Source organism: Pogona vitticeps, chromosome 7 (assembly GCF_051106095.1).
Source record: "Pogona vitticeps strain Pit_001003342236 chromosome 7, PviZW2.1, whole genome shotgun sequence".
NCBI classification, from domain to species: Eukaryota; Metazoa; Chordata; class Lepidosauria; order Squamata; family Agamidae; genus Pogona; species Pogona vitticeps.
Genome location: NC_135789.1, coordinates 2,053,277 through 2,191,457, shown reverse-complemented (window position 1 = coordinate 2,191,457; position 138,181 = coordinate 2,053,277). Strand labels below are relative to the sequence as shown.

Below are 138,181 nucleotides of genomic sequence, written 5' to 3'. Positions count from 1 at the left end.
TCGCCCTTGATTTATGGTGACACCATGAATGTCACGTCCTCAACAGCCCTGCAAACTGAAGCCTGTGGGCTCTTTTAGGGAGTCAGTCCATCTTGTATTGAGTCTTCCTCTTTTCCACCTTTCCCAACATTATTGTCTTTTCCAGAGAATCCTGCCTTATTCTGATGTGCCCGAAGCAGGACAGCCTGAGTTTTGACATTTTTGCCTCTAGAGAGGGTTCAGGCTTGAATTGATCTAGGACCCACGTGTTCATCTTTCTGGCGGCCTAGGGCACCCGCAAAGCTCTCCTCCAGCACCACAGCTGATACTTTAGCTGAGTTTAGAGTCATCACTTGAGTTATTCACAGGATCATGTAAAAGAAAATACTGTACTTCTTTCACCCCAAGAAATCCATTCTGAGGGAAATAAACACAAACTAAAACTTTGACTTAAGAATGAAAGTTGAGTAACGCCGGCTTCCTTGTTTGTGAAGACACGGAAGGCCAACACAGAGGTGCCCTTCCAGCTGGTCCGCTATTGCAAACGTAGAAGAAAGATCAACAAACTTTGTTCTTTGCAAAGGGCAGGAAAACCTGCAGCGTCTCACTACGATCAACCTCTTGCTCCCTCCCTGCCAACTTTACATACCTTACTACAAGGATACGCCTATTTTAGCAAAAAACAAAAAACATCCCCTCCACCCCTAGCTTTGGTTTATTTGCTTCACTTGCCGTGAAGCTACAAAACTGGCAACCAAGAGCGGTGAACGAAGGAGTACCCATTGTTACATACAGCACTGATGTTGCCTGTCTGTCATGGGTTTGGAGGGAAAGTTCCATCCTATGGGGAGTGGAAGGCGGGACATCAGGAGGAGGGGCTGTACTGTATAAATATGTGATGCCTGTGTGGTGAGAGAGATGCTGAGAGACTGGGAGGTGACGAAGCAGCAGCTGGGAAGAAGAAGCTGTTGTGGGAGTCTGTGTGTCAGACAGGGTACTACTGTGTGTCAGAGTACCAACCTGATAGGTTCAGGTGTCTGTTGGTTAGCCAGAACTGATAGGTTCAGGGTCTGTGCTTCAAGTTAAGGGTTCTGGGTGAACCAAACTGTGTGTATGTCTGAGTAAGAATAAGCCACGTTACTTTATTTTATTCACCTGATTATTTTATTTCCCTGTGTGTATTTAAATAAACATTATTCTTTTTATTGTTTAAAAATCCATCCCTGGTCTGTGTGACTCCTTATAGGGAATGGTTGGTGGCAGCTTAGTGTAACTGTGTGACATATCCCAGTAGGTCTGGGTTTGTCACATTGATTGGTGTCCAGCGGTGGGATACGACTGGTCCAGTTGTCCAGCGGTCCAGCAAAGCCTTGGCAAGTGTGCCCAGAGCAAGGGGGGTCTAGTCAGGGACAGTCTGAGGCGCGTAGGTAATCTTCTAGGTGTACCTCACGGGGAGGTGCGCTAGTAGAAGAACGTGCCAACTGGGAGACTTAGATTAAGGTGCTCTGAGGCAGCCTAGTTTTGGCGGGAAAAAGCTGAGGCAAAACTGCGTAGCAACAGTGATCTAGCTTGCCAGCTGAGAGGCCCAGCAGAGGGGGGTAGGCTCTGACTCGATACTGTTGCAAGTTAGTGCTGAAGAACAGCAGCAATCTCTAGGGAAAGCTGGTTCTGAGGCAAGAGGAAAAAAGTGGTCGTTTTATTTTGAGGCTTGACTTTTAAAGCAGCCTGTTCTGAGGGGGGATTATGCCCTTGACTCGAAGCCAGATGGCCGAAATGAGTGAAGTGAAAGACCCCCAGATTGACCAAGGTTCTGAGGATGAATTTGGCTCAGTGCAGGGGGACAGCACAGGAGAGCAGAACCCAGAACTCAGAAAATTGATCCTAGCCCAACAGCATGAACTGAGGATGAGGCAATTTGAAATGGAGGAAAGGGAAAGAGAAGAAAGGGAAAGAGAGAAACAGCGGCAATTTGAATTAGAGAGAGAGAGAGAGAGAATGGAGAGAGAAGAAAGAATGGAGAGAGAGAGAATGGCGTTTGAATTAAGAAAACTGGAACTGATGAACCAGAACAATAATAACAATAGGGATTCTGAGGGAGGCCAACTGTCTAAAGCTGACCTGAAGAAATTCCCTGTGTACCACAAGGGAGATTGTCCTGAGGTGTTCTTTTCCTTAGTGGAAAGAGCGTTTGTGGACTTCTCAGTGAGGGAAACTGAGAAGATGACCATCATGCGGTCTTTAATCAGTGGTAGCCTGGCTGAGGTCTATGCCGAGATGCCTGAGGAACTGATGAAAGATTTTGCAGAGTTTAAAAAACTGGTGTTTGCCAGACATGGGATAAATGCGGAGCAGCTGAGACAGAGATTCAGGTCCCTCACCAAGAAACCAGAACAGACTTTTACCCAAGTGGGGGCCCAATTGGTGAGGCTGCTTGAGAAATGGCTATCGCAGGAGGGAATAGAGACCTATGAGCAGCTTAAAGACTTGATAGCCCTGGAACAGTTCTATTCAGTCCTGCATGGGGAATTGAAATTCCAGGTGAGGGAAAGGAAACCGAAATCTGTGGCAGCAGCCGCAGAGATCGCAGATTTTATTTCCCAAATAAGAAAGCCCTTGGGTGAGGGGAAATCTGTAGGTAAACCCAAAGAAACCTACAGCAAGTACTCTCAGGGACCAGGGAAAAGCCAGCAAGGGGGAGGGGCCCATGGTGAAGGGAAGCCCTCAGACATGAAACCAAGACCTCAGATTTTGGAGGGAAAACCAAAACAAGATGAGAGAGAATCAAAATACACCAGAAAATGTTATTTCTGTCAGGGAAAGGGTCATCTAATCTCAGAGTGTGAGAAATTGAAGCAGCTAAAAGGAATGGTGCCTCCGAATTCTAGTGGGACCAAGCCAAAAGCTGTGTTCTGTGTCCAGAAAGAGCAAAGCTCAGTGTCACTGAGGGAGCCTGTTGCCATGACTACTCAGTCTGGAACAGCTACCTCTGCTGATCAGGCTGAGGAAAATGGTCCTCTTGTGGAGGTAAAGCGCTGCTTGCTGGTAAAAACAGATTCTCAGTTGTTTGAGACAGCAGGGGTGGACGTAGGAATACTTGACCGTCAGTATAGGGGGCTGCGGGACACTTGTTCCCAGGTAACCCTGTGCCATCCAGATATTATTCCTAGGGAGTTTATAATCCCAAATGAGAGCATGAAGGTGGCAGGGATTGAGGGGCAGGTAATCTCTCTGCCAGTAGCAGAGGTACCTGTCAACTTTCAAGGCTGGAGGGGAGCTTGGCGGCTAGCGATTTCATCGACTCTGCCAGCAGCCGTGCTCGTGGGAAATGACCTGGCTGAACATGTGAAACGGGTGCTAGTGATTACACGCTCACAAGCCACCACGGGGACAGTTCAGGGGGGTAATGATGAGCCAGAGACGGAAGCAGAGGGGAGTTCAGAAGCTGTGGTGGAAACCTTAACCACAGACAGCAGATTTGGACAGGAGCAAAAGGCAGACGCCACTCTCCAAAAGTGTTTTGAACAGGTGACTGACGCCCAGCTAACACCTGAAACCCCAGTGAGATTTCTGGAGAAAAAGGGGATTTTATATAGAGAAACCCTGAGGAATATCTCAAAAGGGGGAGATGGGATCAGAAGTCAGCTGGTGGTACCTGAAAAGTATCGCCCCATGATCTTACAAAGGGGGCACTCTGACATGTTTGCTGCACACTTAGGGGTGAACAAAACACAGCAGAGAATCACACAGAATTTCTACTGGCCTGACATAGGGAAGCAGATCAGGGAGTTCTGTAAACAATGTGATGTGTGTCAAAGGCAGGGGAATAACCGCGACAGGACCAAAGCAAAGTTGTGCCCTTTGCCTGTGATTGACACTCCGTTCAAATGCATAGGGGTGGATATTGTGGGACCTTTGCCCAAGGCCACAAAGAGGGGGAACAGGTTCATTCTAACAATTGTGGACCATGCCACAAGGTATCCTGAAGCCATACCCTTGACTAACATCGAAACTAACACAGTGGCCGATGCTTTGGTGGGGTATATGTCCAGGATGGGATTTGCCTCAGAGATAATCACAGATTTGGGCGCATCGTTCACATCAAAGCTCATGAAACGCTTATGGCAAATCTGTGGAATTAAGCACAAGGAAACCACTGCCTATCATCCTGAAAGTAATGGGTTAACTGAGAAGTTCAATGGGACTCTAATGCGCATGATTAGGGCTTACTTGGCAGAGAATCCAAACAATTGGGACCAGAAGCTGCAATCCCTTTTGTTTGCTTATCGATCAGTGCCACAAGCCAGTACCGGGTTCAGTCCGTTTGAACTTTTATTTGGGAGAAGGGTGAAAGGGCCCCTTGATTTGATCAAACAAAATTGGGAGCAGATCACCCAGGATGACCCACAAGACGTTGTGACTTACATAGACACCTTGATGAATGACCTAAGGAGAAATCTAGAGCTGGCAGCAGAAAACCTGCAAGCTCAGAAGGTCAGACAGAAAACATGGTATGACCACAAAGCTAGAGAGAGGCACTTTGACCCAGGGGAGGAAGTGCTTTGGCTTAGGCCCTGCAGAGAGAATAAACTGCAGCTCAAATGGGCAGGACCATATAGGGTCATTTCCAAGATGTCAGACCTGAACTACCTAATAGAGCAGGAGGAGAACCAAGCAAGGAGGGTGGTTCATGTGAATGCCCTAAAACCCTACTACAGAGGGGAACAGAGGGTTTTATTCGCGATAAAAGCAGCTGAGAGTGAGGAAGCTGAATTACCCTTCTGGGAGGGTAGAGGGGAAGTAAAATACAACCCAGAGGAGGTAAAGATCAGTCCTGCACTCACCCAAGACCAGCAGCAAGAACTAAAAATGCTGCTTAGTAAATATCAACAGGTGTTTTCTAACAAGCCGGGGATAGTGAAGGGAGTGATGCATCGGATCCACACAGGGGATGCACCCCCGCAGGCAGTATCCCCATACCGAGTAACGGGACCCTATAGGGACAAGGTGCGGAAGGAGCTGGACGAAATGCTGAGGGAGAACATAATCGTCCCCTCTTCTAGTCCTTGGTCCTCTCCGATAGTCCTTGTGGACAAGCCTGATGGGAGCATTAGGTTTTGTGTTGATTACAGGAAATTAAACCGTGTAACCACTCCTGATGCCTACCCAATGCCCAGGCTAGACAACCTGATTGAAACCATAGGGGGTTGTCGGTTCATCTCATCATTGGACCTGGTAAAGGGATATTGGCAATTAAGAATTGATCCCAGGGATCAAGAAAAAACTGCCTTTTGCAGCCCTTTTGGTCTCTATGAGTTTCGAGTCCTGAGCTTTGGTCTCAGAAATGCACCAGCCACATTCCAAAGGCTGATGGACCAGACCTTGGCAGGGCTCAGTGACTTTACAGTGGCCTACATTGACGACATAGGGATCTTCAGTAATACCTGGGAAGATCACCTGTTACACCTGGAGTTAGTGCTGCAGAGGTTAAGTGCAGCAGGGCTAACAGTAAAGGCCAGCAAGTGTCAGCTGGGTAGCCCAGAAATAAAATACTTGGGTCACATGGTAGGGGGAGGAATGATAAAACCCCTGGAGGCCAAAATAGAAGCTGTTCGTGATTGGCCTAGACCCAACACCAAGAAAAAGGTCAAATCATTTCTTGGGTTGGTGGGCTACTACAGAAAGTTCATCCCGAGGTTTAGCGAGATTGCGGCTCCGCTGACCGATCTGACGAGGAAGAAGGCTGATGACCGCATCCCGTGGACCAGCGACTGTGAGGCGGCGTTCCAGAGGTTGAAGGAGGCGTTAATCAACTATCCTGTCCTGCGTGCTCCAGACTTCGACCGGGAGTTCATCATCTACACCGATGCGTCTAACAGCGGGGTAGGAGCAGTTCTGTGCCAGGAGGATGAGAATGGTGACCAGCATCCAGTGTCCTACCTGAGTAGGAAACTTCAAAAAGGTGAGAGACATTTGGCAACCGTGGAGAAGGAGTGTTTGGCCATAGTCTACGCGATCCAGAAGGCCAAGCCTTACATCTGGGGAAGACATTTTATTCTGTGTACTGACCATTCACCATTGCAATGGTTAAAGACAATGAAAACCCACAATAGCAAACTTATGAGGTGGGCTTTAAACCTACAGGACTATGACTTTGAAGTGAAGGTGGTCAGAGGGTCAGTGAACTGTGTTGCTGACGCCTTATCAAGAAGACCTGAAGAATGAAGACGGCGAAAGAACATGGACTATGTGTATATATTGATGACAAAAATTTAAAATGTACCTGTTTTTTGAATTTGGTTTGTATGAATAAAGGTAAATTGATGTAATGTATATGGTAAATGTTTAAACGCCTATTTGCTATGGTTAACTTAGAATGTAAGTATAAGTAAGTATAATATGGTATGTATAATTGTTGTTGTGTATTTTACCCAGGTTGTTTTTTGGTGAAAAGCACCTTAGCTTTCCCCCTACAAAACAACTTATAAAGAGGGGAGGTGTTACATACAGCACTGATGTTGCCTGTCTGTCATGGGTTTGGAGGGAAAGTTCCATCCTATGGGGAGTGGAAGGCGGGACATCAGGAGGAGGGGCTGTACTGTATAAATATGTGATGCCTGTGTGGTGAGAGAGATGCTGAGAGACTGGGAGGTGACGAAGCAGCAGCTGGGAAGAAGAAGCTGTTGTGGGAGTCTGTGTGTCAGACAGGGTACTACTGTGTGTCAGAGTACCAACCTGATAGGTTCAGGTGTCTGTTGGTTAGCCAGAACTGATAGGTTCAGGGTCTGTGCTTCAAGTTAAGGGTTCTGGGTGAACCAAACTGTGTGTATGTCTGAGTAAGAATAAGCCACGTTACTTTATTTTATTCACCTGATTATTTTATTTCCCTGTGTGTATTTAAATAAACATTATTCTTTTTATTGTTTAAAAATCCATCCCTGGTCTGTGTGACTTCTTATAGGGAATGGTTGGTGGCAGCTTAGTGTAACTGTGTGACATATCCCAGTAGGTCTGGGTTTGTCACACCCATTAGCCCTCCATCCCCTCCCCGCTTCGGCCAATAACAATAAAACCCTTTGGCACACATTGTTCCTTGGGATGCATCCATCTGGATTGTTGGTTGCAAACCCTGATTCTTTCCTGTTGAGGCCGGGAGGTCCATATAAAGAGGATCAAAGCAACCCTTGGAACAGAGTAGACCTCAAATAAGAATTCTCCAACTTAGTCAACCCAGAAAGCCATTCCATCGTGAAGGCAACATGAAGCTCTCAGCCAGTCTTTTTGCCGTTTTACTGGTGATTGGGACGATGACCGCGGTTGAGGAGACATTGGCTGAGATCAGCATGGTGAGTAAATCTCTCTGGGATTTGAGCCTCCTGGTGAAACAACTTGTATCAAACTGGCCAGCCTCATAACACCGCTGATGTTGGCTTAGCATTTCCTGCTTTGATCTTGATGAGGTTGTTTATGTATCATCCACGCTGGGCAAAAAAGAGTCACGAGTTCATTATTCTCTGTCTTCATTATAACATTCCAGCTTTGGTGAAGGGCTTCAATTGGGAATCGGTAAATATGGGCAGTGGATTTCCGTCCTCTTTCGTTCTTTGCCTGTAAACACAAAAGCGGTTGACTTGACTCAATGTTGAGTCCATGGATTAAATCTAGATCCCGCTTAGAGGCTTAAATTCAAGTGCTAATTAGATCTTGAGTAGACTCACAGAGTCAATGGGATTTAGTACTTGCTGTTGAGTCCATTCCAACTTATAATAACACTTTGCATGGTTTTCTGGTTATAGCGTACTCAGAAGCGGTTTGCCATCCCTTTCGTCTGGAGGGTATGTATGGGCTTTGGGACCGCCCAGCTTGCCCAAGGCTACCCAGGCTGGCTGTTCTCGCTGGAGGCACTGTGGGGAATTAACATCCCAACCTCTGGATTCACAGCCGGATCTCCAACTCACTGAGTTATCCACCCCATTAAGGGTTGGCTTACCGTTCAGCAACAGACTCCATGGGTCTACTCCAGTTCAAGTTAAGCCATAGTCTTTAAGGTGACGCCCCTTTGCCGATCTTCTCGGAAGTGAAAGTGTTCATTCGCTTAACTATCAGAGTCGGTGGTCGGGTTCAAACGATGGGTTTTGATTTCTGTTCTCTTGCTGTCATCAGGACGCATTATATAACCAGATCCGTTCGTCCCCAAAACGCCACGCGGAGTCCAGAAGGGATGCTCAGCCCAAGGAGTTTATCTACCAGCCTGCAGAAGACCACCCGATAGCCATGGCATGAAATCAACCTTGAGAGCCATGGGTTGGGGGCATGGCCAACTTTGAATTCTCCTGGAATCACACCTACAAGACCCAAATTCACAGGAACCTAGCCTTATTCCAGATCCTGCTCGTAGGAGTCCCTCAGCAAATAAAGCTTGGCTAAAATGATGTCCCGCTTTTATATATTTCTTTTCGATGGGGGCCGGTGGGTTTGAGTGGAATGGGGTGTGCAGCCTGTGCAGCATAGAGATGGGCAGTTTTACACAGTGGTTAGAGGGTTGGAGAGAAACCTGGGGAAACCAGGTGCTTGCCCTCAAGAAAACACAAAGGCCAGTGAGTTATTTTTATTATTAGTTTATTTTGAACAAAGTGCATGCTCACACATTTTCTCCTCTTTCAGTTCGGCCCACCTAGCACAAGGAAATGCTAATAGACCCAGAAACATTCAAACAAGCCTTAAAGTGCTATATTTCTACTTGGAAGGAAACACCTTAAACATTTGACATATCAAGCTGTGTGACTCCAAGCTTCAGATATGTATGAGAACCCTGCCATTCACTGGGAAAATAAGGTCGTTAGGAAACCAGACGCATTCTCTTTCAAAATCATGTCTTGGTTTCTTGTCCTGTGGATGGGTTCCAGCTTGGAGCCTCGGAGGTCAGGGTTCTAGTTGAAAAATAAAGCTCTTTCAGTGCGTTTTCTGGTTTAATATCATAGCATTCATTTTTCATCAGCATGGATCTCCCACCAGTAGACCAAACATGAACCATAACAAGAGGTCTATGTTCACTGGAGGGCTTTACAGTGTCATGAAAAGGGTATTGCAAGACAATTTGGTGTGGGGTGTGAAGTCAAACGTTGGAAAAATGAGTGGTTGTTACACAGGAGATGGCTACAAGCCACCCTACCACCACGAGGGAACACTCAGTGAAACACAAACAATACTGGAATGTAAGCTACGTTGACCAGTGTTCCACGGCTCATCCCGACTAAAGAGTAGAGCCACTGAATCTGTTGCTGAATACAAGCTGAGTTTTACATGAATCCTGATGAGTCAATGGGTCTACACATCAATTGAGATTTGCAAGGGGTTGTTGGCCAATGTTGTTGTTTATAATGTTGAGACAGAAAACAGAAACAAAGCATTCCAAATGGCTGGGTAGACACTTTTCTTGGCCCCGTCAGGGTTGAGTTTTACTGAAGCTGTAGACCCAAACACAAGGAAGATCAAAACCTCCCCCAGGATGGTACATTCAGTCTGGGGGGCATTGCACCTCGACACAGCCCACTTTTTGTGGATAACAGAAATTGGGGAAAAATAAAATCAATACACTCTTATGTAGGAAAAAGAGCCTCAATCAAAGGTGTCTCAACTATAGTTTGTATCTCAGTCCATTAATTCTGTTCTAAGCTTTTTCTAGAAAAAAAGAACGTAGGCTATTAAACAAGTCCATCTAGTTCTGTACATGATTGCAATGCAGGACACAACCACCCCAACTGCAACCACCACCGTGGCAGCAGAACAACCGCTGGGCGTCTTGTGTGGGACCAGGATCTGCCCCAAGCATCTGGTCTCCCTTAGTCTAGAAAGCTCTGGGCATCCAAGAAGCTCTGGTCTGGCATGGTCACCCCCATGTGGTCAAAGTGGGCTTTTGTGGCCAGAGAGGTTGTGTGGACATTGGATTCAAGTCAAGACGCGTTGGCAACTAGGACCCATGGATAAGGGTCCATGGGCTGCTCATGAATTCTCTTCCTTGCCTATGGCAATTAAGCCTAATGACCCAAATGGTTCCTAATAACATACACCCCATCAGGTAGCTAATCGGTAGTCCCTGAGATGGTTAATTAAGGCAATAGTATTCCTTCTCTATGGTCTTTAGAATCACGGACTCGAGGCGTTCTTATAAAGACATACCTTATCATAAGACTAATCATGAACCCAGGTCCATCGAAGCTAAGGGAGGAAAACGAAGACACGTCAACAGACCATTCATAATGAAAAAATGGACTCCCCATTAATTTTCTTCCTTCTCTGTGGTCGTTAAGCCTAATGAACCCAATAGTCCCTGGTAGGATGTGAATCAGCATGAATCTAGTCCCATCCCAGCTCCGGAATTATATATAAAGAGAAGAATCAAGACTCAGAGGACATCAAGGGAACAGTGGCCAACGCATGGAAGGCCACCTTCCCATCAAGCCAACATGAAGGTCAACTTGACCTTGCTCGCCCTCATGGTGCTGATTTGGTCTATGATGGCCACCGAAGAAGTGTCGGGGATGAAGGACTCCGCTGACTTGGTGAGTAGAGAAGGAATGCTACTTCTTCGTGAGACTGCCATATCCGGTAAAGGACCAAGTCAACTCAAAGGATGTTTTCCTTCTCTCCCAACTATCCATCTGTTGCTGGATTGGCAGTGCCCTTGCTTAAGATCTTAGGGATCTGTCCTACGTACTTTTATGGTATAGTTTGCCTGAGAGGCACTGATTCACCCAAGACACCAAGTAAGCTTTGTCACTAAGGCAGAATTAGAACCCGGGTTTCCCTAGTCCCGAGTTTGCATTCTCAACATTACACCAATCTCTGGCTCTTTGAGAGCTGTGGTGCCTACATAAATGATGTTGAAGCTGAGACCTCTATGATTTTATAGGTTGATAGAAAAACGATGCAACAGTTCACGTATATTAAGAGGCTACGTCGAATGTATTGAGTGAATAAGGCTACCCAGTTTGCATTTAACGTGTGGAATAAGATCCTTAGATCTGAACTGTTCAAATGCCCAAGTGTTATGATATTCTGTTATGTCCTATTATGTCGAAGTTAAGTTTATGTGATGTTTTTCTTGTTTTATGCCACAACGTAAATCACCCAGAGTGGTTTTTGGATAGATAGATGGGTGAATTAAAGAACTGAAATGCAGTGATTCTACTCTTGAGCGTGGGCTAGGCAATGGGAGCCAGATAAGAGGGTCGCAATATAAGTCCTCTCCTATTTGCCATCCACAGAGATCTACCCACCTGTGGTCCCGACGGTTCAGGAAAGACACCCTCAAAGCTAAAAGGAACGTCGACCATGGACTCCTCGCTCGGGCTTTGAAGAAAAGATCCAATAATAATATTGCGAGGGCTAGTAGCATTATATTCCGGCCTGCACCAGATTACCTATCACTCAGGTCATAAAACTCTTATGGTGAGTGTGTATGGGTGAGCTACCTCCCAAACCACGGAAGTGGCCACCTCGTCTCTTTTCTCTTGGCCATTGACCACAGGATGCGTCCCACCCCTTGAAGATTTTGAAAAACGTGATAGTGAGATAGATGTGCCTGGATCCTGATAGGAGGCTAGGCACGATTTTCCTCTGGGTGATCCTGGAAAGAGTGAAGGAACCTAAAATATTCCACCCCCTCTAAACCTTTTTCCTCGAGATGCCAGGTTGACGGATCCAGAATGGGGTGACATGGAGGTTTTCTCAGCTCCCCCAGGGATGAAATGGGGGACGGTCTTCTCAATAATCATTATCTTAGAACTCCAGAGCTGGAAGGAGATGCTAGATAGACCATCAAGCCTGTCAGAGCCACAGTGAGGATTTGAACTCTCAACTTCTGGCTCCTCAGCGAGAGGCCTGAACCGCTCAGCTCTCCAGCAGCTTCTCTTCTCTTTCTAACCCACAGCGGGACCCCACGGGAGGAGTCGTCGGCGACCATGCGTGGCATTTTGTAGGTTGCCAGGTGTATGATCCAGATGTCCAGGATTGGGTTCCTTGTTAACATCCGCTGGCGGGACCTTTTTCTCCAGCCTGAGAGAAGATTCCCCCCCCCCGGTCCACCTGCCTGCTGCTTCTTCCGGAGCTATCCCGGCGGGGCCACCCCTGGTCCCACTGCTTCCTTCAGTTGAAACCTCTCCTCTCCCTCACCGTAAAAGACCCTATTTGAGATCACACAGATTTGGCTCACAAATAAACTCAGGTCCAATGAAATGCTTTGACTCCTTTTTTTGGGGGGGGGTTTCAGGGGTCTATGAAAGAATTCCTCCCCTCTACGTTCTTTGGCCGTTCTAGAGATCCCATCAGAGACAGGGGGGCGTAGGACCCGCACGATGACCAGTTTGGCCCCTTCTGCCCAACCTGGACTCTCTCTTGACGCCCTGCTCCAGAGGGTTGGCCCCCCGCAATATGAGGCGACATTGGGCAATTCGTGTCGGACTGTTTATCTTAGCTAACCTGGTGGATTTTAACTTAGCTTATGGGTGCTGGCGGATTTCAGCTTAGCCCACGGAGTCTGCCTTTTTGGGAACTGAACCGATTTTGAGAAGGCTGCCCAGTACTTCCTTCCTGTCTCCAAATGCCAACAGTGTGAAGGCCTGCATCTTGTGCCAGGCTAGAGAGACACAGTATTTTAAATAAATAAATAAATAAATAAATAAATAAATAAATAAATAAATAAATAAATAAATAAATAAATAAATAAATAAATAAATAAATAAATAAAAGGGGTGACTCCCCCCCACCCCACCCCACCCCACCCCAAGGCAGCCAGCATTGCCAAGGAAAGAAAGAAACACACACACACACACACACACACACACAGAGAAGGGTTACTGAATTTCTCATGATGTGGACCTCTGCACACGTACAAATTCCAGTCTGAACAGAACAGATCCCAAAGAAGGCTGCAGGTTTAATTTAAAAAAAGATTCTTTGACCTATAAGCAGCAACACACTTTGGCCGAAATCCAACTGGACGCCCTGCTTAGAGCAGACCCATTTAATCGGTGGGATTTATAGAAGTTAAAGCTGACCACTTAGCTGTTCATTCTGTGGGCCAATTCTGCCCAGGATTTGCTGCTGGGTTTCGAGGGTGGTGGTCCCTGGAAGAGTTGGATGATGTCCCTCATCATCCTTGCCACAGTGATTGGGGATGATAGAGTTCCAATCCTTCCAGAAGATGCTGAGTGGAGAAAGGCTACAATACAGACCCAAACACAAGGAGGATCAAAAGCTCCCCCAGGACAGTATTTTCGGTCTGGGGGCGCATTGCGCCTCTACACGGCCCACTTTTTGTAGATAACAGAAATTGGGGAATAATAAAATCAATACACTCTTATGTAGGAAAAAGAGCCTCAATCAAAGGTGTCTCAACTATAGTTTGTATCTCAGTCCATTAATTCTGTTCTAAGCTTTTTCTAGAAAAAAAGAACGTAGGCTATTAAACAAGTCCATCTAGTTCTGTGCATGATTGCAATGCAGGACACAACCAACACAACCGCAACCACCACCATGGCAGCAGAACAAAACCTGGGCATCTTGTGTGAGGTCAGGATCTGCCCCAAGGATCTGGTCTCCCTTAGTCTAGAAAGCTCTGGGCATCCAAGAAGCTCTGGTCTGGCATGGTGACCCCCATGTGGTCAAAGTGGGCTTTTGTGGCCAGAGAGGTTGTGTGGACATTGGATTCAAGTCAAGACCCGTTGGCAACTAGGACCCATGGATAAGGGTCCATGGGCTGCTCATGAATTCTCTTCCTTGCCTATGGCAATTAAGCCTAATGACCCAAATGGTTCCTAATAACATACACCCCATCAGGTAGCTAATCGGTAGTCCCTGAGATGGTTAATTAAGACAATAGTATTCCTTCTCTATGGTCTTTAGAATCAAGGACTCGAGGCGTTCTTATAAAGTCATACCTTATCATAAGACTAATCATGAACCCAGGTCCATCGAAGCTAAGGGAGGAAAACGAAGACACGTCAACAGACCATTCATAATGAAAAAATGGACTCCCCATTAATTTTCTTCCTTCTCTGTGGTCGTTAAGCCTAATGAACCCAATAGTCCCTGGTAGGATGTGAATCAGCATGAATCTAGTCCCATCCCAGCTCCGGAATTATATATAAAGAGAAGAATCAAGACTCAGAGGACATCAAGGGAACAGTGGCCAACGCATGGAAGGCCACCTTCCCATCAAGCCAACATGAAGGTCAACTTGACCTTGCTCGCCCTCATGGTGCTGATTTGGTCTATGATGGCCACCGAAGAAGTGTCGGGGATGAAGGACTCCGCTGACTTGGTGAGTAGAGAAGGAATGCTACTTCTTCGTGAGACTGCCATATCCAGTAAAGGACCAAGTCAACTCAAAGGATGTTTTCCTTCTCTCCCAACCATCCCTCTGCCGCTGGATTGGCAGTGCCCTTGCTTAAGATCTGAGGGATCTGTACTACGTACTTTTATGGTATAGTTTGCCTGAGAGGCACTGATTCACCCAAGACACCAAGTAAGCTTTGTCGCTAAGGCAGAATTAGAACCCGGGTTTCCCTAGTCCCGAGTTTGCATTCTCAACATTACACCACTCTCTGGCTCTCTGAGAGCTGTGGCGCCTACATAAATGATGTTGGAGCTGAGGCGTCTATGATTTTTATAGTTTGATAGAAAAACGATGCAACAGTTCACTTATATTAGGAGGCTACGTTGAATGTATTGAGTGAATAAGGCTACCCAGTTTGCATTTAACGTGTGGATTAAGATCCTTAGATTTGAAGTGTTCAAATGCCCAAATGTTATGATATTCTGTTATGTCCTATTATGTTGAAGTTATGTTTACGCCACGATGTAAATCACCCAGAGTGGTCTTTGGCTAGATGGATGAATTAAAGAACGGAAATGCCGTGATTCTACTCTTGAGCGTGGGCTAGGCGTTGGGAGCCAGATAAGAGGGTCGCAATATAAGTCCTCTCCTATTTGCCATCCACAGAGATCTACCCACCTGTGGTCCCGACGGTTCAGGAAAGACACCCTCAAAGCTAAGAGGAACGTCGACCTTGGACTCCTCGTTTGGGCTTTCACGAAAAGATTCAATAAAAGTATTGGGAAGGATAATCCCATTACATACCGGCCTGCGCCAGATCACCCAGTAGCCATGTCATAAAACTCTTATGGTGTGTGTCTGCGGGTGAGCTACCTCCCGAAGCACGGAAGTGGCCACCTCGTCTCTTTTCTCTTGGCCATTGACCACAAGATGCGTCCTACCCCTTGAAGATTTTGAAAAACGTGATAGTGAGATAGATCTGCCTGGATCCTGATAGGCGGCTAGGCACGATTTTCCTCTGGGTGATCCTGGAAAGAGTGAAGGAACCTAAAGAGAAACTAAAAGATTCCACCCCCTCTAAACCTTTTTCCTCGAGATGCCAGGTTGACGGATCCAGAATGGGGTGACATGGAGGTTTTCTCACCTCCCCCAGGGATGAAATGGGGGATGGCCTTCTTAATAATCATTATCTTAGAACTCCAGAGCTGGAAGGAGATGCTATATAGATGTCAAGCCAGTCAAAGAGCCACAGTGAGGATTTTAACTCTCAACTTCTGGCTCCGCAGCGAGAGGCCTGAACCGCTCAGCTCTCCAGCAGCTTCTCTTCTCTTTCTAACCCACAGCGGGACCCCACGGGAGGAGCCGTCGGCGACCACGCGTGGCATTTTGTAGGTTGCCACCCCTGGTCCCACTGCTTCCTTCAGTTGAAACCTCTCCTCTCCCTCACCGTGGGAGACCCTATTTGAGATCACACAGATTTGGTTCACAAATAAACTCTGGTCCAATGAAATGCTTTGACTCCTTTTTTTTGGGGGGGGGGGTTAGGGGTCTATGAAAGAATTCCTCCCCTCCACGTTCTTTGGCCGTTCTAGAGATCCCATCAGAGACAGGGGGGCGTAGGACCCACACGATGACCAGTTTGGCCCCTTCTGCCCAACCTGGACTCTCTCTTGACGCCCTGCTCCAGAGGGTTGGCCCCCCGCAATATGAGGCGACATTGGGCAATTCGTGTCGGACTGTTTATCTTAGCTAAGCTGGTGGATTTTAACTTAGCTTATGGGTGCTGGCGGATTCTGCCTTTTGGGGAACTGAACCGATTTTGAGAAGGCTGCCCAGTACTTCCTTCCTGTCTCCAAATGTCAACAGTGTGAAGGCCTGCATCTTGTGCCAGGCTAGAGAGACACAGGATTTTAAATAAACAAATAAATAAATAAATAAAAGGGGTGACTCCACCCCACCCCACCCCACCCCAAGGCAGCCAGCATTGCCAAGGAAAGAAAGAAACACACACACACACAGAGAAGGGTTACTGAATTTCTCATGATGTGGACCTCTGCACACGTACAAATTCCAGTCTGAACAGAACAGATCCCAAAGAAGGCTGCAGGTTTAATTTAAAAAAAGATTCTTTGACCTATAAGCAGCAACACACTTTGGCCGAAATCCAACTGGACGCCCTGCTTAGAGCAGACCCATTTAATCGGTGGGATTTATAGAAGTTAAAGCTGACCACTTAGCTGTTCATTCTGTGGGCCAATTCTGCCCAGGATTTGCTGCTGGGTTTCGAGGGTGGTGGTCCCTGGAAGAGTTGGATGATGTCCCTCATCATCCTTGCCACAGTGATTGGGGATGATAGAGTTCCAATCCTTCCAGAAGATGCTGAGTGGAGAAAGGCTACAATACAGACCCAAACACAAGGAGGATCAAAAGCTCCCCCAGGACAGTATTTTCGGTCTGGGGGCGCATTGCGCCTCTACACGGCCCACTTTTTGTAGATAACAGAAATTGGGGAATAATAAAATCAATACACTCTTATGTAGGAAAAAGAGCCTCAATCAAAGGTGTCTCAACTATAGTTTGTATCTCAGTCCATTAATTCTGTTCTAAGCTTTTTCTAGAAAAAAAGAACGTAGGCTATTAAACAAGTCCATCTAGTTCTGTGCATGATTGCAATGCAGGACACAACCAACACAACCGCAACCACCACCATGGCAGCAGAACAAAACCTGGGCATCTTGTGTGAGGTCAGGATCTGCCCCAAGGATCTGGTCTCCCTTAGTCTAGAAAGCTCTGGGCATCCAAGAAGCTCTGGTCTGGCATGGTGACCCCCATGTGGTCAAAGTGGGCTTTTGTGGCCAGAGAGGTTGTGTGGACATTGGATTCAAGTCAAGACCCGTTGGCAACTAGGACCCATGGATAAGGGTCCATGGGCTGCTCATGAATTCTCTTCCTTGCCTATGGCAATTAAGCCTAATGACCCAAATGGTTCCTAATAACATACACCCCATCAGGTAGCTAATCGGTAGTCCCTGAGATGGTTAATTAAGACAATAGTATTCCTTCTCTATGGTCTTTAGAATCAAGGACTCGAGGCGTTCTTATAAAGTCATACCTTATCATAAGACTAATCATGAACCCAGGTCCATCGAAGCTAAGGGAGGAAAACGAAGACACGTCAACAGACCATTCATAATGAAAAAATGGACTCCCCATTAATTTTCTTCCTTCTCTGTGGTCGTTAAGCCTAATGAACCCAATAGTCCCTGGTAGGATGTGAATCAGCATGAATCTAGTCCCATCCCAGCTCCGGAATTATATATAAAGAGAAGAATCAAGACTCAGAGGACATCAAGGGAACAGTGGCCAACGCATGGAAGGCCACCTTCCCATCAAGCCAACATGAAGGTCAACTTGACCTTGCTCGCCCTCATGGTGCTGATTTGGTCTATGATGGCCACCGAAGAAGTGTCGGGGATGAAGGACTCCGCTGACTTGGTGAGTAGAGAAGGAATGCTACTTCTTCGTGAGACTGCCATATCCAGTAAAGGACCAAGTCAACTCAAAGGATGTTTTCCTTCTCTCCCAACCATCCCTCTGCCGCTGGATTGGCAGTGCCCTTGCTTAAGATCTGAGGGATCTGTACTACGTACTTTTATGGTATAGTTTGCCTGAGAGGCACTGATTCACCCAAGACACCAAGTAAGCTTTGTCGCTAAGGCAGAATTAGAACCCGGGTTTCCCTAGTCCCGAGTTTGCATTCTCAACATTACACCACTCTCTGGCTCTCTGAGAGCTGTGGCACCTACATAAATGACGTTGAAGCCGAGACGTCTATGATTTTTATAGTTTGATAGAAAAACGATGCAACAGTTCACGTATATTAAGAGGCTACGTTGAATGTATTGAGTGAATAAGGCTACCCAGTTTGCATTTAACGTGTGGATTAAGATCCTTAGATTTGAAGTGTTCAAATGCCCAAATGTTATGATATTCTGTTAGGTCCTATTATGTTGAAGTTATGTTTACGCCACGATGTAAATCACCCAGAGTGGTCTTTGGCTAGATGGATGAATTAAAGAACGGAAATGCCGTGATTCTACTCTTGAGCGTGGGCTAGGCGTTGGGAGCCAGATAAGAGGGTCGCAATATAAGTCCTCTCCTATTTGCCATCCACAGAGATCTACCCACCTGTGGTCCCGACGGTTCAGGAAAGACACCCTCAAAGCTAAGAGGAACGTCGACCTTGGACTCCTCGTTTGGGCTTTCACGAAAAGATTCAATAAAAGTATTGGGAAGGATAATCCCATTACATACCGGCCTGCGCCAGATCACCCAGTAGCCATGTCATAAAACTCTTATGGTGTGTGTCTGCGGGTGAGCTACCTCCCGAAGCACGGAAGTGGCCACCTCGTCTCTTTTCTCTTGGCCATTGACCACAAGATGCGTCCTACCCCTTGAAGATTTTGAAAAACGTGATAGTGAGATAGATCTGCCTGGATCCTGATAGGCGGCTAGGCACGATTTTCCTCTGGGTGATCCTGGAAAGAGTGAAGGAACCTAAAGAGAAACTAAAAGATTCCACCCCCTCTAAACCTTTTTCCTCGAGATGCCAGGTTGACGGATCCAGAATGGGGTGACATGGAGGTTTTCTCACCTCCCCCAGGGATGAAATGGGGGATGGCCTTCTTAATAATCATTATCTTAGAACTCCAGAGCTGGAAGGAGATGCTATATAGATGTCAAGCCAGTCAAAGAGCCACAGTGAGGATTTTAACTCTCAACTTCTGGCTCCGCAGCGAGAGGCCTGAACCGCTCAGCTCTCCAGCAGCTTCTCTTCTCTTTCTAACCCACAGCGGGACCCCACGGGAGGAGCCGTCGGCGACCACGCGTGGCATTTTGTAGGTTGCCACCCCTGGTCCCACTGCTTCCTTCAGTTGAAACCTCTCCTCTCCCTCACCGTGGGAGACCCTATTTGAGATCACACAGATTTGGTTCACAAATAAACTCTGGTCCAATGAAATGCTTTGACTCCTTTTTTTTGGGGGGGGGGGTTAGGGGTCTATGAAAGAATTCCTCCCCTCCACGTTCTTTGGCCGTTCTAGAGATCCCATCAGAGACAGGGGGGCGTAGGACCCACACGATGACCAGTTTGGCCCCTTCTGCCCAACCTGGACTCTCTCTTGACGCCCTGCTCCAGAGGGTTGGCCCCCCGCAATATGAGGCGACATTGGGCAATTCGTGTCGGACTGTTTATCTTAGCTAAGCTGGTGGATTTTAACTTAGCTTATGGGTGCTGGCGGATTCTGCCTTTTGGGGAACTGAACCGATTTTGAGAAGGCTGCCCAGTACTTCCTTCCTGTCTCCAAATGTCAACAGTGTGAAGGCCTGCATCTTGTGCCAGGCTAGAGAGACACAGGATTTTAAATAAACAAATAAATAAAAGGGGTTACTCCCCCCCACCCACCCCCCACCCCAAGGCAGCCAGCATTGCCAAGGAAAGAAGGAAACACACACACACAGAGAATGGTTACTGAGATTCTCATGATGTGGACATGTACAAATTCCAGTCTGAACAGAACCGATCCCAATGAAGGCTGTAGGTTTAATTTAAAAAAAGATTCTTTGACCTATAAGCAGCAACACACTTAGGCTGAAATCCAACTGGACGCCCTGCTTAGAGCAGACCCATTTAATCGGTGGGATTTATCGAAGTTTAAGCTGACCACTTAGCTGTTCATTCTGTGGGCCAATTCTGCCCAGGATTAGCTGCTGGGTTTCGAGGCTGGTGGTCCCTGGAAGAGTTGGATGATGTCCCTCATCATCCTTGCCACGGTGATTGGGGATGATAGAGTTCCAATCCTTCCAGAAGATGCTGAGTGGAGAAAGGCTACAATACAGGCAATTTTAATTTTTTAAAAAAGAAATCTTCCAGGCACTGTAATCCCACTATAATGCCGCTTCTTGTCTGTTTGGGCTTAACGAAGTTGCAGAGAGGGAGACTCAGCTCTGACAGACGTCTTTACTTCTGTCCCCCCCCCCTTGCAGATGAGGTTTAAAAATAAAAATAAAAAACAGAGGCAACGATTCTCTAAGGACAAAAAATTCATTTCACGATAGGGATACCTTCCGTGGCTGCTAAGAGGCTATATAAACAATTACCCTTTTTAAGCCTGGAAAACTAAAAATTCACAAGCAATATTCCCAAGAGCGAGCTAAATCAGAGTCAAAAGCTTGGGGGTGTTGCAGAAGGCAAATGGCCGGACAAGTTCAGAGATGAGCGCGGAAGAGAAAAGGGGCAAGAGATCCGATTGTCCTGTAAAAGGAGAGGGGAACGGGGCAGGAAAAGAGCGAACGAGCAGCGGAAAAATGAGTTATTTGGGGATTTGGGGCTTGCCAAACCAACCCTCTGTTAGCCCCTTCCACCAAACTGCAGGGCAGAGGAAGCAAGCAACCCTTCCTGAATGGGGGGGGGGGGGAAACAGACAATAGGGTGGAAAAAATACATTGCCAGTTATAAATACAGGACTTTGGAGTGGAGAGGCTTTGCAAAGGGAGGCCCGAGGCCCTGTTTTTCAGTGTCAGTCAAGTTCTGGAAAGGCAGGTTCGAGCACTGAGTAACAGGGCTTGACCCGATTCGTCTTCTTTTGTTCCTTTCTGGCGGCTCCAATCGGGCGCAAAACCCAGACAGCCTCTTCTTCGTTTTTAAATACATAATTGGAAGGAATGTTTAGCTGGTAAAAACAAAAAACAAAAAACGGGGGCCGGCTGGGACCCCCAGGCAGAGAACAGGATGTGGCCCCATACTGACTGCCCACGAGAGGGAATCCGCTACATTGACGTGGTCACTTCAAGATCCCCCCCCCCCGGGGGTCCGAGGCGAGAGGCGAAGCCACCCGTTGGCTGTTCCTCACACGGTACTCAGGGCCTGGAGAGGAAAGAAGCCAGAGAATTGGGGGGGGGGGGAAAGCTGTTTAAAAGGAGAGTGAATGACCAGGAAGCCCTGGACCAGAATCCTCGGCTGGGATACATAAACACAAGCAATTCCATCAGATAATTTTAAAGCCATCACATGCTCCTTCTTTAATATGCGGTAAGGAGGGTGGAAAAGGCCATAGATCATGATTTTGGCACACCAGAGCACTCTTGATGGGTTGAGACAACAGATCCCATCCTTCTCAGTCGATACTTTGAGGAGGGCTGTTATTAATCTCTGAGATTTGGGATCTTAGCTTAGCCACTGAGCCTGTGGTTGTAGCTCCCCGCCTCTCCGGCTCCCATTGTCCATGCTCATCATCTGGGAGCTGAACGGAGGGAGAGACACCCAAAAGGGCAGAGATATTTTGAAAAAGTAACTTGGCAAGCTTGGGCGCCACCTCCTGGAAGATGGAGAAAGGTCTTTGATAGGATGATCTCCAAGTTCACCCCACCATCATCTGGGGGAAATTTCCACCCCCCTCTAGGAGGAACCCAGTAGGATTTGTGTAGAAAACTTAATAATAATCATTTTTAAAAAGTCAAGCAATGCACCATGCAATCCTCTGGCCCACCTTTCGTGCAAATTCCGGCAGGACGAAAGCTGCCCGGTGGATCTCTGAGTTGTAATACTTAAGGTTCATCTGGTCCACTTTCTCTTGGGACAACAGCTGGACCGGTTCCCTGAAGTTTGTATTCTGCGGGAAAAGGAGGGATAAAACATACCAAACCTACACCAACCATATGTTTGTTCATGGGCTAGCAGAAATGCCCACATTCCTCCTCCACCCTTCTAAAATAAGATGGAGGAAGTGGCTCGGTGGGGCTATTTTTGATGGGAGCTGCAAGGCATCATGGGTCTGGTAGTCTCCTGAGCAGCACTCTATAAGCACCATGAGAGACAAGGAGACTCCTAGAGACTCCTATAATGCCTTGCAGCTCACATTGAACTTGGTGCTGCCCAGCCACTTCCTCCGTCTTCATCATGTCTAAAACAAGCCATTATTTCTCAACTGAAAGTGATTACAGACACACAAAAGGACTGGGGTTTGTTTGTTCTTCTGGCTGGGGGAATTCCTACAGACATTGGTGAGCACTGGCACATGAATTCTGAAAATCTTACGGCAACTCTGCACCCACTTGTCCACCCACTCTCACATCCGGGCTAAAGCAGCCAAAGACAGTCCAAGTTCCTTACCGGATTCTTGCTACAAAGCATGAAGCCAATTTGCCCGCTCGGGTAGGTCGGGATGGTGCAGAAGGCATACTCCACCACCGGGAACAAGGATTTGCAGAACTGACGCATTTCCTTAATCAGGTCGAGGTGCAACCACTGGCATTCCCCTGTCCAAGTGAAAATGTTCAGAAAAGCAAATTGCTTTTTTAAAAAAAGAAAAGCATTAATCCCGATTCCCAAATCTGGGGCGGCTTTGCCCGTAAAGCACCAGGAGGCAAGCTGAGAATGGCAGAATTGTGGAGGAAAAAGGAGGGACCCCCAGAGGTCTTCTAGTTTACTTCCCTAAAGGAACTGAATTCCAGGCCCACTGGAGCACGGGCCATCTAGCAATGACCCCCCCCCGAGGAAAGAAAAGCCCCCTTACCCTGGCAGCACAGAATGCCATCCTCCCGCAGTGCCGTCTTCATCAGCTGATAGTAAGACTCTTTGAACAAACTTTCAGCAGGACCTGAAAGGAAGGAAGGGGTATGGCTTTTCTTCTTTTTTAAAGCGAAAGGCCAGGCATTTTGGTCCTCAGGAGGAATATTTAGGCTGACAAACATGTGGTTCTCAGAATGTATTATGAATCGAAGTCATTGAGTTTGGGGGAGGGAGGGCGGAACGGATATTTTACACAATTTAAGGAGACTAGATGGGGGGGGGGAATACCCATTTCTTCTTTGTAAGAGTAATGCGCTAGGGATCACCCCATGATGCTGAATGGTGGAGGCACCATGGACAAAGGGAGGGACGTTTTTGTGCAGCGCAGAACAGAAACAGTGGAACTCACTGCCACCAGGAAGTTGCGACAGCGATTATCTGTTTTTTTTTTTTAAAGGGAGGTTGCATAAATTCACAGAGATTAGGCCCAGGGAGGGTTATGAGCCAGAATGGCCCGAGGGGCACCTCCCACACCAGAACCAGCCCAGCTGAGGGTTGGGAGGACTCCCTAAAACTCACCCATGGGGTCTGAGGAGTCAGTGATGATGACGTCAAACGCCTCTTGATTCTCCTTCATGAACTCAAAGCCGTCCCCGACGTGTAAGGTGAGCTTGGGGCTTGAGTATCCCACCGCCATTCCTGGGAGAAATTTCTTGGACGCCTGGATCACATCCTGCAACACGCGACTCATTTACTGACACAGGAGAAGTAAAGAAACGAAGCAGGCCCATTGGGCTACCTCAGCAGAGAGAAGACTCACTCTCTCAGGGGTGTTTTGAGTTTCTAGCCTGCTGTGGATGACACTGGCCGGCAGCAGCAGTCCACGGTTCGAAACCATGATCTTTCTTAACCCTACCTGGTAGTATGAAAGATTTAACCTAGGCCCTTAATTAAAAAAACAAACATACAAACCCTTATCTAATTTTTTTATCTTCTGTATATAAATCACACACTTCACCAAAAGCCTCTAATTTTTCTTCTAAAAGAAAACTGAGATTCTAGTCCTCATTGTTATACACACAAGTTTGGCTTAAATATGAACACAGAAAGCTGTTTCGCATAACCTCAGACTTAGCTGGACAGACTGTGGGTTGTCCTTTACTTTACTGTTATTTCTGTTAACCAAAATGTTGGTTTTCTCTGCGTCATACCAGGCCTGATTTAATATGGTGCCTCCACCTTCCAGCTCAGCAGAACTAAGAAAGTTTCTCTTTGGTTAAAACCTTTAAAAGTCAAGTCAGCTTTCAGGCTTCACTGAGGACTAGAAACCAGATCTCTTAAACTCAGCTCACTACACCATATGATGCTGGTTTCCGATAATATTTCCGGGCTTTCAGGCAGCAATGCTAACACTAACTTTTAACCCTGAAGACTTGATCAGTCTCTTATTGGAAAAGATTGTCAAGAAAGAAAGCTTTCAGGATTCCTAACATGAACTCAGTAAGGCTGGGTTTTCTGGATCTCGATCCAGTGGATTGCTTTGCTCTCCTTCTGCCTCCCAGAGGGTGAGCAGCTTGCAAACCGGTGATATTTCAAAAGCCTTGGGAGAGGAAATCCAGAACAGACCCTTTCCAGGCCTCAGGACCTCGTTTTTTTTTTTCTCAACTGGCATTGTGTGTGTGTGTGTGTTCGTCAAGAAACAGGTTTTCCCCAAAGAACGCGCTGTTCCAAGCAAAACTCCTTGTCTTCCAGCTGCCAGACTTGTAGAAACAAATACACACGCACACACACACACCTCCCTCTTCCTGCAAGATTTGTAGAGAAAACACACACCTTCCTGCCCTCCAGGCAGAAGTTAATTCTCCACTTCCTCCTCCAACCAATCTTGGACGAGTCTACAAGATAATTCCGCAGGCGGCTCAAAGCCAGAAACCCATCACGACAGGAACACAGTCTCTCTCTCTCTCACACATTCAAAAGCTACCCCCAATTCCATGGGAAGCCCGACTCGGATTTCCTCATTCCTGTGTTCTCTATGCAGTGCGCCACAACTGGATTTCAGGAGAAGACGCTTCTGATTTTCATCCGATCACACACACACACACACGCGAGAGGGGAAAGCGAGAGGCAGAAGGGGTACCTCGTCAATTTCACACTGTATTACTGACTCCACCGAAGGGTGCTTCACCACCTCCCGCAAGACGCCTCCGTCCCCACCACCGATAATGAGCACCTGAGCAAAGGGAAGAAAGCACTGCCATCATCATCACAGAAGAATAGAGCTAGAAAGGACCCTATAGATCATCAAGTCTCCAGCCCCTGTCAAGGAGGCCCAGTGGGGGATTCGAACTCTCAACCTCCGGCCGACAAACAAGGTGGTTGTGTAGCCTGCAGCCTCCAGACTTTGCTGGCTGCAGTACGAACCACAGAGCGATGGGACTTGTGTGTGCGCAGCATGTGGGTTTCTTGGAGGCGTCTAGCTGTCCTCCCCCCATTGGAAACAAGCTCCTGGGGGGGGGGAAGGCGAGATCAAGGGTGTGATTCACCAGAGGCAGGAAGAGAAGCCAGGAGAGGATCGGTGGTGAGCGGGGAGTTCTCTAAGAGAAGGGAATCCAGAAGCAGGCTTACCTTGCGTGGGTTCGGGTGGCTGCACAGGGGGAGGTTGGCGATCATTTCTTGGTACGAAAACTCATCCCTCTCCGTGCACTGAATGACCCCGTCAAGGACCAAGACGTTCCCGTATGTTTTGCTGGAAGGAAGAGAGGAAACAGATCCGTGGCTTGTCAAATTTGGCTTCCCCTTCCGAAAAAAGCAGGTCCCGACCTCGAGAGGCCCAGAAAAGAGGAAAACTCTTAAAACGAATCCCGGAGAAAGACCTCCTCCTCTGTATGTGACCCGTTGAATCAAACAGATCAATGCTCTGGCGCTGTCTTGAAAACAAGGTTCCCACATTCCTATTTCTGTTCTTATGATGTGCCGTCAAGTTGGAACTGATCTACACGGGCCCTAATAGGTCTTTCAAGGCAAATTAGATATTTAAGGAGTGATTTTAAGTTAGTTTTACACGTGTACACACATACAGTGAGTTTCCAAGCACGAGTGGGGATTTGAACTCGGGTCCCAGTCTATTACCTCACACTGGCTATCTGATCTTATCTGTATCCTCTGTTTATTCAGGGTCATGAGGACTAGTATCTTGCTTCCTTAGATAAGATCCACCTATGGGCCTTTCTTTACACACACAGAGATTAAAGGATCAAGTCATGTTTATTCCCAGGCAAATTCTGCCACCAGTCCATACAAATAATACTAAGCCATCGGGGCCAAGAGCCCATTTCACCTTAACTCTTATGCCTTCCTCTTTCAGTTTGCTTTGTGTCCCCAAAATCTTGAGGACTGGTACCTTTACTTGGAAAAGGACGAAAGCAAGCACGGATCACCCGCCCATTGAAATCAGACCAATATATAAAAGGAAACAGATGTTAACAGAGGAAGGCTCCGTTTCTAGCAGCCCCTCCGGGCTGGTTTGGGAAAGGCACCCCTCCAAAACTGTGGAGCACAGGAGCCTCTGAAGGTGGAGGACATGAAGGGGGACTTTGTCTGCGAATTATTGTGGGGTGCCATTGAGGATGAAACTCTGGAGCTTCTGGGAAAGGGAGGAAGAGCCCCTAAGGTTGGGATGGAGGAAAGCAAATCCCTCCTCCAGTCTGCTTCTTGTTAGATCCCCTTGAGGACTAGAACCTTGATCGGCTGAGAGATGAAGCCGCTTTAAGGGTGATGGGGCTGCATGCAATCCCCCGACAGGCAGCGGTCCTTTAAGGCTATGGCCCCCACCCAGAAGCCCGGAGCTCTCCCTCCCCCTACCTTTGACAGGAGGGCCTGACACGTGTCCAGGAGGAGGGTGTGTGTGTGTGTGTGTGTGTGTGTAGGGGGGTCCTGGCCGTCCTCCCCGCGCCCTCCCTGCATCCCTCCCCTCCTCCCCGGCGCCCTCTCCCACCTGCGGAAGACCAGGATCTCCTGGAAGGGCGAGCGCTGGTGATGGAGGACGGCTTCCACTTGCAAGGAGAGGGCCTGCCCGGGCCAGAGGCTGCACGTCTCCCGGAACCAGCCGCCCTCGACGAGGCCGAGGCCGCCGCCGCCACCACTGTCGCCGGGGGGGCTCCCCTCCGTCTCCGGGGCTGCCGAGCCCGGCCGCGACCTCCCTCCGCCTTCCAGCCCAGATGCCATGGCCGGCTAGCCCACCCCCGCCCCCGGCCCCTCCCCGCAGGCGGCCTCCCTGCAACGCCTCCTCCTCCTCCTCCTCTTTTTTTTGCAAAAAATTAAAAGACTGGGAAAAATGCAAAATAAATTAATTAAAACCACAGCGCCTGCTCTTCCTCCTCCTCCTCCCGGCACCCGCTCGCTCCTTGCAGCGCCGCCACCTGTGCACGCCTCAGCCGAACCGCATCAGCGGCGGCGGCGGCTTCAAGCGGGGGCGGGGCCGCTGCCCTCCCGCTCGGCGGCCAATGAGAAGGCGCGCCCGGGCAGCAGCGCCGGCTCCTCATTGGTCGGAGCCGCCGAGGGGCACCGGGGCGAGAGGCCGTGGGAGGAGGCAGCAAGTTCGGCTGCGCTCGGCTCGGTCGGGGGGGAGGAGGGCTCCTCCTCTGGCCACGTGGGGGTGAGGGGGCGGGGGCTATGTGGCGTCGGTGGGCGGGGACCTAGGCGCTGATTGGCTGATCGCGGGGGAGGCAGGAAACCGGAGAAGGCTTTCCACGTGGCTCTTTGAAGGGGAGCAAGTGAGGTCAGCGCGGCCGCCTTCCTACGAGCGGTTACACGAGAGTGGGCGCGCTCACGCCAATAGGACTCCTCGGCTCTGTGTAGCCGGCGGATAATGAGGTGCATCCTGTCAATCTTAAAATCTATGCTGATATGATACCTTTATTAAAATGAATCCCTAATTAAGACTGATCTGCTCATCTTTTTATCCTCTGAATGTAAAGGACTGAATTTTATTTTATTTATATGACTTTTGACACCGCTGCCAAGGGCCATTCTTATTTATTCTTTTTAAATCCACCTTTTCTTATGCCTTTGATGTGCGGCATACCAGTTAAGATTCTAGTCCTCAAGATTTTTCAGAATACAAAGGCCTCATTTCAGTAGAAAGGGAAGGCTGGCGTCCTGAAGAATCCCTTCATTTCATTTGTGTCCTGTCTTGCCTTACCCGAGGGCTCTCTCTTTTCATGGTTTGATCCTCCTAACAAACCCTGTGAGGAAGGGTTTGTTAGGAGGGGGAAATGGGATCTGAATTTGAAGAAGCACCAAGACCCACCCAACAGTCAAATATAAAATAGTGGCAGGGGAAGGTGTGGCATGAAAATAAGTGGTTAAGGAATGGCTGGCCTTGCTTATCTGCTATTATTGCTCTATTGGATATTTTTTTATTTAGGAAAGAGATCTATTTACTGCCCTGAAGGCAAGACGGTAGACGGAAAGTGTGTTTGTTAGTGGTTAGTATATAAGTCTGGAAGCAAGGTGGCCTGTTGTGATCCAGAAGAACTTCCTTTTCCCCCATCCGGTCCTTCCAAGTGATGTAGAAGGGCACGGCATTCCGAGCGCTGCCCGCGGTGGGGGAAGCGGGGCCTTTCGGGTGCTGGCAGCTGCTTCTCTGTAGAAGCCTGTCCTGGAGAGGTCAGGGAGCAGAGAGAGATTCAAGCCCCCCCTTCTCTCTGCACAAAACAGAGGCTCTACCGTTGAGCGCCAGGCCCTCTTTCAAATGATCCACCGTCCCAATGGAGGGGTGTCCCCTTGGTCCAGATAGATTTTTGCTCTAAAAACATCATCGTCACTATTCCTTCCATCCCATAACGCCTCCCTTTCCCGGACAGAGCTCTCCGATGATGAAACAGAACGGTGCAGCAGACACCAATTGAGCGGGTCACGCTGTCCTCCTTGCCGGCTCAAGGTCAACCTTTCTCTGTTGGGTCTGGGTTCTAGTTAATAAAGCGTGCATGTGTTCGAATGTGAATTCCAGGTACAACGGCCGGCTTTATCACATACTCTGTTCCTAGGAAGGCAGCGGGATTTGGGAAATTGTTTAAGGGACACTGTTCTTTAAACCCTTCAGGTTGGAGAATGGCTCCAGTGAATTTGCACTGGGAACAGGTTTTCAAATCAGGCTGGGGCCGCCTTCCTGCCCTCCTCGGCTTTCAAACACTGTTAAAGTTGGCGTTTCTCAACATCTTACTTTCCAGCTGTCATGGGCTAACATTTCCAAGATTCAGACAACTCCAAGTGGGGGCAAAAAAAAATAATAAGGATGAGGTTAAAGGAATGAAGAACTACAACTTAAATCTATAAAGGTTTTCCTTCCCCATTTTTTTTTTTTGAAGGGGGGAGAAGAAAAGCACTTTAATTAAAAAACAACAGCACACCAAATGAACAGCCCCCATTAAAAAACCAAACCAGTAACATCGAACAATGATGCCCTTGCTAAATAAAAGGTTTCTGTTCTGATGCTACCACTTCACAGAATTTTCCGAATGCTTCCTTCCCCGGTATTATCTCTTCGGCCAGTTATGTCGGAAACCTCTGCGGAGAGAAACAACAGAACATCAGTGTTGGTATTTTATAAATATGAACGTCAGGTTCGTTGTTTGCATCTCTTGAAGGAGCCCGGCTTATCTGATCTGGGTACAGGCCAGAAAAACCTTTGCAAACATCTTGCTCTCTCTGTGTGTGTGTGTGTGTGTGTGTGTGTGTGTGTGTGTGTGTGTGTGTGTGTGTGTGTGTGTGTGTGTGTGTGTGTGTGTGTGTGTGTGTGTGTGTGTGTGTGTGTGTGTGTGTGTGTGTGTGTGTGTGTGTGTGTGTGTGTGTGTGTGTGTGTGTGTGTGTGTGTGTGTGTGTGTGTGTGTGTGTGTGTGTGTGTGTGTGTGTGGGGGGGGGGGGGGGGGGCCCTTTGGCATTCAGGGCTGACCTTACCTGCTGGATTTCCCCGTCACATAAGACATGCTTTGGCTACCGGGTGGTTGCTGGACTTTGCCAGCTCCTTTCTGTTTGGATGGATGGATTGATTCGTGAAAAAAAAAAGGAGAAAGAGGAACAAGAGTCAGGTAGAAGCTATTCAGTTATCCATTTCAAAATCAATAAATTCTTCCCTGGCTTCAAAGCATCTTTCGTTCAGTCCCCTTTGGCTACAGCTTCTGGTCACTTCTATTGAGAAAACATAGCCTTAACTCCCCTTTTAACTCTCATTCATTCACTCATTCATTCATTTATTGCCTTACCTTGCCGGTATGGATTTGCTTGGCAGGATCAAACTGTGAGGACGCTTTGGGTTTACTGCTCTCTGGGAAGGAAGTGGGCAAGAGGGTAATGTCAGATACTATTCTTATAACTAACTAACTAACTAACTAACTAACTAACTAACTAACTAACTAACTAACTAACTAACTAACTATAAATAAATAAATAAATAAACAAACAAACAAACAAACAAATAAATAAATAAATAAATAAATAAAGGGGGGGGAGAGACGGATCCACAGCACTCTGGACCATCATCTGTATTTTTAACATCCTTATCTTTCTCAGAGCTGCTCAGAAAATGCTTAAGAGACAAAGACAATAAACCGCAATACCAAAAAGCAGTTAAATGGACTACACATTAATAAGGCTCAGTGGTTGAGGTCCCTGGCTGTGTCAGGGGTTTGATTCTCCTTCTGTGCCTCCTGCGAGTAGAGCCAGCCTGGGTAGCCTTGGGCCAGCTGTGCAGTCCCGGGGATCCCCACCCCATCCCAGAAGAAGGAAAGGGGAACCCACTTCCCTGAGAAGGGTCTCCATCAGTTTGCACGGAGGCAGAGGGGAAGGGTTAGAGGATTTTTTTTTTACCGGCAAACCCCCGGAGGTCAGATTTGCTGTAATCAAAGGGTGTAAATGTCTTTGGCGTCTCTGGTTCCTCCAGATGCTGTGAGGGCTTGGCCTTTTTCCTCTCCTGTTTAGGCGTCTCTGTCCCGGAGTCGCTTTCTCCTTTCTCCCGCTTCCGTCCAACTTGCTCCAGCTGTGAAACAAAACCCAGTAAGGGAGAAGAGATGTCTAAGCAATGGAGGAGCAGTTACGAGTGTGGGATGACAGCTTGGGAGGCCTGGGTTTGAATCCCCACATGCCCAAGGAAGCCAAGTCAATGTCACTCAGCCTGACCCACCCTGCGGGCTTTTTGTGAGAATGAGGCAAAGGAAAGAGTGTTATGTATGCAAGAGTAGCCCCCGGAGGCCATATTTTCATTTTCTTTTCGGGACTGCCTCAACTCCCTCTTCAAGGAGATGGAAGCACCTACCGCAACCATCTGGCGAACCGAGACGGCCGTGGCCGCTTCCTCCTTGCGCTCCTTCTCGGCCGCCACTGGTGGTGGGAAGGGAGAAGAGGAGGAAAGAGAAGGAAAAGGTGAGTCAAGAAGCAAGAAGGGTTCCATAAACGCATCACATGAGTAAACACGCCAGGGTGCACGAACTGTACGTTCGGGCTGCGTAGAGATCCAAACCCGGATCAACTGAGCCCAAGCTCGTTGATCACCAAGGACAAGATCTTCAGGGTTCAGGAAGGAAAACTTCCCTGGAGAGAGAATGCGAAAACAATGCCATATTTAGGTTCGAGAGCAGATCCAGAGAGCTTACATTCACTGGATCTGGTCAAACGGAGGTCTTGAAATAGATAAAATACTTCCCGATTGTGGAGTCGGAAGAGCCTTAACAGAGAAAACCTGTCTCTGTTGCAGCTGATTTCAGTAATCTGTTTTTATTCCTGCATTCCTCCTTGTGGTACTTTGAAACTTACCGCTTAGAGCTATAAAATAGTAACTGTTTTATTAGTCCCCCGAGAACCACTTTAGGGACTCTCCCTGCTTTTGGAAGCAATAAAGATTTATGGTTTTATTATGAAAACTGGCGCTGTGTTCCGTTTTGTGACCCACCCAACCCCAGCCAGTGAACGGGGGGGGGGGGGGGCGCGCCAAGTCAGTGTTCCCCAACAAGCTTTCCTAAGAACAGATCTATGGCTAGATCGGAACCTAGGTCTGGGTCACTCAGGATACTGAACAGCACCTGTGCAAATATTGTCGCTGTAACCACCATCAAAGGAGAAAAAAAGGGGAAGGGGGGGAAAGAGAACGGAACACAACGGCCCACATGCAAAGCACAACAGGAACAAACCACCACAAGTCAGAATCACCTGGCTGCTGGAGCGGCTTCTTTTTTGCAGCTTCTTTCCTTGTTCCCCTCTGAAGCTGTGCCTGGCTTAGGAGCTTCCACCGATTACTGATCTGGAAACGCAAACGCATGGTGCAACTTTGCTGCTGTTAAAACCACAGTCCTGCCTGCACCCTGTCAGCCGAGCCGACCCCCTCCTCCCTCCTTGCCCAGGAGGGAGTGGAGGGAAGGATGCTTAGCAGGAGAAAGGCCCTGCTTTAGCTTCTCAAAGCCCTGGGTTCAAGTCTCAGCACCCCCAGTTAAGTCTCCTACACTTGGCTCCCTCTGTTCCTCTTTAAATAATTTTTTATTCAGAATAATGAGGACTAGGATCATTATATTTAAAAGAACCATCATGCTGTGAACCAACAGAGGTCTTAAAGGAGATAAAGTTGCTTAGGAAAACTAAAGAGGGCAAGAGGGTCCAGGATTAATCCCTGCAAAATCTCCAGGTAGAGCCAGGGAAGAGGCACACTTAAAACCCACAGAGCCTCTGCTAGCCAGGGCGGGCATGGCTAAGAGAGCTCAAGGCTCCGATTCAGCGTGGTGGGAGCTTCTGGTCTTCACATGCTTTAAGGGAAGAGGTGCAGGCTGGTAGCAGAACCCCTGCTTTGCTTTGGGACCTTTGCAGGTTCCATCACCAGCATCTCCACTTTTTTAAAAAGAAAAAAAGTAGAGGTACAGTAGGAACACCACCACCCACCACCCCCGCCACCATTCACAGGAGGATCAGGATCTGCAGGCTTCATTTATCCACTCCCTGAAAATATGAAATGGCCATTTCATCCGGTCATCCTTCCATCAACTTATCGGCACCCCGTACCTCGTAGATTTTCGACGACGGATCGGACTTGGCTGACTGGGAGACGTGAGCAGAGCTCTCTTCGGCTGGCAAATACTGAAGGCAAAGACAAGACAGAATCATGTATATATATGCATGCCGTTTATATTGTTCAGATTCTCAAACACACACAGACACACACAAAACACACACGTGTCATTGAGAATCTGAACAATATTAACGGCATGCACGCGGAATCTGAAGACCAACTTGCAAGCTGAAGGGAAAAGGCGCTTACCATGCGAAACGGGTTTTCAAATGACTCCATGATACGGCGGGCTTTCCGTTGTGGGACCGTTAAGCTCTCCTCTCCTTCTTCCCCTCTCCTTTCGGGCTCCTTTAGATACGGAGGGGGGAAAGAAAAGACTCATTTTATCAATAGCAATACGAGGACTTAAGGACGCAGGTGGCTTTGAATTTACTGAATACTTTATGACCCAGAAGGCTGCTATGGGACATGGGAAAACTTGTAATTTCTGCCTTCCTTTCTCCCACAGTCACACTTTCCCCGCTTCTTTTTTGGACTGGTATTTGTCCACAACGGGACAACATTTGCAAAGTTCAGCAAATTCTTTTTTCACACACACTCTCTCCATCCCCACAATTTTCACATCCCTTTGCTGCCAACACAACTTACGTTAAAAATGCTGATGCTGGCTCTCAGGAGAAGGGACCCCTGCAAGCCATCCGTCTGGTCCGTCTCTCGTTCCGATTCCGAAAAAAGACTTGCACATTCTAAAGTTGGCCCAGGAACTGCAAAGGGGGGTGGGGGTGGAAAAAAAAAGAAGAGAAAACAAGCTACTTTTATCTATTAATTTTTTTTAATTCTCCGTTTTCTCTCAAGATGTTCCGGGGGAAAAGCCTTCCCGGTTCTCTTGCCTTCTGCTTTCTTCTCCTCTTGGCTGTAAAAGCTCACCAGCCCATTTTTCCTACCCGGCTCCCCAAGATTACCTGGAGGTGAGTGGTTCAGCTTCTCCGCTTCAGGGACATGCGAGGCGTCATGGGGTCCAAACAGGTGGTTTTCCGGCTTCTGCCACGAAAGGTACCAGTACATTTTTAGAAAGTGCAGCTCATCCTGCTTCCTATTAACAAACTTTCCGCCCTTCAAAGCAGCAGTGAGAAATTCTGGAAGCCAGGACTCTGTTTGGGCAGCGCATGGCGGTGGAACTCACTGCCACAAGATGACACAGGAGGATTTTTGGAGAGGGCTGGACAAATCCGTGGGGAATAAAATCACCAGCATCTAGTGGACATGACGGCTTGGATCAGAGGCAGTGTGGCTCTTAATCAGAGGTAGGAAAAAGTTACTTTCCTGAACGACCACTCCCAAATCCTCCTAGCCATGCCCAGACAGGTGTCCCCTGTGGGGTGAACAGGAGGATGGATCAGAGAGGCATTCACTCTGATTCAGGCCTGATCTTTCAAAGTTTTCTGTGTTTCCTTGCAAAGTAGTGAGGGCTCCTTCTGCTGCTCAAGAGAGGTTGTTTTTTTTGGGGGGGGGAACACGCAGGGGTTACAAGACAGCCTCGCCAGGTAAGGTAAAAGGTAAAGGTTCCCCTTGACAAATGGCCCAGCCGTGTCCGACTCTAGGGGGCGGTGCTCATCCCCGTCTCCAAGCATTGCAGAAATCATACCTCCGTCTTCCGAAGCGGCCCTCTCCTTTTCACTCCAACGGCGACTTCGGACTAAGAGAGGATGGGAGAAAAACCGAACAATGAAAGGACTAGAAATGTAACAGTTAAAACTAGAACGTTTTCCGAACTCTTCCTTCCCCTCTCCAGCTCTCTCCTCCAGACGTACATATTAGGACGGATTTCCCGACACACACAAAACACTTCCCAGTGAATGGCCAAACTGCTGCAAAATACGAACATTTGCGTACACAGATGCTTTTTATGCTCAGAAAAATTAAAAGTGGGGTGCAATAGAACGTTAACAAACATCAAACACTTTTACCTAAGCTGTGCAACTAAGGTGAAAGTGGTACGAAGTCAGGATTATTTCAAGCAAAGAACAAGGCACTGGATGCCCCCATCCCCCCTTTTCTGGATGGTGTATCCCACTTCAAGGATCTGTGGGGCTGGCAGTGTGTTTCGTGCCTTAAAGGGCGTAGGCTTCCTACCTTGAGGAGAGGCATCTCTCTGGCCTGCTGGATCAGGAGGTGGAGCTCATTAATCTGTTGCCGAACGAGGGGCGGGACGGGGTTGCAGCAGGCAATGATGCCCTGGGGCTCCCTGGAGAAGGAAGGAGGGACAAGGACGTGGTTTGCTCACAAAGATGTAGCTCATACACCGAGGGATGGAAAGGACAAACAACAAGATCAACGGGATCAAGGTGGTTCTTAAGATTAGGTAGAACAGACAAAGGGGATGTTTCTCCATACAGGGCGGGGAAGCAGCGATGATTCCTATAGAACAGGATGGGGCCCTTCTACCCTCTTCCCCCTCCATTTCCTACCCAAGGGGTGGGGGAAGCCCCCAACAAGATGCTTTGCCTCTCTCGAGGTACCCCAGATGATTGTTTCAGCTGGGGTGCGACCGGCACACCAAGGTTTGCCAAAACTGAGGGGCTGCTGTACTTCTCCGAATGAAGAAACACCATTAAGCCACCCACACTCCCTGGCTTCTTGGAAAATGCCTGCTGAGACTTACTTGGGAAGCTCCTCGGAAACCTTGAGCAGCATATGGTTCGGCAGCACGTACCTGCAAGAGAAGCAAAGCGGCTCAGGAGAGAGAGACCGATTCTGGGCTTGATCTATACAGGCAAGGTGTGGGCCACTCTGGAGGGACAAAGTTGTCTGGGAAGAAAGGCCCCCCGACAGCCGTTTTACCCTGTGCTCTCGTCCTCTTGGCGGGCCATCTTGTCTCTCCAGGCGAAGAGGAGGCGGAAAGCTGTTAGCTGCTGGGTGTTGAGGTGCTTCTTCTGTTTGCGGTAGAGATCCAGGTAGGAATCTTCCGTGAAGATGGGCTTGATGTATTTCTGGCCAAGAAGAAGGATATCAAACCAAGGGAGAAACATAAGCAGGTGACTGGTGGTTTAGAGGCAGGATCAGGGGAACTGCTAAGCAGGTGGATGGCAGATCAGAGGCAGGATCAGGGGAACTGCTAAAATAAGGGTGTACCCTGTGGGTCATAAATGAATTCTAAGCCCTCCCATGCCTGGCCCACCCCCCACTAAAATCATTTCCTGTTTCCCACCATGGGCCTAAAATGTGGGGCATGGGGTCCAGCTTCCCCTCTGCCTCATTCTCAACCCCCAAAAGACCATCAAAGGTAACGAAAGCCTTGATCTCTTGATACTCTTAGACGATTTCTGGCTGGAGAGGTCAAGAGTTGAGGTCTCTGGCTGCGGAGCCAGAGGTTGGGTGTTCAATTTCCCCACTATGTGCCTCCTAGGAGAAGACATCCAGCCTGGGTAGCCTTGGGCAAACGGCACCATCCCAGAAATGCCGGGGAGGCCTTTTCTGTGTATTCTCTACACAGAAATCCCCAAAAAGGTTTGCCAGGAGTCAGAACTGACTTGACGGCAAAAGAGGACGAGGTTTAACGATCTCTTAGAGAGCATCAGGTGAGTGACAGGGACGGTTACGCAGGATCAGCTGACTCCCATCTGGGGTCCAGTTCTTCCATCCTCAATGCTTCTTCCTTTCATCTTGGCCTGAGATGCGGGCAGGCGGGGGGGGGGCTCACCTTCAAGCAGATGGTTGTACTTCGCTGCCAGACCCCCTGGAGCTGAGCTGGCTGCCCGTTGGCTCTTTCCCACAGCTCCTCTCTGACTCGGTCGTAGATGTACAGCAAATAATGGGTATCCTCCCGGGCGTAGTGGGCCATCTCTTCTGGAAGGGGACTGGAAAAGAGAGAGAGAAAGAGGATAAGAAAGAGAAAAATGGGCAGTTACATGACTTCCCCCTCTGCGATGCTCTGTTTTTAATCATCCTTCAATTTCCTGGAAATCCTCAGTCCATCTTTCCTATTAGCCCACAGAACAATTCATCCACGTTATGTAAAGATAATACCTTTTCTTCAAAATCTGCTTTCTCCCACAACTTGGGAGGCCTCTAACAGACCTTTTAAGACTCCCACTCTCACCAGCCTACCCGAATGGGTCAAGGAGGACAGGCAGGTCCAGTCCTGGAGGCCACCCAGTGGCTGACCCCCCGAGGCTGAAGAATAGAAACGAACTGAACTGGGGATTAGAATGAGAACCACAATATCATTAAGAATCAAGGACTCCAGACGGGAAGGCTTTCATTTGGAAGCTGGCGCTCTGGCAAGATCTGGCAGCCAGATTGTGAGCTGGCACGGCCTTTAAGGACCATCCACGATCCAGTCGTGGATCAACTCTGCCGGCTTCGAATTTGCCTCCCTGTTCCATTCAAAGGACTGGTTTCCATTTAGGCAGGCCTAAGTGGCCTTGAACCAGAAAGGAGCAGACAGAAAAAACACTGAACCCTTTGAACAAATAAAGGGATAAATGACACCATCCATAACAAGGTTAGAAAAATGAACAGACGCCTTGACATCAAGGAGTTTGCAGGGAGGGAGCATGCGTGGGGGGGCGTGTTTTACCGTATCCTCCAGTCGGCCAGCTGGTACTGCTTGTTGGCCTCCACCCCGCAATAGAGCTTCAGCAGGTGGTCCAGGGAGTGTCGGCCGAGGTTGAGCATCCGGGCGGCCTGGTGGGTGTCGAAGACGTTCACCAGATAGAGGCCGAAGTCCCTCTGGAGCCACTCCACGTCCGAATCCGCCCCATGCAAGACCTACACATCACACCAGCCAAAACGGGGGGTGAGTGTGAGGAGAGGGCCCCTACAGACCTGCCCTCCGACTCATACCTAGATGTCTTTTTCCCCAGGTCACCCCTCGCTGGAAGGACGACTCTGGCATTCTCCTTCTTCAAGCACCCCGCCCGGGCCCTCTCATACCCAGCCACCGAGATCGGCTGTGTGTGGTAGCCTTAAATAGCCAGGAGACAGTGGATCCTTTATTTATCTCTTTGAAAGATTTTTATCCTGCCTTTCTCTTTCAAAAGACAGCTTACATCGCTGAAGGACAAGCTTTAAAGCTCAAAAGAATGAGTATACAAGGGTGGCTTACATCGTCAAAAGACAGTATTTAAGCTGACGACGCTGTGTGCAGAAATATCGGTGTCAGGGGGAGCAATTCCAACAGGACAGGGTGGGGGTGGGGAGGTTTTTCACTGCCTCTGCCACTGAGTTGCTGGCTTGCCCTTGACTGTGTGACCAGAGAGAAAGAGAGGCTTCTTAGCCCAACTTTGTCTTTCTCTGAGGGTGGGGGTGGAGATCTCCCACTTGAGACGACTGAGGTGGGAGGACTGGCCAATTTATAGCCACCAATTCCTTCACCTTGACAATCTTGGGGTCTGTGAACGGCTCGTTCAAGATATAGAGGTCGCCACGCAGCTCTAAGGCATCAATGATGAAATCCTCGGTGCGGGTGGAAATCTGGATCAGGCACGTCAAGCCCAGGAAGCTCCGATAGGAATGGTGCTGGCGCGGAAGAGAAGGAAGTCAAGACAGGGAAGAAGAAACCTGATACAGCCCGAGGACTCATCGAGTCACCTCACCGGTTCCCATTTTCTGGTGAGGGAACACGAGGCATCTTATTTTAGCACACTCATACGGGGAAGGCAGCCTAAAGACGCGATGGGCCAGTGGTTCCCCAAACTGGGGTCCCCAGATGTTCTTGGACTACGACTCCCAGAAATCCCGGCCAGCACAGCTCGTGGTGAAGGCTTCTGGGAGTTGTAATCCAAGAACATATGGGGCCCCAAGGTTGGGAACCCCTTCTCTAGAGGTTCTGGACTACAGCTCCCAGAGTTCCAAAGCCAGCAACTGGCCAATGGTTAGTGATCATGGGGGCCGTAGTTCCAGAGATCTTGAAGCCAGCAGGTGGCCCACCCCAAGCTGGTACCCGAACTTAACACACTTCTGGTAGCTTTTTAACTGCTCTTCCTAAGGTGATTGGCATAAAGGTTTCCCACAGAACCCTAAATGCCTGCAAAGGTGCCCTTTTCATGACTTCAATGATCCATCAGGCCTTTTAACCCATCCTTCTTCAGGGATTGTTTTAGGCAGTCCTGATGGAAAGGGCCCCCCTCCACCCCCTGCTCACCTCTAAATCCACAGCAAATTCCTTACAAGTGCTCAGCTTCTCATTCAGCTCCACCAGGTCGTCCAAGGTGGAAATAAAACGGCAGGGCGTTTCTGCGAGAGGCCTGAACATCTGGTGGAAGGAAAAGACAGAGGCGCTAGAATTCCCAAGGCATCGAGGCCGCGCCGGCCAAGCCTGGAAAGGGCCCCACAGACAGGGTGGAGGGTTCTGAGCTCCGACCGGAGGTCCCTCACCTGGACTTGTGGTTTTTCGAGCAGTTCTGCCGGCGGTGAAAAATGCTCAAGTTCATACTGGTACGGGTGAGCAAACCTACAGGGAACCAAAAAGCAAAGGATTTGAGCATCACACAGAGGTTGGGAAGCAGAGGCTGAAGCTTTTAGCGTTCTTCTAGTCACACTTGCTTGGGGATTCTTGGAACTGAAATACGAAAAGAATCTTAAACTCTAAATATTCACCGTCAAACCTTTTTACACTTCCATCACAAGAGTGGGAAAAGGTATTCCGGAGATTGTGTGTCTTGCCTAACCGGACCACGGAGTGGGCTGTTCAGGCAAAAAGGTGTCTTCGTATGTCTCCGTTCTTGCCTCAGGCAGTAAAATGGATAAGCGGCAAGGTGTGCTTCTCAACCTCCAGAGTTCCAACTCTGCTCAGAAGCCCACACGGACCCGGAGAGGTTCTGATCATTCAGACTTGACCAGTTCTCCTGAGAGGATCAACCCCCTTCCCCCAGTATTAGCAACACTGCTTTAAAAGTCTTGCATGTAGGTTTTCCCAACCTCCTAGCGGAGGCCAGGATACAAACCCACAACCTTTTCCACCCCAATCCTGGGACTCGTTTCCCGGCGTCCGAGCTGCGGCGAGACCCCTTTCTCCCCGTTCTGCCTCGCAACTGGATCCCACGAAGCCATCCACGCCACACATTTCCTTACATGTCTTGCTCCGACTGTTGGGTTCTCTGTTGATGGAGAAAATCCGCCAAGGCAGGGGGGACGTCCAGATCTTCGGGCCGCTCCTTCCGTTCCCGCCGGCTTTTCGAGAGCACTGCGGACCAGGAGGCGGAGGGCAAAGGAATTAAACACACCTTCCGTCTGCGCCTCGTCCAGGACATGTCTTCCCTGAACGTCTTGAGGTGGCCCGAAAATTTTATGGCCCGCTCCCGGGACAGAGGTCTCAAAAATACTCTGGCAAAACCAGAATACAAGGGAGGAAGCCTCATGGCTAATGGCATCAGAAACGATCAGAGGTGGGGAAATATTGCTTTTTTGTTTTTTGAGACTACGCCTCCACAAATGGAAGCAGCCAGGGATGGGGAACCCATTTTTACCAGCCTACAGTTTTTGCGTTTTGCAAAAGAGGGCCTTGATTTCTGCTCCTGGGCCGTAACCCAAACACACCCCACCCCTCCCTGCTGACCTCCTCACCTTCAGGCAGGGGCTTCAGAGCGTTGGGCTTGACGAAGAGCTTGGGGACAAAAGGGGTGTTGGCATTATCCACCTTCTCACGAAACCGGAGCTGGGGCCGGAGGATATTCTTGGCGTGAAGCAGGCGGAACGTCTCCCGTCGACTCTGCTTGCCCCCCTCGCTGCTCTGTGTGAAAGAAGGGAACCAGTGAACCCCACTGGAACTTTGAATATGGTAAGCTCCCCTCGCCCCCACCCACAGGATATGTGGTTTCACTTATCCGCCACCTGTAAATATTAAAAATATTAAATCCCCCCCCCCAAGAATTATGTATTTCCATGATGCGCTTATCAGAAGTGGACAGTAGAACCAGAGACCACGCTATGTAGAAGGTTCTCTATTATCCACAGTTTTCAGCATCTGCGGGGGACATGGAACCGATCGCCCACAGATATGGGGGTCCTACTGTATTGGTCTCTAAATTTTTTTTTTCACAGACCAACCAACAGAAAGGCCAAATAGCGGGGCTGTGTGCGCATGCCCACTTTGGAGGAATGCTGTCAATATAGTAAACAACCTCTTTTCCCCGCTCCCTCCAGAGCTCGTTTCCCAACTGAAAATCCACGGCTAGGGTGACCACTTTTCTTTTTGCTCAGAGCCAAATTCCTGCAGGGAGGATCCATTAGGAGCCACATGCCAGCACCGCGGAGAAATAAGTCCCAAAGTAGGTGTGATGAGAAACAAAGGCAGGGCAACACAACCCTTTTCTCTCTTGGCCGCTATCCTTTTTTCTTGTGGGATCTAATGCCAAAGTCCCTTGATCCATCTCTCTTTTTCTCTCCCAGCCTCCTGGGAGAAGAGTAACCTGCCCTCACCAGTGGCCACGCTAATTAATCCCTAGCAGGAAGCCTTGGGAATGAGCCCGAGGGCCTCCCACTGCGCATCCCCGTCCTACTGAGAAATCAACACCCTCCAAATTTCCACCTTGCGGTTCCAGCTGGAGATGATGGTCTTGGGAGGCTGCAGGCCTGATGGAAGGATCGGTTGCTGGTTCTTATTCACACCTGATGCTTCGTCTAAGAGGATGCCCTGAAATGGCAGAAAAAGGGAGACGTCACCCTGGGAGAGAACAAATATGCGCACGTACAGACCGCAAAGGCCTATCTTGCACGGTTGTACTGGGGATAACGTGGGTCAGCCGTTTACAGTGTCTTGAGGCCAGCAGAAGGAAAATGGGATATGCACATAAGGAATAAACAACCTAACAACTAGACACTCGGGGGATCATTCTCTCTGTGCTCAGGTGACACTCACCACTCTTTCTAGAATGGCATCGTTGGCATCCACCAGCAGATCAAATTTGTCCTCTAGCTCCGTCACCTTGCTGTGGTCTCTGAGGTGGCTGCGGCATCCATGGTACTGCATCACTCTACTCATGCTGATTGGTGGGGGGGGAGGAGGGAAAAACAGAGGAGGTGTCAATCCGTGTATGTAAGAACGCCATGAAGTAAAGCAGGGTAGGTTGTGCCAGAAGGAGAGCTCTGTCTGGCTCTCCCTGCCCCAAGCAGAAGAGCGAAGCCACAGAAGGGGGGCAAGCGGCGGAAAAGCAGACTGCCTGAGACGTGGGAACTCACCAGTGAAGCAGCCGGTCTCCTTGCGTTTCACAGTAGGCCTGGAAGCCAGGGAAGCTCCGGTAGAAGTCGTACTCGTCTCCCGGCTGAGGGAGGCCACTGGAAGCTTTGGTGGCTGACACCACGGTCCCAAGGGCATGCTAGGCAACGAAAGCAACAAGGGTTCAAGTGACGAAACCTTGGCCCCAAGGGGCTCAAGATGCACTGGGCTCCTCCTCTGTTACTGTCTAGCCACCTCCAATTTTCTGCACCCAGTGACATAGCTTTCCTCTAAAACAGATCTTTCCAGATAAGCTTGGGGAAGTTATTTTCTGGCCTGCAAGTCCCCAGCTCTCCTAGTCAGCTCGATCTCCAGAAGCTGTGGTCTTCTAAACAACAACAACAACACAAGAAGGATTCCAAGCTGGCCCATAGCTACTAATAGAGGTAGGCAAGCCATGGCCATGCTGCCTAAGGGAATTCTGGGAATTGTAGTCCGGAAAAAAGGAACTTTTCAAAGTTATGGCATCCTCTGTCAACAAGGAAACACACGGCAGGAGAGTTTTTGCAAACTGTAACGGAAACATGGAATTTTTCCAAACTTAAGCCATCACATGCGTATAGAAGCTCATACAATAAACCACTTAAGGACCAGGAAACTACACCTCCCGCCATACCTGGCGGCCCCCTCGCCAATCAACGCCCGCCGTGGGCGCATGCGCTCTCCCGCTCCTTCCTTTTTTTCCCCCTACGCCCAGGTACCTTCACGAAGGAATCGGCGTCCTTAAATCCGGGCAACACCACCTCCGCCTTGTCCGCCTCCATCGCCGGCGCCCCGGCGGGGCCTCCGAGGCTCCCCTCCGGTCCCGCCGCCTCCATCCGCTTCCCCGATCCGAGGCCCGACGCGCGATGGCCGCTCCGGTCCCTCACTCGGCAGCCGCCATGTTGGAAAGCGCTCCCCTGGTTGGTGGGGGGGCGGGGCGCGGAAGGAAGACAAATCTCGCGCGCTCTCGCGAAATCGCGGGATGGGACCGCAGAGATCGTTCAAGTTGAAAGACTCACATCCCGTCTTTCGTGGGGGACCAACTTCCGGGTTCCGTCTGGTTTGGATGTTACCTACAAAATCTCGCTCCTGGGTGAGATTCTCCCAAAAACCCCCCCGATAATAATTAAGTAAAATCAAATAAAAATTAAGTAGATGCAAACAAAACTCAATCAATCAATTACGGAATTTACTACTCTTTATTGATTTATTACTTGCTAGCCAACAGTACTGCAATTGTTCCAGAGAAGGGAACCTTAGTAACTGAATTTGATTATCCTCGCTTGGGTGTTTTTTCTTTTTCTTTCTTGGCTTGTTTCTCTCTTCAGATTTTCAGCCTAAAGTGCAAGGACTAGACTGACGCTTTTAATTGATGGGCTTGCCCATCTTAGCCGCCTAGAGTGGTCAAAATTGACCAGATAGGCGGGGTATAAATGGAATTAAATAAATAAATAAACAAACAAACAAACAAACAAACAAAGCATAAATGCTATTCAACCCTGAGTGCTCACTCAGGAGGGACAGATCCTGAAGCTGAGGCTCCAATCCTTTGGTCATCTCATGAGAAGGGAAGACTCCCTGGAAAAGACCCTGATGTTGGGAGAGAGTGAAGGCAAGAGGAAGAGGGGACGACGGAGGACGAGATGGCTGGACAGTGTCTGCGAAGCGACCAACATGAATTTGACCCAACTCTGGGAGGCAGTGGAAGACAGGAGGGCCTGGCGTGCTCTGGTCCATAAAAGGGTCACGAAGAGTCGGACACGACTAAACAACAATAAATGCTATAAATTAACGTAGAGCCTGCTTTTCTGCCTGACAGTGGCAGGAAAAGTGAGCAAATCAAACAACGCAACCACGGCAGGACAAGCGATAAACAGCAAATAAATGTCCATCTGAAAAAGGACCCCTCCTGATTGTCATGATCAGCCACGATGTGCGCGCCTACTCTTGGAATTACGGTAAGGAAATCTCAAGACGATGGAAATGATTCCACAGCGACGCCTAGTTGGGAAGCCTAGGACCGTGTGCGCATGCGTATTCTGAACTCCGGTGCCGACCAGGGCGGAAGCCTCTGCGGCGTTCCACGAGCGACTTCCCATTTGCTTTCCCCTTATTGGTGCGGAGAGAGCGTCAGTCTCCCGCGTCCCCTTCTTGGATTGGCTGGGTTCTTTCTTCCACCGTGTCTCGTGCGGCTCCCCCTTAGAGAGGTGAACAGAGGAAAAAAGGGAGGGGGGGGAGAAGGCCCTTGGATGGCAGAGGGGCGGGAACAAGCGGTGGCCCCTCCTTTTCTCTCCTCCTATTGGTCCGCAGCTTGCCCATTCCGGCCTTCTCGGAGGCCGATTGGCTGATTTTGCCGGTTAGGGACGGGTATCGACAGCCGCTGAGGAGCGTGTGTGGGGGGGGGGGAGAAGGAGAAAACGGGCCTCGGCGGAGAGAAGGCGCCTTGGAGGCTGAGGCGGCGGCGGCGGCGGCGGCGGCTCCTCCTCCTCTGAGGGGGAAGAAGGATGGAAGGGGCCGGCCGGTCTCCGAGGTAGGCCCCTCCGTCCTTTACACTGGGGGAGGGGATTCCCGCCCTTTTCGCCCCTCCCCATAATAGATTCCCTTTTTTTTGGTGGTGGTTGTTTTTTTTACCTCAGGATTTGAGCCTCTTTTCCTTCCTCCGACGTCGCCAAGATCGGGGTCGGGATCCAGACCCGGGGGGGGGGTGTAGGTCATCATCCTCATCTAGATTATCCCGTCCAGCCCCTGCCAAGGAGGGCCGGGGGGGGGAGGGGAGGGGAGGAGGGGAGGGGAGGGGAGGGGAGGGGGGGGAACCGAACTCCCCAGACCTTTCATATAAACCTATATGAATATTTTGTGTGTGTACAGATGGGAAAATGAGAAGGTAATCTTACCTGTGAGCATATAGGGTCATACATACAGTAGTTTCTATGGACGGAAAAGAGCAGATACGGATTAAATGGTTTTCAATGCATTCCTATGGGAAATGCAGATTTGACTTGAGAACATTTTGACTTGAGAACCACCTTCCAATACGGATTAAGTTCTTAAGTAGAGACCCCACTGTATATGTATGTATGTGTTTGTAAACGTGTGTGTGTGTGTGTGTGTGTGTGTGTGTATACTATACCTATAAAACCTATCCAAATGTCTAGATGCATGCACACAGACACCAAATGCCTACATTTACAGACCGGGGTGCAAAGAGGGGTCTTGACCGTCCGTTGGGCAGGTGGGGAGCCTCCTGGGGCTCTTCTTCCTGACGACCCTGCAGGCTTTTGCCGCCGACTCTGAATGAAAGCAGCAGCGGATGCTAAATATTCATTGAATTCATTTTAACCCAAGTCGTGCCTGCAACCCTTTTTGTTAGAATCATTTACACGGCCGGCCGTCTTTCTGTAGACTGTGTCTAGATGGGCGGCATATAAATGCAATAAATAAATATGTAGAAGGCAGCTCTCGCCAGGGCACCTCGCGTGAGAATTCCCTGCCTTTCGGTTCATTGCCTAGATTTGAGAGGCGACACTTTGGCGGAGAATCCTGAGGTCGGGGAAGCAGGAGTCCTTTACGTACTGACACGGGGGAAAATGTATTGTGTTGCAGTTTTTTGTGAAGCCTCCTTCTGTCATCGGTGATCTGACGTGCCGCCACCATGTCGGGAACAGCCATCATCCTTCAGCAGTTTGCCACCGGCCTCAAAAGCCGGAATGAAGAAACCAGGGCGAAAGCAGCTAGAGACTTACAGCATTATGTCACGATGGAGCTCCGCGAGGTGGGTTGGGAGCTGGGAATGCATAGCTGTGAATTTCTGCCACCTCCTGAAAAAGAGGCTGGGGATTGAACCTAGGCCTTTTCTGCATTAGAAATGCTCCGTGTATCTTTTAATTCCTCCCCGGCTTTTTTTTTGGGGGGGGGGGAAGGGCTTCAACTCTTTCCCAGCACCTTGTCACCTCCAACAAAGAGGTGAGAAAGAAAAATAAGGCCTGCTGGGTTTGCCTTCTTTTATTGATTTTTGTGGCATAGTCCCTAAGGGTCTGGAAGCAGCACAAAGGAAATGTTAGCCCTCCAGGTACCTTGTGCAGCTGCTGGCCACGCTCCGAGCTGGCAGTAATTCCTAGGAACTGAAGATCAAAACATTTGTGGAGGGGCAAAGTTTCCCTGCGTTTACTGTCAAGGACCCAGACTTTTGAACATCCAGGAGCAGTTTTTAATGTCTTTTTAATGTCTTTTCTCCCATTTCTTTCATCCAGATGAGCCAGGAGGAGTCCACCCGTTTTTACGATCAGCTGAATCATCACATCTTTGAGCTGGTTTCTAGTTCGGATGCAAACGAGAGGAAAGGAGGCATTTTAGCCATAGGTGAGCAGGTGGATGTTGACACTGATGCTGCTTTTTTCTTTTAGGTTAATGCTGCAGCTTTCTTATGAAGATGATCCTTTTAATTCTTGAAAGCTGCCTTGGGTTCTTTTTCAGGACAAAGGCACGTTAAAAACATTTAATATAAATCAGTATACATAAAACTATTTACAGTCTCCTTAGAAATCTTCATAATTTTTTTTTCTCTTGAAGTTGGGAGTTGCGCAGGAGCCTGATAACATCTGGAAAGTTCTAGGTCGTTTGTTTGTACGATGCAGTATTACTGAAGTGTGTCTTCCCTTTCTGTTTATGACACCTGGAGACAAAATTCTAAGTGATATGAAATTCTCCGGCTAGGATTTCTCCATCTCCTTTTATTGGTGGGGTTGTAACTGGGCTCCGGCTCTCTTGTGTCTGTAGCAGTGATGGGGAATATAGCCCTCCTGATATCATAGTACAATATTTCCCATCTGCCTAGTCCACATAATGGATATGAGTGAGGGTGACAGTTCTGGAAGTTGCAGCATGAACGAACATGGAGAATTAAGCTTCTCGCCCATGCAGTAGAAGGCTGCTATATTGAAGGAGCAGGAAGTGTTTGTTCTGGAGCAGTGATTCCCAATGTTGGATCCCTAATATTCTTGGACTACAACTCCCAGAAATCCTGGCTGGGTTGGGAACCACTGGTCTAGATGTTTTTGGATTTCAGTTGCCGTTAGCTGTTTCTGTCATGGTCAGGATTGAAGAATTGTCAGAGTGCATACTGAGATCATATCTCTGGTATGGAAGGCAGTACTTTTCTATTTATCTAAACAATGTATGCTTTTTAAAGAAGGCAGTTGCCTATTTTTGTGTGTACAGTATCAGAAACGCTATTAGAAGTTCACGTGAAAGGCCAGATGGCTAGAATCCTGGTTGTCCTCTGATAGAGAACATCTCTGGTGCCTTTTCTTTTCCAGCAAGCCTCATTGGCGTCGAGGGGGGCAACGCCACCCGCATCGGCCGCTTCGCCAACTACTTGAGGAATCTCCTTCCCTCCAATGACCCGGTTGTCATGGAGATGGCTTCCAAAGCCATCGGGCGTCTTGCCATGGCTGGGGACACTTTCACGGCTGAATATGTGGAATTTGAAGTCAAGCGGGCTCTGGAGTGGCTTGGAGCTGACAGGAATGAAGGCCGGAGGCATGCAGCGGTAAGAGCTCACCCTTTTGGGCAGCTGTTGTGTGAGCTGGGGACAGGAGCTGTGAGAAGTTTTGTGATGGGAATTGAAGGATGGGTCATTTTTTTCCCTTCTCAAGCACATTATAGAAAAATAATAATCTTAGAACGGCAGAACTGGAAGGGACCCTATGGATCTTTGAGTCCAGGCCCTGTTAGGGGGGCCCAGTGGAAGAATCGAGTTCCCAGCCTCCGGCACCGTAGCTGGGTGCCTAAACCACTGAGTTATCCAGTAGTTCATCCTGTAGTGCCTCTAAACAATGCAGTTTTAATGTCATTTGTACCAGTGCCTGTTCCTGAACCACAACTGTGGACCAGTGACTTTAAGTGGGTCAATATTTGGGAAATCCAGCTTTTAAGTCCCAGGCGAGCTGTGAAAACTGACCGGATGACCTTTCTGTGAGGCCAGCCTGCTGCACCGGGTGGTTGGGTCAAATGGGAAGGAAGAAGAAAAGTGAGACAGGAAAAGAAGAAATAAAGCACAGATTGATTTAACCTGTTAAGAGCTCTTAGTGGCATCTAGGCGTCAAGAAGCAGGTTGTGGAATGTGAAGCCTTGATGGATTGAGCAGCAGCGACCGAATTCTCATTCTCTCTTCTCAGCCTCCTCAGCGTCACTCTTTTCTCTCCCTTCCAGGTCCTGGTCCTGAGAGAGCTGGCAATCAGCGTCCCCACCTTCTTTTTCCAGCAAGTCCAGCCGTTTTTTGACAGCATCTTTGTGGCTGTGTGGGATCCCAAGCAGGCCATCCGCGAGGGAGCGGTCTCCGCCCTGCGCGCCTGCCTGGTCCTCACCACCCAGCGGGAGTCCAAAGAGATGCAGAAGCCACAGTGGTACCGAGTAAGGAGAGGCGGGCTTTGGTTCTGTTTCAGAAGTGGCACGTCCCTTCTGTGTCGTGGCATTCTTAACTCCCCCTAGAAATGTGAGGTGGAGCCATTTAGGACCTGAAAGTGTTGCCCACTAGAGCACGTGGCTTTCAGGGATTATGTCCCTTTGAAAGCATATGCCCTTCTGTTTTAGTGGCTGAGTCCTGTGTATATTTATTTCCTCCCAGGTAAGTAAAGTAATTGAGTGCTGCTCTAGTATTCACATGAATCTTTTTTCCTAGTTGTCCAGTGTTTTAGTTGGCTTTTGTTGAAAGTGGCAGAGTAAGAGGTCTGAGAGGTGGCCGGGTGGAGTTGGGAATTCTGGATTTGTTTGTTTTGAATTGTCGAAGGTACCTTCAGAAGCATGCCCAGTGGCAAAAAAGGGGAGTTTTTTGCCCATAGTATCTGGAGGGCCAGATGTTGCCCAGCTGTGTTCTAGAGCTTTAAGTATTCCTGCTTTAGCTACCGAGGTGTGGCAAAGCTTGCTTGGATTTCCATCCTTATGTCATTGACCTTGAAATGTGCGCTCCATCCAAACATTAGATCAAGCAGTTTAAGGCTGTTTAATGATGTTTTGGTACCAGGGTTGGTTTTCTTGAAACTACTGTTTCATCAAAATGTTATGCTGCTGGCTTAAAAGCTGCAGAGACAGGAAGTTTGTTTATGTTTACTCAAGCTAGAGAAGCCCATCCTGTTAATTTCATGTGGTGTCTATTTGTGTGCAGTAAATGAAGTTGTCGTGGCAAGAATAAGGTAGGCGGGTTTTGAGCACGGAGGTGGCTCTGCAACTGGTTTCCTAAGAAGTCATGTCCTTTCAGCAAACCTACGAGGAAGCTGAGAAGGGTTTTGATGAGACCTTGGCCAAGGAAAAGGGGATGAACCGTGACGACCGGATCCATGGCGCCTTGCTGATCCTTAATGAGCTGGTGCGCATCAGTAGCATGGAGGGAGAGGTGAGTCGTCAAGGCCGGTGGAAGCAAAGCTCCAGCACAGACTTGGCCCCAGAGGCCCTTTTCTCCCCAAAGGTGACAGTGTGATATATTGAGAATAAATATATTCGGGTTGATGGGGAACTTTGGCCCTCTTTAGCATTCTGGGTAACAGCTCCTGTGATTCTTTAACACTGGATAGAGTTTGCAGAAATAGACTCGGAAGCTTCTGGAGGGCAAAAAACAGCCAACCTTTAACTAAATGGTGCTCTTGACGCACAAATTACAGGAGGTATTCTGAGTCTTGTGAGTTCAGAAAATGAAGACTATGGCATTTGGGAGAATCGGAGCATTGCTGGTTTCTTACAGGCCACGTGGAACATTTTTGTCAGCCCTTGTTAGCATTCGATCTCGAGGGGGTCAGCTGACTGTTAAACAACTATTTCCAAATTAGTTAAAATAGGAGATAGAAGAACTCCCCCCACAGTGTTCCGAGGAGGGAAGAGGTATTTCCCCCCCCCCCATGCTGAAAGGATGTGTTACCCAACAAATACTCCATAATTTTTTATGCTTGGTGGACGCAGAGGCATTGAAGGTTGGTTACGGGAGGTAGGAGCTCTGGCATCTCCTTGCTCAGTCTTGAGGGCTGTGGAGCTAGATGGTGAACTCTTGGGGTGTCCGGCAAGGCGTGTCCCTCTTGTCCTAAGAAAGTCTTTTCCTGGTGCCAATGACCCCTTGCTCTCCCTCCAGCGCCTTCGGGAAGAAATGGAGGAGATCACCCAGCAGCAGATGGTGCATGACAAATACTGCAAAGATCTGCTGGGCTTTGGGACCAAACCTCGCCACATCACCCCCTTTTCCAGCTTCCAGTCCATCCAGCCCCAGCAGTCGAATGCCCTGGCTGGGCTGCTAGGGTTTAGCCCTCTCTCGGGGATCATGGGTTTCGGTGCATCGCCCATCCCGGCCAAGTCCACCTTGGTAGAGAGCCGGTGCTGCAGGGAGCTGATGGAAGAGAAATTTGATCAGGTGAGCCCAAGCCCCTCCCATCTCTGTTTATTTTCCCCCCAAACAACAACAAACATGCACACCTAGAAAAACATAAGAGGTAGTAACAGAATGTTGCATTTCATCATGTTAGACCATTATGTGAGCTTGAGTATACAGTGGTGCCTCGCTTAACGAGTGCACCGTTTAACGAAAAATCCGTATAGCGATCCCTTTTTGGGGATCGCTATACGGATCAGCCCCAATCGCCGCACTCGCTTTGCGACGATTGGGGCATCTGGCGGCCATTTTGGAGCCGCCGAACAGCTGATCGGCGGCTCCAAAATGGCCGCGGATGGCCCGAAATGCCCCCCCGCAGCGTTTTCGCGACCTCCGTAAGCAAGGGGAGGGCGCGAAAACGCTGATAGGGGCCATTTCGGGTCATCCGGCGGCCATTTTGGAGCCGCCGATCAGCTGATCGGCGGCTCCAAAATGGCCGCCGGACGCGAAAACATCGCTGGAGGGGTAAGTTTGCACACTTATTGGAACGCATTAAACTAAGTTTAATGCGTTCCAATAGGTTTTCCTTACCCGCACAGTGATGTTTTCGTATAGCGAAGGTTAATCCGGAACGGATTAACCTCGCTATACGGGGCACCACTGTATATATATGGCAATTGAACTTAGGATACAGCTGCTTGTCTATGTTTGTTTCCATTTTATTTAATGGTCAGCTATGTAAGCTTAATCAGTAACTTCTGGAACATGCTGTGATTAGTCACGGTGTAGGTAGATAAATTTTGGCTTGTTCTGATGTGCAGACTTGCACCTGTTAACAATCCATGATTTGTTCAGGGGTTTGAGCCTCTGTTGGCTTATGAATTCTGACTTAAACCAGGGCTTGTTGTGACGTCTGAGTCTCTAATCATGGCCTGATCCTGGCTTGTTCCCCGGTCCCCTCTAAGCTAAGAGGGGAGGGGAAGGAACAAACCAAAAATGGGGGGAAAAAGTGCCACTGGGTGGGGTGGGGGTAGCCTGAAAGCTTTATCTTGCAAAGAAACCACATTTTTCCTTCCAGGACTTCATCTCTGCCCTGAGCCCTCTTTCCTGCTTGGACAGCTCCTATGAACAATTCTATATTTAATGTGCTAAGTCCTGACTCTCCAAAAATGGGTTACAAGATGGCTCTTGTTTGAGGCACATGTTCAAAATAGTTGATTCTGGCTCCCCCCCCCCCCCCGGCGTTCGTCTGCCACCTCATGTGCCATTTATCAGACCTGGCTGGGCTGTGTTAGTTGTTGTGACCCTTTTCTTAATTTTTAGGTGTGCTATTGGGTTCTGAAATGCCGAAGCAGCAAGAACTCACTGATCCAAATGACGGTTCTCAGCTTACTGCCACGGCTGGCTGCCTTCCGCCCTTCGGCCTTCACAGGTAAAAGGTTCTTAAAGAAGATGTTACTGAGCCTGAATTAGGGTGGCAAGATTACAGGGCTAAAGAGCAGAAGCAAATCCATCAGTTAACCCTAGAGGACTCATAGAATAGAGTACACTTCTTTTGAAAACGTGTGTTCGCTAGGAATAGCCGACTTTCGGCCCTCTGAACGTAGTTGCATTCCCTCCCTTTCATCCTTCGTGCTAGCCGGGGCTGATGGGGGTGGTAGTCATCAGGAGGGCCTCAGCTTGCCTTCTCCTCCTCCTGCCCCAAGCCTCTTATTATATAGACAGGTGTCTATACGATGCTGATTATGTCATTTTTGCAGCCCAAAGAATCAGCAGGTTGAGATTCTGTACCAGCTTTCATCTGCTTGATGATAACTGCTGGAATTAGAGTTGTATCTTTGCCGGGGCGCTTCCTCCTTTTATGTCTACCGACTGGTTGTCAAAGAGTACATCTAGGCATATGCAAAGTTCCTTCCCTTTTGTCATGGAGTAACGGGGTGGGTCTCCTTCCACTTGCATTTAGAAACGGGTCTGGAGGCAGATATCCAGTTTTTGAGCTGGTTTTGCCTGTTATCTCTGTCTTTCTGAACGAAGCGAAGCTGAAAAAAAATTGCTTTACCGGTGCTTTTTCCTCCTCCTTGTCTGAACCAGCTGATGGATACCTTCCGGACACAATGAACCATGTCTTGAGCTGTGTCAAAAAGGAAAAGGAGCGGACGGCTGCCTTCCAGGCCCTGGGCTTGCTCTCGGTGGCCGTGCGGACCGAATTCCAGGTTTACTTGCCCAAGGTCCTAGAGATCATCAAGGCCGCCCTTCCACAGAAGGACTTCACCCACAAGTGAGTGAGTCCCGGTAGAGCTGGGGACCAGCAGTGACATGCTGGAAATGGCCTCAGTTTCTCCTTTAGATGTATGTGTTCCTTTAATTGCAAAGGAAGGGTGCTCTTTTCAGGGTGTGGGAGACCCTGTGAAAACTCCGAATAAAATCCTTAAAGCAAGGTACCCCAACTGGAAGGGGCAGTGGGGGGGGGAACCTGCCACGGTCTCCCACAATTTCCCCTTCTGTTTTCAGCTGGGGGTGGGAATCCTCCTTCATCTGAAATGAAGGCAATCATAAATGCTTACGTAATGACTATAAGTAATAAAGGAACCCTCCTGCCTCTTTCCTGGTGGAGGGGAAGACCTTTTTTTGGGGCCTGAAAGTGGAAAAACGAAAGACCGCGAGTCCCTCCTGTTGGCTGAACTGTTGTTCTGCTCCCACTCCAGCAGGAGGCAGAAGTCCATGCAGGTGGATGCCACCGTCTTCACTTGCATCAGCATGTTGGCCCGAGCCATGGGGCCTTCCATCCAGCAAGACATCAAGGAGCTTCTGGAGCCCATGCTGGCCGTGGGGCTGAGGTAAGACCTGCAGCTCCTCCTGCCGGCCACGCGGTGGCGCTTTGGGTTTTTGCATTTTTCCTTTAACAACTCACCCGCCGCCTCTTCCCAGCAGCGAGGAGACCCGGTGCTCGTAGAGGGCTTTTCTGCCCCCCCCCCGAGGTGCCCTCCTTATTCCCAGAATGGCTCACTTTGTGCCCAGTGGGGGTGGAAGCCTCCTGACCTCTACAGGGACCTGTTTATGGTTTGCTTTGAGCGGTGCACCAAAGGGTGGCTCAGGAGGGCAGATCTTGTTGGCGGGCCTTCTAGTGTGTACAGCGTGGGGCAGGAGGACAGGCTGGAGACGGCCCTATCGTTGCCAGTTCATGAGAGGGGGTCTTCTCGCTGTCATGGCCTCTTCTCCATCAGTATCACTGGCATTTTGTGCCTTCTGGTGTGTTTCTGCCCCCCTCCAGTCCTGATCAGACTGGTTACAGCAGCCATGTTGACGGCATATTTCTCAGCCGGCCTTTTATGAACTGAGGACTTCCGCTCTGTTATTTACAATCTGCATGTGTCAGAGTTGCAGGAGAGGTTCCCTGTAAGTGAGCTGAAACTCTGGGGTGGGTTTAGTTGTGTCAGTCTGTCGCACCCGAACTAACAAGGCCTGGGCACATCCTAAGAGTTTAATTTGGCATAGGTTTTTGTCATCTGTCGTCTGTTGGAAACGCCACTGAGGGAGTGGGCTTGCAGCCCCACAAAAGTTTAAGCCAAATAAAGCTTGTCCGTGTCATCAAGGTACCGTAAGGCTCTGTTTTTGCCTCGGAAGGCACGTTTGTTTTTTGCTAAGGTATCAAATTCCTCTGCGGTATTTGAAGAATTTATAAAATTCCATAAATTTCCAAGAAGATCTTTTTGTCTTTTTGCGGCATCTGAAATATTTCCTGTGAGGTGAATGCCCAAGCGAACAAGCAATTAATTTTTATTGCTCTGCCAGAGCTAGCTTGATCATTGAGGGTTCTCCTCTCCCCCATGTCCTCTCCTGGCCTCCTTTATAGGGTTCTAGTCATTAGTAAGGTAACACCCAGGGAAGAGGTTTGAGGCTGAGATGATTTTCTGTCCTTGATCAGTTTAGGCCAGCTGTTTGTAAAGGTTTCATTCAACATTTCATTCTGTTTCCATATGTCTGACGGAGCAGACATGCCCAGGAAAGCTCATGTTAGAATAGAATAGTTAGTCTTTAAGGTGCCGTCTATTTTTGTCTGTTTTGTTTTGTTTCATTCTGTTTCTTTGGATTTTGCCTGATATGCCTGCAACAAGCTAACATGGCTGCCTCTTCATGAATTAATGGTTCTGTGTCTCTGTGAGGAGCGGAAAAACATTTCCCAATTCAGCTCCAAGGTGAAGGGTGTTTGAAGGGTTTGGAAGTGACTGATGCTTTGCGGAATAAAACCTCTGATAAAATGGAGAGCTGCTTTCCTGCTCTGCTTCTGCCTCCGTAAAGCCATACGGGGACCTGACAGCCCATGAAAGGTTTTGTAAAACCAAACCAAACTCAGGGGGGCCTCTCTGTCTTGTTCTCAGCCCTGCTCTGACGGCGGTACTCTACGACTTGAGTCGCCAGATCCCCCAGCTGAAGAAGGAGATCCAGGACGGGCTCCTGAAGATGCTATCCATGGTCCTCATGCACCGGCCTTTGCGCCACCCGGGGATGCCCAAAGGCTTGGCCCACCAGCTGTCGTCCCCCAGCCTCACCAACATCCCCGAGGCCAACGACGTGGGGAGCATCACCTTGGCTCTCCGGACGCTGGGCAGCTTCGAGTTTGAAGGTGCGCTGTTGGGGGAGAGGAGGCGAGCTAGGATCTTAGGACTGAAAGAGGCAAGGGGGGCTGCCAAACATTAGGATGAATCCTCCTTATTTGGGGCCTCTGATGGGCCAGATTCCCTTTCTCAAGCCCTTTTAACATCAGGAGGACATCAGGTATCCCATCCCTACCCCCTTCCCCTCGTTGGGGCTCTGGCCGTTTCAGTCTTGGCCCTTTGGGCCAAGAACAAAACTCCCCCCCCCGCTCCCGAGGAACTGGGGGAGGCCAAAGCGGAGCCAACCCCCAAGGAGGAGGACGCACGCTGTCTGTGGCGCACCCCTACCACAACCCGTAGCCGACTGCGCTCTCGAGCAGCTCTGCGTGTCTGTGGGTGTCTCTCTCCAAGGGAGCAGAACGTCCTCTTCACCGCCTGTTCTCTCCTGTCCCTCACTCCCCCGTTTAGGCCACTCGCTGACTCAGTTTGTCCGGCACTGCGCGGACCACTTCCTCAACAGCGAGCACAAGGAGGTCCGGATGGAGGCGGCGCGGACGTGCTCCCGGCTGCTCACCCCCTCCATCCACCTGATCAGCGGTCACGCCCACGTGGTCAGCCAGACGGCCGTGCAGGTGGTGGCGGATGTCCTCGGCAAACTCCTGGTGGTTGGCATCACAGATCCAGGTGAGTTCAGAGACCGAGAAGATGAAGGGAAGCTTTCCCCAGCCTCCCTGTTTCCTCCCCACCCACCCCTCCCCACCCACCCACCAATGCCATCTCGTGGGTTCTGATTTTAACTGACGGAGTCATCAAGCTATGGGGAACGTGGGGTTCTCCAAGATGGGGTTGGAAGGCAGCTCTCATCAATCCTTGATGATGCAGTCGGTGGAAAAAGATGATTGGAGGTGCATTCTAACAGCTGCGGAGGGGGGGGTCTACATGTTCCACACCCCTCTTCTGATCGTTGGGTAAGCCAACCTTTGGGGTTCCACTATATCGTGGTTCGTTGGAGGAAAGGTATGGGAAAGATATAAATGCAGCCCCAGAGAGCTGTTAGGATTTAAACGTGGTGGATTTTTATAAACTCCCGTCAGCTGCATTGGATTACATCTCCCAGAGTTTTTTTTTGGGGGGGGGGTCGGCTGTCCTGGCTGGGTTTTATGCAGCCCCTAACTGGATAGCTCAGTGGTCCAGGTCTCTGGCTATAGAACGGGAGGTTGGGGGTTCGATTCCCCATGGGGCCTCCTGGGAGAAGAGCCTGGGTAGCCTTGGGCAAACTGCACCATCCCAGGGTTCCCTCCCCCTGACCCACAGAAGAAGGAAGAACCCCTTCTGAGTCCCTTTTAGTGAGGGTTGCCCTAAGTCAGAACTGCATTGACGGCAAACAATTAAACAGCTAGTGGACACCCGATTGCTTACTCTAACGAGGCAGATTATTCGCGAACAAGGTGGTTGCTCCATATAGTCTCTGGGACTCGGGCCTCTCCCGCTGTGTTGCTGCCCTATCCAATGGGACGCCCGCCTTCCTTTCAGACCCTGATATCCGCTACTGCGTGCTGGCTTCCTTGGACGAGCGGTTCGATGCCCACCTGGCCCAGGCGGAGAACCTGCAGGCCCTTTTTGTCGCTCTGAACGACCAGGTGTTTGAGATCCGGGAGCTGGCCATCTGCACGGTGGGCCGGCTGAGCAGCATGAACCCCGCTTTCGTCATGCCCTTCCTGCGCAAGATGCTCATCCAGGTAACAGAGCCGGAGAAGGCGGCTGACGTGGTCGAATGAACGGCCCCCTAAGACCTCTTAGGAAGCCACAGCCTCCCCTCACATCCTTCTGCCTTTTCCTGAGACAGATAAGCCCTGCCATCTTCACTATGTGCTGAGGTTGACCTAGCTTTGGCTCGGGGAGATGGAACCGGTGGCTCACTAGATGTTGTGTGACAGCAGTTCCCATCAAAGTTGGGGGGGGGATGCATAGCAAAGAATGAGGAATCATGAGAACAGTGGTCCCGAAAAGTCCCAGTCTAAGCCGAACAGCTGCGACAATTGGTATTTAGAGATTGGAGCACACCAGGGACAGGATGGCTGGAGTGAGAGGATCCTTTGAGGACAGATGAGGGTCAATTGATTTGGGTACCTCCTTAGTTTTTGTTCTCCGTTTTCCCTCTGTACGTATGTGTCTGTTTACAAAAACGTATAGATGATGATTTCGGGAGGTTGCAAAATGGAGTACAAAACATATTGTCCTGAAAATGCAGATAAACAGAAAGCGGTTGTTCCATCACGCATGAAAGAGGTGGTGGATTGGACTTGTTCTGCAGCGATCCCAGCGGTGGAGGCCGATTGCAGAAGGGAAGGGGTTACGAATTGGACAGAGAGGGCGGGGAAAGTAGATCCCATACAGAAGGGATGAGGCTTTGCAGTAGGCTCCTCCAGTGCCCTTCGGATCCACCCTTTGCCGCCTTAAGGTTTGGAGAGGGGCTTTTCCCTGCCCACTCTGCTTGCTTCTGCCTCCCACAAGGCCAAAGTTCAGCGCAGCAAAGACACCTCTGAGGAGGAGATGGGGGAAGACGGGTCGCTCTGCATGCCATTCTGCAGAGATAAGGAAGGGGCGGGGGAAAATAAGCGGAGAAGATCTTTTTGCTCCTGGAGAGAAAGGGGTGGCCGGTGAGGGTGGTCCCTGGTCAGCTTTGTTGCCGTTTTCCTTGTGGGGGGGGTAAAAGCCTCACAAGCCTTTTGCATTTTGCACCCTGTCCCCCTAAATGGTGTTTGCTTTGGGTTTTCAGATCTTGACCGAGCTGGAGCACAGCGGGGTGGGCAGGATCAAAGAGCAGAGTGCCAGGATGCTGGGCCACTTGGTCTCCAACGCCCCGCGGCTGATTCGGCCCTACATGGAGCCCATCCTGAAGGTAAGCGCCTGAAGTTAATTCAGGAAAAGAAGGAAAGAAAAATCCTTCCAAAATCTATAGGAAGGACAATCTTTGCAGGATGGCCTACACAAGGCTTCCACATCGTGGGAGGAGTGGAAAAGTTTGCCTATTTTGTGATTTTATAACTGGTCTTCGTAAAGGCTTCACCCATTTGGAGACCTTCGTTTCACTTAATTTTATTATTTAGCCAGTGCCTCTTGAGGGTGGGGGGGACGGTGATTCTGCAGGTACCGTCAAATATAAGATGCAAATGGATGGATAGGAAAGTATCTCTCCAGCCAGCTATTTAAAAACAACACCTCCTCTTATTTTGTATATCATTTTGCAGGCATTGATTGTGAAACTTAAAGACCCAGACCCTGATCCTAATCCAGGGGTCATCAATAATGTCCTGGCTACTATAGGCGAGCTGGCCCAGGTAAGCCTGCATCGATTTATATATACAGTATATATATTTGGAAACAAGGTCAAGAATGTTTGCCTGATGGGTGTCACTGTTGGTGTGGCCGTATCCACCGTTAATCTTTTCTGCTTCTCTTACTTTCTCCTCCCCACTTTGACAGGTGAGCGGGCTTGAGATGAGGAAGTGGGTGGATGAGCTTTTCATCATCATCATGGACATGCTCCAGGACTCTTCCTTGCTGGCTAAGCGGCAGGTGAGTGTGGCCGGCTGACCTGTGGACCAGTTTTTATTTTGGGGGAGCTGGCCACGAGTGGGCTGTCCCAACCCCCCCAATGTGAAAACTACCACTCCTGAAGGCTTCCTGAAGTAGAAATATTCCCTTTTTTGTGCTAGAAAAGAAGACAAACAAAACCCTGGCAGCCGATGGGGTTTTGGAGGCCACAGAAATAAATACCTGTGGCGCTCAGAGTTTGCCCATCTCTAATCTATGCAAAGAAGGGTATTTTATCTTTCCTGTTACTGAATCCTTTAAACTGGAGTGGCTGAATGTTTTCTGTGCAACGAGGGCACTTTGTGCTGAGCTTCTCCTTGCTTGTCTTTCTTGTCTGTCTCCTTTTGAAGGCAGGCAAAAAAGAAGCATTTTTATCCTGCTGTGTTTTTGAGACCCAGGGCTCTAAAATGGATGCTGTTGCTTTACTTCTTTCTGGCTTTCGAAGTTTATGAAGTTTCGTGTTCACCTTTTAGGGGGGGAGGAGTCACCCATTTTGGTGGAAGTCTGTATTTAACAGTGATACGGTAATGCACATGCTTCCTCTCTGTGAAGACTGTGTTGGCCAAGCAGATGTTTGCGGTTGCTGATGGTGAAGAACAATGTGATTTGAAGTCCAGCAGCATTCGGAGAAGGCCAGAGTTTTGCCGTTCCTGATCTAGGAGAAGAGCTGCCTGGGGCCACCAATGACTAATTTTAAATTGCCGAATTAAGGAATTTAGGAAGTTGTGCGATTGCTGTGAGACCGGTTCTTGCTCCATCTGCCTCAGTATTTATGATTTTAACTGGTTTCCCCAAGGTTTCCAGGATTCCTTCTTAGCCATGCTGGAAATCTGCAGTGTTTGCTTCATGTCTTTCACCCAAGGGCGAACCAGGCCCCCACCATCCTTTAGCTTCTGTGATCAGATAGAATTGTGTGTGTGTGTGTTGAGCATGGTGTGGTGAAACCCTAGAGAATAATCCTCCTTGTTTTTTTTTTCTTCCTTATATGATGAATCCATTTCAGGTGGCGCTCTGGACGCTGGGTCAGCTGGTGGCCAGCACTGGCTACGTAGTTGAGCCTTATCGGAAATACCCGACTCTCCTGGAGGTCTTGCTGAATTTTCTGAAGACAGAGCAGAACCAGGGCACCCGAAGAGAGGTATGGAGTGGAATTGTTTTCCTCCTGTACTGTGTACTGGAGACGTGTACATGGAGGATAAGGGAAAATGACCCACGAGGAGATGTGCTTAGAGCAGGCCAAATAAATAAATTGAAATGTGAAGGGCTTGCAGTTGATATAGTAGCTGGTGTTGGGTGTGCAAGATCACAGGGCTTTTCCTGCCTGATGCCCAGCAGCTTCTCTCCTCCCAATAAATTCTTGACTTTGATCAGCCAGTGTTTGACAGATTCTTAGAAAGTTCCTCTCACCATAAAGAGCTTTTAAAAAAATTTAAAAATCCTTCATGCAAGGTCTGGAAACCTTGAGACTGTGGACCTTGATGCTGAACGCTAGAATTCTGCTCTTGGAATTCATGCTTTGCAGGGGAGTTTTACAATGTGGCAGGACACCCTCGCCCCTCCCGTTAGAGGTGCCTTCTTTGAAACACAGTGCCTCCTTTAGCTCACGTGTGTCCTAACCTGTTCCTGCCAGGCTATTCGTGTTCTTGGGCTTCTGGGCGCTCTGGATCCATACAAGCATAAAGTGAACATTGGCATGATCGACCAGTCCCGGGATGCTTCGGCCGTCAGCCTGTCGGAGTCTAAATCAAGCCAAGATTCTTGTAAGTCTACCAAGGAGGGTGTGATCTCTGCTGTTGGGATGTTTCCACACTGTTAGGGGCAAAATGAAGGGAAAATCTGGAGAAGGAGGTGTTGAGTTCCAGAATTGTAAACTCATTTTAAGATGCCCCCCCTTTTTTGGTGCACCCTGTAAGCTCTGATCTCTTTTTGTTGTTGTTGTTGACGACTACCTCTGTCGGGAGGTTTTAGGGAATATGGAATCGATGCTCGGTGTTTCCCCTTAAAAGATTTCTTTTTCAGTTTACTAGCTCAGGAAGGATTAATCACACTCTGTGGATTGGCTGAAGCAGGTGGGTGGGATTCAGGAGTACCATCCTTTCACACAAATCTGGTGGGTAGCTCTCGCTTCATCAATCCATGCATGTGAATCAAAGGCCTTGGGAAAGGCCAACTCTAGCCTTTCTCTTCGGTTCGATTCCACCTGGAATTACGAATCAATGAGTATCGGTGAAAAACATCAAGGAAGTCCTCATTGATTGGAGAACTTCTTCCTAAAATACTGTATGAAGTGCTTGGCTTATTTATTTAAAGCCTTTTCTCTTTCGTTCTCTTCTTTGAGAGAAAGGTAGGCAGGTGGTTGTCTGGGACAGACATTAAGATTCTGAGAACTGCCCTGTTTTAAACAATGGGTTGTATTCATCTGGGAAACGGACGGCTCCCCCTTTCATGGAAAAGGTGCCTGTGAAAACATTTTTTGTGCACTGTGATGGCTCAGTTTTCCTCATTTCCTGTCTCTCCTTTGGGTCTTGTGTGCCGGTTCCTGAACAAGGGCTTTTTAAAAAGGTGTCTAAACTACTTGATGTGGCCCACAGCTGCCTGCTCGCACCCCATGTTTGTTTCAGACTGCTCTTTGACTTCCTTCCGCGTCAGGTCCCCTCCCTTCCCCGAGAGCCCACGCTGAGCCAGCCGATGAATTCCCGAACTCCTACCAGTCAGCTTTAGAAATGCTATAACGAAGTTACTTCGGATTAGACTCTGGATGTTGAGCTCTTCCAAGGTTGGAAAAGAAGCGCAGGATTAGAGTGCAGGCCCGAAGGAGAGGAAGGCCAGCCAAGCTCGAACCAGAGGAGATTATAAACTTTTCTCTCCAGATGTGGCTTCATCACTGATGATCTTCTAAGCTTTCTCTCCTGTGGGCGCAAAACAGGCACCTAATAGCGGTGGCTTTGGATCAACATTTGTTGAGCAAACGATTAGAAAGAGATCCCGGGATCAGCTTTTGGTGGGGATTTTAAAGTTTAACCAACGAGGATAATGTTTTGTGCTGGGTTGTTCTCCCCCCCCCCCCCCCGAATATCCGAAATTTTGCCGCCTCAGAAAGATTGAGTTAAGGCTCAAACCCTTAAGTTTGGAGGCTAAAGTCATCTTAGCGGTGACCATTTTTGGAAACAAAAGACTCCCAACTGCCCCGTCTCGTGGCCTCTGATGGCTTCCTGGAGATAAGAGGAGTTATGTGGGAACCTCATGAACTTGGGTGGCTGGGTGGCTGGCTGGCTCAGAAAGGTTTTATTTTTTTAAAAAAACTGCTGTGGCTGATAATGTCACCCTGCGATGCAACATATGGAACAGAGTTTCAGCCACTCTCTGTGTGTGTCTCCGTGTGTGTCCTCTCTTAGTGGCACCTGGCTTTGTAAGTCTTGGTGGGTCCCTTATTGGTTGAAAGGCAGGGCAGGGAGGTAGACAGACAGGTAAATAACACACTCAGCCCTGAGGTCTGCTTTTTATGGGGTTAAAAGCGCATGGATAATGCCGATATTCTCTCTTTCTCCCCCTCTGCTTTCCAGCTGATTACAGCACCAGCGAGATGCTGGTGAACATGGGGAACCTCCCTCTGGACGAGTTCTACCCTGCCGTCTCTATGGTGGCTCTCATGAGGATCTTCCGGGATCAGTCCCTGTCCCACCATCATACCATGGTGGTCCAGGCCATCACGTTTATTTTCAAGTCTCTTGGGCTCAAGTGTGTGCAGTTCCTGCCTCAGGTCATGCCCACCTTCCTCAACGTGATTCGGGTTTGCGACGGCGCCATCCGCGAGGTGAGCTGGCCCTCAAGAGGGCTTCGTTTTTCCACCCCCCCCCCCCGGTTGTTGCTCTGATGCCCGAATCGGCCTCGGAGCAGCAAAACCCAGAAGGAGATTCTGTGGTTTGTGGTGCTGCCAAGTTGCAGGCAAGCGGAAAAAGCGAGGTGTTGGCTCCGTTCTCGGCTTCCAGTTGGAGCGGATTGCCAGATCTTCTTTTGCTGCTTCTCTGGAAAGACTACTGTCTCGTGGCTGTCTTTTTTTGAACAGCAAGGGGAACCCACCCTCCTTGCTCAAGTGATGCAGCTGCTGTCATTTTCATTTGGCTTTTGCTGATGCATGTGAGGTCTGCCTGTTGTCATCCTGACATCCCTACAACAGGTGTGTGCTGCTTCTCCCCCCCCCCCCCCCTTTTCCGGAAGGGGAAAGCATGCAGTACCACAACCAGCCCAATTCCTGGCTCCATGCTGTGTTATTATAATCCTACCATGGCTCTTCTAGCTGTCCTCCTGGTCAGCAAGTATGTTTCTGTGAAAATGAACAGCCCTTGAAACGTCGCTTTTGAAAAACCTAATGGAATAGTAATCAGTGATCATTCCAAGCACACACACCCCTTCCTAGGTGGCTAGGGAGCATTACAATTGCATTTATTTTTCTGAAAATGACACTTTCTGAAGTAGCTAAAATAATATAATGCAGTTACTTTGCAAAAATCAGAATGCTATCAGCTCTTGGACTGCGGTGCAGACTGTATCTAAGTAGAGAGGCCACCCTCTTAAAACCAGAGAAGTAAGGAAAAATTACACCTAAACATGGCTGATTTTGGACTTGTTATCACATGCTTCCCTTGACCATAAGAAAACTCCACAAGTATCTGCCCTTATTAATGCAGCACTCAAAAAACTAGAGAATATTACAAGGCCCTTCATGGTCTCTTCTTTCTATTTCCTTAGAGGAGAGGGCTCTGAGGGCAGAAAGGTGTGTTTGGACTGCCCATTAGGTTTAGAAGAGGCCTGGGTTTCTTCATGTTGTTCTCCAGGCTAAAACTTGTTGCTTAAAAAAGGGGGGAAAGATCCCTACGTCGATCTATGAATAGAATCAAAATCCACAGATGGGCAGAACCTTTGTTAATGAAACTGTGCAAGCTTTTGAGTTCTCCAGGACTCTTCATTGATGATGGGGGAAGGAAAAGTCCAAAGCCCTAAGGAACAATAGGAAGATGATGGCACACATAGCGGTCTCTGTATTGTGCCCTGTTTGTACAGAATGGGGAAAAAAACATAGAACACAAGTGTCAGCGGCAGGTGCTAATTCTGGGTAGGCCCCTCATGCTGCTGTGAAGCTGCCCTTCAGTCGCATTGCCGGAACTGCTGTTCCTCACTGGTCGGTCTCTCCCAGAACAAACCCCCTTGTTGGATTCAGGGGAGGCCCGAGGTCCAGCGCTCCAGGTAGCTGGCCCTGACGTGAGCTGACTTCCTTGAAAGATGTGGACTCCTTGCCTACTCTGTTTACAAATTTTCAGGTCAAAGAAGATGGTGACAGTGTGCTGGGGAGAAGAGCCGAGGTGGGTATGCGTGGCACTTCACACGCCCCCCCCCCAAGCACGACACTTTTGGGTGGACCTCTTCCTAGACCAAGGGGCACTGTTCTTAATGGCTACAAAACATGCCAGGGGCTTGGAAGCCAAAATGTGGATCCTTCTTTTCAGTTTCTTCATGAAAGTGGTCTCTCCAGCAATGGAAGTACAATCATAACAGATTAAATAACTAACTTTTTAGTTCCTGGTCAGGACACCCAAACTCTCCTGCCTGAGGTGGCCACTTCCCTTTTGCTCACGGTCGGGCCGGCTCTGCCTAAGCGCCTTCTGTCCTGTTCACGGAGCTGCTTTCTCTCTCTCTCTCTCTTTGGTTCTTGCACGGTTGGGGTTGACTAACAAGCCACCCTTCTGTTCCTAAAGATGCCTGGGTCCCCAGGTGTCCGGCTTTGTCACTAACCTCCCAACACGCCTGAGCGCAGGGAGAAGGGGACATGGTTGTGGATTTTAGAGAAGCCTCTGTGTTCATTTGGCTGGTGGAAAAAACGTAGCTGCCCTAGGTGAGTTTCCAGAGTTCTGCGCCTCTCAGTTTCTGGTCTCACTGCTTGCATGTTTGGATGCTGTGGCGCTCATTGACGGTGCCCCACACACTTGTGTGTGTGTGTGTGTGTGTATCTCGCGCCTCCGAGGTCTGAATCGTCGTGCCCAAGAGGGCCCTCCAGTTGGAACACTGGCGATGTAATGCCACAGGGAGACTCGGCCCTTGGTGGACAGCAGGGGTGAGGCCACCTGTTCCAGTACCAAGGGCCAAATCAGGTTTCAGAAAAAGGCCTTCCGGTAGTGGGTGGAGCCCAAAATGCCAGCATCTTTGAGTGTCAACGTCTGTCAGTAAGTAAGCATTGGGAATTCCAGTCTTTGGGAAACAGGGAAGTGAGGGATATCAAAGTTGGAAATTCACCAGACAATCTTCTTAAGCAAAAAAAGGGCCTCGAAATGGCCAGATTCAGACCCCAGAGCCTGAGATCTCCACCCACGGCTTATAGCATGGGAGGATAGTTCAGGGTTGCTCTTTGTGTCTTGTATAACTCGCTCCCTCCTGTCTCTTCTTGCAGTTCCTGTTCCAGCAGCTGGGAATGTTGGTGTCTTTTGTGAGAAGTCATATTCGACCCTACATGGATGAAATTGTCACCCTCATGAGGGTAAGGGCTGTAAAACCTTTGGCATGGAAAGGTTAGCCTTGTGTCTAAGGGGGCTATGAGGCTAACGTGGTGGCAGGAAGAGCCTGGGTCTCATTAAGGGATAAAACATTTAGGTTAGCAGCAAACCAGTACGTTTCACATGAGTTTGCTCAGCTTTCTCTCTCCTTTTTTTTTCTTCTCATGCCAGGATTTCTGGGTGGTCAACAGTCCCATTCAGAGCACAATCATCCTCCTCATTGAACAAATCGTGGTGGCCTTAGGTGGGGAGTTCAAACTCTACCTCCCGCAGCTCATCCCTCACATGCTGCGGGTTTTCATGCATGACAGCAGCAGCACCCGCACCGTCTCCACCAAGGTGAGCAAGACCGCCACCGAGAGGCCCGAGGGGAGCCTTTGGGTGTGAGTTTTTAATGTTCTCACCTAGCCGCACTGAAACACAGAAATGCCCATGCCTGACTGAAGGCGACTTGATTGCAAAACTTGTGTGGGCACCTGCATGCAGATGACGTTCCTGCGGCAGGCCGAGGGGGTATTCTACCCGCCACAGAAAGCGGAACGTGGTCCCATTGAATGCCAAGGTTTCTGTATCCCACGTATAATCTGGGATGCTTGTTGAGGAATACATCCCCCGTAAAGGGTGTTAGATGTGGAAGGCTAAAGTGACCCCACTCTTTCCCAGGCAGCCTGAGAAGTGGGGTCTGGGCCCTACTCTTTCACATTTCCATGAACAAATAAATCAGGAGCCCAAAATATGTTGTTTCTTTACCTCGGAATATCATCTCACAGGTAAAAAGCAAAGAAGGTTTTTGAACACAGGTTCATGTTGCTATTGCGCTCTCTTCCCGTTGCAGCTCTTGAATGCCATCCAGCTGTTCGGCGCCAACCTGGACGACTACCTGCATCTGTTACTGCCCCCAATGGTCAAGCTCTTTGATGCTCCAGACGCCCCACTTTTGGTCCGCAAGTACGTAAAGCGGCGGCCTTTTCTGTGTATTCCTCTGATCTGTTGGGAGCGGGTGTCTCTAGTTGTTCCGCGGAGACCCAAAAGACTTCTGGAGGGCCTTTGCGCTGAATGAATCTGGCAGCGTTCGTGTTTTCCAAAATGGTTTTGGAAGTGGCTTGCTAACAGTGGTTTGCCATTGCAAACTCTCACGGTACATGGGCCGTATACATCTTTTACTTTTATGTTTGTAGTCACAATGCTTTCTACTCCCCACTCCCATTCAGAGCTGCCTTAGAAACTGTGGATCGCTTGACAGAGTCTCTGGATTTTACTGATTACGCTTCTCGGATCATTCACCCCATCGTGCGAACTCTGGATCAAAGCCCGGAGCTCCGGACCACTGCCATGGACACGCTCTCGTCCCTGGTCTTCCAGCTAGGAAAGAAGGTAAAATAAATCTGCAAATATTCTCCAGAGTGGGAAGGCCGTGTGAGGCTGGTGGGTCGGGTGGTTGAGCTCTCAGTGGAACATTCGATGGCTTCGCTTGAGCCGTAACCAGTGTCATTGTCTTCTTTCTCTCGGCAGTATCAGATTTTCATCCCAATGGTGAACAAGGTCTTGGTACGCCACAGGATCAACCACCAGCGCTACGATGTCCTCATATGTCGGATTGTGAAGGTCAGCCGACTTGAGGGCATCAAAATACAAAAGGGTTGGGAGAAGCCAAGACTCTGGTCTCAGACGTGGGTGGGAAAGCTCCAGCGGTCCATTTCATACACATTACCCTGCGTGGGGGGCTGCACTGACCTCCTGTGAAGTTTTTTTTTTAAAAAAAGGCAGAGCCAGGAATAGCTGGAGTCGGCTTCCAGTTCTGTAAAAATGCTATTTTTACCTGCTAAGAGATATACCTTATTTAAAAGGAAGGCTTCCAGGTGGGCAATTTGCCTCTTTTCTTTTGAGAGAAGGGCCTTGGCATCTGCAGGATGGGCCTCATTCCCAGTTGGTGGCAGCGGGGAGGCAGAGCCTCTCTTAACTCTAGGTTTCAGTTCGTCTGTGAGCCAAATTCCAATTTATCCTGTAAGTGTTCCTTTGCGGTCATTTGTGTGCTGATCAGCAGAAATCCCTTCCCTTCCTTGCCTGGCAGCAGGTATGAAGGCACCTAGCTGGGTTTGGAAGGTTGATAAATGGGAAGGAGAAGGAGGTTCAGGCAAGAGACGGCGGTGCCAGAGAGTGAGTTGGAGAAGCGCCTCCTGAGAGGCTTGACATGGCCAACATCCCTGGATGGGCCTTGATCATCCAGCCAAACCCTCCTCCTCCTCCTTCTGTGCCCCTAGGGCTACACGCTTGCCGAAGAGGAGGAGGATCCCCTGATATACCAGCACCGCCTCCAGAGGAGCAGCCAAGGAGAGGCCCTCGCCCGCGGCCCAGTGGAAACAGGCCCCATGAAGAAGCTACACGTCAGTACCATCAACTTGCAGAAGGTAGGTGGCGTGCCGGGTTCCTTGTGAGGCGTCTGCACGAGACGAAGGCGCTGCCGGGGGGGGGGGATTCAGAAAGGAGGCAAGCCCTTGTGGCCTCTGAATGGCTTCTCTGCACGCCATAGTCCCTGTCTTAACCATCTAACCGATGTGCCCACGCTGGCTCTAACCACTGAGCCTTTCCTCTTTCTGCATGGCAAGTCATTGTGGAACATCGCATGCCAGGGCCCTCAGCCAGGACAAAAAATCTAGCTTTGCAGAAGTTTTCTGCAGTGCGTAACATTTTCCTTTCTGACTGTGGTGCCCGCTTGGGCATTAATGCAATTATATCCAGCGGCTGTGATCAAAGGCCATCCTTGGGCTAGATCCAAACGAAGGGCCTCTATTTGTGCTTCCACTTTCCTACAGAACTATTAAAGATGCAGGAAGCTCAGACTTCGCTAAATCTGTTTATATATATGTCACACGCGATTACAGGGCATAGTTGCACTCCAAGTTTATATTTGTCTTCGAAGAGGAACACAGTGCACTAGTTATTTTGAGTCAGTGCATTGGTCCTTCTAACCTCATCTTTTCAAATTTGACTCTCCTTTATTTTAAAACACTGACTTTTAAGATGTAAGACGAAAGTTCTCAATTTTATTCCATTAAATCCCACCAGTCCTTCTATCAAAGACCAGAAATCTCATCATGGAAGCTGTATGCTTACATGCATTTTGTTATTACATTTATGCAAGATATTAAGGGTGTAAAAATACTACCCTAGTGTACAGCAAGGTTGAAGGATATTAAAAAAATGAATTAGTATTTTGGGAAGTGAACACAAAGACCGGCGGGGTTGACATGCCTGTCTGTATTAAGTTGTAGCCCAAACAACGGCTCTCGGGAGACCTTAGAGATGCACATGTTTTGTACGGCACCCACTTTTATGAAGTGGAGTCTATTTCTTCCGATGGCCACTTCCGCATGAAAAGCATCGTCCATGAAAATGTATGCTGGACAAAATGCGTTCAGTTTCACCATGCCGCGGGACCCTCCGTTTCTGCCGCTATGAGGAGAACGAAGCAAAGGGGGGTGAAACCCCTGCTTGTTTTTTGTGAGACAGTTCCTGCATCCCCGTCAGAAACGGAGGCCAGTCTGCCGTGGCTTGCCTTTTCCTTGAGCTAGACCATTTCACAGGGTTTGGGAAGGAGAGCCGTGGAAGGTGCGGGGGGGGGGGAAGGCCAAGGTGTCGTCTGTCATGGCACTTTCACCCGGGGTTAAGCCTGTCCTTTTCGCCGCAGGCCTGGGGAGCCGCCCGGAGAGTCTCCAAAGATGACTGGCTGGAGTGGCTGAGACGCCTGAGCCTGGAGCTGCTGAAAGATTCGTCCTCCCCGTCTCTGCGCTCGTGCTGGGCCCTGGCCCAAGCCTACAACCCTATGGCCAGGTAATGGCATTTCCTGCCTCTCCCGACTCTGCCTGATGCCTCGCCCAGAGGACCAGGAAAGGAGGAGGGGACCACGCAGGCGCCCTTGTGGACGGAATTCAGCCACTGGTTAGGGGCAAACAAAAACCTTTTAGAATCTAGTTTCACAGCTAGCTTCCTTCCTTCCTTCCTTCTCTCTCTCTCTTTCTCTCTCCCCCCCCTTCCCCCGGCTCCAGGCAGCTCCTCAAGGTGTGTTTCTTAGCACTGAGACAGGAAAAGTTAAAAAAATAATAATAAGTCTACAGTGCCTCGTGCTCTTTCCGGAATGTAGCAGCAGATTGAAAAACAGGGATAGACAGCCGTCATCCTGTCCCTCCAAGTATTCTAGATGGGGAGTGGGTTGAAGGTAGACTGAGGTCCCCCCTGCCAGGTTGCTGGTTGACTTGCAGGAAGCTGTCAGCACCCTGGTGACTTTCTGCGGCTTGGGAAAAGTCACTTCAGGTTTCAGTGAGATGCTCTGGGGTCTGTAGAAGGTTCGGGTGTCAAGTTGATTTTGGGCACGTCGGTCCTTCTGCTGTATGCCCTTGCTGAGCCACTGGTTTGTGGCCGGCTGCAGGTTGTGCCCCTGACTCCTTCCATCATCTAGTTCGCTCTGCCTGGTCCGCACTGCCTTGTCAGCTTCTCTCTTTTTTTCAGAGCTGGTTCCCTCTTCCTTTCTGACTCCATTTCTCTGACACAATAATGTCTAAGAAGGTTGGATTTTTTTTTTTAAAAAAGAGAAACTAAATTCACTATTTTGTACAGAAGGAACATGAGAACTGTTATATAATTAAGGCCACAAGAGTTATGCAATTAAAGCCCCAACTGTTATACAATTAAGGCTGCAACGGCATTTGCGTGGCGGGCAGAGTTGGAGCCGAAGCGACTTTCCAAAGTCTCTCTCACTTCTAAGCCAACATTCCTTAGAATGAGGCTTCAAATCCAGATAAAGCTGATCTTAAGGCAAGCGAGGAGCCTGCCTGGGTTTTAACGAAAAGGCTTCTGTGTTCAGGTTTCTGGTGAGACTAGCAGAGTTATTTCTTCTCCTGTTTCACCCCATGATTTATCGGAAATGCCAGGGGTGGGGGGAAAAAACCCTTGGAATTGCCATGCTGGTTCTCTTTGGACAGACCTCAGATACCGCTTTTACCTGGGGCTGTAGTCGCGAGAGCGTTTCTCCCCCCACATATTTGATGTGTGGCCGGTTGCACACGTGTCTCTCTATCCATGTGATCTGTCCAGCAGAGTATCGTATTCCTAAGTGGATCCCCAGATAACCTTCGAGCACGTTCCACCTTCTTTTATTGGCAGCTGGTTTTGCATCTGCTACGGCTGTCATCCTGTGGTTTCTCTCTGGTGGGTTAGGGTCCCAGATGCTGCTCACTAAGCAAAGGTCCTCCTGAGCCCTTCAGAACTCATCAGGTCCAAGAAAGATGCCCGTCTTCTGCCTGGCTGTCTGAGGCAAAGGCTGATGGCAGCCGGGCTCATGGAGCAGGAAGCGCCGTGCCTCCATGTAAACATCTTGCTTTACCTTAGAACGAGTGATCAATGCAATCATCCCAACTGGCAGCTGACGGTCTTGTTTTCCCTTTTCGGTGAACGGGGCCACATGCCTCTCTTGAAACGGACGGCTTCTGCTGTTTTGGAAAGAGAGACCTTATTGTCAAGTCTGTTACTTGTCCGGTTTAACTAGTGGTTCTGTGTTGGGCTTCTTGGCAGGAGGAACCACTTCAGGTGGCATGGCGAACACCGTTCTCGATGGATTTTTTTAATTAATCCCTTCTGCCAGGGGTTGGCAACCTGGTGCCCTCCAGATGCTTTGGACCGGAACTCCGAGGGCTACACCTAGAGGCTTCTTTCGTACATTCATAGTCAGTCACATAATAACTGAGTTGGAAGAGGCCTCTAAGGCCCTGGAGTCCAACTCCCTGATCAAGCAAAACAGAAGGTGGTCCTGTTTTCTCTTGCATGCCTCCTGCGTTTGAGTGCTCGCCACCGCCCAAGGTCATTGGTCCCCTTGTCGTACTGCTCTAACAGTTAAGAAGTTTTTCCTGATATTAATTGGCGGCAGATCTTCCAGGTCTTTCTCCATCCCGTCAGTGGCGTGGGCGATGGTGCCAAAACCAGCTAGCTTTATCAATATATCAGAAGCAAACACTTAATTTTTTTCCATCACTAAGTTGTTGTTCTTTCCTTTCCTTCTCTCTCGCATCTTCCACTACCACAAACACTTTTCCCCCCCAACACTCCTCCGGCAGAGATCTGTTCAACGCCGCCTTCGTGTCCTGCTGGTCTGAACTCAACGAAGACCAGCAAGATGAACTGATCCGCAGTATTGAGTTGGCGCTGACCTCCCAAGATATTGCAGAGGTCACCCAGACTTTGCTGAACCTGGCGGAGTTCATGGAGCACAGCGACAAGGTAAAAAGCGAGGGGAGGCAGTAAACTGGGCTCTCTTCGCCCTGGGCTTGGTCTAATTTGATCCCAGATCATGTCTCTCTGTTTAGCTGCATGTCCTAAATAATGGGCCGTGCCATCCCCGACTCCTTCATAACCACAAAGCCGTCTGCTGTCCGTGGGAAATATTGTTTGTTCGCTTGACTTTTTTGCTGATTGATTCAGGGTGTGGGTTTCATTGCCTCCGTGCCCTTCCTTTCCTCGGCTGAGCTCAGCGTGGCCTAGGTGGCCGTTCTGCCCTCACCGCTGCTTCGTCCTCACAGAAATTCTGCGAGGGAGATGACGGAGGAAAGGAGGGAGGGGGATCAGGACTGCTCTGTGAGTGTCCTTTACTCCTCCAGGAACTGCTGCTTAAGTCCGCCCAGGGTGCCCCTGTGCACCACCTGGCCTTGCCCTTTCGTCTGTCTCACCCCGCTGACCATCAGCCGAACCCCTGTCCTCCTTCCTCTGCTGCAGGGGCCGCTGCCGCTGGGGGATGATAATGGTGTCGTCTTGCTGGGCGAGCGAGCGGCCAAGTGCCGTGCGTATGCCAAGGCGCTGCACTACAAGGAGCTGGAGTTCCAGAAGGGCCCCACGCCGGCGATCCTGGAGTCTCTCATCAGGTAGGGCCTGGGGCTCTGAGTTTAACACCATGCGGCCATGGCAAGGAGGGGGGGGAAGCCTTTGAGCGAGTCGCATGCGTCGTTTGTTGTGGTCCTTCTTTTTGTCCAGGCCAAGGCTTTGTCTTGAGAGATCAGGCCTGAGGGAGGCAGGTTTCCTTCTACTCTTAAGACTGGCAGCAAAGGCTCGCTGGGTTCATTTCCACCAGATTCTGCTGAATAGGCCTCCAGAGGGCACAGATCACGTTCCGAGGCAAGAGGCCTGGATCCTTTGATTTCTCCCGGCACAGGCAGGCACCTTGGGCTACAGTTTCCCCAAACCCTGAACAGCATGGCTAGTAAGCTAGGATCATGGGATTTGTAGTCTTAAAAAAAAAAGTCTGGAGTGGACCAGATTGCTTTCCCCTCCTTTAAGGTATAAAATGAGAGTGGAGCGTCCCTTTTTAGGTTGTTGCCTAAAATGAACCTTTTCCCACTAAGGCAATGCACATAATGCATATCTTTACGGTGTCCTCCTTAGCCAGTAGACTTAAGTCACTTTCAAGCGCCTTTTCTGTAAGTGATGTGTGAAGACATTGGCTAGCGCCCGTTTAGAACACCAAGACGTGGCGTAAATAGGGATGCTGCTTATGAAATGCTTGGATCCTTTGTCCTATCATTTGGGGGCTTAGTGTATATTTTTGGCAGTAGCAGCGACAGGGTTTGAGCTCATTGTAAGCCCACAGAAGCTCTGGGAGCGGACTCTCCCTGTGTCTTAAAATACCACCATCTGGTATTCAGAGGCCGCTGTAAGAAACGGCCGCGCTCTCTGCCAGGAACTCTGCCGGCTTCTCCTCTTTCTTTTGCTACCAGCCCAGGCTTCCCTCCTGCTGTTGATCTGAATAAATCATCAGCCAGAGCTCAGAAGAGTCCTGGCGCAGGGGTAAAGAATGGCGACTATGGTTCTGTTAGCCAAGGGATTCTGGGGGGATTCAAGTCCAGAATAAGCAACGTTTCCAAGTTCTGGCTCCGATTGCCTGTTTGTGCCATTTGATCAGCCTGAAAATGGCCTTTCGGCGCTCTGTATGAAATGTAAATGCAGTTTTCTTAGAAAAGGTGGGCTTTGGGATGGTGCTGGAGTTCCGGTTCTTGATAGTGTCGGTGAGACACGAGGCATAAAGAAATGAAAACCCATTGTGCCGTGTGCTGACTCAATGTGGGAAAGAGACCTTTAATCTGTGGCCTCTTTATGCAGTTGGTTCTGGGAGGATCGAAAAGATAAAGGCAGCTCATGGCTCTCCTAACATTCCTAGTCTCTACCATTTCTAAGGGATTCGCCTAGCCAAGTCTCTGGCAGGGTGGGTGTTTTTGGCCTGTCCGTTGGTTTGTGGGGATGTGTTGCTCCTGAAAGCTGTATCTTTCTCTCTCTCTCGCCCTTCCTGTTTTTTCTTTTGAGGCTTGGAAAAACAAGCCACACTTTTTCAAAAAATAAAACTAGTGTCCCTTTTGGGTTAAGTCTCTGTGGTCACTGGATTAAGACTTCATAGCTGCTCTCTCCAGTCACAAGGCAAATCGCTTTTTAAACTCTCATGCCAGTGTCGGAATGAGATAGGGAAACCATCTTTCTCAGTTGGCATTTCCAGAATTTGGACTATGTGCCATACTGATTCCCAGCCAATGACAAATTGTCGCTAGGAGAACAGGCAGAACAGAAGTCTTTGAAGCCAGTGAAGGGACAAGAGCAGGTGCTGTTAAATAGCAATATTAATAATGAACCTCATTATTCTAACCAGATGATTTGCTCTGAAAGGGTCATGAAGGATGCTAAGAGTCTAGTGGTGAATGTTGAAGTTCAGATCCTCATCAAGACAGCCCCCATGGTCACAGGAAAGATCTGTAACACAGATCAGTGTATTGATCCATACTGCTAGGTGGAAGGAGCAGGTCTTTGGTAAGGCTAATGGCTCTTGATTGCCCATTTGGGATCAAAAATCCTTTGCTTGTAGAGTCCAGGTTGAAACTCTGTGCCTAGGGTTGCAGTCTTAATTACAAGTGAGTCTTTGAAAGAGCCTTTGCATCTCACTTCCTAGTTAATGAACATATGATTGCACCCTGCTGTTTACTCTGTGACTCAAGTCTGTGTGTACTGCCCAGATGTCTTTTTTTAATTCTGCCTTGTATTTTATTCAGTGCTCTTGTACCTTACATGTGGGACTATTTGTGGCTGTATGTTATCACACGATACACCTGCAGCTCTCCTTTCCTGAGAGTCTCTTCTGTGGTCGAATTTTACTCTTTCCGTTTTTGTGGAATTCTGAATTTTAGTAAGGCCATTCACGGGAAATTTTGACGTGAAATTGAAACTCGCTTTTAAAAACAAGAACGTTTATTGTAGAATCTGGGAAAAAATGCATTAGAAAAAGGCAAATTTTGTACAGAGCCCTCTTTTGATTTACAGCAAGTCCACCTGGAACATCTTCCACTCAGTATTTCCTAGAAACAGGACACTTTGGGTGATACGCTCTACAATTTGGCTAGCCGGCGTATACAAGGCACTTCTGAGAAAACGTCCGTCTCCCAGTGGCAAGACAGCAACTTTAAATTAAGCTAAATCCCTCTTGTAATAATAATAGTAAAAAAAAGGAATAAAAATAGATATATTAACTATGACTCCACTCTGGCAACCCAGTTAAGCAGGAAATGAAGCTGTGAGAGGAGTCTTCCATGGCTTTTTAAGAGGCAGTGTGTTGGGCATTTCTTCTGCTCTTCCCTGATGTCTCTTATCAAACGCTGGCTGTGTTGTCTGTCATATTTTTTTGCTGGCAGTTGCCTTTCCCCCCACCCCACCCCCAAAACAAACAAAACAGAAACCCCTCCAGGCATAAATATTAGCCTTCCAGAGCTGGGAGACTCTTGTCAGCCCCTTTTGTGTTGATTATAAAAAGGACCATCTGTCGTCAGTTTCATAGGCAATTGACTGGTCAACCCTATCTGACTTTTTGGGGTGGCAAGGGGGCTGCCTTTGAAGACCGAGACTCACACTTGTTGTTCTCCTTGTCGCTCCCACACTGCCCGCCACCCCACCCCTCCTGTGCCGGTCCTCTTCACCTCTGTTTCAGCGATACCCTCCCCTCTGCATTTGCGCTAACCTAGAACTGGGGCAGAGGCCGCGGAAGGAGGGGGTCATTAAAAGACGTTGGGGGAAACCAGTGCACCACATTCCTTTCTTACGAGGAGACTGCTGCAAGGGGGTGGGATTTGGCCGTGGAGCCAGAGGTTGCGAATTCGATTCCCCTCTGTGCCTCTTTGATCGGGGCTGGACTGGATGATCCCTTAGGGTCCCTTCCAGCCCTGTAGTTCTAAGATTTTGAGAATCCCTTTGGAAGAAGACCTTGAGACGAGAAGGGAACAAACGTTTTAACATGTGGTTCAAAGGCCGGGAGGGGTCTTTCATAATCACGTGCAAGGCGGGACCCCCTTCGTTCAGGCCTTGCCTTTCACGTCGCGGGTTGGCATTTGCTGTGAGCAGTGTGTGTGTGTGTCCGTGTGTGTCTGTCTCTGTCTCTGTCTCTCTCTGCTTCCCCTCCCTCCGGTCGGTCGTCCCCACCCCTGTGAAGAAGAAGAAGCCTCGGTGGTGCCTCCTTACTCGACTTGGTTGGTGTCCGCCTGGGCTTTGAAGTCGGAGGGCCGGATCTTCATCTCCACCCTCTTCAGGGAGTACGTTTTCCCGTGCCATCCATACCAGGTGATGCCGTCCGTGCTCTTGTTGTGTTCGCCGTTCCGGTAGTAAACCCCGTTGAGGTTGGAGTCTGTGCAGCAGTTGTACCAGTAGCCACCTTTTCAAGAAACAAAAGGGGTGGGGAAAAAAGTCAACTGGGACTTGACTCTGGTTTGTCTGTTTTCTTCTCTCCCAATGACTCAGATTCGACGCATGGCTCAGAATAATTTTTTCTGAGGAGGGGGGAAAGCTTCTTTTTAATAGGGACTTGGGGTTTTGGACTTGGTACCAAAGACTAACCGACACGGTTCCTAACCGTTTTGAGGGCGGACAGATGGGTCAACGTGGAGCCCTGTCTGTTGGCTAGGGTGGGACCCAGAGTGTTAAAACATCAATCATTTCAACAGACCAAGGAATTTGTACACGGATATACATTGCTCACCCTGTTGGTGGGTGCTGCCAGATAGTGTAGGACTGTAACCCATCATCCCTCCGTTTTGGCCATCGGTGTTGGTTAGGGAAATGGGGAAAGGACTATTTCAAAGAGCAGAACCCGCTGTTTGGCTAGACCATAGTAGTGGACCTCTGGTGGGAAGGATGGGTGGGGAAATGGTTTTTTTCTAGTGCAGAATCCGAAAAAAAGAAAAGGAAGCTTTATGTCCCCCCCCCCCAAAGCTGAGCTCTGCTGGAGTGTGGCCGAGGAGGCGGAGGCGGGCCCTTCCTCACCCTTACCTTTGCGCAAGAGCGCACAGTGATCCACACACTTGTCGTTGTCCTTGTCCTTAGTGCTGAAGGCGGTGTTGTTGTGGTACCGCAGGGAGTTGTGGGGGACGTTGCCGCTGTAATTGGACAGGAAGAGGCGGTAGCTGTTGAGCTCATTGGCCAGCGCGAAGTGGTTGTATTGGGCGTAACGGATGTTGCCGTTCCAGTCCTTTAGGTGGGCGGCAGGAAAGAAGGAGAAAGGGCCTCTTGTTAACAACGGATTTAGGAAAATGTTTTCTACCAATTTTAAGCCGACGGGGTCGATCTAACTCATGTGGTTTTAATTTGCTTTGGATTCACTTCTTTAGTATTATAACTTGTAGAACCATGTTTTATATGATTTACTCTGATTTATTGGAGCCTGTCTTTTGCGGGCTTGTGGAGAGCTGTCTTTCCTCCCTGTTGTGGTAGGAGAGTGGGAATGCAAACCCAATCATTAAATTCCTGGCGTTCCCTTGTGACCAAGAGGCAGGAGGGTGCTGAGAACCAGTCACTTACTTCCAGCTCCACGCGCAAGGTTGTCGGGCGCATCGTGAGTCGGTGGATGTGCTCGTTTCCGAGCCAGAAATCGCCCTGGATGCTGCCAAAGCCTTGCTTATACTGTTTCCAGTCCCGGCTGAAGGAAATCAGGCCGACTTTACGCCTCTGGATGACCGTCCAGCCTCCTCCGTCGGTCTCCATATCACAGTAGACCTGGAGTGGCAGGAGGAAGGAGCCGCCGTCAGACGACGAGGTTAGGAAACTAATTCAGACTCTTGTCTGGGGGAGGCAGGTCCTTCTTGCCTTTCTCCATGTCAGTGGTCAAAGTGATTGGAATGACTTAAGAGGCCAGACACAGAGACTGGCAAAATGTCAGGAAGAACAACCTTCAGAACATGGCCAAAGAGCCCGAAAAACCCACAACAATGAGTGAGAAAAGTAAAGTGAAAAATTATTTCTTGCCCACAGTGTCTCATTGTGGACCATGGACTTTTAGGCCCATGGGGCTGGCTGGACTGCAATTTTTTAAAGTTGAGAGAGAGAGAGATGCATTCTTCCTTACCTGTAGTTCTTGTGTCCCAAGAAATTCATCAGGGAGGAGCCTGTAGACGCCGGAAGTCCGGTAATTCCGCTGGTAAAGGGATGAGCAGTCATACACCGCATCTGTACGGGTGGGAAAAGGGGTGATAATCAGATATTTGAAGAGGGACATTGATATTTTTGACAATGTCTGTGTGCCCCCTCTGATCACAACTGTCTCTCTATACCTCACCACTTTCTGTCTCATGCACATACCAAAAAACAACAACCCCGAGTTGTTTTCAGTTCTTATCTGCCAGTCCGAGGAGTTGTCACTGTAGGCACTGGTGGCTGGACTGATTGGCAGGCCAGCCACATCTGGAGAGCTGTCGGTGACCCCTTCTTGCGCTCATGAACATGCCTCTCTTGACATGCTCCGTGAGGCCTCCTTCAGCCAGGCCTCCCTGTATCCCTTGGATAGACTGGGGCACAGGAGATCTCAGTGTTGGGCAAGGCCAGCCTTGGGATGCTTGGCGTGGGAGAAACTTGGGCCCAGGTTGGTCAGAACCCATCGGTCCAGGAAAGCTTCTGGTAGCTTTGGCCTCAAGGGGTGGAAAAGCCTTATAAAGGGGAGGCAAAGATGAGCCTGCCCTAGCGAGTGGAGTAGAAAATAGCTATAGTTCTGCAAGCAGAGTTAAAGCTGTGTCCATTAGCCCGGCTCTGGGAAGAGCTCTTGCGACGAGGCCGGGTATGGCCTTGTATCTCTTTGAGCTACATGTCCTTCTACCTGCAAGGGGCTTTATCATCATCTTCCTAATCTTAGAACGGCAGAGCTGGATGGGAACCCACGGATCATCCAGTCCAGCCCCTGTCCAGGAGGCCCCATTGGGGGAATGGAACTCCCAACCTCTGGTTCCAGCAGCTCAAGGTCCGCTTCGTGGTCTACTGTCTGCTTAGTGCTTAGAAAAGTTCCTTTGGTGAGCTGCAGCTCTCTGAAGCGCCCGACCAGCATGGCCAGTTGGGGAGAAGATTTAAGTCCATTCCCCATTAACATTTGCATGCCTTGGATCTAATAATGATGATCCCGAGCTGTCTTACGGAACAGTGGTTCTCTCTCTTGGGCGCCCAGATGTTCTTGGACTAGAACTCCCCAAAAGTCTTTGCTGCCAGCTGTGCTGGCCGGGATTTCTGAGAGGAGTTGTCCAAGAACCTCTGGGTGACCCAGAGTTGGGAACCACTGTCACGGAGCTTAATGTAACAGGGTTCTGCAAAGTGCGCTGCACAAAATATTCAACAAGAATCCTACAGTTTCCTGATCAGGAGAGGACCGGATTCCTCTCACTCTCTTTAAAGACCTCTTAGTCTTTTCTTGTTTTAAACCTCCCCACGGAGCAAGACAGAGGAAGGTGAGACTCTGCCCCCCGGCTTCCTGAATCCTCTCTAGCCAGTCCTGGATGGTCCATCCAACCTTCGTAATCGGTAGACGAGGAAGATGGGAAGGGTTAGGCCACCCATCTGGAGAGAATGCTGTTCTGTCCCATTTGCCTCTGTTCCTCGGACTTGAACATCTTTGAGAGACGGACGGCGGGGCCCAGAGCCCTCTTGCGTGTTTCCAATGGTGCCGTCGAGTGGAGGAGCTGGATCGAGAGAATCCATGTGTTTGGGCTGCATGCGTTGTTGTCGCCTCCCCCGCTCTCTCACCTCTTGCATCCGGGGCCTTTCCCTTTTGTGAGCTGAACTTTCCCAGTTTGGGACAAGCGGGTGAGTCTTCTTTCCCGAAGGTATTTGCTTCTTTTTCCATGCTTAGAGCTCAACATTCAGCTGCTTCGAGGGGAGGGGGAGAGGGTGTCCCTGAGGTGGATTTTTATCCATCCTGACAGCTTGAGCAGAGTGCGAGGTGAATGATTTCCACCTGGCGGGAAGGATTAGGCACCAACTGGGGCTTTTGTGTATCCGGTGGTTCAAGCCCCTACATGACTGACTGCCTTCTGTGCGTGTGCTGTGGTTTTGTTCTGGAATTTGGCCTAATGGTGACTCTAATGAAATGTGCCATCATATAATTGCTTTTTGAAAAACAACACCACATAACTGTGTTGATACTGGACTTGTTTTGGCGACAAGCTTTTGGTTGCTTATGAGGATGCCAAAAAAACTTCAGAAATTGTAGACCTTGCTCTGAAAACTTCACCCCCCTTGTGTCAAACATTTTTTCTAGTGTGACTGTACCTGGTGAAGAAAAGGAGCTTCTTTCAGGGGCCCAGGGAGCAAAGCGAACTACCCAGGTGTAAAGCAAGTCAGAGCACTTCAGGGAGACAAGAGAAGTATAAAATATGCACACACCATTAGCATTTCTTCTCCTACTAGATAGCCATCAGTTTCTAAAAACCCGTTCAAATAAAAGCTCTTTGCCTGCCAGTGGGAGAACAACAGGGAAAGGGTTTCTCAAGCCTGCCTTGGACAAGAATTTACAGTATAAGCGAAACCTCTGATGTACCAGGGGCAGGGTTTGCATCGTCCAAAAATGTAGCTGGATTTCGGCTTCTGGTTTTTAGGTTTTGGGATGCCGCTGGGAGAATGGAGCCCGCGGGCTGAAAGGGTCATTTAGATTTGCAAACGGAATTTCGAAAGGAAATGCTGGGTGACCCCCTTGGACTGGGTTTGAGGCTGCAGCTTGAAAACCCCGTCTGTCTCCTTACCTGCGGACGTTTGGGTGACGGTTTGCGCTGCCTGGAGCTGGACGATGCCCAGCTGGTTGTTCATCTCGGAGTATTTCCCTTCCACATCGTTCAGGCGGAGCTCCATCCGCTTGACGCTCCCTTCTAGCTCGATCACCTGCATGAGGGTGCCGCCCAGCTCGCTCTCCTGCTTGCGGCTGAGCTCCTCGATCCGGGCGGACAGGTTGGCCACCTGCACCCTCAGCTCCTCGCAGCAGGCGGGCATCTTCCCCCCGTTGGCCGGCTTCCTTTTGGGAGGTTTCTGGAGCCACGCCGGGCAGATGGCCAAAGAGAGGGTGAGCGTGCATAACCAAGCCAGTTGGGCACTGACCCCCGGCTGCATGTTTACTTCTTGTGGCTTTCTCTCTCTCTCTCACTCTCTCACTCTCTCTCTCTCTCTCTCTCTCTCACACACACACACACACCAGTGGTGGTTGTTTCAGAAAGGATCCGTTCTTCTCCCCTCACAGCTGGAGAAAAAAAATATATACTTTTCGGCAATGGAGGAGCCTGCAAAGCTGGGCTAGTAATGAAATTTTCTGTGAGGGCAAAGCAAAACCCAGCTGGGATTCACGCCCGTCTTTTCCTTAATGCTTTGATGCTCTCCAAAGTAGACCGCTCTTGTGAGCATCGGTGTCCTTGCTAGAAAAATGTGGGTCTCTGCTTTTCTCTCACCCATCCTCAGCATCTTAAATATCCATGCCCCCCCTCCAGGTCCCTCCACACACACACACACCCTTGCAGCCTGCTAAGCCACTCCCAACTCATCTGTTTGAGTCAGGTGAAACCTAAGAAGCTTGAGAGTTGTGTATGTGTGTGTCTTGAGGAAGTGGGTGGGTAGGAGGATTTCCTCTTCAGCCCGTCATTCAACTCAGAGGGGACAGAAGGATGGGAAGACCCGGAGTTGACATTACAGTAAATGATGATTTAATACTCTGGAATGTTAGGGAACAGACTATTTGGTAAATAGATGGTTTTGGTCTCACCCTTATGTAACAGATTGAATTCCATTTCTAAGATTCCTTATTTAAGATCACCTTTGTGAGTTACATTTTTGATGTTTTTTTCTCCCCCCTGACTTATTGCAGCAGAAAGACCACCTTTTTCTAAAGCAAAGACTTCCACGGCTTTTTGTGACCGTGGTGTCAGGAAACTTTGCCCCCAAAGTAAAGGAATATTAAGGGAAGGATGGGAATTATAGTTCCCCTGTCAGTGCTTCTTGACCTTGGGTCACCCAGGGGTTCTAGGACTAGAACGCCCAGAAATCCTGTCCAACACAGTTCGTGGTGAGGGCTTCTGGGAGATGCAGTCCAAGAACACCCGGGTGACCCCATTGCTAAGGGATTGGGGGAATTGTAATCCAAAACCATCCAGAAAAAGGCAAGAAGTCCCCACCGCAGAATTGGGGTGTTGTCAGAGCTAGACAGGATGATGATATCTTTTGCTTGAAGCCAAAGAGGTTTGGGTTTGATCATGGATTCAGCAGAGAGATCAAGTGGGAACCTTATATATGCTAGTTTGAATTGCTCAGGAGAAGGACGGCAGAATATAAATGTGCTAAACAGACAATATTTGTTTGTTTGTTTCAATTGTTTATATGCTGCTTTTCTCCCCACAAGGGACCCCGAATCTTTCCATGTAAATGCTGGACTTGCCAAGGCCAAGCCAATTGGCACTGCTTCCTCCCGCCCCATCACCCGGCTCCGGTAATCAAATGGTGCCTCACATCCTATGGCTTGAGGCTGCCAGACCCCCTACACTTGCTCGTAATTTCCCAGGACGATCCCAGTGATAGAACTGGACGGAAGAGCAAATAATTTAGGAGTATCACCGGAAATCAAACATCATGTCAAAAATGTCTTTGCTTTAAAGAGAGAGAAGGGAGGAGTAAGGATGATGCCTTAAGCCCTCTGGCAATATTCAGCCTCCTTGGCTTCCCGGCTGGGGGCTCCCACGCTTTCCCAACACTCAGGATGCCACCAGACCCCTGCACTTCGAAAAAAGAGTGGGCCACAAGCGCCAAAAACGTCGGAATAAAAAGCGTGCCTGATGCAGGAGGCACTCGGTGGCTCGCTACTCATTTTGGGGCCGATTATTTTGCACGAAACGTTTAATTGGACCGAATTAAAGCAGGGCATGGGGCGTCTCCCTCTTCCCTACGCCTCCCCCAACCCTTGACCCTCCTTTTTCATTCTTTCCCTAATCCAGTCTCTGTGCCTCCTCCCGGCCCTAGTTTCTCTCCCTTTCTTTCCCAGGGGCAAATTCTTCCTTGGGCCTCTTTTGATGAGAAACATGTTTGTCAAATGGAAGGCCAAGGCGGGGGGGAGGGGGGGGAAGTGTCCCTTCTCTCCTTCAGCTCTCCCTGTTCCCCTGATCTCTGTTTTCTCTTACGCCCGCTCTCATCCCTGTTCAGAAGACTGAGCTGCTGGGATTTTGACCCTTTTTGCCTTTACTCGTGGTTTGCAGATCCGTCTCGCCATTACGTGCTTTAGGATACAGATAAAGTGCTGCTTCAGTCATTTTCCCTTGTACATTTGATCATTCCTCCCTCATGTGGGTGCCCTCCAAATATTGCAAAAGCAAAGTGTGCCACTTACCTGCCGCCCCAGAGGGCTTAAAGCGCTCTCTGGATGTTTTTGCAACCTAATGGCACAGGTTACACATTTGATCTGTGTAGTTAAGTGACTGGCCTCTGTAGGACGAAAGGTTGAGTCCACCTTGAGCGGGCTACCTGAGCCCAGGATCCAACTCATCTTAGAACTAATGAGCAGAGTTTTCACTGCAGTAGTGCAGTTTAATCCGTTGCACCATGACGCTACAGGTCCCCTCATTTTTTTTTTTTGCCAGGATTGACCCACATAACCTGGGAGCTGCAGCTGAAAAGCACAAATCCGGGCCCCTTTAATGCAAAGCATGTGCTCTGCCCCCCCCCCAGTTACAAGTTATAACCTTAAGCTCTTGTTCTTTGCCCCCATGTGACCATCCCATTTCTCCTCCTTTAACTTCTTAAGGCCACCTGTAGATCTTGGCCTCCTCTAAACCTCCCTACCCATGCGTGGTTTTTCAAACAGAGAGATGGCTGGAATTCCGCGAAATCCCCACCACCACCACCATGTGAGGGTCTGACTCCCATGGGTCCTAAAAGCTTCCTTCCTCTTCGAGAGAGAGAGAGCTCTTTTGAGAAGCTGACTTATCCCGGCAGGATCCAGGCAGGGCCCGGTGGGGAAGGAACTCTGAGACGAAGCCTTTGCCTTATCGGCGAGTCCAGAATCTGAGCTGCCCTTTTTCCTGGGGTGCCGTCCTTCACCTCCTTGTATTCTGCCTCACAGCCTGCAGCCTCAGCTGCTGTTCCTGTAGAGTTGAAGATGTTACGTAAAAAAAGAGAAATAATCTGGAGAGTTGTTTTGTTTTTCCCTTTGGATCAGACTTACCGGCAGCGGCTCTTTTTATAAAACACAGTGAGGCCCTTGGGAAAAAAAATAGCAGCAATAGCCCCCCCCCCCAAATCTGTTCTATGAATTTATGGGAGATCTCGGAGTCTAATGAAAACCCAAAATAAAGTTTGCGTTGATGATGGGAAGATTATGAAATCCGCAGGCAGCTAACCTTTTCTCTACTCAGCATGACTGAAAACGTGCTTCTTTAAGAAAACAAAGCAGTTTCTGTATGTCTGAGGGGAAAAAACAGAGAATTGGAACAGAATCGTAATTGGGGTTTAAGATGACCTCTCAGCCGTTTGCCATGGGCTGCTTTTCTTTGTTAGCTGGACTATCTGCTGGGAGACTCAGGGTGTAAACGCAGGTAAAAAAAGCAGGTTAGCAAGCTGAATTTGCCATTCAGTGCCTTTATAGAAAAGCCTGAGAAAAGCTCTTTTTTTGGAAATCCAAGACTTCGGGGGGCGGGGGAATCTCTGCATAGCAGCGGAGGAAAAGCTACTTCTCATAACTTTGGTCTGTCGAGTAGAAACACGCGCTTGTTCAGAGCAATCTTGTCGGCTTGTAGTTAACAGTTCACGCAGTTGCCAAGTGATAGAAGTCAAGGGTGTGTAGCTCAAATGAGTGTCTCCCTCGTTGAGTTTATCTGACATCTTCCTTTACGACGATGGCTTTCTCGGGATGTGTTCGGCTCGGGGGCCACCATATAAAAGGCCCTGCCTCACAGCCTGGCCTTCCCAGGAGAGCACCGTGAGCATACAGTACCATATAGGAAGTGTTGCTCTATCAGACACCCGGATCCTATGCCGTTTAGAGCACTGGTTCTTAACCTTGGGTTACTCAGGAGTTTTGGACTGCAGCTCCCAGAAGCCTTCACCACCAACTGTGCTGGCTGGGGTTTCTGGGAGTTGCAGTTCAAAAACATCCGAGTAACAAAGGTTAAGAACCACTGGTTTAGAGCGTAATGAATGAGACCCATTTTAAATGGAAGATGAAGCACAATTGGGTCTAGAAGGTAGTGAAGGAAGGGACCCCAGGGATCAATTCAGCTGCCCCCTTTTTGCACCAGCAGAGGTTTCTGCATGATTGCTGCAAAGGTCCAGAAATGTTGAAAACAGAGTCTCATTGCTTTGTGGCGTAGAGAGTTTCTTCCACCTTCACCTTTAGGAGGCCCAATGCAGATCACTGTCCCAGCACTGCTAACAACAGCACCCCCCCCCCGGCTGCTATTTTGCCATGGAGGATAAGTTGTGCCAGGAGGGGTGTGTCACGATGCATTCCTCTAGAACTGGCCAACTTAGTGGAGAAAAACACCCACCTGTTTTTGTTACTAGCAAACCTGTGAATACCAGTAACAGCACTTGGAGTTTCAGCTCCTGACCATTTTGTCTGGGAGGATTATAGGCCCCTTGAGGCTGATGTGCAGAATTCCGAATATTTTCCCTCCCCTCCCATGTGTCCCTTGCGTCGAGCCAGGGTAGCCGGGAAAACGGTCTTGTAATTCCTGAAGAATGTTAAAAGAGTTTCAAAAGCTCAGGCCTAAAAAAAAAAGATGAAAAAGGAGTAGATGCCTGAAAACATGCCTTCCTGTTTTTCTCTCAAGGTGAGACCTGGATCTTTTCAGAAGGAAGACTGGGAGGGGGGGGCCGAGAGAGAGAGAGAGAGAGAGAGAGAGAGAAAGAGACCCTGGTGCCATTTAATAGGCATGTTTTGAAGGTGCTGTCAGAGCTTGGCTTGGAAGTGTTCAAAAGTCAACACTTAGTCACTGGCTTCTAGGAAAAGACACATCCCCCCCCCCATTCTACCTGCCTCTGGGCCATTCCAGCCTCAGAACTCATCTGTTTTGACTCTTTTGCCTTTTGAAAACACCTTCCAGCTAAGATGGCAAAACTGGCCTCATAAGCTGTCAATAAGTCACTTGCAGGGTTTGGTCATCCCTAAAATACAAATTTCAATCCTGAAGCTGAGGCTCCAATACTTTGGCCATCTCAGGAGAAGAGAAGACTCCCTGGAAAAGACCCTGATGTTGGGAAAGTGTGAAGGCAAGAGGAGAAGGGGACGACAGAGGACGAGATGGTTGGACAATGTCATCGAAGCGACCAACATGACTTTGACCCAACTCAGGGAGGCAGTGGAAGACAGGAGGGCCTGGTGTGCTCTGGTCCATGGGGTCACGACAACAAAATACAAATTGAAAACCATGCAATGGGCCTTGAGTACATTGAACCGGTTAGAGTGGAGGAGGGAATGTGTCATTTCTGATTAACAAGAGGCTTTACAGCTTCTTTCTGTGTTTGTCTTGTGGATGACGAGATGATAGATTCGGCTGAAAAACTGGCATTCAAGTTTGAAACTGGGTTCATGTCCATCCGTTCTTCCATTGGCATACACGGAGCTGTCCGGGGTGGGGCAAAGAGAAGGGGCAAGTGAGCGTCTCTCTGATCAGAGTGCCGGAGGTGGGGAACCTCGGGCTCTGGAGCTGAATATGCCTCCGGCCGACCCAAAAGGCCCAGCAATCTGTGTGAGCGCTCGAGATCTTTTCCTCATTAGGACCTCTGCCTCTTTTGGTCCTCCTTCCTCATGTCAAGATGTTATGGAGATCCATCTTGGGAAGATTTTTTAAAAAGCCACTTCCAGCTCACACAGAGACAAAGCCCATTGGAGAGGATGCTATCCCCCCCCTTTTCCAAGGTTTTCAAAATACATTCGAGCGTGTTCAGTCTTGTTTTGAAGCACACACTTTTCATCTCGTTTTTCTCTCAAAAAGACAGGAGCGAAGGAGCCATCAAATCCTTACTGGAAGGGAGCTGAGAGATAAATGTCCAATTAGTCCGGAGGTGTTGACAAAAGCGATAAAGCCAAGGCGTAATTAAGTGTCTGACATGCCGTGGCCGAGAGGCTTCAGCCTGCCAAGGGGAATGTGATGGCGGTTTATCTTTTTCATGATACTGTCATGACTAGCGGTTGCTGGAGGGAGAGCTATGTTGTTATTCTCTGCCTCCAACAGTGGAGGTTTATCTCCCAAGTCCACCTTGTCTTTCAAGGCGAGAGAGTCGGGGTCTTGCCGTTCTGTCAATTAAGTAATCTGAAGGCAGAGCAGAGGCTGAAAATAAATGGCCTTTCCCCAACAGGAGTGGAGAGCCCTGTTTTATTCAGTTGACAGCCTCCTTCTCTGATTGCTTTGTGGAAGATTATGTGGTAGCAAGAGAGCAGCACCTTTGGGTCCAGATTGAAAATCTCTGGGTCCCCTTCTGTTTGGGAAGTGGGGGACATACCCATCAATACGAATGAACAGTATTTGTGTAGCCTTTCCGCCCCAGCGTTTACATCATTTTTGAAAGGAGTGGGACCTTGAATTAAGCCAAAGGTCTGCCTTGCATTTTATGGCCTAAACCCAATTCTAAGATGATGATTATAGAACTGCTGGGTGGCTCATTAGTTGAAGGCTACAGAGCCAAAGGTTTGGAGTTCAGTTCCCCAATGTGCTTCCTTCACAGGGGCCGGACTCCGTGATCCACACAGGGTTAGAGTCCCGTACCACTCTGCGTTTCTGAGATGATGACGACGACAATCATGATTAATCTCAGAGACAGGAGATTGATTGTATCAGTAGGGATTTGATAAGTCAGCATGGATTCAGTGGTTCAGTTCTAGATGGGAATCAGAATTGAGTGTTGACCCATATCAAAGATAGGAGGTAATAGGGAGATCTTAACTCCCTCTGCCTCAGGTGCACGCATGCACACACACGCACACACACCAGTTGTGAGTTGACCGGGGAGAAGGGTTGGCTAAGCGGAATCCTTTCGAAACCAAAAAACAAAACCACTAGCGGAAAGCCTCAGCTTGGAAGCCAAGGGAGATCAACGTTGCCTTTGGCGCTTTCAGCATGAATGATGATGGAAGGATGAAGTGTCGTTGCCCACCTTGAGCACCGTTCTCTAAGGACTCGCCAAAGAGAAGCGTTTTGGCAGATCGGGTGCAGTTGTTGTTCAGGTCCGGAGAGGAACTGGGTCCTGGCTCTCCCGCGCAGGACAGAAAACTTGCTTTTTTTCCTCTTCCACAAAGTAGGATCTGGAGGACCCGTGGATTCAGATTACAACAACGGAGGTTTCCAACGACACTGTAGGAAGAATTTCTCTGTTCCTGCCTGCCTCATCCCACTTTTGCTTCCAAAACCGATACCTGTCTTAATTCTGATTTCCTTCGAGGTTCACAATCTAGCAGCAGAAAAAGAGGCGTAAGGGCCGGTTGTCCTTCTCTCAGTGAATTCCTCAGGAGAGCAACCAACGATGTGGCTGAAGTGAGAAGAGCCTCTGATGGGTATAAAATGCTCATCCCTTCGCCTTCTGCTCTAAGTCCCTCCAAGGGATTGCTCACCTTTCTCTAAAAAATACAAGGCAGGGGAGGGAAGGGTTCCCACCCAGTAAGAGAGACACAAAAATGTTCGTGGCTGGCATTTCGGAGGCCGGGAAGCCGCCTGCATATGTGGACGTTGCAGGAGGAGGCCGAGGGCAGGAAGTCCGGGCTTAAGAGAATGCAGCCTGGAGGAAATGAAAATAAAGGCATGAAGCAGACATGTGAGCTCGGTTGACGTTCTCTGCCGATCGATCGCTCCTCTGTTAAATCTCGCTCAAAGCCGGGGATCACGTGGCGCTGGCAGAAGATGAACTGGTTGGGGGAATCGAAGGGTTTGGTGGCGAGGGAAAGGGTCCAGGGCAAAAGTCTGGAAGAATATCATGTGGAAAACGGGTAGCGGTCTTCTCTCTTTTTTTTTAGACAAAACCGGCTTCCTGTCTCCTTTTCCTACTGGGGCCGTTTCAATGAATGAATGGGTCTAAGCAGAACGATCGCAGAAGGTTGCCACTGTTTTTGCAAGTGGTTTGTTTTAATCTGCATTTTGGTCTCCTTGCCGGAGTCATAACAGAACTAATAGAAACAAGCCAACCGATGCAAATAAATACAGAGAAATGTTACAGGATGGAAACAGTTACCCAAGTTTAGGATATCAATAGACAGTTTACTTTAAAGCAATAAAAACAAAATCCGTAAGAATGGCATACAAAATGCTGTTTTTTCAGCAGCCAGCCAATGGTTTATACTTTTTGTTGGTGGCCAAGAGAATGGGCTTCTCCCACAGCCGCGTCCACCTAGGGAATAATCTCTGCCCTGCGTCGTCTCAGGCCTTTACTACTTGCAGAGACTAGACCTTTGTTGAAATCTTTCTGTTTTGGTTCTCCAGCAGCTTTGAACTTTCTCAGTATGACATTATTCTATTCCAGCTGATACCGTGGTTGTAAACTGCTTTGTGATTTTTGCGAATGAAAAGGGATGTAGAAATATTTCTGTTGCTAACAGGTGCTGAACTTTATCAGACGTCTGTCTTTTTGCTGCACTTCACAAAAGGGTGCTTCTGATCCTTTTTAAAAAATGTTTTGCCTGGAATGTGACAGAGGAAGGAAGGAGTGTGGGAAAGGTGTGTTGGGGGTGGTTGTTGTTTTAAATAAAAAGTTCCAGAATCCCCCAGCTGGTGTGGTTGTTGGTGTGGGATTCTTAAAGCTTCTTTAAAATCTATATATTTTTTTTCCAAGCTATTTCTTTTCAAGCTTTTCAGTTATGATACCCTAGCAATGGAAGATCCTCTCTGGCAAAAGTCAGAGTGAAATGTCTTTTGACTTTGCTTGTGCAGAGGTTTTCATGTGTTAGTTTTGAATTTTTGTATTCTTCCCCCCCCCCATGTGCTGATATATAAGCCACACCAAAATGAGGTCTCCTGAAGAAGAACAGGCAGATCCATGAATAATATACATGCTTAATGACAAATAAACAGCTTGATCTCCTAGTATTTAGAAGCCACATTTATCCTAACCATTTAACAATATCTGTCCCTGAATCCCCCCTTTTTTCTCCCTGTTTGTCTCCTCCCAGTATTAACAATAAACTGCAGCAGCCTGAGGCGGCTTCGGGGGTGCTGGAATATGCCATGAAACACTTCGGGGAGCTGGTGAGTCAAGTCTCCTTTTTCTGTGTGCTTCTGAAAGACGGCTCTGAGAAGTCCTTTTTGGTCGGTTCTGCAGCCAGTGCTAGCTTTGAAACATCCTGCCTGCGGAGCCCTGAAGGGGAGAGAGAGAGAGAGACTGTTTCCAGTCCGGAGCCGTACGGTCTCACGTGGAAGGGCACCGAGCGGTGGTGTGCATCGCTTGATCCTGCCTGCAGGCCATGAAAGAATCCGGCGCTTGGCATTCAACGTGGCCAAGACTGCCAACGGCTGAGCAGAAAAGAACATCGGCCCAGAGCCCGCGTCGGGGCAGGGTGGAGCGGAGAAGCTGGAGAGATTCCAAGGGGCAGCTTGTTCTTTTCTTTTAAAAATAAAAAAAATTAAAACCCCTGAAAATTAAAATCCTTCAGGAGGCAAGTGGTTAGGGAAAGATTTGGGGGATTTTCGGAATGCCCATGTCGTCCACTGGTGCTCTTTTTTCCATTTTGACATGGCTTCTGAAAACGAGGTGGTTTAAGGCTTGGTGAAAGTTTACGATCTCTTCCCCTTTTGCGGAGAATCAACAACCACACTAGACCTTTGCAGGCTGGCCCCCCTCATCCTGCCACCCGCCGGCTGTATTCCTGTCTTACTTTCAGTGTATGTGGATGGGTCTCGGGCTTGGAGGGCCCTGCCTCTGTTCTTGGCCCCTTGGGGTCCCCCTGTTCCCCCAAAAAGCCATCTGTTTGGTGTCCAAGGCTATAATACCTTTAAGCAGACTTGTCTTTAAATTGAGAGAGAGAGAGAGAGAAGCCAGCTATTTGTCTGTTTGGTCTGACATCATTCACCCTAGATGGGGACCGACTCCTGCGATCTCAAAGCGTGGCTTCTCATGATGAACTGCAGCCTGCCTCTGAAGGGAAGCCCTGGTCATCAAGCATCCCCTCTTGAGTGTGCGGTTGCTCTTGGACGTGGTCGCTCGTGTCCTGTGGCGGCTGGCCGAGAGTTGGATTCCCGTTTAAGTTTCTGATCCATTTTTCAAAAGGGGGTGTGTGGAGGCTTTGTGGGCCTGACCTGTCCCTGCTGGAGAGCTGTCATGCTCCGCTTGTGCTCCTCCCGTTGCTGGGTCAGAGACGATGTTGACCGGAAGGAGGTGAGACTCCGAAGTGGAGTCCTCTGCTTTCCGTGCAGGTTCGGTTGCCCTGTGGTCTGTGTCTCCAGGTGGTTTCTCCCACTGAAAACTGTGCTTTCCTCTGCTCTCTCCTCCTCCTCCTCGATCATCATCATCATCATTTTCTTCCCTCCAGGAAATCCAGGCCACCTGGTATGAGAAGCTTCACGAGTGGGAAGATGCTCTCGTGGCCTATGAGAAGAAGATGGACACTAACAAGGACGATCCGGAACTGATGCTGGGGCGGATGCGCTGCCTGGAAGCCCTGGGGGAGTGGTAAGAGAAGGCCTCTCTCCGCCCATCAGCACGTGGGGAACGGCCTGGACTTGGGCCCGGAGATCCAGAGGTCCCGGCCGGATCGGTTCTTCTACTGCCTGGCGAGCTCTGACTGAAAAGAGAGGCAGCCGAGAAACAGGCTGTAAAAAAGACCTTTCAAAAGTTGTGCAAGGGGGGGGGTGGAGGAGGGACAAACGATCGCTGCTTTCCTGGTATAGCAGCAACATCTGATCCGCAGGTGGAATGTATGGGGGGCGCAGGGGGGGCTGGGCTCTCCGGAGCCTAATTGTGGAAGACGGGGTCTGCGCGATGGAGCGTGCCCCACTCAACGTGAAGGGTTTGGCAAATCTGTTCAGCCTGGGTGGCTGAGCGCCTCGCATGCCACGCCTCGCTTCTGTTTTGATGGGCGGTAACACGAACGCAAACTGATGGCATGTGAGCCGTGGGGTGGGGGGGGTGAAGGGAAGGGGCCTCCCCGTTGAATTTGGAAGACAAGCCAAGAGGGCCTGGGGACCCCACCACCGGCCTAACCGCCCTGACAAGGTTCATGGAGGGTGTTTGTAGGATGATGGGCCCTGAATCGCTTGAGTTGGTTGGAGAGAGCAGGGTGGCTTTTGGGGACAGAAGGCAGGGTGGGTCAAGACGGGCAACATGAAACCCTCTTTTTAAGCAGCCTTGAAGGTGTCCCCATTCATCTGTCCAAAGGTCCCTCAAAGCAACAAACACCAGATTTAAAGGAACCATCAACTTGCGTATAAAATGGTGACTGAAGTATATTTTTTAAAAAAATCAAAGAGGAGGAGATTCATGACCGCTGAAGAACAGCAGCTAGCTAGGGACCTGATCCTACTCTTTCCTATCCTCACCAGCAGAGTCATAGAATCGATGGATGGCTGAGTTGGAGGGGGCCTCTTAAGGCTGTTGGGCCCGACCCCTTGCTCAAGGGGACACGTCCTTTCCCCTGAAGGCTCCTCCTCCAGTCCAACTTCAGAGCCGTGGGCCCTTGTTTCCCCCCCACCCCCACCCCCCAAGTGGGGCTGTGTAAGCCCTTCTCTTGAGCATTTTGCTCTTAAGTCCCGCTGCTCCTCACGCCAGGACAGAGGCCAAAACACAGGGAAACAGGACGGATCTGGGACCTTTTTGGAGGGGGTTGCTTCCTCCACCGATTTGCCGCTCCCCCCATTGCTGTCGTTTCCAGGGGGCAACTGCACCAGCAATGCTGTGAGAAATGGACCTTGGTGAATGACGAAACGCAGGCGAAAATGGCCAGGATGGCAGCAGCGGCCGCTTGGGGCTTAGGTGAGTCGTCCCCTTTTGGAAGAACCTTTTGGAAGAAGGAGAGAGAGAGAGGTTCCCAAGGGCTGGGCTGGGCTGGGCTGGGGGGGGGCATTTCAAGGATTCAGCCAGGCCGGGGGAAAAGTCGAAGGCAGCGGGGAGAGAAAAATGGAAGAGGAGATGCGAGATGGATTGGCTCCCTAAAGGAGGCTCCCGGCTTGAGTTTCCAAGAACTGACCCGGATGGTTCAGGACTGGACCTTCTGGAGGTTGCTCATTTGTGGGGTCGCCCTAAATGGGAAGCAGCCAGATGGCCCATCACAACGTCCACCCCAGAAGAGAAGGTGCGTTTTCAGGGATGCTCCAAGAGAAGCCTCAGGTGAGGCAGTCCACCTTCCAAACTGCAGGACAGGGTATCCTAAGACAGGTTCAGGGAGAATGGAAGAGAAGGATAGAGGCTTGGCTTAAGCTTGATTTGCAACATGGGGATGCAGGAGCCCCCAAAGCCCTTCTGAGTCTCTGCATTTCAAGCAGGCACGGTGTCAGAAACATTCCCGTCAGCGAGAACACCCTGCCCTTTTTCAGTCCCATTAGACAGGGGCTAGAGATTTCATTCACCAATTTCATTCGTGCCACACACTGCTACGAATCAAGAAAGAATACTTACTCTCCTGGCTGTCTTGGTCGTGTGTGTGTGTGTGTGTGTGTCTTGGTTTGGTGGGCTTCTCCGGTCGGGTCCCTTCCAGCTCTGAGGACTCACCCAGCCTGCCTCTCCCCCCCCCCCCCCGCAGGCCAGTGGGACAGCATGGAGGAGTACACGTGCATGATCCCAAGGGACACCCACGACGGCGCCTTCTATCGGGCCGTCCTGGCGCTGCATCAGGACCTTTTCTCGTTGGCCCAACAGGTACGTTGCGAAGGAGGCCCTGTTTCGGGTCTCGTCGCCGTTTTGATCTGCGAGGACCAGGGTTGGATGTGGCATTTCAGAAAGAACCCCCAGGGGGAGACCGTTCTCCATTTCGCTCCTCTTCCAGGCTCCTCGGTGGAACCTCCTTTTTTCCTCTCTTGCAGGTTCTGGCCAGCGTCACACCTTTCCGTGGCCTCTGAATCTTTCCCTCTTATTTAGGCAGTCAGATGCCCCATTGTAAGCCACCTTGGGTGTCTTTGGGGAGAAAAGACATGGTCTAGAGGGGCGGGGTAAAAATCCAATAAATAAATAAAAATAAATAAATAAAAGGGGGATAGAAATATTTTAAATAAATAAATAAGGCACATCGGTTCACTCTGGCTTTTCCTGTTCAGTCATCTCCCTTTTCCTCTTTTACGCCTCTGTGTTTTAAATGACAAACCCTGGCGGGGCAGAACTTGTTTAATTTTTGGGACGGCACTTACCAGTTCCTGCCATTTTCATCAGTGTAAGTCCTCAAATCACCTTACGACCCAAGAACAACAAGACAAAAACCCCTATTAATATAACACGGCAATATTAAATGCCTCATTCTAATAAGATAACCATTTAATTTGTATTAATATTGCTACACTTTAAAGAGACACAGTAGGTCAATATCAATCACTATGAAGTTCATGGCCAGAATCCTGTTGATTCTTTGTGTTGCAAGTGGTGTTTATTGCAGGGATGAATGGACTGCTGTTTTATGTTCCTTGTCATGTGCCTGTCATGTGATCTGAGGAATGCAAGAAGGAATACAAGCAGAGGATCGTTAGCTGCTGGGCGCCTGTTCTATGATTTCATAGACTCCTAGAATCACGGAGTTGGAAGGGGCCCCTGAGGCCATGGAGTCTAACCCCCTTCTCAAGGCAGGAACCCAAGTCAAAGCAGATCGGACAGAGGGTGGTCCTGTTTTCTCTTGAAGGACTCCATAGTTGGAGTGCTCACCACCTCCCGAGGTCATGGGTTCCATTGTCGTACTGCTCTTACAGCTCAGAAGTTTTTCCTGATGTTCAGCCTAAATCTGGTTTCCTGTAAATGTGAGCCCATTTTTGCGTGTCCTGCACTCTGGGATGATCAAGAACAGATCCTGCCCCTCCTCTTTCAAGTATTTTAAAAGTGCTCTCCTCTTTCTCTCCTCAGTCTTCTTTTCGCAAGGCGCTAACCATTCTCATTTACACCATTGCACTTAGGCTGGCCCAAGTAACCCACTGTATTCTGGCCAATGTATTTTTAAAAAATAAGTAACAAATAATGCTCTCTGCCAAACAATTCAAGTGGATCCGGGGGACTCTTAAGCCATTGATCACGGAGCCTTTCCCAGGAAGGAATCTATCTCAGCCGCCTCTTCCTTTCTCTATCTCTTTTCTCCTTCAGTGCATCGATAAAGCTCGAGATCTCTTAGACGCTGAGCTGACGGCCATGGCGGGAGAGAGCTACAGCCGTGCCTATGGGGTGAGTGCGTCAGCGCCCGGGGCGTCGGGCGCCCGTCCTCTCCACTCAGGAGCCACTCTGGCGTGCCGGTGATAGGGATGGAATGTGACTGGGCTCTTTCCCTCTTTCCTCCAGGCCATGGTCTCCTGCCAGATGCTGTCGGAGCTGGAAGAAGTCATCCAGTACAAACTCGTCCCTGAGCGACGTGAGATCATCCGCCAGATCTGGTGGGAGAGGCTGCAGGTAACAGGGCACTGCCCACGGGGCCTGCTCGGTATGCCCAGGAAGCAGCCGTTGTACCAGTTAAGCGCCCTTTCAGAAGTGCCAGACTCTCACACCTACCATTCCGTTCTGTTTTCGTTTCCACCGTTTTAAAGCTGCGTGTCGGGAAAGCGCAAGGCGGGCAAAGCGTGGATGCTTCTGGGTTTGTTAGGCTGCCTTTCCCAGCGGTGCTGATCCAGTGTAGAACATGGCGGAAGGGTCAGGACAGACAAAAGTTCCTCTTCATGTCTATGCGAACTGGTTTTTTGATTCCCTCCTTCCAGTTGCAGTGATGGCCACTAGCTTTGAGGGAGGGCTGGCCTGCATCTGCACCTGGCAGGATGGGGACCCCCCCCCCACTATTCCTCCTATAAACCACCTTCCCCCCCCCCCAAGCATCTTAAAAATGCTTTGGAGGAACCCTCTGGAGCAGGTTTCTGGTTCCACAGCAGGATTGCGGCAGAAGGGAAGGAAAAGAACCCCGCAATTCCTCTAGAGGCGGGTCCTGAAGCGCACACCCTTGCACGGATTGGGGCCATATCCCTTGCAGGGTGGAGTTTCTCCTGACACAGGAGGCCTTCGTTTTCGTGGTGTTCATTCCTAAGGGGCGGTGTTCTAAGCCTGAATCGTAACCCTTAAATTTCATTCAGAACACTCGCGCGAGCCAAAGAAATGGCACGACGTTTGCTAAGTGGCGTACCTTCCTTTGTGAGTTCCCCAGTTTTTCCTCCAGCTTTCATAATTCTGGGGAGATTGTACGAGATTCTGTCAGCACCTGTGCCTGTGATCATGTTGGCAGAGAGTTGAAGAGTGACCTCATAGGGAGTGTGTGGTTTCAGGTGTATCAAGACGGGAGGGTTTCACGGGCCCTTCCTCCTGAACCTTTAACCATCAGAGGAAACTGATGCGGATGGCCTGGGTGGGAAGGGACAGAGATTACACCGCCTTTTGCTTCAGAGGGAGAATGGGCGATGGTTGATGCCATTTGACTACAGTTCCCATCAGCCTTCACTCTCCTAGTCAGTCCTTAAGAGTCATGGGAGTGGCAGCAGGAGGGCCACATCTTCCCCTTCCTGCGTCTTCGTTTCCACCCTTCCATCTGTTTTTGGTGAGGCCGAGGTGGGTTCCTTAACTCAGTGGCTGCCTCCCCTTCACTCCATCGTCCACCTGGAGAGGTCGTTCTCCCGCCCTCGCCAGCGTCTTCCTGTTTGGCCGGCCCGCGCTTCCAAGCTGCCCGAGAAGCGGCTCTCTGCCAGCGCCTTGCTTGCTTTCTCCCTGTGCCAGTCGGGAAAGCTGTGACAAAGCTTTCTGCCTCCAGAACTGCATTCCTGTCTGGAAGGGCCGAGGAAAACATTCCGCCAGAGAGGGAGAAAAGCCGAGAGAGCGACAGGGTGGGTAAAGGAGTCTGCCGACGCGTCTGTTTATAGTCCTGAAAAACAGGAGGGAGGCCGAAGCAGGACATGGAGTTCTCATACATTTTACTACGTCTTGATAATAATTATAAAAGGCCTGCTGGACCGTGCGGTGGAATGTTTTATTTGAAGGCTAGGAAGCAGCAGAGTTCGTCCTCCTGGAGTGGGAAAGAGAGAAGCAGCCAGGAGGGAAGCATCGCCCGCCTTGCGCCCCGTCTTCCATCTGGATAGAAAGCTCTCATCCATCTGTCTAACCAGTGCCTGAAAATGGGGTATTTCTGCTTGCCAGCCAGCTGGTTCGCCTCCCAGCGGCAGGGTGTCAGCCCTTTTTAGAAGGCAGGACCCCTTTGTCTTCAGTAGGTTCAAACCATGGTTTGCCACCCAAGCAGAGGAGAGGAGAGGGGAACTCTGCCACAAAAAGGACCTCCGCCGGTTTCAGAAGCCATGGTTGATGTCCTGGTGGGAGCAAACGTCACAGTTCCTCCATGAGAGATTCATAGAATCAGAGGATCCTGGGAGTTGGAAGGGGGCCTAGAAGGCCATCAAGTCCAGCCTCCTGCTCAAGGCAGGAATACGAATCAAGACAGATCTGACAGAGGGTGACCCTGTGTTCTCTTGAAGGCCTCCAGCATTGGAGCCCTCACCACCTCCTGAGGTTACTGGTTCCGTCGTCGTACTGCTCTAACAATTGAGAGGTTTTTCCTGATATTCAGCTGAAATCTGGCTTCCTGTAACTTGAGCCCATTATTACGTATTCTGCCCTCTGGAATGATTGAGAACAGATCCCGCCCCTCCTCCAGATGACTGCCTTTCAAGTATTCCTTTCCTGCTTCTGATGTTAAAAACCAATCATCCTCTGCCTTTGTATCTCACTATATTCCAATAGCTCCAGGCAGCTTGGCACCTACATATATATGGAAGTAGATTCCACAGTGGGTGCCTTTTGAAAAGAAAGTGTGTGTGGGGCGGAAACGCAAGGAGGGAGATGACAGCTTAGCCGTAGAGTCTTTGCTGTACAAGCAGAAGGGCCCAGGTTCGATTCCTGGCATGGGAACGAATGAAAAGGACCAGGTAGCTGTCTGATTCCATCCCCAGGGAACTGCTTCCCATCACAAAGGAAACTGTTCAGGTTTGATCCAGGAGAGTGAGCCTCTGGCCATCGAGACTGAGGCGTCGAGCTGTCGTGGCAGGTAGACTGGAGCAGAACAGGTCTGTCGGCGCAGCTTGCCTGCCATCAGCCTGAGCCAGGTTTGCGGGGCGGCCAGATTGAGTGGTCGAGAACAGAAATCAAGAGGTGCTATAAGAGAAAGGTCTGTGCATAGGAATATGCGCACCCCCCTATCCTGCCCCCTTCCAAAGCCCCCTTTCCCAGCTTGTTTTGCTCCTGGAACAAATCAGACTCAGAAGGCAGCGTGGCCCTCTCTTTGTTTGGGAACAGAGTCAGCTCCTCCCCATCTTTCAGGCTTTCAAGAGCGGACCAAAGCGGTGGCCTCATAGTTTGGGCCCGTTCCCGTTCCAGGAGGCTGATTGTTCTTCCTCTCTTCCACCGTTCTTTTTCCATTCACTTAACCTTGTTAGGATTGGAGAACTGAGCTGGTTTCCAGTCCTGGCGACGACGCACAATCCCCAAGGACTAAATTAAGCCTGTCGTTAGCCGCATGTTTGGAATGGCACGATGCGCAGATGGAGAAAATGACGGATCTGTTGTGTGCTTGAAGAAACCCGTGCATTGTTCCTTTTGAGCGACGGAAGCTTTGCTCGTCATTTTGCAAAGGCGGCCATACCCCCTCCTGCTCCTTGCTTAGTTGTTCTGTTTTGATGGCAGTACGGAACAACTCCCTCCCTATCTCTAGGTGGCTGGGAGGGTTTCGTTGTATAAAAACAGTAGCTGACATGCTATTAAATAGACGTCCATAGATTTCATCTGTGCAGTTTAGATTGGCACAGGCCTAAAAACGGTGTTTCTGAAGCAACAGGCATTATCCTTTTGGATGATGCACGTGCGTTTGCGCCATTGTGTTAGGAGAAGCATTACTCCCAGCTGAGAGACAGGAGAAAGTAGTTTTTCTTTTCAAATAGTATTTGACTAAACCAGTGCAGGTGTAATAAAAAAACCCCCAGACGCAATGAGGGTGAAATAGGGCTATAATAATGCCGCATCTCTAGATGGTGGGCTAATAATTTGAAAGGCTCTTATGTAAGTCCCTGTTTCAACTCATTCTGGTCGCAGATTCCATCGACTGGCCATGTGTTTTATGCAGCTGTTTCTTGTTTGATCTTTACCTTGCTCTGTGTTTTAATTCCTGTTAGACAAGAACAGCTATGAGTACTGGAAGAATGTGAACAGCTAAGAGGTCTCTCTCTCTCTCCTTCTCTCTCTCTCTCTCTCTCTTGCTGCTTCTCTCTTTTCCAGGGCTGCCAGAGGATTGTCGAGGACTGGCAGCGAATCCTTATGGTCCGGTCCCTGGTCATGAACGCCCACGAGGACATGAGAACGTGGCTCAAGTATGCGAGCCTCTGTGGCAAGAGTGGGCGGCTAGTAAGTGTCTCCAGTCTCCCCCACCCCACCCCTCAGCCCCTGAATGCAGTGTCGTGAACCTTGAAGGAGTAAATGAGACTCCTGTCTCATGAAGATCCCCCATTGTCAAAAGGTGCTGGAACTAGCTCTCTTAGATCCAGAAATCAAACAAGAAAGCTCTACGTGGAAAAGAAGTTTTTTTAAAAAAATCACATTTCAGTGATGCCTGATTAAGGCCAGTCAGAATGCCACGGAAGGGAGCAAGCTTTCAGGGTTTCCAGTTGCCTGAAAAAATGGACCCAACCCAGCAACTGAAATTAGACAGTTGCAACGCCTAGAACAGGGATAGAAGTATACCAGAGACAAATAGGTATGCAGTGTGGGGCTCTCCGCAGAGTAATCTGCAAGCGTTTGGCTACTAGCTACACAGCTCACTGGTGGTCTCTGTCCAGCTGGGTCTCCTCTCTCCGTCCCTTCCCCATCACTTGTCTTTGCCAACTCCCGTTGACCTCCGTTTTTGCTCTCCGACAGCAAAGACACGTTTAAGATGGCTGGTCCTTTTCAGTTTAAGTTGATCTTAAGCGAACAGAGTTTTGCCTAACTGTAGCCCCGTGTTTTGTTTACTCCAAGGCTTTGGCCCACAAGACCCTCGTGCTGCTCCTGGGGGTTGACCCGTCCCGGCAGCTGGACCACCCTTTGCCGACGGTGCATCCTCAGGTGACCTACGCGTACATGAAGTACATGTGGAAGAGCGCCCGCAAGGTAAACGGTGCAAGGAATTTTGGAAATGCACCTTTTTTTGGCTTGGGCTGATCGCTGCAGGTTTTAACTGTTTTTTTGTTTGTTTGTTTTCGGTTCTGAGTGTCAGTCACGAAATTCTCACTCCCTTGTCCCAGCTCCTCTCTGCTCCATTGTTGAGGTGGATGTGTTTCCCTTCATCTCCCGACATTTTCTAGATTCCTCTGTGTGTGTGTGTGTTTCTGTTCCCGATGTGTGGATGGTCGGTGAAAAAACACAAGCGACACATGGGGAAACCGGATTCTCGCAGACAAAACATCTTTCGGGAGACTTAGATCAGCCAGCCAGCAAACAGCTGGAGAGTACACGAGGCTGAGCGGAGGCCAAACGGTTTGCCTCCATGTGGCCCGGGCTCCCGTCTCCTGGCGCTGCTTTGCAAGGGGATTTACATAATCAAAATCCCAGACTGGGTCCCTTCTTTGTCCCCTCCGAGACGTTTGAAGTTTTCCTTTGCTCTCCAAGTTGCTGCCACATCATCCTCCTTCTTCGTTGATTCCCTTCCCATTCTGGTTTCTGCCAGCTGCGGAGGCTGAAGCCCTGATAATAGCTGTGCCCGGCGGTATGTCCTCTAAAAAAGCAGAAGGAGCCCCCTCGGAGGTCTGATCTTCTGGGCTGTTCTTGAATTCAAGAGATTTAGACGGCTGCCTCTTTGGGAGAAAACGCAGCCAGCTCAGCTTTAACAGAAACCAGAGCGGGGAGGCCGAATTAAACAGGCTCTCGGCTTTGTGTGCGTTAAAATCAATTCTTGGGTTTTTGGTGGCTTTTTCTTTGGGAGAGTTGTCAAATAAGGCAGACTTAAATTAACCCCTTTTAAAGGAATGGGGGGAAGAGGGTTGAAGCAGAGAACGTGCCTTAACCAAACTCTGGGGAACTTAATGGCCTCGAGCAGGGCTGGCCCTATCGTTATTCAGAGTGAGACGGACACCGCAAGCAGCCTATCGTACAATCCTTTAAAATGAATTAAGGAAGCATGGATCGAGGCGAAACAAATTACTAGACCAATAGGTCAGTTTGACTTACAAGGAGCGTTTTTATGTTTTTGTGGTTAGGGTGTCCCTTCAGGGCAGCAGCCCGCAAGCTTAACAAGGGGTGGATCAATAATTTTAACAAGTAATGCATAAAATCAGTATGACTCTGAAAAGCATCCTGCACCTGGTCAAACACCATTAAACTCATCCCTGTACAAACACAACTTGTGAAGGTATGTATCCATTTTGCCAGAGGTTGAAAAAGTTATATTTTTTCAATCCAGTATCTGCCGGATGGTGTAGCTACCCTTTGTGTTAGTCTTGGGGGATGCTAGGCTTTGTTGTTGAAAATTAAAAAAAAACAAACAAAAAAAATTCCTGATGGGTGGTCTTTACCCGTCCAAGGTCTGTTTTGGCTGTTGCTCAAGAAAAAAGGGACCACGCATGCTTTGAAAAGCGTGGGCGGTTCATGTTGCTTCTTGCAGATTGATGCCTTCCAGCACATGCAGCTCTTTGTCCAGACGATGCAGCAGCAGGCGCAGCACGCCATCGCCACCGAGGACCAGCAGCACCGGCAGGAACTCCACAAGCTCATGGCACGGTCAGTACCTGTGGGCGGGCATTTGAGGGCTCGATACGGCAGCGCCCCGCCAGCCGCCACGTGGTCCGGGGTGGCTCCGCACCTCCTTCCTTTCACGCCAAGGTGACCCAACACGCCGGAGACCCAGGCGGTGATCTTAGGAGCACCTTGTGACCTCCCGCAGACCCGAGGCTTCTCCCGCATGGCGAGTGAATCGGTCGTTTCTGTTCCGTTCCCCAGGTGTTTCCTGAAACTGGGCGAGTGGCAGCTGAACCTGCAGGGCATCAACGAGAGCACCATCCCCAAAGTCCTCCAGTATTACAGTGCCTCCACGGAGCACGACCGCAACTGGTACAAGGCAAGCGAAGGGGGCGAGGCGAGGGGCTCCGTTGGGTTGAGCGGCCCAGCCCGGGCACCTCCTGCTGGTCTGAGAAAGGGTTCCGTGGCCTAACCCCCGCCGGTTTGATCGTTAGCCACTTTAGCGTCTCCAGCCCTTGTTTTGAGCCACAGATCCAGTCTGGTTTGAAATCGAACCCCCTCCTGTGCTTTGGGACTGGAGTTGAGTGCGAGAAAGGAGAGGGGTGGCATTCATTGCTCAGCCCCCTCTGTGTCCCTTCTTGCAGGCTTGGCACGCCTGGGCGGTGATGAACTTCGAGGCGGTTCTGCACTACAAGCACCAGAACCAGGCCCGGGACGAGAAGAAGAAGCTGCGGCACGCCAGCGGGGCCAGCGTCACCAGCGCCCACACGGAAGGCAGCAACAGTGAGAGCGAGGCCGAGAGCACAGAGAACAGCCCGGTCCCGTCTCCTGCCCAAAAGAAAGTGGCAGAGGTTAGGGTTCCTGGTTCTCTCCGAGCTGGAACAACCCACCCCCACCCCCCGCATATATCCAGAGGGTGTCGGGCCCAAGAACGGTGGGACGTTCTTCACCTGATCGGTCCAACGTTTGTTTCTTTGGCAGGACTTGTCCAAAACGCTCCTGATGTACACCGTGCCGGCCGTCCAGGGCTTCTTCCGCTCCATCTCCTTGTCCCGAGGAAACAACCTGCAAGACACTCTCAGGTACCGCCCGCAGGAAGGTTCCGTCTTTTCGGAAGGACGGAAGCCCAGCGTCGGTCTGGACTGTTTATGTGCAGAACAGGAGTTTCCGCGTCCCTGAGACCGCTTGGCTGGGCCGATTATTCTGCGGCTCCCGTTCTGCGCACAGAAGGTCCAGGGGTGATAATGGGCCATCCTGGCTTAGAAGCTTTTAAAAAGCTGTGTTGGCTTATCCCGGAGGCCAAGGCCCGTGGGGTTCATGGGCCACGTGCATGTTGGAAATGTCTGTGCAGGAGCCACAGAAAAACAAGCCTGGTATGATTTCCTTTCTCCAGAGTCCTGACTTTATGGTTCGATTACGGCCACTGGCCAGAAGTCAACGAGGCCTTGGTGGAAGGGGTCAAGGCCATCCAGATAGATACTTGGTTACAGGTAAGGGTCTGAGTTTCTGCCCTTAATTCTTTTTCTTCTGCAAGCCAGGGTCTCCGTCATATAAACGAAATTTGCTCCTGCGCTTCCATTCTGGGACATTTGGCATCCTGGTATTTTCCTACCGCTAATCCTGGCTTCACTGGCAGTTGTTCCTGATCGTAGAGAGCAGGATTCTGGGCTCGGGAGACCTTGGGGTCTGAGTCCAGCCAAGGCATCCCTTAGGATATAGTAGCATTCTTTGAATGACATCTGGGCTCTGCATGTTGGTGTTTTTTTTTCCTCTTCTCTTCCCATCAGGTCATCCCTCAGCTCATTGCTAGGATTGATACGCCTCGGCCTTTGGTGGGCCGACTGATCTACCAGCTTCTGACAGACATTGGCCGGTACCATCCGCAGGTGAGCCCCCTTCCCCGCATCCCAAATAAATCCGCTTTCAGCCTGCAGACTCCTGACCCTCTCCGTCGATACTCTCTGGTCTTTGCTCTAGGCTTTGATCTATCCTTTGACGGTGGCTTCCAAGTCGACCACAACGGCACGACACAACGCGGCCAACAAGATTTTGAAGAACATGTGCGAGCACAGCAACACCCTGGTCCAGCAAGCCATGATGGTCAGTTGTTCCATTCAGGCCTTCCCTCCCTCCCTCCCTCCCTCCTGCTTGACAGCCTGTCTATGCCATTGTTTGGAAGAAGGGGAGAGGGGGAAGTATTCAGGAAATTAAACTGCCCCCTCTGCTTTGGTGGTGCTGTTTTAATTAAAAACAGGTCTCCTCCATTCGCACTTGAGTGATTCAGGTAATGATCACAAGCTTTGAGCCGTTCCTTTCTGACTGTAAAAAAGAATTCAAATTATGATTTTCCAAGACTGATCAGGGTTGGGGCGGGGGGCATTATTTATTTAAAGCATTTTTAGCTGGCCTTTCTCCCTAAAAGGGACCCCAGACGGCTTGCATCCTTAAAAGACAATATTGAAGCTCACAACAGTGAGTCTACAAATACTAAAAAAAAGATCAAACAAATACCATGAAAAACCAGCCAACCCATAAGCAGCGCCAAAAGACATTCAGAGCAGTAAAGGTACAACCGTCCACTTAAAAACCCCACTCAGGCAGCCAGTCATTGAGGGACAGCTTACTTGAAGAGAGAGGTCTTGGCCTGCTTGTGGAAGGACAGCCAAGAGGGGGCCAGGGTGGCCTCCAGTGGGAGGGAGTTCCGAAGTCTGGGAGCAGCGACAGAGAAGGCCCTCCTCTGCTGGGTCCCCCACCCAAGTGTACTTGTGAAGGTGGCAGGACTGAGAGGAAGGCCTTTCCTGATGATCTTGGCCTTCAAGCAGGCGCATAAAGGGAGATGCGGCTCCTTGAGCTAGCTCGGGCCTGAGCCATTTAGGTTTTATGAGCCTGTGCATGTCTATATTTTTACGTAACACCAGTGCGTGGAACTTGAAAGATGGGGCTGGAATCGGACGGTGAGTCAATTGTATTTCTGTTGACTTATTTATTTTGCATTATGAAACCAGTTCATGGAGGCTTGACGGTCTGTGCCGGTCAGGACGGACAGACCTCACCTCCAGTGTCAAAAGCGTCAATGGTGCCTCCGAATGCCAGCTGTTGAGGGTCGGCCGTGGGAGAGCACTGTTGAACTCCCGTCCTTCGTGCAGGCTTCCCGGAAACCTCTGATCTGGCACATGTGAAGCACAGTCTTGGACTTAAAAATGCCTTCAGTGTCGGGCCTTTGGTCTGCCCTTGCAAATCACGACGTTTCAAAACCTGAATAGATTTGAAAGAAGGTTTTACATTAATTGCGCACCAAAGGAGACCATGCTTGGAGGGGGAAGCGTTTTAGCGCTCTGCGGGAAGACCGCTCTAAAGTGCTGCTGTGGCTCCTTCTGGTGGTCAGTCCGGAGCACAGTTCGTCTCCAATAATACAATAGGTTTAGACTGTTTCTCTCCCCACCGTTACAAGTCGGTCTCAGGAATTTATTCCTCCTGGGAGAACATGTCAAGATCGTTTCTCCAAAACTGAAAATCCAAGCCACCAGGGCGTGCCCGTGGAGGGTGGGAAAGGTTCTTTCCATTAAATGCCACAGGCAGGATTGCAACGGATGGGTCATTCCTGAAACGTCAGGCTAAATTTGCAGCAGCCATGAAGTTTGTTTCTCTACGTGTTCCTCTGGAGTTCTTGTTCACGGCAACGAGTTAAACGTTAAGAGGAACAGATCTTTCTTTCTTGAAATTTCTCTGGTTGTGTAAGACTGTCAAATCTACTCCTCAGCACCAGTGAAATTAAAGTTATACTCTTTGAATTTCCTTTTTTTAAAAACTGTGGCCTGTTGGTTTTGTGCTTTTCTTTCCTGGGATATATCCTGCCAATTTTCTCTCTTTTTTTTAATGGAGGGGGGCCTAGAGGGGACATAACGGCAGAATGGCTGCTTTTGGACATTTCTGGAACCTGAACAGGGGTTGCCCCCAAATTTTCAGCACAGAGGATGTTGGGAATTTGGGGGGAAGGGAGGAGGCTTCAAAAAAAGGTCAATTGGAGGTGTGTGTGATCTCTTTTTGAAGGGGCGCCCTCTGTACCTCCTCTGCTTTCTAGGTGAGCGAAGAACTGATCCGTGTGGCCATCCTCTGGCACGAGATGTGGCACGAGGGGCTGGAGGAGGCCTCCCGCCTGTATTTTGGGGAGAGGAATGTGAAGGGGATGTTTGAAGTGCTGGAGCCGCTCCATGCCATGATGGAGCGGGGGCCTCAGACCCTCAAAGAAACCTCCTTCAACCAGGTATGAAGAGAGTGGGGGCATGGCACTTCATCCCAGAGTGATGTGGCCGCCTGGGTCTTCCCAGAAACAAGTGGGGGGGGCAGTCCAGCTGCCAGGTTGCTGTCGAAAACCCATCTCTTGGTGGCGCTAGAGGAGGCCCCTGCACCATAGAGCTTTGGCCCACCATGGAGCAGAGCGTCTCCTGGATGCTCAGAAATTTACAATAGAGAGCCATGGTTTCCAAGGTCTTTGGTCTTCCCAGATATTCTTGGACTGCCATTCCCAGAAGCCTTCACTGCCTGTTGTGCTGGCCGGGGTTTCTGGGAGATGCAGTCGAAGATCCACCTGGGTGGCCCAAGGCTGGGGAACCACTGAGAGAGAGAGTGAAACAGGCTTGCAATTTTGGTAACTAATCCAGAGGCAGACCCATGGGGGGGGGGTTAGCAAGGCTGCTTTGAGGCCCACGGGCCAGAGGTTACATCTGCAAGGACAACTCGGGGAGAAAGGAAAACCCACCAGGGGCGTTGTTGTGCCAGAAATCATTCCTGTTCCTAACTCAAAAAGTTTGCCCTGAAATAAATAACAGCTTCCCGCTATGCAGCCACAGTGAAAGATAAGATGTCCCACAGACCAGTTCCCTTTTTGCTTCCCGTCTCTCCAGGTTTCCCTTTAGCCTGTGTATCAGAGGCATTGCAATAATAAGCGGCTGGTCACGACTAAGGGCTGGAACAGGAAAGGCAAAATGTAGGCAGGTTAAGACTGCCTGCTGATTCTTCCTTGGAGTGAAAAAAGAAAAGCTGGTTATGCCCTGTTATTAACAGGAGGCAACAGAACCCTTCAGCCTCACCTTTGCCTTCATTCCCAGAGAGCCAAGTGCACTTTTATTTTATTTTTCTATTTTGCAGGCTTATGGCCGAGATCTGATGGAAGCCCAGGAATGGTGTAGGAAGTACATGAAATCTGGAAACGTCAAAGACCTCACCCAGGCCTGGGACCTCTATTACCACGTGTTCCGGCGCATCTCCAAGCAGCTGCCCCAGGTGGGGTGGGGGGGGTGGCCTTGTTCTTTGTTTCCTTCTGGGGGGGATCCTCTTTTGCTGAAGCATTGAGCGGAGACTTCCAAACCCGGGTATTAACAGTCCCCATCTCCATTTGCTTCTTTGCTGCCAGCTGACCTCTCTGGAACTCCAATATGTTTCGCCCAAGCTCTTGATGTGTCGTGATTTGGAGCTGGCGGTGCCAGGGACGTACGACCCGAACCAGCCGATCATCCGCATCCAGTCCATCGCTCCGTCACTGCAAGTGATCACATCGAAACAAAGACCGAGGAAACTGACTTTAATGGGTGAGAAACCGAGTTTACAGTATGATTACACACTCCCCTACATGCACATTCTCTTTACTGATCTCGTTCTCTCTCTCCCTCCCTCCTTTTGGCTGTTCTCGCTAGTACAATGGGTGAGAAAGAAGCCACGGTTCTGAGTTTGTTTGTTTGTTTGTTTATTCATTCATTCATTCATTCATTCATTCGATTTATACCCCGCCCCCCTAGACAGCGTCTACTCGGGGCGGCTTACAAAATCATAAAATATCATTAAATAACAATAAAAACATCACAATAAAAAAATAAACAACGTTCATAATTGGAAAAACATTTGAACAATAATGTAGCGTGATCAAGATGGGGGGAAAAACAGAAAGATAGAATTCAAGAATTGACAGCCTGCCTGAAGAGCCAAGTTTTTAAATGGCTCTTAAAAAGTTGAAGTGTAACAATAAGCCATGGTTGATAAACAAGGGGCAAACCATGGTTTATTTTCTCCAGGGATGGTCTCCAACAAAAGGCCACCAATCAGCAAATCACAATGCAGCTTGGCTGTCCTGTCCTTTGGTTTAGGGAGCGAATGCTTTGCGGATGACCCCTCTGAAGGCAGACATCTTACGAGACCTTCTCTTTCTATTGCAGGAAGCAACGGCCATGAGTTTGTCTTCCTCCTAAAGGGCCACGAGGATCTGCGTCAGGATGAACGAGTGATGCAGCTTTTCGGCCTGGTGAACACACTGCTCGCCAACGACCCGACATCCCTTCGTAAAAACCTCAGGTAATCTAGAGGAGAGCCACTCTTCTTCCCTTACTGCCCAGATAAAAGTCATGGTTTTTTTTTTTTTTTTGGCAAAACCTTACACACACCCAAACTACACCACTTGAAAGAAAGAGCAAGGCTATAAAATATTAAACATGTTTCATGGCCGGTTGGGAGAGGGGGGAACGATGAGAGAGAAGCTTTGTTCTTGAGCCCCGAAGGGTTTGGAATCTCCCGGGAGCTGACCGGAGCCCCATCATGAGCCAAAGCTGAGTTTTCTTCCTGTCGCCTGTTCCAGCATCCAGCGCTACGCCGTCATTCCGCTCTCAACAAATTCCGGCCTGATCGGCTGGGTGCCCCACTGCGACACGCTGCACGCCCTGATCCGGGATTACCGGGAGAAGAAGAAAATCCTGCTCAACATTGAACACCGCATCATGCTGAGGGTGAAAGGCTGGGATGGTCTTTATTTTAAAAAAGGGGGTTTTGTTTTTTAAATTTTAAAAAGATTTGTTTTTTATTTTAATTCATTTATTTAAAAAAAGATTAACAAGATTGATGTTTGTTTTTATTTTATTTAAAAGATTTGATGTTTTAATTTATTTATTTAAAAAGATTTTTATGAAAAAGATTAGTTTTTATTTTTATTTATATTATAAAAATATTTTTATTTTTAAAAAAAGGTTTGGAGGGGTCACTGCGGCAGAGTGATTTCTGGGGATCCCTTTCCATCTGAAGGTCAAACTCCCAATTTCAGAGAGATTTCCAACGCTGGGCGCAAAGGAGAGGGAAAAGTTGGGGCCACAATTGCCATCACATTTTGACCTAAACGATTTACATGCAATTGCTAGAGGGACATTTCAGGCTTTTAGAACGTGGGGGGGACCATTGCAAAAGCTGGGGGGGACCCCCACCAGGTACTGGTGACATGGAGAACAGGGCAGCACCATTGGGGAAACCCCAGAGGGGGGTGGATCGGTGTCTCCCTGTGCCTGTCAGAGAGCTCTGACCAGAGAGAGGTCTTGTGTAGAAAAGTAGCCTAGCTCAGTGCTTTGCATGCAGAAGTTCTCAGGCTGTGTTTAGGGTATCTGTTGTCTGGGCAGGGAAAGGATGCCACCTCCCAGCGAGCACTTGCCCGGTCAGTACCCACATGACCCAGGTAGAGAGATGAAAGGTCTGGCTCTGCATTGGGCACCTTCGCTTCTGCCCCTTAGAATTCTTTCTTCAGGGTTTCCCTGAGCCTTGCGCGAACTCCTCGGTGTTCTCTCTTCTCTGAAACGTTTTTTTTAGATGGCTCCGGATTATGACCACCTCACTCTGATGCAAAAGGTGGAGGTGTTCGAGCACGCGGTCAACAATACAGCCGGGGACGACCTTGCCAAACTTCTGTGGCTGAAGAGTCCGAGTTCAGAGGTACAGCCGGCCGGTCTGGATAGGGCTTCAGAGCCACTCCGCTGACACTCCTGTCTGACTTGGGCTAAAACGCCGTGATTGCATTTTCACGTGGCCTGACAACTTTTCCCGTCAAGCTTGATTTTGCAAAACGTATTCCCTGACAGGCCCCTTCTGTCAGAGGGTTGATTCCTTCTCTGGTCTGTGTCCCCCTCTCAGGTGTGGTTTGACAGGAGAACGAATTACACCCGCTCGCTGGCCGTGATGTCGATGGTCGGTTATATTTTGGGCCTTGGAGACAGGTAAGGTGCAGCCAAAACCAGTTCCTTTAAAAATCACTGAATAAAGGCTTTCAGGAACCCCCCCCCAAAAAAAATCCTCATTTCTGGAAGGGTCTGGTGAGCCCTAAAATGCACCTTGTTGTTTTCAGACGGGCCGTGGATTGTCCAAGTTCCTCTATCCCTGTCTTTCAAACGAGGCTGCGTAATAACATGATCAGTAATAGCAAAGATTTGTTTTGTGTGCATCGGCCGTCAGTAGGCCTGGAGTTTTGTGAAATAGATCAGGCCAGGGCGTTGCCCCTCCGAAAGATTTCTTGGGTTCACGTTTTCCAACGAGGAGATTAAGAGAGGGATCTGCCAGACCAGAATGTGCATCGACGCCCAGCTGTAGCGCGCTTTCAGCAGGGCGACGAGCCCCCAAACGCATCCTGGCCAAAAGTGCCACAGAAAGTAACACAACTTTCTCTGTGCTGTTCCCTTCCCCAGGCATCCATCCAACCTTATGCTTGACAGGCTGAGCGGCAAGATTTTGCACATTGACTTCGGAGATTGCTTTGAGGTAAAGGGGGACTTGAATTCAGTAATTGGAAAGAAATGCATTTCCCCACCCCTGTTTTTGTTTTAAACCACACAAAACACTAGAAAATGACATTTTAGTCATTTAGTTTTCCCGTTTAAGCTAAAAGACAAGACTTGGAGGGGAATCACGCCCCTTGATATTTTAATTTGAACTTAAAAGAAGTTACCTCTTAGTTTCCTGCTTCTTCATCACTCTCCTGCTATTAACATTTATCACTGCAGGAGAGTGATAAAAGTAGAGAAAATTAGCATGGGCTAAAAGGGGTCTTTTCTTTCCAAGGCAAGCAGGGTGGGGCATCTTATCTTGCAAGTTAAAAATTAACAGGTCAGGAAATCCATTCACACCTTTACCACCACCTGCCTCTTTGGGCCTAAGTCCCATTCACTGTCTTCATTTAATTTTTGCTTTTTCCCTTTCCTCCTGGCTTTCAGGTTGCCATGACCAGAGAAAAGTTCCCAGAGAAGATTCCTTTCAGGCTGACAAGGATGTTGACAAACGCCATGGAGGTAAACGAGAACCCGCAAGATAGCTATAAAGGAGAAGAGGCGTGTGCCTGAGTTTGAAAAATAAGCATTTTGAGGTTTCAAATGGTGCAGGAGAGTCTGTGCCTTATTTTAAAAGAGATCTGCCACTTCTGGAGGTTTCTGGAAGCTAAAATTGACCGTTTTCTTTTGGAATCCCCAGAAATAGAGGGGAATCCAAGAAAGACATAGGTTGATTCAAAAGAACCTTTAAGAAGGACTTAAGTTATTGAACCTTTAGATTTTGCTTAGTTTCCTCGGTACAGAAATTTGAGGAGCCATGGATTACAGTATTCAGAGCTCCAGTTTTGAAATACCAGCATACCCTTTTGGGAAGTTCTGATCCGGAAAAGCCTGGCCAAAGGTCAGAGGTGACCATGGCTGTAGCCCAGATCGTCTGGCGGGGATCGGGCCGGTGTTACAGAAAGCAGACAGATTTGCAGAAATTTCAGGGGTGCCCTTTCGAAGCTGATTTTTTTTAATTTCTATTTTTCAAGGTCACTGGCTTAGATGGAAATTACAGAATCACGTGCCACACTGTGATGGAGGTATTGCGGGAACACAAGGACAGTGTGATGGCAGTGCTGGAAGCCTTTGTCTATGACCCTTTATTAAACTGGAGGCTGATGGACAGTAAGTTGAGACCACAAAGGGCACAGGACTGGGTACAATTTTTGTTGCTTTCGATAATTTCAAGGAGTGTAGCTGTGGGAGTCCATGAAAGCAAAACCAAGAGATTTCTTGTAATGTTCTTAACGATTAATACATTTTAACAGTGTCACCGTCTTTCCTGCACGACAGCTCACTTCAAAATGTGTGCAGCGTTATGTGAGTCAGCATTTGATTCTAATACAGGCTAGAGAGGGTGGAGGACTTGAATCTGTGGGGAACAGGAACGGAGGAAGTGCAGGCAAGGACCGTTACTTTAGAGTAGTCATTAACTAACAGCAGTTGGGAGGTAACACACGAACATCTTGGTGCCAAGGAGCCAATTAACTCTTGTAGTTTGATAAGAAGGTTTGGAACCCTCTACTACAGGCCGCAGGAAGTAGAAACAAATGTGGGCCGGACTGTGAAATGCCCCTTTTTGCACAGAAGAATTTCAAAGATAAATGCCAGCATGTGAGGGAGAAAAATCATCTCTCTTCTGTGGCTACAGGAGACACTGCAGTACAGTATAATGTACTGGCCAGCTGGTCTGGAAAAGCAAGAGAGGTCACTTTTACTAGTATGCAGGAGAACAGAGATTCACCTGAGATGTTTTACACCTCTGCTTTCTTTGCAGCAAACACGAAAGGCAACAAGCGATCCCGCACACGGACGGATTCCTATTCTGCTGGCCAGTCAGTAGGTGAGTAAGTGGCCAGAGGCGTACTTTCTGCGATGACAGCAAGAGGATTCAATTGTCTCCCCTTCTCTGTTTTTTTTTCCCCAAGCGTGTGAGACCGTGGTAGGGTAGGAAGCTCTGCAGAGCCCTTCCATTTCCTAAACTCAGTCTGTATCAAAAATGTCGGCCCTCTTCTGCCCCACCAGTGAGGCAGAACCGTACTTGGGGGGGCTCTGAGAAGACGAGAGGGGAGTCTCCTCTCTCTCAGGGAGCCTCATGGCACCCAGCGGGAGCATGCAAGGGAAGGGAGGAAGAACGCCTGCTTTTGTAATCCCACTGCCCAGAGTGATCTCGCCTCAATACAACTTCTGCTTGTCTTGCTCGGCGGTTGCAAAGTGGCTGATCCCTGAAGCTCAGCTCGTTCGAACAGCCAGCCAGCGACACCGTGGCTGCGCCAGACAAGGCGTCAGAAGGAGAATACAATTTTGTTCTGTGTGTGTGTGGTTTTTTTGTGTGTTTTTTTGTTTGTTTTAAGCCCCCTATCCTTTTCTTTTTCTCAGAAATGTTGGACAGCGTGGAGCTGGGCGAAACGGCTCATAAGAAACCAGGGACCACCGTGCCGGAGTCCATTCATTCCTTCAGTAAGTTCCAACGGCCTGCCTTTCAAGCCGTGCTCCTGGCCTGGGGTCGGGGCCAAATCGGGAGGGGAAGCATCCTCTCGTGATCTAAAAGGGAGGATGCTGGAGCAAACGAGATCATATTAGATCGACATTTTAACCTACCACCACCATGATCAGATCTTGGCAAAGTAAAAGCGACCTTGTCTTCACGTTATCTGGGCAGCTGGGTTTGATGACCTGGCGATATGGGAGGAGGAGCAAGAAGACAATATATTTGAGTTTAGAAGTCTCGTTTTTTTGCTTCCCAGTCGGGGACGGTCTCGTGAAGCCGGAGGCGCTGAACAAAAAGGCCATCCAGATTATCAACAGAGTCCGGGATAAGCTCACAGGTAAGTGGCGTGGTCATTTGCAACCCCACTGTGTTTGCCTATGACCCTGGACCGGGTAGAAGAGGACAAGTCTCTGCCCCCAAAGACTGTGCCATCTAAAATCGGACCCAGGCACAAGGAGGGAGGAAGAAGAGGGAGAGCAAGCAGGGAAAGCCATATGGAGTTGTCAGGACCAGCCTCCCTCTAGGGAGCGCTCCTCCTTTGGCCAGAGAGCCCCCCAGGTATCTGTGCACCCCTTTTCAGCCGGGTTGAGACCATTTAACCATCAGCTAGGGTGTAGCACAAATCCTTTCCAGCAAGTCTGGCCTAAAAGAACACTCCTGCACTTAATTTGTATCTAGCAAGTACAGACACCTGGGCTTTGTAGTCCCTTAAGACTTACTAAAACTCAGAGAAGTAGGACTCTTGTCTAGTAGCAATCTCATGGCCTTGCCACCCGCTGGGAGCAAGCTCAGCAGACTTGCTGTTCAAAAGACCAGTTCTCACGATTTTTGAGATTAAATCTTTTATTGAAAAAATAAAGTTTTACAGAAAAATCAGTTTGTTGCATTAGCATAGCATCTGGATACATTTCCAAGGATTATTGCAGTTAAAATAAAAGCAACTAATTCCCAGTTAAGTAAAGACATCTGAAAATCCCTTAAAGATTTCTTTCTTAAGGGTAGGCAAAGGCATGAAGCACCCCCCCCCCCCCCTTTCTTCATTCTCCAGTTCCCTACATTCTCAATTCCTTACCCTAGCACATGGTATAAGAAAAAAAAAGAAATAAAAGCCTTCTGGTTCTCAGGAACTCTGTACATAGCACAATGTCCATTTTTTCTACTTGCTAAACAACCTCCAAGATGTTAACCAATTATAATTTAGGGGCTGTAAAGTCTCTCCCCGCCCCTCTTTCTCACGAGAAGGCAGGTGTTGTTTTCCTTTCTTCCAATCTTGCTTCCAATTAAGCTGGAATGTGGTGTCTGGTCTTCTTATCTCGTCCTTGCTGTACCAGTCAAGAAAAAAAAAACACATTCCCACCGCTGCTTCAGAAAAAACATTCTTAGGTCTCAAATCATTTTCACACAGAACCCTTTTGCATCCATGTTGTCTTTCTTGTGACTACATAAACCATTCAGACTCCATGCTTTAAACCACATACCTCATGACCATGACAGGAGTCATCCCCCGTTGCATGTATTTAGGACTTCAAAAAGCAGGGACGAGAGGAAGGAGACAAAAGCTTCTGGAGCAGGCTGAGTTTTGAGGAGGGATTTTGATAAAATAAAAAGAGGTGACACCACACAGCAGGGGCCCATGGGAGAGCTGTGTATATGTGTGTGTGTGTGTTTTTCCCCTAAGGGAATGAGAGTAGTTGTACAAAATCCATAACAGACTGGTAGAATTCGCCTTCCTCTTTTTTATCACAAGGCATCCCAATCCCCTTCAAATCGAAGCAAAAAAGCAAAGCGCACTCCTTATCTCCCACCCCGCGGTGCTTAAAAAGCAGAGTTGTCACTGCAGCGCTGCAGTTTAACCCCTGCTCCACCAGGCTCCTCCATTCCTTCTCTATGTGTTTGAGAGGCCCGACCTCCTGACGATTCTCTCTTTCCTTCCTTGCAAAGGGCGGGATTTCTCCCACGACGAGACGCTGGACGTGCCGACCCAGGTGGAGCTGCTCATTAAGCAGGCGACCTCACATGAGAACCTTTGCCAGTGCTACATCGGCTGGTGAGTCGTGGTCCTTCTCCCGCCTTGAGCACAGCTGGCTGCTCCCCTTAACCACGTCCTTCCCTGTTTAAAAAAAAAAAGAGCAGGATTTCCCCCTGTGTCCTCATCCGAAGCCCTCTTAGAAGCTCAGCTGGGCTTTGGGCTCCACAGGCCTGCCCCCCTAGGATGTGGGGCAGCCTGGGAAGATAACAAGGCCTGGTTTCATTCTTGCTCTTTTCCCCTTTTCTGCAGGTGCCCTTTCTGGTAGTGGCAGATTTGTGACACATCATCCACAGAGCCTTTCCTTCGGAGGAGAGGTCTTTGCATTCTGGACTTTGCTCCTCACAAATTGGACGGAGGGGGGCGGGAGAGAAAAAAGAAAACCCCAAAAGCCTGAGCACTGGGAACAGAGGGAGGCGGCCGTTTGTCAAATACTTCGAACTTCACATGAGAAAACTGTATATTAAAAGTCGTTTTACGCTGGTGCACTGCTGCCAGGGCAGGAGGGCAGGCGAGCAAGCGGCGAAGAAACACACTTGGTGGTTGGTTCCAGAGTGGTTTAAAACAAAATGGAAAATCAGTCTCTGGCTAATTTCGCCTTCAAAGGCGTGACTTGTCAAGCAGGAGGGGGACGATTGTGTTTCTCTCCAGAGGAAAGACTTCCGACAGAAGCGGGACGTGGACGGCGATGGTCAAGCTGTGCCGACTTCACTTCCCCGCCCTGGGTGGCTGACCTCGCCTGTTTTGACGCCTGGCCGCCCCCAGACCAGGACTGGCCCTTGTGAGGACCACCCCGTTGCCACATGTTTTCTGACTCCCGTGGGCCCGGAAAGGCCCTCAAGGGGAGGCTCCCTGTGACACTCCCTAGAAGGTCAGCGTCGTCATCGTAGGAAAGGGATACGGCAAAAGAGCCGCCGTGACGACCCTGTGGAGGAGGACTCCCATAGAGGCGCTGGGCAAGGAGGGAGTGGAGGGAAGCCTGGCGGTTGAACAGGGAACCCGTCAGGGGTTTGGAAAAAAGGGGGGAGAGTCACACAGGAGAAATCAGTGGGTGCCTAAAACACTAGGAGTGGGTGGGGTGGGGGTGTCTAACATCATTCTTGTTATTAACAAAACCAACACACGCTGAAGAAAGCAAAGCGCACAACGTGTGCCCATGTTTGAATGCCTTGTTGTGGTCTAAAACATTTTTGTGCCAATAAAGTACATGAAAACATGTCGTCTGGGATGCTGAAGGTGTGTGTTCATGACGGCCCAGCAAATGGGGTGGGTTGGGGAGGGGGGCGAGCCTGCTGTTCCGATGCGTAGAATCAACTTTGCAGCTGTGCATGAAAACTGCACTTCTGTGTCATGAACCTAGCCTGGTGTCCAGAGGGAGGCCTTAAAATGCACCCCGCTGTTTTCCCCTCGGATGTGTCACTGGGATTGGAGGCCGGCCCCCCTCTGTCTGGGCTGATTTCTAAGAAAAGGCTTCAGCAGAGAGACCTGCCTCCGCTGGAGAGATCTCGTGTAAGAGAGCTACATTGACTTGTCCCCATAACCAAGCACAGGTGCACATGCAAGGAAATACACAGCTAGAGAGGGTATTGCAAATGTGCGAGAGAAGCTTTGAGGGATCAGCACCCACTTCTTTAGGAGTATGAAACAGTCAGTCTTAAAAATATAGTCAAAATGTGTCATCAGGTCCGTTCTGACTTTTGATGACCTTTTCTAGAGTTTTCCAGGTAGAAGATACTCAGAAGTGGTGTTCCCACATGCCCGCCTTCTTCTGGAGGGGGATCCCTGGGACTGTGCAGCCAGCCCAAGGCCACCCAGGCTGGCCCTACGTCCAGGAAGCATTTTTTGGGGAGGAGGGGAGGAATAAAATTCCCAACCTCTGGCTCTGCTGCCAACCTAAATGGCTGAGCGATCCAGCCAGCTTAGTAGCTAAGAAAAGAGCTCTCCGTGCCAGCCTGGGAGACTGAGGAGGGTCGGTTCCGCTCGAGAGACAAGCGTCCCTCTTTCCCCCCCTTCTGATAAAGGTCCTCCTTTGTCTTGCTTAACATGCAGAAAAGCTCGTCCAGAGAGCAGATGCACACATGGGGACTCGAGGAACATGCAGGAGATCCGAGGATGGGAATGGCGGTTGGGAAGCTGATTGAGAGAGGACAGAAGCAGCCTTGCTGAGGATTTGTTAGATGATGGAGGAGGATCTTGGTCAGGAAGGGCCAGGTAGGGTTTGGTTTAGCAAAGCCTCTTTGATCAGTTTTGGTTTAGCAAAGCCTCCTTGATCTTCTCAGGGTATGACAAGGAGGAACACAAAATCAAAGCCCTGAGGAGGAAGGGGTGATCCAGCAGGCATGCGCTTCCCAGTTGGTTTCATGCAGGAATTTACCCTAAAGAGTTTCTTAGACCCCAAGGCGAGTCTGGGTTTATAGGCGGCGTGTGCTGATTCAGTTCTAGTGTTCTTCCTCCCCACCAGGAGCGTGTGTTTTGCAAGGCTAATGGCCTTTGATTACCAATCCTAAACAAGCCACCCAGCCAGTTTGTGTGACTTGCTAGAGTATGTTGTTGCTGGAAACATCCAGACCCTACGAAGGTTACAGTAAGCTCAGAAGGAACAAGGAAGGCAGAGACAGAGGAGTTCACTACATCTGCTCAACAGAAACATCTGGTGGTCTGATCCTGAGAACCCTGGTTCTGCGACATCATTAAAAACAGAGCTTATTGCCATGGCAGAGACAGCAGCTCCGGCCACAGGGCCCATTGGGGCCCGATCTGGCTCCCCTTGGACCCCGAATTGTGACTTCCGACAGACTTTGATAGCCAAAACTTCAAATTCCAAAGGGAGAAGCCAAGGGCTGGGAGGCGGGAAACATCGTTGGCATCAAAACACCACTTGGAGCCTGCTGTTATTTTAAATATTAACACTTTTATTTTGTAAAAAATATATATATATATTAATAATTGTGGGCCAGAGTCCACTTTGTCCTAGATGGGAAGCAGTCGCCTCGGGAGATAAAATGAAAATAATTGTCTCAGAAACGCAGGTATAAGAAGCCCTAAAGCCCTAAGCGAAAGACAGGCCAAAAGGCTAGACCTGGGACCCAGTTTTGCCTCACTGTAAAACCACTCTGTTGGTGGTGGAGGAAGGGTTTAAAACCTATGTCTAATTAAAACAAGCAAGGGTGCATTGACGGTCCAAGGAGCTGCACAGAGAGAATGTGCTTTGTTTCCAAGGGGAGCCCCTCTTCCTTGAGGTCCCTGGGGGCGTGATTCTGCTATAACGCAAGCCATCGCCCTCCAGGTGCCTCGGGGTCGGAAAGCCCAGGGGGTGGCCGTGGTTTTTACTCTGCCAAACGGCTGGGCATCACGTGAGGTCTTCGGCATTTGGGGTCACCAAAAATGCCCCCCTAAGGGTTCAGAGCGTGCCCGGCAGAGAATATTCAGAATCAGAAGTGCAACTGGTGCAGCTGGCATCACATGGGAGGGAGTTGGCAGGAGACACCCCCCCCCAGCTGAGATTTGCAGAGGAGAGCGGGTGATGTTCCCAAAGGATCCCTGGGATCTGGTGTCGCGCTCCGACACGGGCCCGCGTCTCAGCGCCTACAGCTACACTCCGAGGAGACCAAGGACGACTCAGAGGAGGAGTCGGAGTCCTCCAGAGAAAAGGGCCCAAGGGTGACGCTGCTGTGAGTGATCCGGAGGCCGCCTTCGCCCCCGCGTTCCTCGTCCGCCTGCTGGGCCTCGTGCTGGAAGAAGATGTGGCGGACTCGGGGGCAGCTGTAAAAAGTGTGCGTGACCTGAAGGGGAGGGAAGGCGAGAGGTTGCTGAGGATCTGACTCTAGAGCCAGAGGTTGGGAGTTCGATTCCCCGCCGAGCCTCCTCAGCAGGGGCTGGACTGGATGATCTCCAGGATCCCTTCCCACTCTGTAGTTCTAAGCGTATTATATTTCTTCTAAGACAGAAACCCTTTAAAGGAACTGACCCTTCCCACAACCTCTTGAGCCCTGGCTTGTTCTGATTCCCCCTCTGCCCCCACAATACATACACTTTCCGTCTGGCCCGACCTTTACCTTACGCCACTGCCGGCTGCTGTCTCTTTCCCAGTTGCGTCCATACAAATCCTCGGAACGATACTCTTGGAGGACAGTGAAGTCGGCCGCGAGCAGCCCCACGTAGAGGCGGTACCGGCAACCGGGCCTGTAATAAAACCTTTTGGGGAAGAGAAGAGATGGGCATTTGGGGGAAAGGGTGGAGCTCTCCACGGGCCCTTGGGGGTGTCCGAAAAGCCGGCCCCTGGAGGTTAAAAGCGCGCTTGCTGTAAAGCCAGAGCCTCCCCTTCTTGTTGTGCTAAGAAAGATTCCTGATCTTTCTGCCTGGTAGCGGAGGGACTCTGTACCCACCAGTCTTTCACCACTATGGTGCTGCCGGTTCCATCCAGAAGCTCATCCCAGTATCCCTGATCCTTCAACGTGATGAGCTGGGACTTGTAGCAGAACCTAAGGAAGCAGTTATAATAATGGAGAATCACCATTATTTCCCCTGGTGCTCAAACTAAGTGTTTTTATGTGGGGGGTGGGGGGAGAGGCATCGGCCACTGGCAGATCGACTTGGGCCAAGTCCGGTCCTCTGAAGATTCCCCTTCGTGAGGATCATGTGTCGGAAGAAGCTTCTCTTCCCGTGTCTCTGAAGACAACCCCCCCCAAAGGTTCATCCGTGGTGGGATATTTAAACCAGAAAGACCTTCTCAGTGAGCACCCATTCAAACTGGGGAACCTGCTGCCTGGATAACAGGACTGGAGTGCAACACCCAGAAACTTGAATGAAATAATCTGAGGAGGAAATTATGCGCATGCAGAGTTCCAATCCAGGGACACAGTTAACCATGTTTTTGAGGCAGAAAATCCTACCAGCGCATCTCTGTATCCCTGGTAGGGGGCAAACATTGCAAATATATACCAGTTCAAACGCAACTCCGGCCCTCACCCATTACATGCAGTGAAGCATTTCTTAATGTCCTGCTGGGGTCGATCCTTCACGTAATAATTCCTCTGAAGGAAGTCCGTCCCTTGGAATTTCTCCGAATCCGCTTTGGGAAGATCCTCAATTTTCCACTGACCTTCTTCGGTCTCTAGGATTTCCCAGAAGTCGAACCCTTCTGTGGAGCAGACCGAGGAAGTGGGAGAGTTAAAGGGAGAGGTTTTGAGAAGGGGTGGCTGTAGCGAATCCTGCTAGGGTTAATAAGACAAGAGTTCAGATCCTGGGTTTATGATCAAGTAAGTAGCAAATTCTGGCCTACACCCAGTCCCTAGTATGAACTGAAAGAGGGTTATTTGAAATAATTGCAGTAAATTAACACATCATAATTGAATTGCAGAACCAGAAGGAGCCCTTTGGATCATCCAGTCCAGCCCCCCCCCCGGTCAAAGAGGCACAGTGGGGATTCGAACTCCCCACCTCTGGCTCCGCAGCCAGAGACTTAAACTGCTACTTACGTAAATCTTGTGGATTCCATAGGACCACTAATTGGATTTAGATTTTATTTTTACTGAAATCGGAGTGGGCCATGTGGGATTCTTAAATCTCGGGCTGGCTCCTGGCAGCTCCTGAAATTCCAATCACTTGGATTTGAAAATCTCTTTTAAAAAAACGAAAATAAAACCACAGCATACTGTAAAGTAGTACGTGGCGGAGATTCTAATTTAATCAACTTTGCGGAAGAACTTGCTTTTCACCAGGCACCGGATATTTAAAGAAAAAAAAAACTCAAAACATGCCAAGCTGTTCAGAAATGCTCTTGTGAGTTAGCTTTCTAACTGAGAGATGGTTTTGCACTTCTCCGTCCAAGGCGAACAGGGAGGGAACCCACCTTCACCGCAAGGATTCTTCAGCAGGTTCTTCTCCAGGTGGCAGAAAATATAGTAGAGATCGGAGCCCCGGGCGCTAAGGTCTCTCCCGTGCCGCCGAAGCCGGCGCTTCCAGAGGACCGGCCAGTCCACCAGGTCCCGCCACCGGGAACAAACCAGCCGGCAGTTGAGGATCAAGTCCTCTGCGGGGAGCCGAGTCAGGATGTCCACCAGGATGTGTTCAGGTAAATCCTCGACGCTGATCATCTTCTTGCAGAGATGGGGCGGGAGCCTACAAAGATGAACCAGGAGGAGAAAGCGCACTTGGGCGACAAGGAGGTAAATGGAGAGCCATTTATAAGCCTCCTCGGCCTGGAAGCCCAACTCTGGATGGCAAAAACAAACCTCAAGGGCAAAAGGGAAGTCGGGAATCGAGGGGTCTTGGATCTCACCTCTTTTGGGAGAAGATCATCCGAAACCAGTGGTTTCCAACCTGGGGTCCCCAGATGTTCTGGGACCACAACTCCCAGCCTGCTTTAATGTCAGGTCCCAAGGAGGTGGAGCTGGAGAGAACCTGAGACCCCCCCCCACTCACCCACCCATCCTGCCTTTACCCCCTCCAAGACCTTGTCAGCAAATCCCCCACAAAGCCCATCAAGAGGGGTTAAGAATTAAGCCGCCCTGAAACCCTTATCAGGCCGTTGCCTGAGAGGTGAATTAATCATTGCAGAAAATCAATCATGCCGATCTCCGGGTTGGGTTTCTCCATGGATGGAGGTTGAAAAGCCAGCCCCTACCCCACCCCCAGAGATCCAAAATCTTCAAGCCCCTGTTTTGATCCTTATCCACAAAGCATGTCTAGCCGCTTTCATCCCTCAAAATGGCATTTTAACAGATCGCTCCCAACAATAGCTGATGGAGAGGAGGGGGGGCAAAATCCAGACCCCCTCTAGATATGGAGAAGCTTTTAGCATAGCAAAGGGGGGTGGGTGGGTAGGTGTGAGACAGAGAGAGAGAGAGAGGTGAATCCATGGTCCAAGATTTTCTGATAAGGACTCCTTTGAAGGTCTGCAACCTTCAAGGTGGACCGCTTGGTGGAAGTTCGACCTCAAGGCAGACCTTCCTCCACCCTTGAAGAACCCATCTGCCGACCCACCTCTAGCTTCCTGCAGAGTCTTTCTGGGTCTCTCTGGAGACCTCCAAAGCTGGCTGGCATGCTTTTTCGGGGGGGGGGGAGGCTCTGGATTGTTGCCCTCCTAATATGGATTTATAGTCATCCTCTTAGAACTGCAGAGCTGGAAGGAATACTTCATAGGGCCAATACGTCTGCTTTAAATTGGTGAATTGTCACCCCTCTCTAAAAACCATGGGGGCCCCCTGGAGGGCCATAGGGTCTTGTGAGCCCCCCACCTCCCAGCGCACCAGGATCACACTGCCCGGGGATGATGGACACTTGATCGAGATCAGTACAGAAGGAGCCAGGCTGGGCAAAGGGCCAGGGCTGACCTTTGGCGATCCTTTTGGGATCAATTCTCATCAGTGCTAGCGTTGTTGTTCTAGCCGACGGCGAGAAGTGATGGGAATGGTCCTTGTCTGGGGAGTTCCAGTTGCCCGTCCATGTCAGACTGGGAAAGGCTGAGAAAAAAGCCCCCCCCCCAACCTTAGCCAGTGGAGCCAGAGGTGAAGGAGAAGGGGGCACACCTCTTGAGGCCGGGTCCTTCCCTAAATTGAGAATCCCATTGCTTTCCGGGGTTCTTTAGGATTTGGGGATCCTGGCCCTTTAAAGCAGATTGAGGGGAACTCTGTGGCCGGCCACGGCTGGGTTGCAGGTCCCATCGGCCCCGGTAAGCCTTCCCAGTGAGGAAGACTGATGGGAGGTGCAGTCCAAACAACATCCGGAGGGCTGCGGGCTCTCTAGTTCTGCCTCAGCTCATTGGTTCCCCAAGTCCCCTGTTCCATTATCCCCCATCGTCCCAAGCAGCAGCCTCAAGAAACAAGGATTCCCCGGGTGGAATCGAAGGAGTCATGGGTGTTTACCCCTCCCGTGGTGCAGAGATCCATGAAGAGACATGCCGTGGGACACCCCAGCCTCTCCCCTCCGCCTCGGAGCTTACCTGGGTTCGAAAGATCGCCTGGGCAGGGGGGAAGAGATGCTTCCACCGCCAGACTCTCTCCTGGGGGGGGGAAGGAGCTGAAAAGGACCACCAGGGAGTCCCACCCCACGGCTGGACCCCTAGAGGGGAGGGCCAGGAGGGAATCCCAGCAAGGAGAGTTTGCAAACCAGGACCTCCATCTCCGGCGGCCACACCCCTTCCCAGCACCCAGCTGGTCTTTAAACCTCCCTCCTTCCCAAATTTCATTTTCTCCTCCTGTGGCTTTCTGTGGGCCGTGGAAGGTCAGATTGGCCACCAGGCCTAAGTGGCGGGGGGCGGGAGGGGAGAGGGAGGCTCAGATCAGCCTGGCAGGCGGGTGCAAGTGAAGGCACGACTTTATTGATTTATTCAAGACAAGAGCTTTGGCAAGTGACCTTTTGGCACTTGGTGGGATTATATGTTAAGTTAAAATAAAGCTTACTTGGGAGGAAGTCTCAAGTGTCTCCTGTGCCCCTTACTCCCGACGAAGGACAGAGAGTGTCGAATAAAAGTTTGCAACTTTTTAACATGTTAAGAACCCAGAAGGCAGCCGATGGCTTCATTGCATTTGAGTAATAAGAACAAGCTCAACACACCTGTTGCTGGCTCTCCCCACTTCATCCTCACAACAAGCCTGTGAGGTAGGACATTCGAGGGGAAAAAGGGGGACCAGGTGCCGAGTGTGTTTCCAAGCCGGGTGGGGGACTTTGGAGGTGAAAGCTCTCTTGCTTCCTTTCGCTCCGACACTTAAAAGATGGCGAAGGGTTTAAAAAACTCCAAAGCAGTCTGAGTGGTATTTATGTACACTTGTTTATGGTTCCACTTAAAGCCCATTCTCTCCCCCTCCCCAAGCAAAATGGCATTTTTTTTTTTAATTAATTTGCTGGGTTCTCAGAAGTCACACAACTTAGGTCAGCCTGAAAGAGAGGGAGGGAGGGAGTTCCATAGACCAGGGGGTCTGGATCTGGTTCAAGACCCCCCCACACCCTGTTTCAAGTTCTGATGGATCACCTGCAACTGCATCCTGACTCTTCTGCAAGCAAATGTCTTGGAAGTACCATAACTGTTATCAAGGACTTTTAAGCATCACTTTGGCTTTTAAAGTTTCTAGTCCCTTGTGAGCATGCCTGTTTGCCCCACCTTTCTTCCTGCTGGCCCTCCTGCTCCTAACTGCAGAACAGAATCGCCTGCCTGCCTTGCTGACCCCATCTGGACATCTCAGCTCACTTCCGCTGTCGATTTCATCGGCAGGAATACAGTCGGGGCCTCCCTGCGTGCCGGCTTTCTTGGGACACAGAAACCGGCCTTCTGCAAGGCCAGGCGGCATCAGGCCCCAAACACCCCAGGGTTGCCTCTTGATTTTAATCCAGCACTCAAGAGATCGTGAAGGGCATAAAAACTCCCAAGACTTTTTGAGCGGTATGTACAGCATTTATTTATTCTGGTTCCATTTAAAGCCCGTTTCCCCTTCCAAAACGTGCCAAGTGCAGGGGTATCCGCAGTAGGTTAGCTGAGTGGTTTAGGCCCCCTGGTTGTGGAGCCACAGATTAGGGGTTAGATTCCCCACTGGGCCCCCTGAACGGGGCTGGACTCAGGAATCCGCAAGGTCCCTTCCAGCTCTGCCGTTCTAAGATGAGGATGATGAGTTCTCCACAGCAGCTGGGCCCAGGAGTCTTCAGATATGTTAAGATAGAGCCATTTTACTTTGAAAGAAAGCTAGGGACAATCTGAGCAGGTCGTAAGGGGGGGGGAATCCACCCCACACCCAAGGTGAGATCCCCATCCTGTGATGGCAAGGGGACATGACTGGCCCTTTCCTTCGCGATAACACTACGCACTGGAACGCTGTGCAGAAAATGCACACGCTAAGTAAGGATGACATGCTAGTCTGTCATGCCCCTAACCCACCCACCTCAAATCCTGCTTTGCCCTATTTAACCATCACCCAACCTGAAGGGGACAATTCAGTGCCTCCATCTACGACCCTGCTCCTTATGCACAACGTCTGGAATGTAAATGACTGGAGGGGCTGGACGTGTGCAAACGGGTGCTGCCTTTGGAAAACAGCCTTGGAGTTCTGTTTCATTGGTGAGATAGATAGATAGATAGATAGATAGATAGATAGATAGATAGATAGATAGATAGATAGATAGATAGATAGATAGATAGATAGATAGATAGATAGATAGATAGATAGATAGATAGATAGATAGATAGATAGATAGATAGATAGATAGATACTTACTTTCAGAGGTACTTTTTTTGCCCTACTGTGAAATTTATAGGGGTAAAATATGTCCCAACCTTGGGGATCCACCACATGGCTCTCACCCTACAAGGCCACCCGGACTCTGAACCTCATTCAGCGAAACGTCACGGCGCAGGAGTTTGTGTAGCGACGCCTGGTTCCCTGCACGGATGTCTTGTAGGGAACCAGGCAAAGCTTGTCAAAAACGACCTGAGGGGCTAACACTTGAGGAACAAGATATGCCCCCCCCTCGGGGCCGCGTCACCCGTACCCTTTGAGAGACGTCGGGACCATCCCGAATTGGACTCGGATGGTGGCAATGATGGTCCCAGACGGGCTGCCTTTCAGTCCCAGTCGTATTCTTCGGGGAAGCAGAAAAAGCCATCGTCATCCTTACTGAAGGCGTAGGTTTCACGATCCCAACAGTGGTCAGAATCGTCGTCGGAATCGTCGTCGGAATCGTCGTCGTCAGTTCTTCCAGAACACGGGCCGACAGTGACGCTGCTTTTGGTTATTTTCGCATCGTGCTCGGACTCGGTCTCATCCTTACCTCCACCCTTGTGCTGGAAGAGGATCTGGCGGACTCCGGGCGGGCAGTCATGGAACGTGTACGACACCTGCGGAGAAGAGCGGGACGGTGTGGTTTGGGGTGCCAGGAAGGGAGGGCGAGGAGGCCCTCCCGAGGAACCGTTTCCCCACGACTGAGTTTGTACTTCCCACTTATATACATACCTCCTCCCACGTGCCATCGTTCATCAGGTACCACGCGGACTTCATGGAAGAGTATTCCCGAACGACTTTGTTGTCGGCCGATAACAGCTTCACACTCAGCTCGTAGTTGTAGCCGTCGGAGCAGAACCTAGCGAGGGAAGAGAGGACTTTGCCACGGACCCCAGGAGTGGGTCAACCAGACGGGCCCCGATTTAGAGGCCGAGAAACTGGCAGGGACCCAGAGAAGGCCCGATGAAAGGTCTCCTTCCTCTCCAGTGTAAGAATGAGATGCCAGTTGATACCCAATAGTAAGTCACAACTAGAGTAGGCCCATTGAATCACTGGAAGCCTGGTGAGTCAAAACTTCTCTGCTGATTTCAGCTGAGTGCTTTTCTTTCTCTCTTTCTTTGTTTAACTTGCTCAGACCGTCCGTAGCCAATCTTGTTTCTTTTCCCTTTGAGCAGCAAAGCACGCGCAAAGGAAGCAAGCAAGCATGGAAGGACTGGGTTGGCGCCCCCAAAAGCTTCCAAGAACCCATCCAAGGCTTCTAAAAACCTTCAAACAACCCACCCATGTCTTCTAAAAACCTTCAAACAACCCACCCATGTCTTCTAAAAACCTTCAAACAACCCATCCATGGCTTCTAAAAACCTTCAAACAACCCATCCATGGCTTCTAAAAACTTTCAAACAACCCATCCAAGGCTTCTAAAAAACCTTCAAACAACCCATCCATGGCTTCTAAAAACCTTCAAACAACCCATCCATGGCTTCTAAAAACTTTCGAACAACCCATCCAAGGCTTCTAAAAACCTTCAAACAACCCACCCAAAACTTCTAAAAATGTAAAAGTCCATGCAGTGAGGCAGCCACTCTCCTCGGTTTGTGTGATCTGTGTAAGCTACACCACTCGTGCAAAAAATCCACACCACTGGAGCAGAATGCTCCGTACTCACCACTCCTTCACTTCAATGGTTGGCCTGCCGGTATCCATCAGATCTTCCCAATAGCCATGATCTTTCAGAGTGATGCGTTGAGACTTGGAACAGAGCCTGGTGCACAAACAAAAACCTCGAGGAAGCCCATCCACCAGGGGAAGAAACAGCCATGAGCCCCTTCTCCCTCCCATCTCCAAAACCAGCATCAGCTTAAACATGGCACCTCTCCTTACCCTTTGGTAGTGGTAAAGCATGTGCTGACCGGATGGGTAGGCCTTTCTGCCAGTTTAGCGCTCCTCTGAAAAAAATCTTTTGACAGGATCTTTGAGGCAATCTTGTCCACTGCCTCGATTTCCCACTGGCCTTCCGAGGGTGTCTCTATTTCCCAGAAGTCCATACCCTCTGTGGAAATATAAAGTGAAGGCAGAGAAGTGAAGCGAGGTTTTGGATCCATCGGGATCAGGTCTTTTGTAATGCTAACAGCTCTTGATGGGCCGGAACACCTTGAAGTGCTTTTCATCCCAACTCAGCGAGCTCCCTCTCCTTATCTACCCTTCCTGGTGGCTGACCTGGTGGGATGCTTTCTCCTGGCAGCTGGCAAAAAAAAGAGAGAGAGAAAAGAACGAGGTCTTCATGATGAACCAGCCATGCACCAATAACATCACGAACCCGGACACGGATCAGGGCAGGATGACCCCAATCTGTGTGTCCCTAATTGGATTATGGATGGGGCAGAGATTTCGGCCGGTCCTTAACGAAGACGACTCCAACAAGGTGGTATCACCGACACTTCCAGATGGCTCTGGTGAATGAGTTTCCTAGTCTGGCAGTGGTTCCCATCTCCCCGACACATCTTAAGAGAGAGAGAGAGAGAGACCCACCTTTACCGCAAGGGTTCCTGATCAGATTTCTCTCCAGGTGGCCGAAAATGTATCTGTCCTGTTTGGGAGGAAGAAGCCACGGGTCGCCGACCGCGCTCCTTTCCAAGCAATACTTTTTCCACTGCTCAAACTTGCGCTTCCACAGCACTGTCAAGTCGACCAGGTCTCGCCACTGGGAGCAGACCAGGCGGCAGCTGAGGATCAGCTCTTTGCAAGGAACCCAGGCAAGGATCTCCAGCAGGATGTCTTCGGGGAGGTGGGAGATGTGGCCGCTCATGCTTGGAGGACTTCCAGCCGCCTGTGAAGAAGATTCTGGAGAGAGGAAGAGGGAGACGGACCCGTGAGGGGTACAGGGCGCTCCACGAAGAGCCCTCCCTGCAGAGACCAAAGGATCAGCGGAAAGGGTGGGCGGAAACTTCTCCTACCCCCCCCCCATCCCAGTGGTCTCCCTTGAGACGAGGCCAGGGACATTGTGGCTGGAGCCAGAAGGGCTACCCTAGAGTATCAGTGCTAATCTTTTAAGAGAAGGGGAGCGTCTGGCTTGTACCACCACCACCCCCCCGTCCCTGGGCAGGAGAGTGACCTCCACCCTGGGTTTGCTTGCTGTCTGGCCAGGGTTGTCTTCTAGCCCAAAAGAGCCAAAAATATGAGCTATTCTCCTCCAGCAGCCCTCCTGGGCTTTGGCTCCACGAGGGCCACCATCTCACCCCAACAACGCGGGTTTGGGGTCTGGCTGCTAAAGCCACGAAAGTGACTCCCGAGGAAGTCCATCAGCCCCTAAGCACCGCTGGAGGAGGAGGAGGAGGAGGCAAACGACGGTCGAGAGGAAGCGCGAGGCTCAAGCCTTTGCGCAAAAGTTAGCCCGCCGGGCTGGCTCGCCTTTCTCCCGTTGCAACCCGGGAGGAGCCCCCGGGGAGAGGGAGGCCCGCGGGCCCCGATCCCAGGGATGTCTCCCCCCCTTTCCCCGGTGCTTCTAGGGGATTCCCCCCCCCCCAACACACACACTCTTTTTACCCCTCGCCTCCTGCGGGCTTTACCTGGGCCGGGAAGGGGGAAATTAGCGCTCCCCGACGGGCCCTCCATGGCGCGCTCCCTTCGGGGCTGCCCGGGAGGAAAAGAAAGGAGAGCGAGGAAGGGAAGGAGCGGCGGAGGAAAAGAAACCGAAACTTCTCTTGCGGCCAGAGATTTCGGGAAATCGCGGCTCCGGCGGCCGCCCCTTCCTTTGCAACCCTCTCGCCCGGGCAGCGGGTGATGGGAACTGGAGTCCCGGAGGAGGAAGGCTGGGTCGCCCGAGGGCGAGAGACACGAGGCGCCAAGAGACGACCCCCCCCCCCCCCCCAGGATCGGGGCGGCAGGAAGGAAGGAAGCCAAGCCGGGCGGGTGGGCAGGGGCAGAAGCGCTGGGGGGGGGGGGTCCCTTCCGGGCAAGGCTCCAGGGAGGAGATCCCTTGGACTGGGGGGCGGGGGGGGGAAAGGCACGTGTTTGCAGGGATGGAGAGAAGCAGGAAACCCTCGGGGAGGATCAGCGCACCCTGGGCGAAGACCCTCCCTCCTCCCTCCCCCCTCCCGGTGGGGATCCCTGGAAGGGTGGGGGTGGGGGTGGGTGGGTCCCCCTCCCCGGGTCCCCCCCCGATTCCCACCGCCGGACTTCTCTGCCCGGAGGAAAAGTTGCCGGGACTCGGGACCCTTCCCAGGGCTTTGGAGGAAAGACCGACGACGCTGCGCGCCTGGTGGAGAAATAGCTGCCTCTGCGAATTGCGATCGGAGGAGACCTTTTCCTGGGAGTAAAGAAGCCTCGCGGAAAACGTTTCCCCCCCCCCCACCTCCGCCTCTCTTTTTTGCATTGTTTTTATTGTTTTGGGTCCTGTTGCAAGGAATGTAGTCACGCACAAAAATGGGCAGCAATCCAGAAGCGGGATGTCTTGGGATCGGGAAGCGGTTTCCCATCATCCCCACGCGGCACGGGTGATGGGAGTTGTAGTCCCGCCCCCCCTCTTGGGGGAGCACCTCGGGGCGGAAAGCGGCTGCTGCGTCGTTTTTCGACATGGGGAGGTTTTAAATCGGGTGAGAAGAAGCTGCCGAAGTCCCTCCTCCGATCAAAGCGCGGAAGTCCCTCGGATGGGCTCAAAGGGGACCGGGCGGGAAAGAGTTAAAAAGCCCCGCCCCCTGTGGGAGCCAGCCTTGGATTTGCGCATGTGCGAAGGCCAGCGCGCCCTTTACCATAGAGATGAAACCGAGCGGCTTGCGCGTCTTCGACGGAAGGTGCGGCGCTGAAAAAGTTCCCTCGGTCGGGATCAACGGCTCTCAACCAAGGTCACGAGCAGAGGGGGCGGGCCCCGTTTTTTTTAACCGTAGATATGGAAGTAGGTGCGCATTTTCTTTTTTGAAACTTCCATATACATCTGCTTCCTTGTTATACTTAAAGATTAAAAAAAAACCTGGACCCCTCCCGTATTAAAAGGGTTGTTTTCACCACACCCCCTGTGTTGCTAGAACAGCCTTACTGTATTTGCTGGTGTAGATGCGGCAATTCATCATTTTTAATATTCCAGTAAAGAGAAAAAAACTGCATGGGGCAGTTCTTTAAAAGCAAAGAAGGCCACCTTCCAGAGAGCCACCCATCTTCCCACCCTAGCCCTGCGCTACAGCTCATGCCCTCCTTATCCGGACTACACCTCCCATCCTCCCCAAAAAAACCCTCTCCCATCCTCCACATCGCTCGGAACACACAGGTCGCAAGAGGCTGGCTTGAATGCCTGGAAATGTTATCTCTTCCGGGCTGGACTACAGTTCCCATCGCGTCGGGATGATGGGCCTACAGGTTGGGAATTGAGGGGGGCTTCTTTTCCCCCTTCAGAGAGGGAATGGGAGGGGGAAGCCCGGAACTGTGGGCTTTGGGTCCTGGTTTCCCTCCGGGCTGCTTTCGGGGTTGCACCCCCCCCTTTATATAGACCGAGGGGGGAGGGGCGGAGGCGTCGAGGGTGCAGAACGAGGTCGGGCGAGCAGGCAGGAGTTCCACCGGGAGAGCGCCCAGCCTTCTCGAAATCCCCTTTCCCCATGGTGAGTCTCGAAGGAGGACGCCCCTCCGTCTACTTTCAGCTCTTTCATCATCCTCATCATCCAGACTTTAGAAAAGTTCCTTTAAAAAAAAATTTTAAAGACAAGGGCTGTCTGTCTTTGGGGGATTCTGGGAATTGTAGTCCCCAAAAACCCCTGGGCTCCAGTCTTATACAGCCCTCCTGATTGCAGTAGGAAGGAGAGGGACTCACGGGGGTGGGGGTGGAAAACTACCTCTCCCCCCCCCCAAATTGCCTGTGTTTTAAATAAATAAAATGACTACTAAATGGCCAGTTTGTGGGTTTGATTTTCCCCAGGTTGTACTTCCTTTGTGCCTTGAACTGAAGATTTTTTTGGGGGGGGGGTTGGTTTTTGGGTGGAAGGCTTACACCTCTTGTGCAGCGGGAGAGTCTTTTGAGTGGTTTAACCCCCCCCCCCAATAACATTTCTTGAGGAATGAGAGCCAAAAATGCAGCTGAAGTGGCCCAGCAAGGTCTTTAGTGGCACTGTTGGTAGCCTGTGCGTTCTTTCAGGTTCCTGGTGATTTCCCTGCCGAAAGAAATGTGGTTTATTGAAATGGGGGGGGGGGCTGCATTTGAGAGTCTCTTCTTTTAATTCTTCTTTTTCCTCCCCCTCAGGCTGTCTTCTCAGGAATTATGCGTTAAAAAACAGGTTGGGCACCACTGTGGTTTCCATCAGTCTTAGACACGCTACCTAGTGGTGAAGAATGATGGGAGATGAAGTAGTAAGAGAAGGGGGGGGGCACAGAACCGACCTGAATGTGGAGACTTCACTTCAAGAAAGGTTCCCAGTGCAGGATCTGGCAGAGAGAAGGAATGGGTGCAGATCCCTCAAAGGGATCACTTTGGCTTAGTTGTGATTTCTCAGGTTAGCCTACCTTGTGGAGTTGTTTTGTGGGTGAAATTGAGAGAAGAGCGATGTCTGCCACCATGCTCTCCCTGGGGGAATATCAGCGAGGATGATCATTCAGTGTCTTGCGTTGCACAGATGGATTTTTACACAAGACTGTCTTGCCTCCAGCATCCATGTGTTTACATCTAGTCAGTGTGTTTGAGGGCCATTCTGAACGCCTCTGAGCCATACGTCAGTGCCGTCCTGTGTTTATGGCTCTTCGTTCCACCCATCATCATTGCTTCTGGAATTAAATCTTTTTTTTAGAGACGAGGAAGGGCATGAGTTAAGAGAAGCGGGCTTTGGTGCTTCCCGGGGCAATCCTATGGTAATCTCCTCTTTCTTTTTTCCAGACCAACTTCTGATTCCAGTCCTGCTAGAAGCGCGTTAAACAATGGACGTAAAAGATGAGATGGAAAAGATCAATATTGTGACCGAAAACCACCAGGAGGCAGAGGTGGGAGACCAGGCGACGGGGTTGCTGGGCTCTACGAAAGCTCCCTTGAGCACCTGGCACCATAAATGTGCCTCTTACGTCTTGGCCCTCCGTCCCTGGAGCTTCAGCGCCTCCCTGACCCCGGTGGCCCTCGGCAGCGCCCTCGCCTACCGCTCCAAGGGGACCTTAGACCCGGGACTCCTGGTGGGCAGCGCCGTGACGGTCTTGGCTGTCCACGGAGCCGGGAACCTGGTCAACACCTACTATGACTTCTCCAAGGGCATCGATCACAAAAAGAGCGATGATCGGACCCTGGTGGACCGGATCCTAGAGCCTCAAGACGTCGTCAGATTCGGGGTCTTTCTGTACACCTTGGGGTGCCTCTCGGCAGCTTTTCTTTACTGCTTTTCCACCCTCAAGTTGGAACATTTAGCCCTGATCTACTTTGGGGGGCTTTCGAGCTCCTTCCTTTATACTGGAGGTAAGATGTTCACCTTCCCGGGTGCCCTTTCTTATCTTGTCAAAGCGGAGGAGTCTTGTGATGAGAAGGGTCGTGGGTGTACATTCTGCGTCTCCTTCAGATTCTGCGATCAGAATTCCGTGCCAGGGTAGACAGATTCTGCAACCTCGTTCTCAACGAGGTAGACATTTTAGTCAGTTTGAATGCGAATACCAAAATGTGAAAGTCTTAACGGATTTATTTGCATGGTCATGTTTAATGATTACAATCCACTTGCTTGTTTTATTCGTTCGTTTATTCATTTATACAGATAAAGGTGTGTCTCCACTCCCTCCAACTCGGTCATCTTAACATCCTTCGGTTTATAATCCTCTCCCTGGGCTTTGCTTGTTTTTTCTGCAGGTATTGGGTTTAAGTACGTGGCGCTGGGCGACGTGGTGATCCTCATCACCTTCGGGCCGCTGGCTGTGATGTTTGCCTATGCTGTGCAGGTGGGCTACCTCTCTGTCTCGCCGCTGCTCTACGCCGTCCCCCTGGCGCTCAGCACCGAGGCCATCCTGCACAGCAACAACACTCGGGACATGGAGTCGGACCAGCAGGCGGGCATCGTCACTTTGGCCATCCTTATTGGCCCCACCTTCTCTTACGTCCTGTACAACAGCCTCCTCTTCCTGCCGTACCTCATCTTCTGCCTCTTGGCCACCCGTTACACCATCAGCATGGCCCTCCCCTTGCTCACCCTTCCCATGGCCTTCTCGCTGGAAAGACAGTTCCGCAGCCGCAGCTTCATCAAGATCCCTCAAAGGACCGCGAAGCTGAACCTCCTTCTGGGACTCTTCTACGTCTTTGCCATCATCTTGGCCCCTCCGGGGGCCCTGCCGAACCTCTAGGGCACCCCCACACCCCGAGGCCCCGGAGAGAAAGGCTTGTCACTGGTTCTCCCTGCACTCAAGATGCCCTTGTCTGTTGTTTTGGCTTCTCTTGGACATAAAGAAGTGGTGGTGGTTGGAGGGGGGGGGATCGTTCGGAGGGTCTCAGTCGCTACTTGTCTGTGCAGCTTTGGTGACGTGGCCGTGTGTGGTTAGGCCAACCCCTGCTTCTAGGGCTTCCTGTGTGTAAAACAGGCTGCATTGTTATCTTTTTGAAGCAGGGGGTGGCAGCTTGTGGCTCGACGAATATTTGCTGGACTGCAGTTCCCATTGTCCTGCACTGTCAGCTGTGCCAACCGAGGCTGATGAAAGTTGGGGTCTAGCTGGGGGGGGGGAATAGAGGGGAGAGTGAAGATATTTATAACATGTTTAAGCCAGAAAGGTTTTTTTCTTCATGTTTGTTTCTTGGTTGATTTTTTTTTAAAAAAAATTCTAAATATACATATGTATTACTTGGTTGCCTTTATAAGATAAGAGCTCTAGGCCATGTGAAAAGTTGTGGGTTTTTTTGGTTTGTTTTATAAAAGCTTTTGAACAATTTAAACAAACTAGAACAAAAAAGCCAAAAAGCCATCTAACTAGAAAAATATTACCTTTCTGGACTACAGCATCCACAATCCCGACCCAAGGGGGACTCAGGACTCGCTGTTCCCGCAAAAAGTAGTTTTGCAGTTTGTTGTGTTAGATAGTTGTGCTACAGAAGGCAGGTGTTAAATTTATGATTGAGAAAAAAGAATTACCAGCTGCTTAGATTCTTGTGGCAGGGAGTTCCACTGGGCCGTTTCACAGAAAAGAATTCCACAGAGTTGACTTGATAACCATGAAACAGGTGGCCTTGACTCATCTTTCATACAATCTGACCTCAGAGAGATGGGGATTTGACCATGTACGGTTGCCATGCTTACAATCTGATTTCACATTTAATAGGTGCTCCGCCTTGCTACTCAAAGTGCTGAAAGGGTGGTAATGATGACCTTAGACAGTCACACGGTTTATCCGGCGGTGGCAATTAGGAGGTGTGATTTGGTGGGGCCCCTTTCAGAGTAGCACATCATCTGTTAAAACATAATATTAGGATCCACAAGGATTGCACATTTAGATTGAGTCGGTTGAGGACGTTGGGTTGAGGACGTTGACGTCAAATCAGTCTCTCTCTCTCTCGCCCCCGTACTTCCTGTTTGTTTCTCAAAACTTTGGTTGCTTCAAATACCTTTGTCACTTGAGAAAGGAGTGGCAGGGAGTTCCACAGTCACAGAAGTCATGGAGGGGTGGGCTGCACCAGCAAATTCTGTGCTTGTCTGTTTTCTGGGTTGGGACATGGACAGGGGACTTTTAGCCTAGGAGTTGTTTTGATTAACACTTCCCCTCTGTCTTGCTCGGCATCACCGATGGTAAGGGATGGGAGGTTGGAGTTCAGAACCCACCACATGGAACCGTTGGCTGAGTCTGTAAGAAACGCCCTGGGTCCCTCTACAAGCGCTGGAGTCCTTTCTAAAATTTCTTTCACTCTTCCCAGTTCTTTGCCTGCGATGGAGAGAACAAGCCATGAGAAACCAGAGCGAGGAAAGCTCTGAAAAATTAAACTTCCTAGCGGTTGCTCGTTCGCAACAGCAAAGCAGTCAGTAGGTTTTTGAAACAAATGGGACAGTCTCCTGAAAGGGTGAGGATGACGTTGGCGGAATATGTTGCCCCGCGAGGAGAAAAAATCCACCTAAAAAAAAAAAAAATCAACCGGAGGTGGGTGGGTGTTTTTCCAAATAGCAGGAAAATATAATTGTAGGAGACCGGGGTCTCCTCTATGGAGAGGAAAAGGTCCAAGCGCCGGTCTCTGTTGCCCCTACAAGGCATCGTTTAGCGGATCTTTCCCCGTTGGCCACATCCTGAGTTCGCCAGCGTGTGGCACTCAATGCCTGCACAGAGAAGGGGGTGATGCTTGCGTCAGATAAAAGTTCAGGGTGTCCTTCCCAATGTGCCGCTGCGTGCTTGGGACAATCTGGCAGAGGTGTGGAGACGGCGGGGGGGGCGATTTTAACTTCCGTTGGTGTTGCTTTTGTGATGCTTTAGCGCTCGAGAGCTTCTCGGGGAGGCCTTGAGCCATCCGTTTTGGCCTGCAAAGGGGTTGGTTTCGGCTGTTCCTTTCGGAACGGCCTGAGCTTTGCGCTGCTCTCCCTTCCCTCCTCTGGGTTGTCACCTGTTGGCTCTTCCTTCCCTGTTGCGATGATATCTTGGCAACCATCATCCTCAGCCAGCATCCCACGGTTTGGGGATAGGCCAACTGAGTCAAGCCACCCTCCCACTGGCCTCCAGCAGATGATTGCCTTTCCAAAGGAGAGCGGATTAAAGGGCCTCGCCCTTCCGTAGCGCATCTCCCGGGATTTGCTCCCAATCCGTTCAGAGGGGACGTGGGCGGGTCCGGCTGAGAACGCCCTGGCTCGCCTCTGCTATCACCCTAGCCCATCTTGTCCCCGCCCTGGGCCCTGCGTTGCTTTTCCCCGCGTCCGTCTCCTCTCCCGCAGTTCTGTGCCGTTCCCTGAAAGCTGGTCTCTTGCAGTGACAGGTGTGGTGCTATGATGGGCGGGGTGGGGGTGGGGCTGATTTGGCCCGAGGGCTCATAGTTGCAAACCTCTGGGACGGGAAAGCACAGAGCAACCCACGCTCTCTTTTAAGTTAGGGTGTCAGTCCTGACGCTGAGTACGTCATCTGTCTTGTTCAGGAGGGAAAGCTCCGGCCTTAAGGAATGGGTCTGCTTCCAGTGAACTCGGGACACGAAGCATTTTTAGCACTGTTGTTAAAAAAAAAAAACCACACACGCAACAACAACAACCCTCACCTGGTGTCTTTTCTGTTCCACTTCAAGCACTTGCTTTTCACCAGCCCTTCCCAACCTTTTAAATAAAAGGCTCCCCCTTGGCGGTGTGTTTGCCGCGGTCGGCCTCTCCTGGGTCTGTTCTGAGTTGCTGCTGAGGCTGATTTCTGGACGCTCCTGTGGTTTTGGACTGTAGCTCCCATCATTCCTCAAGACCAAACAGCCACCCGGTCAAGAGACAACTGTCTTTGCTTCCTGCGTTTTTTTTTTTCCATGGATGGTGGCTTTTGCAAAGGAACTGAAAATTTCCCGTCCCGGCTGCTCCTGGCGATGCTTTCGTGTGGCCTGGAGGTGGTGGTGTTTTCCTGCCATGAGTATCAAAACCAGACAAACTTTGGGATATTTGGGTGGCCCAACAAAGCCACTGCCCAGCCCTGTTTCGGGATTTCCCCCCCCCAAGACGGGGGTCCTGTTTTCCGCCCTCTCTGTTTAGTTTCGTTTAGAGTCGGCCTTACAGTTCTGATCCATATCCGCCCCCCCCCTTTTTTCTCTCTCCCTCCCTGGTGCCGCTCATCATCTTCTTCATTAAGGAACTAATTTTGCTAGGCTGTGCAAATGTACAGCGCCTCGGCCGCCCTGTAGCCCTACAGAGAATCTTCTCCCGGCTATAACTGGACAGAAATTGCATGTAATTGAAAAGCCTTAATAGCATTAGCGCAATCAGCAGGATGGGATAGCTCAGGAGGATACGGGCGTGGGATAAAACCTCCCCTTCTTCTGCATGGCCTTTGTTTGCTGGGGGGGGGGGGGAGGCAGGCGCGGAGAGAGAATATAGAGCGAGAGCTGAGGGAAGTTACTTTTGTTGAAGTGGGGTGTGTGTGTGTGACACCAACCAGTTTCTCGAAACTCCAGATTCTGCAGCTTTCCCCGACAGGTGCTGAAATAACCTTAGTATAGCAGAGCTGGAAGGGGCCCTATAGATCGCCAAGTCCTCCCCCCCCCCCCCCCCGGTTGGGGCTCAGTGGGAATCAAACTCTCGACCTTTGGCGCCACAGCCGGAGACCTAAACCACTGAGCTATAATTGGCTGGGGTTGATAATGCTTCACAGCAAGCAAACAGGCCGCCAGAATTGCTGCTCTCATAGAAGGGCCTGGATGTAAATGCTGACCTGCCATTCGGCGGTTGATCCAGTGGGTCTACTTTAGCTGGGAATGGGGGTCGGATTAAGGCCCACCGCCCCAAGTTCAGCTGCCACTAGGATCAGCGCGAGTTAGAATGTTTGTGAACATTCCGTGGCATCACAGCCCTGAAACCTGGCTAAGAGAGTGGTTCAATGAGTAGCATCTGAAGAGGACATGGTTGTTGTGATGTGCCATCAAGTCACCTCCAACTTATGGCGACCTTGTGAATGAACGATCTCCAAAACTGGCATGCTCGGCACCTCCATGTTGAAGTCTGGGGCTCCTTTAGGGAATCAATCCATCTTGTATTATTGGGTCTTCCTCTTTTCCTGCTGCTTTCTGCCTTTCCCAGTACCATTGTCTTTTCCAGAGAATCCTGAACTCATCCTGTGCCCCGAGTAGGACAGCCTCCGCTTCAACAGGAGAAGGCAGGAGATGATGGTAAAGCTCTTACCGTTACTCCATAGATTTAAATACTTCTCTTTGCTTTTTAGCTCTCTCCTGGAAGGATTCCCACGGAAATTGTGGTGTTTACTGGCTGTCTTGTTTGCTTTCTTCTCTCCTCCCTCCCCACTCATTCTCTTTAAGAATTGAATTGTGGCTCTGAGTTTTGGGAGACCATTTTTCACTGCAAGGTGGAGTGAAAAATCTTCCTGAGTTTAAAAAAAAAAAAAAAGAAGAGAGAGAGAGTTGCTCCCAGCGCTGCTAAAAAATTCATAAAGCTTAATAAAATTCTGGGTTATTGCAGGAGAGAGTTGAAAAGGGAAACCGAGAAGCAGCTACCCACTAAGGCCTTACACAGATGTTAGAAAAGTTACATATCCGATCAAGATGATTTCTGGACCTTTCCTGTTCGACTCCTCAATGCCAGCTCCGAACAGGAGTCCTGCTAGACTCAAAGGCTGGCTTGTTTTAAATATAAAGTATTGCCTATTGCTGGGTTTTTAACTACCACACCCAGAATCCCCACCCCACACAGAGGCAGCATAGCCGGGGAATTCTGGGTTCTGAAGTCCCCCCCCCCCCAAAAAAAGCCACTTTCCCAAGCTCAGCACTCATACAGCAGAGTTTGGATACCAACCTGACCAGATGGATGGGATATAAATCAAATAAATAAATAAATAAATAAATAAATAAATAAATAAATAAATAAATAAATAAATAAATAAACCTTTGCAACTAACACGGTGCTCATAATCTCTCCCCGCA

At 49.8% G+C, this 138,181-nt stretch overlaps 6 protein-coding genes across 12 annotated transcripts; 2 read left to right on the top strand and 4 right to left on the bottom strand.

Moving 5' to 3' along the window:
* Window positions 1–20,398: 20,398 nt before the first annotated feature.
* SRM (spermidine synthase) lies at window positions 20,399–27,190 on the bottom strand. Its single transcript, XM_072977526.2, has 8 exons — window positions 26,881–27,190; window positions 25,512–25,632; window positions 25,024–25,116; window positions 23,463–23,616; window positions 22,888–22,971; window positions 22,485–22,630; window positions 21,862–21,984; window positions 20,399–21,239 (listed from the first exon to the last, which is right to left on the bottom strand). Exons 1-8 carry the CDS (start codon window positions 27,108–27,110, stop codon window positions 21,222–21,224), a joined length of 969 nt encoding a protein of 322 aa, XP_072833627.2. The 5' UTR covers window positions 27,111–27,190; the 3' UTR covers window positions 20,399–21,221.
* A 2,020-nt stretch (window positions 27,191–29,210) lies between these two features.
* On the bottom strand, window positions 29,211–43,068 carry EXOSC10 (exosome component 10). Its single transcript, XM_020782172.3, has 25 exons — window positions 42,853–43,068; window positions 42,115–42,251; window positions 41,795–41,918; window positions 41,465–41,569; window positions 40,501–40,666; window positions 40,009–40,120; window positions 39,313–39,388; window positions 39,080–39,190; window positions 38,311–38,454; window positions 37,514–37,704; window positions 36,635–36,791; window positions 35,776–35,924; window positions 35,597–35,647; window positions 35,068–35,179; window positions 34,580–34,630; window positions 33,897–33,975; window positions 33,583–33,698; window positions 33,184–33,282; window positions 32,928–33,002; window positions 32,088–32,178; window positions 31,198–31,262; window positions 30,753–30,921; window positions 30,149–30,210; window positions 29,844–29,914; window positions 29,211–29,453 (listed from the first exon to the last, which is right to left on the bottom strand). The coding sequence occupies exons 1-25, from the start codon at window positions 42,967–42,969 to the stop codon at window positions 29,423–29,425; spliced, it is 2,661 nt and encodes an 886-aa protein (XP_020637831.3). The 5' UTR covers window positions 42,970–43,068; the 3' UTR covers window positions 29,211–29,422.
* A 1,466-nt stretch (window positions 43,069–44,534) lies between these two features.
* On the top strand, window positions 44,535–115,670 carry MTOR (mechanistic target of rapamycin kinase). 4 transcript variants are annotated; one of them, XM_072977523.2, is made up of 59 exons: window positions 44,535–44,663; window positions 45,737–45,905; window positions 46,384–46,492; window positions 47,449–47,681; window positions 48,344–48,544; window positions 49,389–49,523; window positions 50,250–50,525; window positions 51,807–51,915; window positions 52,575–52,761; window positions 53,192–53,320; window positions 54,863–55,107; window positions 55,547–55,762; window positions 56,612–56,817; window positions 57,858–57,980; window positions 58,330–58,419; window positions 58,565–58,657; window positions 59,679–59,813; window positions 60,306–60,435; window positions 62,239–62,489; window positions 63,994–64,035; window positions 65,118–65,204; window positions 65,392–65,559; window positions 66,056–66,168; window positions 66,432–66,594; window positions 66,733–66,825; window positions 67,482–67,628; window positions 68,909–69,051; window positions 71,328–71,490; window positions 71,983–72,128; window positions 89,660–89,735; window positions 91,016–91,155; window positions 92,354–92,454; window positions 93,221–93,336; window positions 94,756–94,833; window positions 94,948–95,055; window positions 98,899–99,024; window positions 99,634–99,765; window positions 101,255–101,370; window positions 101,590–101,707; window positions 101,973–102,179; window positions 102,310–102,410; window positions 102,722–102,818; window positions 103,116–103,214; window positions 103,306–103,428; window positions 105,410–105,592; window positions 106,477–106,611; window positions 106,742–106,916; window positions 107,538–107,673; window positions 107,954–108,101; window positions 108,946–109,068; window positions 109,267–109,349; window positions 109,815–109,887; window positions 110,340–110,414; window positions 110,927–111,062; window positions 111,715–111,780; window positions 112,317–112,397; window positions 112,685–112,765; window positions 114,370–114,475; window positions 114,707–115,670. In XM_072977523.2, exons 2-59 carry the CDS (start codon window positions 45,786–45,788, stop codon window positions 114,720–114,722), a joined length of 7,608 nt encoding a protein of 2,535 aa, XP_072833624.1. In that variant the 5' UTR covers window positions 44,535–44,663; window positions 45,737–45,785; the 3' UTR covers window positions 114,723–115,670. The 4 variants fall into 4 exon arrangements, with proteins under 4 accessions (XP_072833624.1, XP_020637828.1, XP_072833625.1 ...); XM_020782169.3 differs by having other exon boundaries at window positions 53,189–53,320; XM_072977524.2 differs by lacking the exon at window positions 63,994–64,035.
* On the bottom strand, window positions 74,473–80,716 carry ANGPTL7 (angiopoietin like 7). Its single transcript, XM_020782171.3, has 5 exons — window positions 80,280–80,716; window positions 77,627–77,727; window positions 77,083–77,277; window positions 76,555–76,753; window positions 74,473–75,940 (listed from the first exon to the last, which is right to left on the bottom strand). Exons 1-5 carry the CDS (start codon window positions 80,638–80,640, stop codon window positions 75,747–75,749), a joined length of 1,050 nt encoding a protein of 349 aa, XP_020637830.3. The 5' UTR covers window positions 80,641–80,716; the 3' UTR covers window positions 74,473–75,746.
* Window positions 115,671–117,888: 2,218 nt separating the features above from the next.
* LOC110073223 (uncharacterized) lies at window positions 117,889–128,425 on the bottom strand. Its single transcript, XM_078379069.1, is given in 12 exon segments — window positions 117,889–118,236; window positions 118,510–118,743; window positions 118,746–118,935; window positions 119,423–119,594; window positions 120,306–120,574; window positions 120,735–120,845; window positions 125,008–125,279; window positions 125,395–125,521; window positions 126,329–126,424; window positions 126,544–126,712; window positions 127,192–127,503; window positions 128,229–128,425. Coding segments are annotated over 12 exon segments (2,202 nt in total). The 5' UTR covers window positions 128,275–128,425; the 3' UTR covers window positions 117,889–118,032.
* On the top strand, window positions 127,479–133,479 carry UBIAD1 (UbiA prenyltransferase domain containing 1). 4 transcript variants are annotated; one of them, XM_020782168.3, is made up of 3 exons: window positions 127,479–127,595; window positions 131,513–132,076; window positions 132,458–133,479. In XM_020782168.3, the coding sequence occupies exons 2-3, from the start codon at window positions 131,554–131,556 to the stop codon at window positions 132,943–132,945; spliced, it is 1,011 nt and encodes a 336-aa protein (XP_020637827.2). In that variant the 5' UTR covers window positions 127,479–127,595; window positions 131,513–131,553; the 3' UTR covers window positions 132,946–133,479. The 4 variants fall into 4 exon arrangements, with proteins under 4 accessions (XP_020637827.2, XP_072833626.2, XP_078235092.1 ...); XM_072977525.2 differs by lacking the exon at window positions 127,479–127,595 and adding an exon at window positions 128,434–128,571; XM_078378966.1 differs by lacking the exon at window positions 127,479–127,595 and adding an exon at window positions 129,990–130,011.
* Window positions 133,480–138,181: the final 4,702 nt, after the last annotated feature.

Excerpts from the sequence above, each read along its gene's own strand:
- MTOR (XM_020782169.3), top strand. The coding sequence starts at position 45,786 with ATGTCGGGAACAGCCATCATCCTTCAGCAGTTTGCCACCGGCCTCAAA. Across the intron at positions 94,834-94,947 it reads GCTACAGCCGTGCCTATGGG|GCCATGGTCTCCTGCCAGAT; the intron begins GTGAGTGCGTCA and ends TCTTTCCTCCAG. Across the intron at positions 95,056-98,898 it reads TCTGGTGGGAGAGGCTGCAG|GGCTGCCAGAGGATTGTCGA; the intron begins GTAACAGGGCAC and ends TCTCTTTTCCAG.
- ANGPTL7 (XM_020782171.3), bottom strand. The coding sequence starts at position 80,640 with ATGCAGCCGGGGGTCAGTGCCCAACTGGCTTGGTTATGCACGCTCACC. Across the intron at positions 77,278-77,626 it reads TTGGGACACAAGAACTACAG|GTCTACTGTGATATGGAGAC; the intron begins GTAAGGAAGAAT and ends CTGCCACTCCAG. Across the intron at positions 76,754-77,082 it reads CCTTGCGCGTGGAGCTGGAA|GACTGGAACGGCAACATCCG; the intron begins GTAAGTGACTGG and ends GCCCACCTAAAG.
- EXOSC10 (XM_020782172.3), bottom strand. The coding sequence starts at position 42,969 with ATGGAGGCGGCGGGACCGGAGGGGAGCCTCGGAGGCCCCGCCGGGGCG. Across the intron at positions 41,919-42,114 it reads GGAGACCGGCTGCTTCACTG|CATGAGTAGAGTGATGCAGT; the intron begins GTGAGTTCCCAC and ends CCCACCAATCAG. Across the intron at positions 40,121-40,500 it reads TCTGAAGCCCCTGCCTGAAG|TGCTCTCGAAAAGCCGGCGG; the intron begins GTGAGGAGGTCA and ends CCTGGTCCGCAG.
- SRM (XM_072977526.2), bottom strand. The coding sequence starts at position 27,110 with ATGGCATCTGGGCTGGAAGGCGGAGGGAGGTCGCGGCCGGGCTCGGCA. Across the intron at positions 23,617-25,023 it reads TACAGTGTGAAATTGACGAG|GATGTGATCCAGGCGTCCAA; the intron begins GTACCCCTTCTG and ends CGCGTGTTGCAG. Across the intron at positions 22,631-22,887 it reads TGGCATTCTGTGCTGCCAGG|GGGAATGCCAGTGGTTGCAC; the intron begins GTAAGGGGGCTT and ends TCACTTGGACAG.
- UBIAD1 (XM_020782168.3), top strand. The coding sequence starts at position 131,554 with ATGGACGTAAAAGATGAGATGGAAAAGATCAATATTGTGACCGAAAAC. Across the intron at positions 132,077-132,457 it reads CTCCTTCCTTTATACTGGAG|GTATTGGGTTTAAGTACGTG; the intron begins GTAAGATGTTCA and ends TTTTTTCTGCAG.